The sequence below is a fragment of the Hoplias malabaricus genome, chromosome 14 (genome assembly GCF_029633855.1).
Source record: "Hoplias malabaricus isolate fHopMal1 chromosome 14, fHopMal1.hap1, whole genome shotgun sequence".
NCBI lineage: Eukaryota > Metazoa > Chordata > Actinopteri > Characiformes > Erythrinidae > Hoplias > Hoplias malabaricus.
In genome coordinates, this window is record NC_089813.1 from 32570854 (window position 1) to 32715032 (window position 144179).

The 144179-nt window shown below is 38.7% G+C and overlaps 5 protein-coding genes across 9 annotated transcripts; 3 read left to right on the forward strand and 2 right to left on the reverse strand.

The window, feature by feature from the left end:
• Nucleotides 1-24187: 24187 nt before the first annotated feature.
• Nucleotides 24188-39961, forward strand: LOC136666365 (transmembrane protein 198-like). Of its 2 annotated transcripts, none has more exons than XM_066644495.1 (5): nt 24188-24409; nt 33123-33484; nt 34514-35092; nt 36459-36592; nt 37997-39961. In XM_066644495.1, the coding sequence occupies exons 2-5, from the start codon at nt 33331-33333 to the stop codon at nt 38147-38149; spliced, it is 1020 nt and encodes a 339-aa protein (XP_066500592.1). In that variant the 5' UTR covers nt 24188-24409; nt 33123-33330; the 3' UTR covers nt 38150-39961. The 2 variants fall into 2 exon arrangements, with proteins under 2 accessions (XP_066500592.1, XP_066500593.1); XM_066644496.1 differs by lacking the exon at nt 24188-24409 and adding an exon at nt 25342-25447.
• A 25-nt stretch (nt 39962-39986) lies between these two features.
• LOC136666533 (matrix metalloproteinase-19-like) lies at nt 39987-44700 on the reverse strand. Its single transcript, XM_066644781.1, has 9 exons — nt 44516-44700; nt 44234-44325; nt 43964-44094; nt 43096-43308; nt 42630-42875; nt 41569-41676; nt 41111-41275; nt 40795-40919; nt 39987-40226 (listed from the first exon to the last, which is right to left on the reverse strand). The coding sequence occupies exons 1-9, from the start codon at nt 44594-44596 to the stop codon at nt 39987-39989; spliced, it is 1401 nt and encodes a 466-aa protein (XP_066500878.1). The 5' UTR covers nt 44597-44700.
• A 6351-nt stretch (nt 44701-51051) lies between these two features.
• Nucleotides 51052-54182, reverse strand: pym1 (PYM homolog 1, exon junction complex associated factor). Its single transcript, XM_066643581.1, has 3 exons — nt 53905-54182; nt 53003-53096; nt 51052-52337 (listed from the first exon to the last, which is right to left on the reverse strand). Exons 1-3 carry the CDS (start codon nt 53933-53935, stop codon nt 51845-51847), a joined length of 618 nt encoding a protein of 205 aa, XP_066499678.1. The 5' UTR covers nt 53936-54182; the 3' UTR covers nt 51052-51844.
• A 118-nt stretch (nt 54183-54300) lies between these two features.
• spats2 (spermatogenesis associated serine rich 2) lies at nt 54301-82710 on the forward strand. 2 transcript variants are annotated; one of them, XM_066643579.1, is made up of 13 exons: nt 54301-55251; nt 64535-64607; nt 70651-70730; nt 71455-71563; nt 71790-71839; nt 72748-72988; nt 73499-73705; nt 74990-75125; nt 76841-76899; nt 78199-78308; nt 79169-79271; nt 79362-79516; nt 79827-82710. In XM_066643579.1, exons 2-13 carry the CDS (start codon nt 64583-64585, stop codon nt 80037-80039), a joined length of 1488 nt encoding a protein of 495 aa, XP_066499676.1. In that variant the 5' UTR covers nt 54301-55251; nt 64535-64582; the 3' UTR covers nt 80040-82710. The 2 variants fall into 2 exon arrangements, with proteins under 2 accessions (XP_066499676.1, XP_066499677.1); XM_066643580.1 differs by lacking the exon at nt 54301-55251 and adding an exon at nt 55327-55667.
• A 3505-nt stretch (nt 82711-86215) lies between these two features.
• zgc:136971 (S9 family peptidase) lies at nt 86216-99581 on the forward strand. 3 transcript variants are annotated; one of them, XM_066643723.1, is made up of 23 exons: nt 86216-86285; nt 86441-86623; nt 87121-87258; nt 88283-88409; nt 88958-89045; nt 89291-89366; nt 89492-89631; nt 89834-89968; nt 90044-90135; nt 90219-90256; nt 90912-91033; nt 91114-91174; nt 91408-91502; nt 91694-91763; nt 92507-92604; nt 93132-93270; nt 95591-95674; nt 95761-95841; nt 96197-96285; nt 96518-96711; nt 96804-96906; nt 97004-97110; nt 97757-99581. In XM_066643723.1, coding segments are annotated over exons 2-23 (2187 nt in total). In that variant the 5' UTR covers nt 86216-86285; nt 86441-86622; the 3' UTR covers nt 97866-99581. The 3 variants fall into 3 exon arrangements, with proteins under 3 accessions (XP_066499820.1, XP_066499821.1, XP_066499822.1); XM_066643724.1 differs by having other exon boundaries at nt 97032-97110; XM_066643725.1 differs by lacking the exons at nt 86216-86285; nt 86441-86623; nt 87121-87258; nt 88283-88409 and having other exon boundaries at nt 89497-89631.
• The last annotated feature ends 44598 nt before the right edge of the window (nt 99582-144179 follow it).

Sequence of the window (144179 nt, forward strand, 5' to 3'; positions counted from 1 at the left end):
CATTTTTCAGTGCACTCTCAAAACGGTGGCTTTCAGAAAGGTTGTTTTGATGTAAACAATGGCACCGTTTTTGACAGAGATAGGTTTTTTATGGCCTAACACAAAATGGATTTAAATAGTGACTACACACATTACATGCTATTAATTCGTAATTTCAGTCAACACCACAAGTCTAAAAAACCTTCCTAACCTTAACCCTCCTCCAAAGGTTGGTGGGCACTGATACCACAGCCTTATGAGACTTAACAACACTGACTTTAGGAGACACTGAACATGATTTTCTAAAAGAAGATGCTACTGTCCTTACAACTGTGGTCATAACAATAATAATAATAATAATAATAATAATGTAAGAGGGACTGCCAAACACTATAAATGTTACTGTAACACATGTTAACAGTTCAGTTTTCATGTCAAGGCACAAACACTATACATTTAAAGTGTCGCTGAAGAGTCTTTCAACGAGACTGTAATGCTGCATTTATACACTATAGTATAAATGACTCTACATAGCATCTAAGCTATTTGCTTAACATTAGCCTTTGGCAACAACTCTCAGCAGAAACATTTGCTACTAAAAGGTAAAAGTACTTTGCTTCTGATGATGATTCTGCCTGAATGAGATTTTTTGACATGTTCATTTATTCAGATTACTAAAAATTATATTATGTATTATTGCTTCACAAAAGAATGTATTGCTAAAATAAATTACCTCTAAAAACTACACATAGTTTTTATGTATCACATTTATCCTTGCCTTTTGGCTGGTAACCAAGCAGAAGCAGTGCTATCTCTAGAACCATTTTGTTTGGTGATTTTGTACAGTAGCTCAGGCATATGGCTTTAAGGGTTTATTCCTAACAAACATGGGTTGTGCGGGTAATATATATATTGATAAGGATAACTCTAAATTTGACAAAGCACAAAATCAATTGTTTTCTACCATGTTTTCAAATTTAAGAAGATAAAAAAAAACTGGGTGGTTTTACTTCTCAGTTTGTGTAATGGTCAAAGTGATTTTTATATACATTCAAGCACATTAAAGATGAATTTTGCAGTCACATTAATGAAATACTTGTACATTGTACATAGCAAACCTAGAATCTAGAATAAAGGACAACAATATTGTTACAAAACACGTAATGTCACTTACAAAAACTTGTATTCCACTTTTCAAAGTGTTTCAGTCCAGTTTAGCCAGAGCCTTATCAGGAAGACCACCTTCTGTGTGAATGTGTGAATGTTTTATACGCAGCAGTAATAAGGTTGGTGTTGTGTCTGTGCCTCAAAAGGAAGAGGAAGTCAAAAGTAGGTTACTTGGATAAATTTTAGATGAACAGTTTGAGGAGTATACGTATACACTCTGAGCTACACAGCAGTTTAGTTCTTAGACACTTTCCAGGAATCCTATACTACCAGATACTATATTAACCATAAAGACAGTTGCAGGCAATTACATACCATAGCAAGTGAATATGGAGCTGTAGGAAGGGGGTAAAAACTATGAGAACTTTGCCGAGAGTTCTGGTTTGTACTACAACACTCTGTACCACCACACTCCATGGAAGAAATGACAGATATACAATAAGTTGAAATCAAGGAGGAAAGGTGTATGTGTGTGTGTGTGTGTGTGTGTGTGTGTGTGTTTGGGGGAGGTGGGGGAACATAGCAAACTAGTCATTTCAGATACGGCCCTTTCTAGTCAGCTTCAGATAGGTCTTCAACATAACTACATATATAATTACATAATCTAAACTAATACAACCTGTGCCATTCAAGTGCAGGAAATAACACTACAGCACTGTGTAGCATTTCATCTTCACTGCTGAGTAATTAAATTATACTCCTGTGACAAGTTAGTTGGACATTTTGTTCTAGATCTATCACCTTTAATCACCTTTTTTTTTTTTCTTTTTTTCTTTGCTGCAATGTGTTTGGGTAATTTTGTGGATAACCCAGGAGAACAGTGCATCTGATTTGCATATGGAGGTAGCACAGACTTAGTACATCAGATCCTGAGTGTTCCACTGCTCTGCCCCAGTGGACACTGCGGTATTAAACATGACAGATTGTTTCTGGTCAATGGGCTCTTCACTGACTCTCTCTTGGCTAAAGGATGTTCCAGGAAAACACTCCATTACACTTCTGCATGTCATCCCATCATAAAGACATTCCCTGTTCATGTAAAACAATATTTAAGTATTCCAGAGGAGTTGTTGTAATGTACTTTTTTAAGGATATTTATTGAATTTCAGTTAAATTATACAGGAGAAATATCTCTAGCACTTTCCCAAATGCCCAAATTCAATTGTGTAACTTCTCAGTAATCACATAAATTGTAGTCCTGCCATAGGTAAATTAATTCAGGCTGAAGAAGACTAGAGACACAGTAAACTACCTGGCTTTCCTTTAATAAATGGAGTGCAGGAGATGTATGTACACATGCCTGTTAAGGCATAATGTTTGAAAAACTCAAACATTGTGATTTTAAAATAACTGGCTGATTTTTTATGGCTATTTTCATATTACATTATTGCATAGTCAGTCTTTATTTAAAAAAGCTAATAGAATAACTTATTTAGTTAACCCTAGGTAGTAAAACCTATTAAAAGTAGTAAATGAGAATGTATGATCTATTTATGCACATTGTAAATTTAAATTTTATTATAGATTTTTATTTTATCCCTATTCTCAGTTAGTCTTAGACTTCCACTAAGCACGTATCTAAAACTAAAACTGTTCATCTGCATTTGTACAAATTGTTGATTTCCTTAATGCATCTTGCTTAGTACTGTAGTTGGTGAGTGTTCTCCCCTTGTCCGCATGGGTTTGCTCCGGGTGCTCGGGTTTCCTCCAAGTGCTCTGGTTTCCTGCCATGGTCTAAAAACATACTTTGGTAGGTGGATTGGTGACTCAAGTGTCCATAGATGTGAATGTGTGCCCGTGTGTGTGCATCTGTGTGTGTGTGTGTCTGTGTGTCACCCTGTGAAGGACTGGCGCCCCCTCCAGGGTGTATTCCTGCCTTACTACAAAAAAAAAAAAACAGCATAAATACAGCATAAACTTAATATTCTCTCTTAAGGGCAAGGGATTGTGACTGCAATTCAGGAAAAAACCACTAGAGGCATATTTGTAAGAAGCTGATGTGTAGGTCTGTAAATGTTGGCGGGAAAATGTAAAGTGGGCTGGAAGTGCTGTACTGTGGTTCTGTGGCTGGATAATTCACCAGGGATTAAAAACAGCATATAAATACCTGATGATGAGGCCAACACTTAGACCTCTGAACAACCTAAGATAACCTGTGTTGTGAATTTGTAGAGTCCTCGAAGAGCTGTTTAGCAAAGTCATGGCCACAGATCTGAAACCATTGTCCCTGGGAAATTGAATAGTTTCTTATTAATATGCCCCCATTTTCAACAGTTAAGGAGTCTTTGCAAGAGTTCATAGAGAAGACCCCTAGGCAGGGCTTTATTCTGTATTCCTCTACTCCAGTCTTGGAAGTTTTTATTCTTTTTTGGAAAAATGTATAATTGCCTCAGGCCTTATATTCAGCCTCTTGACTTTATTGTGTATCTCAGTGGAGCTGCTGTGTAGGGCACACCACAAATTAGATCTGAACACTATATGGAGCCTCATTCTTATTCAGCAGGGATAAGAATAGGAAACACCCGTCTCTACTAAGTCTAGCTCTATGAGCAATTAGTTGTGTCCTATAGTGTTGCTACCTGGCATTTGACAACAGGAGATTCTTCTGAAATTTTAGTGCCAGTGCTGTTCACCTTACTGCACTACGCAGAATGTGCTTTTAATGTTGCTGGATGCTGAGAAAATGGTGCTAGTAAGATTTGTTACCAAGAAGCACCATCACTAGGCTGAAGATGTTCTGCCCAAATTTACTATTGAACATATGTTAATTACTGTTTCGTACTTTAGTTTTGAAGTTAGCTTCAAAACTTTCATGACTAAGACTAAGAAGAAGACTAAGAACCTTCTCTTTTTACATAACTATAATCATCTAGGTTTTTTTTTCTAGTGGTCAGTATTCCCACAGAACCACAGCAGAACAAATCAGTGGGTTTGTTTACTGTGTCTGTAAATCTACTCTGTACACACACCGCCACCACTATTTGTGTGTCATGACAATGGAATATAAGCATGAAATAAGGCTAACAGTGCTAAAGATGGGCTACAGTCTGAAACTGTCCAGCTACACAATGCATAAATATGATAAGTGGATATTGACATACTGTGTCAAGTGATTTTAATATTCAAGACCAATAGAAGTAGCAAACATGAACTTTAGTTGAAATTAAAAAAATCTGCTGACTGCTGCAGAACACAAAAATTGCTTCTGGCAGTGAATGTGATGCATTGAATGGACATAAAAAGCAACATCCCACACAAAGCAGCAAGCCTTGTCAAATGTGCTAATTCAGTTACATTGTAAATAGCAATGAATTGTGGGAGAAGCTTGTCTTATGGTAGATTTACATTAGTTTAACCACAGTTCAATGCACATGTGGTAGCTTGCTTTTAGAATGTATTCTGTATGTTTTGTCTCTTGTAAGAGGGTTCAGTGAAGTTTAGGGGGGTGAAATGCACACCAGACAAAACATATCAGATCTGTTTATGTGATTTTCATAAACAAACAGTTCTTTAAATGAGAGAAAACATCCATGACCTCAGAATCTGTAAGGCAATGATTCAACAAATAAAATGCCAGAAAATGCACTGCTATAATTGTAGTTATATTCATGAATGATTCCTTTTCACGTGTTTGTTAGAACTGTTCTGGGATCTGTATTTAGGTGGAAATCCCCTATAGTTATGTCTTGCCTTCACAGTGCTGTCAATTCTTGAGATGTACATTCTCAGTAAAGCACAGATGACGCAAACCAAACAGTCCAGTGCTTATCGTAAATGTCAGTGACATATTTATTGCTCACTATTGTGTTAAATGCTATTTGTGTTATTTGCACTGTGGTGTAAATGGATGAGGAATATCAATCCCTGTATGCTTATGGTGTATAGCGCAGATTTTGTGCAAAGGCATATTGATTTGCTTATATTGAAAATGCTGAGATTTGCGTAACTGCAATGTTTTCCTGAAAACAGTGCTAAGAGGAAGAATAAACTCTTGATAAAGTCATAATCTTCTGTTATGAGTGTGGCCTTTTTTCAGTCTTCATCCTGACGTTTGAAAGCTATGAGAGTCGTGCTTTGTGGTTTAAGTGGTTTGAAAAGGCCTTCACAAAGGTTAAGTTCACTTTGGGTTTGACAAGCTGTATAATATTTTTAGCCACTCACTGTCAGTTTTTTACTCTTTGTTCTTCTCTGGATCGGTGCATCCTCTTGATTGTTGAGACACAAAGCCACTAAACTCCTAATGAGTAGTGACAGACCTCATCCTGAGCCCCAAAACATTTATAGCAGGTGTTCTTAAAACCATGGTAACTATATATGTGATATAAAAGTATGTTAAAGCAAATGCGACAAAAGTTCTGATATTCAGAGCATACTACAGGGCAGTTTGTAATGCTCTCATTCCACTAGGATACTGGTGCAGAAAATAAGAGAGTTAAAAAAAAACAAGTAAAGCATTGCTTTAATAAAGCTTAAGCAGAGTCTGTTAATATGCTGAAATACACTGCACATTTAGTCTTTCCTGTTTAAGCAACAACAATAAAAAATTTGTAAAATAAAGAGGTTACCAATATGTGTAATTACACCTTAGATTGTGACTAATGTCATATTCCACGTTAAAAATTTTGTCATGACTCTTTAACTACACATAAACAGCACTGATGTATTTGCATTAAACACCTGTTTTTCATATTTTATATTGCCTATAATAACTGTCAATACACAAACAACTACTAAAGTTAGCATGCATGTGTAATTATATATGTCTCTAATCCATCGGTCACAGTGATTATGTCACCAGTAGAAACATTATTTTTACATGACGTGTCCCTATTTTGTAACTACAAAGTAATTAGATTTGTTGGTTAGCATGTTCGCCTCCCAGCACTGGGATCTTGGGTTCAAGTCCCATCTGGGTTCCATGTTCTCCCTGTCTCTGCATGGGTGTCCTCCCACAATCCTAAAACATGGAGGTTACATTAATTGGCTCATCTATTAACTGTCCTGGTGTGTGAGTGAATGAGTGTATATGAATGAATGTCTATATGTGTGTGAATGAATGTGTGTATGCCCAAATATGGACAGTGTCCGATGCAGTCCACCAGGTGGACGGTTGTTCCTGGTTGAGAGTACGCTATGCGTGTTTCGCTGCCGATTCTCACAAGTGTGTGTATGTGAATTGAGTGTTGCATGGAATGCCATTCTGGGCAGTGTAGATTGTAAAACGTCCTTGGTTATCTAGAAATGAGCTATATATTTGTAACGATAAATAAATTTAATTTTAAAGTTATTATTTAAGTTGATTTCATATGCCCCATTTCATCTCCATTGTGCTATTTTATTTTACACAGTTCTATAAGGAAAACTCTTAAGAAGAAAATGTAATGTACATTTAGGGAACATAACTGGACATTTAAACCTCTGCTGTACCTTTAAAGGTACATTCACACCTCTTATAACTTTAGTGACAGTAATAGCTCATCATGAATACCTTCTCCAACTTCACAAACTGCAGGGAGACCTGGTTCAGACATGCCTGGGGCTAAAGATCTGAAAATGTAGAAAAATCCCCCTGAGATGCACATCCTCGTACACTAAACTCTTCTCAATGTTCCCAGTTTCAGGAGCATGTGAGGTAAGAGTAGTCTGCAATCTCACTTCCTTTCTGTTTATTGAGGCACACTTTACCATCTTTTAATGGTAAATCTTTTTTTTCTTTCAGGAACTATAATTGTGTGCCCACGCATCGCAGGTTTGGTCTGAAAATAAGATAAAACCAGTTAATGTATGTACACCTTAAAATATAAAATTACATAAAAATGTCCAAGCACAGACTGAACCACTGTTTCATTTTTGTTTCAATATCTATTTCCACAGCTCCACTCATCCTCCCACTCAAGTATTTTACATTATTCAGAGTCATTTCGCAACAGTCAAACTCTCCTTCTCTGACCCCCATTTTGATGGTCACTTTCCATTTGATCTTTTGGAGTTCAAAGCTGAAATGATTGGTTCACTGAAAAAAATATAGAGTGAAATCAAGGTTGAGTTTAAATGAATTCTTTCTATTTTTCAGTTTTATTTTGTGTGATTTATATTTTACTGTTTTTATGCTGCTGCAATGGACAGGTGGCCTTTCCAGACTGTATTCCTGCCTTGTACCCAATGATTAAAATAAATGTATCCTTGCATTTTTTCCTTGCAATAAGGCCATCAGTTGCATTGCAGGTACCAGAGAGTACCAAAGTCTTAGGGGTTCTGGTTTCAACTCTTACCACACATTACTGTCTGTGATGAGTTTGCTGTTTCCTCCCACACTCCAAAAAATAAAAATAAAATGCATGTTGGTGGATTGGCTGTGAGCTCTGTGCCCCTCACATATTTTAGCAAATGAATCAAGTCTGTTATATTGTCAGTGTATCTATAACACATAGCCTTCTTTTCAGAATCTACATTCAGGTTTGGAGGTTCTATTCATTCATTCATTGTCTGTAACCACGTATCCAGTTTAAGGTCGCAGTGGGTCTGGAGCCTACCTGGAATCATTGGGAGAAAGGCAGGAACACACCCTGGAAGGGGGCGCCAGTCCTTCACAGGGCAACACACACACACACACTTAACTATGGACACTTTTGAGTCGCCTACCAACGTGTGTTTTTGGATAATGGGAGGAAACTGGAGCACCCGGAAGAAACACACACGGAGAGCACAAAAAAGTCAGTCACCCAGAGCGGGACTTGAACCCACAACCTCCTGGATCCTGGAGCTGTGTGACTGTGAGTCACAGATAATTGAGTATAATGGTTGCTTTATTATATAAATAATAAATAGCAATTTTCCTTAAGTAATGTTCAATTTCAGCTGGGAAATTAGTGCTTGTGAACACAAAGTCATCTGTGAAATCTTACTGGAGTGTGTGAAATGCCCATTTTTTTCCCTTTCAACGATGCACACATAAGTGCTAAAAGCTCCCCTTAGGAAGAGGTTTTTTTATATTTATTATTTCATAGAGAAAGAAAAACTTATTACAAACTTTTAAATTTCAGTGCTAAAATATTTTACGTATTTGCAATGCTCTCCAACCATTGTACTGCTTTCACATTTCACCTCAAAGTACATCTTACATAAAAATGTATATAAGCAGCAAATATGAATATATTAAGGGCTTCTAAACTTATTGTATGTGACAATCTCCTGTTCATACTGACAGCATTATGAATATGCAAATTGTGTGTGTGTGTGTGTGTGTGTGTGTGCGTGTATTGCTCTGTGTGTGACCAATGTTCAAGTATGATTACTGTGCTGTAGTGTCTCTGTTCCACTCTTTATTTGTGTGTGTGCTTGTATGTGTGAGTGAGTGTGTGAGAGAGAGAGAGAGAGAGAGAGAGAGAGAGAGAGAGAGAGACTCAGAGTGGAGACAAATTGATCCCCAAATAACAAATCTTTAAGATTTAAGTTAAAGACATGGTTTAATGTTAAGGTTAGGACTAGGGAGTTAGGTATATGCTAAATGTACCTGTGGATAAGGTTAGGGTAAATCTCCGCAAAATGAATGAAAATTAATGCTAGCCTATGAATTGCATGAAAACAAACCTGGGTGTGTGTGTCTCTGTGTGTGAACAAGGTCATGAGAGTAACGCTCCTCCGTGATTAACAACCCCTAGCGCTCTGGCGATTGGAGAGGGGGCCAACTCGTCCTTATCCACCCGCGCCTTGGCCACAAGATAAACCTCCGCCCCGGCGACAGCCCCGTCAACCGTCTCATAGCAACAGCCTCTTTTAGCTCCCCCATAATCCCCACCATTGTGATGCTAATAAACAAGCTGAACTAAGTCCTCCTCTTCTCTTCTGAGAAGGAAATAATGTAGCGTTAGTCAGTGATACAAAGAAACTTGGCGAAAAAAGGGTAAATTCAGAACAGAGCTCTTGGAGAGGTTAATTATTAATATTAAAATGTTTGTGTGAGTGCTATGTGAGAGGGCTCTTGAATCAGGGCTGATGCTCTAGACAGGGACCGTGTGTCTGATTCCGAACTGATGCTTCTCATTGGTTTGCCTGTCGATGGCCTTAGCGAGAAAGGAATGGATGGGATTAAAGAAAAATCTGCAAAAATTTGGCCATATGAGCCCCTAAGTTTATTAAGAAAGAAAATATACATAAATTTGGTGCCATCTTAGGTTAAGGGTTTCAAATAACTTTGTAATTACATGTTAATCATAATAATAATAATAATAATAATAATAATAATAATAACAATAATAATCAATATAGTTATTTTAATGTGCAGATAGTGTTGTGCAGGGAGTGTTACTCACAGCTCCAGGATCCTGGAATATGAGGAGTTTAGTGTGTTCTCACTCTGCCTTTGAGTCTTTCCTATGAGTGCTCAGATTTCCTCTGTGATTGTGTGATGCCCTGTGATGAACTGGCCCCTGAACAGGATGAGACTGTTAGAAAATATGAACAAATGAACGAATTAATGAATGAACGAACGAACGAACGAATGAATGCATGAATGAATGAATGAATGAATGAATGGGTGATATTTTGATATTAGAAAATAGCTCATTGAAAATGATATGTTGTGCTAAGACTCAATAAAACATTCTGAAACTTATAATGAGCATTTTAGTACAAAGACATTTTCATGGCACATTTCAGCACCCACTAACTGCTTTGCATTATAGAAGAAACATAAGAAATATTTTAAAAGGCACTTATTAAAACGTTATGCATTTAATTTCATGCTGGTGGGAGAGGAATATTCATTACTTTATATGTAATACATCATGGGCTCTCTGTACTTAGTCACACACTGCTGGCCAATTAAAACCTTTTAACTGGTATTTGAAGGCTTGTACAATGTATTTAATTTGCTGCACATTTTATTTGGCAGACTGAACTGTTTTCCATGGCCAGAAATATTGCACGCTACTCTTACCTCTGCTTGAGGAGCACAGTGCTTATCTGCTTTCTGCAGGAATGGTTGGTTCTGCCTCAGTATATTAGGGAAAAAGAGAGAGTGTGGCATCAAAATAATGAATACGAAGTGGATTCTGAGCTTTCTGCAATATTTTATAGCTGTCATTAATCATTTAAATAAATAGTGGCAGGTGAGGGATGCTCTTTATGCACTGTGGGTATATACTATGGATAAATACATTTACAAATATATTTCATATTATTCTTGTCTATATATACTAATACTATTGAATACTAATACTATTGGGCAGTGCAGTGAAGCAAGAGGCAGGGTCTCTGTCACACAGCTCCAAGGTCCTGGTGTCATAGGTTCGAGTCCTGCTCCAGGTGGCTGCCTGTGAGGAGTTTGGTGTGTTCTCCTCGTGTAAGGGTGGATTTCCTCCAGGTGCATCGGTTTCTTTCCACGTTCAAAAACACGCTGCTATGTGGATTGGTGACTCAGAAGTGTTCATAGGCGTGAGTGAATATGTGAGCTTGTCACCCTGCGATGAACTGGCCACACCCCTCCAGGGTGTGTTTCCTTGAGACTTATGATTCCGGTAGGTTCTGGACCCACCGCAACCCTAAATTGGTTAAGCTGTTAAAGACAATGTATGGACTAGTATTGCAAAGTAATTTATACAAGGCAAGGTAAACTAGATTTTATTCCAAGTGTTTTCATCTCCCAATTTTAGCTTTTAGCTATACATTGCCATGAAGTTTATAAATATATGGGTTGCTTGTTTTAGCTGAGTATGTTTTAATTTTGGAGTTCTTGTTGCCAAAATATCCACCATTGTACTGCTGCAAATGCAATGTCTTTGTATCAACACATTTGGAGAACACCAATGGTCCAAATATGTTACATTCACTTACATCTTAGATCTCCGTACTGGCCAGCATCACCTGAGTGGTGTGGATTGCAAGGACCATCCTACCTTTACCCAAAGAAAGCAAAGCCAGTTTCACTCTCCTGGACTCTCTTCGATTTTGTAATAAATCTATTGGTTTTTTCTTTGTGAATTTTTCACACAATGGAAATCTGTAGAGATACGATTTTTATGTAATAACAAAACTTTCATTACCCTTTCATAACCAGATTAGCATTACAAAAGAACATTTTTTCCCTCACAAAATTGCCCACATTTAACAATTCAAAGTAGATCTTTTCAATCTGGTTTCTCATATTTTAGTCCTCCAGCTGTAATTGCATGAGGGCTGTTACTCAATCCAATCAGAACCCATCAAGAGCTATTTGTCCTATCACCAGAACTTTACACACTTACAACTCTCTGATATTTTACTTACAACCTTTTCTTAATGGCTCAGCAGCCAAGACAAGTCCAGACAGCAAAATTATCTTTCTTCTAGTACAGAAGGTTCTTACTCCTATTGATTACAGCTGTTTGTAATGACAAGATTACATAGTGGATATGATTATGAGGAGAGGTATTTTTCTGTGGCTTGATTGTGTTTAATTGACCCAAAAAGCCTGTGTGTTCCAGAGCTCTGGAGTAGAGCTGTTGGTCTCCAAGCAATGCATTGCATGTTTTTCAGGTAAAATAGATTTTTCTTCTGTTTGCTCCAGGAATTTTATAATTATTATATTGAGTTACTGAAACCAAATGCATCTTATATCATCACTCTTTATAAAATACTGTTTTGCTGGCTTTTGTATAGAGACAATATATTTGCATGTATGTCAATATGAGTGGTTTTGCAGAAGTATGAAGCAGTCAGTACAGGATCAACACCACTCTGAGGCTATGTTTATCAGACTGAATAATTTGACATTCTTCCTCTAGGTGGGGGGCAAAAACCTACATTAAGGTATCTTTAATTATTTCTCAGGGTCACAATTGATGGGAAGAGGTATTGTGAAAATCTTAGAGTGTGCTTTCCCCAAACTTACAATGTATTTTCCCTGTTTCTACTTGAATTAAGATTAATGTACAGTTAGCAAACAGAGAGTAACAATTAGGGACTTAGTGAGTATGTGTTTAACAGACAAATATATAAATAGTATACAGAAGTTACATCATTACTCTCTCATTGCTCCTGTAGATAAATTTTAGTACAAGAAGGAACCGCTCAGTAATATGTACTGATACTTAATGAGAACTTATTCCTGAAAGTACCAGGAAAGTACACTCTACAATATGAGCTGAGTTATAAAGGTTTACAGAATATTTTGAGAGGTGCTCAAACATGCCTCATTCATTTGCCTTGCTGCGCTCCCCTACACTGCCTGCAATAGTTTAGTGCCCGCCCCACTGTGGAAAGCACTGGTTTGGGTGCAACGGCTGCAGTAATGCAGTCACTATAATAGATTGTAGTGGTGAGGAGGAAGCAGAGCCATAAGGCAAAGCTCCAATTTACTTGTCAACCTACCCGACCTTTATTGGGTAATGACCAAAAGAATGAGTGTGCGGACAAGTGTGGCTGAAATGAGTTTTCTCCTGCAGAAGATTGGGTGAGAAGCTTTGCAATCTGGAAGGATCTTGAAGTGAAGTAGAGCCTTCATGGTGAGAGGAGCAAGTTGAGGTGATTTGGGAAACTTGTCACAATGCCCCATGAAAGCTTCCTGCTGGAGGTGCACCAGGCACAGTCAACTGGGAGGACTAAGCGGAAAAGAAGATGACATGAGGCAATATTGGAATTAGCCAAACACTGAACTAAGACTGTTTAAAAAATGACTTTGAGGACATTGATAACTTCAGCCAGAGTTGGTCCATTCATCATTCATTCATTCATTATCTGTAACCACTTATGCAGTTCAGGGTCGTGGTGGGTCCAGAGCCTACCTGGAATCATTGGGCGCAAGGTGGGAATATACCCTGGAGGGGGAGCCAGTCCTTCACAGGGCAACACAGACACACACATACTCAGTCGCCAATCCACCTACCAACGTGCGTTTTCGGACTGTGGGAGGAAACTGGAACACCTGGAGGAAACCCACGCAGACACGGGGAGAACACACCAACTCCTCACAGACAGTCACCCGGAGCGGGAATCGAACCCACAACCTCCAGGCCCCTGGAGCTGCGTGACTGCGACACTACCTGCTGCACCACCGTGCCGCCCCCCATTCATTATGAATTTTTCAAACAATCTGAAGGACAGCTGCTGATGTAGGAAACTAAAAATCTACACAAATCTGAGTTACAAGTTTTCTTAGGACAGCAACAAGGAAGCTGAAAAGATGACTGACTAGATTCATTTGGAAACTGAACTAACAACAAGGTCTTTTTATGGACTTATTTATTAGGCCAAGCTGGCCACATAATGAGTATCTTTGGACATTTCTGGTTTGTCCCATCATAATCTAAAGTGCAATGCCTTTTCCCTCACAGCAGTGTTTTAACACGTTGTGTGAACCCTTCTTTCAATATTAGTGGCTGGTGCAACCTCAAATGGAGCCAAACTCTGTTAATAGCCCTGTTTCTAAAACATGCAGATGGCCAGTAGTCTACATAACGGGGAAATGTGTATGCATACCAATTGCCAACCTCTTACATTTTAATGATATCACTGGACATTTCAGTCCTTGCCTATAATAAATAAACCGGAAAGTAGATTCAAAACATAGATAAACACTACTGCTAGAGACATAAGATCATTCAGAGAGAGAACAAAAAATATATAAAGCACTATTTCAAAATCTAACAATCTGCTGTTGTTCCTATTAATGGCTGTGTGAGTTTGAAGAAGCATGATTCACCTCAGTGCTAATGTCTTTCCCTGTTAGCACTTAGAGTGAGCTCATTAGTGTTTTCATGCTGATGAGAGTGGAGTAGTTCCAAGGACTGGTCACCTGTCTGAAAATGCAATGTGGGAGTCACACGATAAGAGCTTAAGAAATGTGTGTTTTTGTGTGTATGCTTGTGCATGTGTGTGTGAGCATGAACTTCAGCTACACTTCAAATGATTGCACCATAGCCAAGACCACAGCACGAAAAAGAACCGACAAAAACAATAGATTGTTATGTACTCTGAATTGAATGTTGTGTACTTTGAAACAAATAGCTTAAATAACTTATTTCATGATGCAATCCTGTGACTGTTCCACCATGTTTTCATATGTCTTATTTTTGCAGTATACAGCACATACTATTGTGTTGAAAGATGTAGGGGCCATTGAAGAAGGCTGTAACAGAAGATATGTTGGAACATCTCAGCAGTCTGTCTCACCAGTCAGAAATAAGCTACAAATGGACATAACAATCATACATGGCCCCCACTGTCAATATAAATGAATGGCAACATGTCGGGTTCAGCACCAGCCCTACTGTTCTGTTCCCTCCAAATCCAAACCTAAACAAAAGAGAACATGAGTTTGAGTAGTTGAACATTTAACAAATATGTTCCTTTCAAAATGGCCTGCAGTTAGGACTTGGCCAATGTCTTAAAAACAATTAGCTATTGTAATTAAGCAATAATCAACACAAACACACAAAATATGTGTGTGTTGAAACATTTTATAACATATTTATTTCATCTTGCTTTATCCACTGGCACTTTAAGCAGATAAATTGGGCTTAAACTACATCTACACTGTTTTCCGGCCTCATTAGCATGCACAGTATGCAGTATTAGAAAAGAGCATTCAGGAGTGCTCTGTGGTTCTGTCTATGGGGTTTCATATTCTCTTTGTGTTTTAGAGTGTTGCTCCTCCCCAGCAGGCTTCTGCCTTATAGAAAAGAAACATTTCTTATTAATTTATTTCTTTAGTTTATTTTATTGCTTACTGTTATGTGGGAGAAATGCATTTAATTATATTCAGCTATTTTTTGCCTACAGCATTTTAGTTCCAACACTTTACAGTGAATAGCATTAAACAAGTATGCTTTTGCAATGCAGGGCAGCCAAGAATATATATACTTAAAGACACAGTAACAGAAAGAGTGTGGATCTGACAGCTTGGGAAAAAAGGCATGTAAATACGAATTATAATTATTTTTATTCATAAACAAGACCATTAAACTTTAAACAAGTTAAAAAAGTGTAGAAATATTAGAATAGCTAATCACTCTGACCTTTTTAAAGATCACATTGACTCTCTTGCCCTATGATGTATCCCTAAAACTGTTCACCTATTAAATTATTAATATCCATTCAACACATATTTGGTGATAAATCATAAATGGGATTCCGCACGGCACTGATAGTAGACCCCTGTGTTTTGGCAGATTTGTTTCATGCTGATGGATTCAGCCAATGAATTGTTACAGCCTGGGTGCCTTTAACCAAGAATTGACTCCACTAAAATAAATTTTTCCCTGCGCTGACCCAAGGCCACCTTCATTTAGCACAGTGTTTATCAGAGTAATAGCAAAACTGCTCTCAGATCAGTGGCTGTTGGCCTTCAACGGTGATCTATCAGATCAAAGGCGGCTCTCTTTGCTGATATGAGGGGAATCCAGACAGGTGATATATGGTCACTGTGTGTCATGGCTGGTGATGGGAGAAACAGCTTTTTCTTAGCCAGCAAATTTGGATTCTGCTGTTGGATTAATCTTCATGCAGTCGATATCCGTCCTGTGAGGAGAATTTTCATTTCTCTGTTTGTTGCTGGTGAAACCACTCATCCATGTCCCACTGGGGGGAGATTTATCTCGGCCATAAATAACACCACAGAGAGCTGTTCTGAGCACCCCGCTGTCTCATGGGACAAAAGCCCATGGGCAAGACTGGGCCACACATTATCAACACAAGTCCCAGCATCATGAGCGATTCCAATCAGCATCACTTAAACAGGTTCAGCACTCTTTTCTCACAAAACATAAAATGTGTAAAACATTGCTGTTATGACTAATCCATGTGAAAGAATATAATCCCTGAGTATGTTGAACTGCCCATAGACTAAGGCTAGTAAACAAAGACATTCTTTACATTCTCTCATATAACCCCCAAACAACATACTCACTACATAGTGCACTTCACAGCAAATAAAAATAAGAGTACTACATCCAGACCTGTAAACAGGGGGGGAAAGCATGAGAGCAAGGGCTGTGTTTGTAGTCTCTTACATGTTAAAACAAAACATGAGGGAAATAAACATGATTTCTGAGACATGCTCTGTGTATTAATAACTTTGGTAAGAAGAACAGAGAAATTTGCAGGCAAAAGTGCTAACAGTCTGTTTATCAGAATATATGGCAAAAATGCTAATATGGTTAACAGAGGATAACAGCCTTTTGCTCCTTAGCATGAAATGGTGGTGGGCTTCTCTGTGTATAAATGCTGTGAGACATTCTCCAGTGCTGGGAGAGGGGCTGTGAATTACAGAAATAAATCCATCTTTCACATCTGTTTACATTAGTACTGCGCTGCAAAGAAGGACACTTGGTCCCCAAAATTGTGACCACCGAAAAAAAAAATCATATAACTGAAATGTAAGGCTAGCAGGACTCACTCTGGACTGTGAGGTTAAACAATGGTAAACAATGTGCAATGAATAATTTCTTGTTGAAGTATTGCATTGCATTTGTGAGTGGGAAGAGCTGAAATTTTATCAGAGCACTCATCAGCACAGCAGGCCTGGTTCCATGCAGTGGCCACTGAAAGCTTTCTAGGTTTGACCATTGTTAACACCATAAAAATCAAAAGTGTGAAAAGGAAGGAGAAACAAACAATGCAAGAGAGAGACAGAGAGAGAGAGTGAGTAAGTGAAAGAGAGACAGAGAAATTGTCAGAAAGAGAAAGCCCTATCATTATGGGGGTTGGCCACTGTGTCGACTTAATGCTCCATGACAGTTCGATTTGGATGGTGATTTGGAAAGCTCTTTAGACAGCGATTTCCGAATTAGAGAAATACAGTGAAAGACTGCCATCCAGATAAGAAAGCTGTCCACTGTCACAAGCAATCTGCTCCTGCTCACTGACCTCTGTCATGTTAAACTCATCATTAAACCGCCAATCAGCCAGCCAAAGAGATGAGGATTCAGGGTCTATCTTCAATCTGCTTTTACTTGCCAGATTTGTTGCCCATTTTCTAAATTTTTTAATGACATACATTCTGTTCTTCAGACCTCCACACGTACAGGGGTAAGGTTCTGGACACTTGTTCTTTTGTAAATCTATTTTCTGCCAAACCCAGATCAGGATTAAGCAGTGATATATATATATCCATCCATCCATTATCTGTAACCGCTTATCCAATTTAGGGTCGCGGGGTGTCCAGAGCCTACCTGGAATCATCGGGCGCAAGGCGGAAATACACCCTGGAGGGGACGCCAGTCACAGACACACACACATTCAGACCTACGGACACTTTCGAGTTGCCAATCCACCTACCAACGTGTGTTTTTGGACTGTGGGAGGAAACCGGAGCACCCGGAGGAAACCCACGCGGACACGGGGAGAACACACCAACTCCTCACAGACAGTCACCCGGAGCGGGAAACGAACCCACAACCTCCAGGCCCCTGGAGCTGTGTGACTGCGACACTACCTGCTGCGCCACCGTGCCGCCCATATATATATATATATATATATATCTGTTGATAAGGTGCAAGCATGAGATTAATAGCTTATTCAAACCCCACTGTCTGTACACAGAATATATATCACTTGAGCAATGTTTTGGAACTTTTGTTCTGATTGTCTGGTCAATATTTCTCCAAGCCCTGAGGGGACAGGGTATATGCTGGACAAAGGAAAAGAACACACCATGGATAGGGAGACAGTCTGTCAAAGAAACACATTGTCAAGGTTTTTTTTTTTTATTTTACATTTTTGCATTCTGGCATTTGAGGACTTAGTAACACTATCATTAAAGCTCTTACTCTTTTTAAATATGTGACACTGAAAAACCTGAGACTGTTTCAGTACATTCAGTCAGGTGTCTTCTATCTGAGTGTGTTGTTTAATCAGATTCCACAGTGTTTCTAGAGCAATGTTGGTGTTGGTCATGTGTTTCCGCTGCTCCTGAGGGAAAGTGCTCCTGGCACTTTATTCAGCTGTTATTAAACACCACTGAGAAAATAAGAGATAAAACAAAGGTGACCTGAGTTTCCCACGTCAACAAGATAATGCACAGAACAACTACTCCCAATTACAAACACTGCATCTTAAACCTGCAGTAATACTTTTGGTTCCCTATAGTGAAATAGGTAGGAAATATACTGTTATGTAGTATGCAGGCTATGCTACACCAATAAGAGTCCTTGGGCAAGACACCCAATGCTACATTTATCTGTATCTGTAACAAACATGAAATGCGTTTTGATTGAGAAACCAGCAGCCAATCAGAACAGAGGTCATTTACCCATGTCTGTGTTTAATGCACAGTAACAAAATAATAATTTTTAATTCTAAGGGATAAAGAAATATTAGAGAACATCTGGGTAAAATTGAATTCTGACTGAATTAGCTCTATTTTTCATACACAACCCAAATCCGAAATACTTTTTAATAAGATTTTGTTTTGGTTTATAGAACCTCCACATTATATAAATTTCTTGAAACGTTTTTCCAAGATCTGTATTTCCAAGCCTTCATCTTTATGGTGTCACAGTCAGAGTAGTGGTAAGTGTAGTTGCAAAAAAAAAACACCTAAAACTATTATTCATTCGCAGACCCACACGCGATTCTTGGACGAACTGGTCAGCACAAGCTCCAATTAACTTAATTATCAGTGTGTCTCCCCAATATCTCTTCAATTATCCATCGGGAATATTAAAAAGCAGCTATTATAATAACTGGATGATAAGGTTTCATTGTACTTCATCTCTTTTACATTAGAGATCACAGAGAAAAAGCTTTCTTACAACACAAAACAGCCTCTGTGGCACTGGCATTAGCCTCCATATCTCTCAGAGAGAGGGAGAGATTGAGAGAGTGATAGAGAGAGAAAGATAGAAGGAGAGAGAGTGAATAGATCTTAATGGTTTTGCTTTGACATAGTACTATCCCTGTCCTCGCATCGTCCATTATGCTTGTGTAACCTTTAGTCTGAAATGAAGACTAATTTGATCTCTTTGGTTGGCTGTAGACGGCATGGTTTACGCTGGCCGTTCTTTCGTGTGTTGCAGCCTCTTGCATTACGCACCCACAGCTTACAAAGCTTTAGAGCCTTCATAGCCATCACAGCAGAGCCAGGCCTTTTCAGAATGCACTTCGCTCCGTTTCCTCTGATACCATGCTAGAGAGTTCTGCTCTTGGATTAAAAGCATTAAGACGACTCCGTCCCTCTGTTTGGATTCGTTCTACTTACCTTTTCCTTTTTTCTGTGTTCTGTTCATGTTTGTGTGAGTTAGAACTGAAAGAGAACATCCAGGAAATTGTATTTCATTGTAAACTCCCCTTGTCTGCTTGCTGGTCCAGGAGAGTGTAGAGATAGAAAAATGGTTCATTAATATTTGATCATGTAAATGTACCGCTGAGATTTGAATTTCATGTTTAATCAGGTCTCTTGTGGGATCGTTTTCACCAGCGCCTCACTCTGTCCGTAGGCTATTTCTAATGAAAGTGTGAAAGTGCAGGGTAAAAAGTTTCTCTCTCTCTCTCTCATTGTACCTCCTACTATCTCTTTCTCTGTGCCTCATTTTCTTCTTCTCTCTCTTCCCCTTGTTTGTCTATCTCACCCTCCCTCCCTCCCTCCCTCCCTTTCTCTGTCATTGTCTGTCTGTCCCTTATTTCTTTTTGCAACAATTCGTCTCACTCCTTTCTCACACGTTCATTTTATTTATCCTTCTGCCCATTCTCTTTAATTCGTCCTCTCACACACACCTTTTTACAATTTCTCATTTCTCTTTCCACCATCCTTATCACTTTACTTTCTCTATCTTGCTGTCTCTCTTTTCCTCTCACTTTCTGTCTTTTTTTTCTCTCTGCTTTTAATCTGACTGCATTTGTCTCCTCTCTGCTTCCTTCACTCTTCTCTTCCTCTGATCTTGCTGAAATAATTAGTCTGAGGTCTTGCTCAGAAATCACACGCAAGCATTCATTTTCTCTCACTGACAAACAGCTCACCGATGCCACTTCAGATGTTTGTGCTTCAAATTGCCTTTAATAAGCCCAGTACTGCCAAGACTAATTCCAAAACAAAGAACCTGAATATTACACAAGAGGATTTGGGCTTTGTCCAGTCAAGTTTAGTGGCCTATAATCATAAAGTCAATGATACAGCAATAATACTCAGTGATGATATTGGTTGTAGTTTTATGCAACAGCACCAATCAGCCCCATTCAGGTGTGAGTGATGAAATATCAGTTGTTTCTTCTTCTTGAAACTAGAGAACAACAGTTATACCTTTACAAAGAGTAGGGTGCAAACAGAAATTTCATTTGGTGCTAAGTTATGTCTAATATTATTACTTGTAAGGTCCAACACGTATTTACTAATACCTTTTATTCATTCATTCATTATCTGTAAGCGCTTATCCAGTTCAGGGTCGCGGTGGGTCCAGAGCCTACCTGGAATCATCGGGCGCAAGGCAGGAATACACCCTGGAGGGGGCGCCAGTCCTTCACAGTGTAACACACACACTCACACATTCACACACCTACGGACACTTTTGAGTCGCCAATCCACCTACCAGCGTGTGTTTTTGGACTGTGGGAAGAAACCGGAGCACCCGGAGAAAACCCACGCGGACACGGGGAGAACACACCAACTCCTCACAGACTTTCACCCGGAGCGGGAATCAAACCCACAACCTCCAAGCCCCTGGAGCTCTGTGACTGCAACACTACCTGCTGCGCCACCATGCTGCTCTTTTACTAATACCTTTGTTAGTTAATTAGATCTTGCACTTTACTGTTTGTGCATTGTGTGGAATATCACAGTGCCACTAGTCTGCTTGCAGATCCAGGTCCCACAACCCCAAGGAACTTGGAAACTTGAACTGGGTTTGCCAGTTGGGAGAGCATCGGTTCACAATGCTGAGCAAACCTAACTTGTTTTAGGTGAAAACCTCTGGTGTTTCACAAGGTGCAAGGTGTTCATGGCCTCACTATTCTGCCAGTTTGTAGTTTCACTTGCCATAGAGTATCTTCAGAGTGTAGGGGGCTGAATCTGTGGTAGCACAAGGAACGACTGGTACCCTGTGACACAGAAGTGTGCTGAAATATATATTTTCAGCCTGAATGATGCTTAAAAACGGCGGCACGGTGGCGCAGCAGGTAGTGTGGCAGTCACACAACTCCAGGGACCTGGAGGTTGTGGTTTAAGTCCCGCTCCAGCTGACTGTATGTGAGGAGTGTGGTGTGTTCTCCCTGTGTCCGCATGGGTTTCCTCCGGGTGCTCCAGTTTCCCACAGTCCCAAAACACACGTCGGTAGGTGGATTGGCGACTCAAAAGTGCCCATAGGTGTAAGTATGTGAGTGAATGTGAGTGTGTGTGTTGCCCTGTGAAGGACTGGTGCCTCCTCCAGGGTTTATTCCCGCCTTGCGCCCAATGATTCCAGGTAGGCTCTGGACCCACCGTGAACCTGAACTGGATAAGCGGTTACAGATAATGAATGAATGAATGATGCTAAAAACTGCTATGGTAAAATATGACAAATTTTTACTTAGAATTAAGCAATTTAGCTCAGTTCAATATTATTTTAAATTGGTCTTCATGAATCTGGAAATGATTAACTTACAGACATGATTTACATCTTTCAACAATCAGCAGAAAACCTGAAACGATCTAATGATGTGACAAAGCATCAGTGAGTAATCCAGGTCCTAAAAAACAGATCACACTGTTTCTAGGCTTCATGAGCCACGAATGGATTCACTTTACCATCTGCATCATCAAGGTGTAGCAATGGGTTTGACAGTAATTCTGCAAGAATCCAACATTAATCCACGAGTCCACAATGGGTTTGAATACAGAGTGTCATGAAAACATACTGTAAATGTATAAATTCCGTTATGATTGGGTTGGTTTTCTTATTTTTCAATGTACAATAGTAAAACATCGTCTTGTTCAGCTTTTATGGAAGTATAGTGACACCTTGTGGAGATGTTTGGTAGTAAGATAAAATTACTCCATATTATAACTTTTGAGCAATTACTGTGATTTATCTGTCCATTCATCCATCCTTCTTATACAATTTTCTGCCTAAACATTTTATTTCTGGGAAAGCTGGGCCTTTGATTTTTGTAAAATGCAATAAAAAACTATATATATATATATGTCCCAGTCTAAATAAATATTTTTGTTTTTGTCTTTGAGACCTTGATGTGCATTTGTTCTGAAAGCAAGTTGAAATGGGGCATATCTGACCACAGAGCATTTTTCCACGTTTTTTCTGACCATCTGAGATGGGCTCTGAACTCTGCAGCATTTCTGTGTTAGACTCAGGTTGTATTTCTTGATGCAGAGAATGACTTATAAGTGAAACCTATATTCTGCTGTATTTGGTAACCCTATATGTATTGCATCAGCATGACTGTTTCTTATCCTGTGCCATCAGAGGAAAAGCCCTACACAGACTCAGATTGTTCTCAGTTACCTGAATTTTCCACTGTATTATGTATAAAAAAGGTGAAAGATCTAAATTCTTTGCAATTTTGCATTGAGAAATGTTGGTGAGCCAAAATCTGACTTTGATGCAAAGGCTAAGCTTTTACTGGATGCTGATTCTTTTTGTTTAAATAATGAATTATTTCAATATGTAACTTGAACAATCTACAAACTTTTCATTCTAATTTTGCCCATCCACTTATAAAATGTTCCCATTTTACCTCAAAAGCGGGTATATCAGTATAAAACCTGCAAGATTCTTTTCATGAAAAGATGTAGATTTAAAAACAATATGTTCTCATTTTATCTAATGTTCTACAGCTTGCTTGTTATTGCTTTGTCTTGTTTTTGTAGTTCAGATAATGTCACCAGAATGCCTCTTTGGAAAGACTCTCACATTTGCACACTTTTGCCCAGCTCTGTTATCACAATACAAACTTTTCAGGTTGTTGTGTGTTTGTTTGTTTTTGTCTCTAAGATTAATGTCAAAACAAAAACATACTTGCTTTTTTCTCTAATGATACACTGGTAAACTAAAAGGAAAGGAGCTTTTTTGTAACATATGTGTTATGGTACATTACAGAACACTAAAAGATGGACATTGTGCTGATTTTTTTCTGGATTGGAGATTTGCGTAATAAGTATTCTAAATACAAAAGGCTAACTTCTGTTATTGTGTTTCCTATTGTTACGCTTTTTCAAAAATAATTGAAGGTAGGAAGACAGTGGGCTGGGCGTTGTGTGACTCTCTAAGGTGTCTGACAAAGGTTATTATTGTGATATTATCCAGAGTATAATTACAAGAAGTGCTTGGTTGTATATGACATTCTTTTTCAGTATTCATCACTTAAAATCTTAAAATAAAAAAACTTAAATAACTAGTACTTTGTCGCACCTTTTGATTGTATGACACCATTTAGGTGTCATACAGTACGCCACACACACACACACACACACACACATTTTGAATGTCAGTGGGTTTAGGGGCAAAGAACTGTTCTCTCTCCATTAGGCACAATTTAATTGAGTATTCAAACTTAAACAAGTCCGTTGCTAGGACAACACCCGTGACTCAACGGCTATTGGTGGACATCCACTAAACAGCTCTCTAACAGACTTCAACACTACAGTTGCACAAATAAAAGCAGAGCTGAGTAGAAGTAAAACTATCTTTAACTCATTATATAAACCAGCCTGATGAGGCCTCCAAATGAAAATGCTACTAATTCTCACTTTAATTATTCATGTTTAGACACCGTAATTATGGCCTAAACGGTGCAGCACACGGGGCGTAGAGAGCTGACAAAACAATGAAATTTAAAAGAATACGTGCATTTGACATTAATTTAATACAATTGTCTATGATTGCTATTTTGAGAATACGTTAAATGACCTATAAACACCAATTATAGATTTAGTTGAGTATGCTAACTTTCACTTTACATGGAGTTTGTCCTTGAGTTTTGAACCACGTTTACTTGGCCACACTGATATTTGTGTAAGTCTTCACAAATAAACGGACGTCTATGTAACGGCCCAACAATACACGAAAACAAACACAGGAGTGTGAGTGTGTGGCAGATGGCCACGCAGTGATGTCAGTTGTCAGCTGGCGTGTGTTTAGTGAGTCGCGGATTTGAGTTTGAAGCGTGTGAAAGCCGCCGTCTGCGCCACTCGGACTCTTTACACTCTCAGAAACAGCAGCACATTCATTTGATCCCTGTGTTTTACAGATTTAGCTGCATAATCGCGCTCAGTGTTTGGTCTCGAGCTCCGCGGTAAAGTTTAGTTTGTAAACTACCGTTAATCCCGCTGTGTGTCCCGGATGCGGAGCAGCCACCTCAGGTAAGTGTTCAGGTTCTGTTTTTATTAAGTCAAGCCCTTTGTGTGTGTGTTTTCCTGCAAGTTTAAGTTGGTATAAACGCTCAGAACAAAACAATGAGATTAACTCCACTGAACTAAACGGGGCAAGAGAGTTTGTTTTGTTGAGTTAGTGCTGTGCTCATGTAAAATAAGGCTAGTCTACATTAGAGCAGTGTTACATTATCTTTTAAACCCAGTTTAACCATGTTTGCATGATTCTTCTTAAGTGGAAATAAGGTGTTTTGGATTTTTTACACTTCTTTTTTCAGCTTTTTTCTTAATTTAACATATAAAACCTACTGTTTCTTTCCTTTTTCTATTTTGTCGTCTCTATCTCATGTTAAATTGATCAACTAATTCTTCTCTATAATGATTTGTTATCATTTTACCTAAAATGTCACAGGGGTGCTCAAATTTGCATGTAGCTATTACTTACAACAATATAACTAACAACACATAACCTCCATAAACTTAGTATTTTTTCATGAGTCCCATTTAGTTCCAAGTTTTGTGTAAAGTTTTTGTTTAAATCCCATTTTTTGGAAAGTCCTCTGAAAATCTGTGACTTTGAACTAGGGCAAACAATACACAGCCATATTTGAATACATTGCCAGTTCCCTTGTTTTAAATCAGATTATAGGAGGCTGTGCTCTACAGTGAAATAGGCAACAACTTTGCATAGTTTGTGCTTTTTATGAAGAAGTGGAGTTGCACTAGTTAAAGAAACTGGAGCAGGTTTTAACGTTGTGGGAGAGAGTGTTGCTGTCTGTCTGTAATCCTCCAGCAGCTGTGTGTTTGTGTGTGAGTGAGAGAGAGAGAGCTGAAGGGTCAGGGTTCCTCTCTCAGCCCTTACTAATACTGCAGCTAAGTCCATTTACTTGGCGCACGTGGAGTTGCCTGGAAAGCCTATTAATGTGGAGGTAAAGTCTTCCTGCAGCCGGCTGGACAGCTGTGTGAACAGACAACTCAACATGGAAATGTCACTTTAAATCACAGAGCCAGTTAATTCATGAGTGGATGGTAAGTTCAGTTTAGTGGAATTATCCACACTAGTAAAGAGCCTAATAACAGAGAAGCAAACAGGCTTTATAAATATATTTTTTCAAACCAAATTTGTTTCACAATATATTGTTTTATCTCCAGTTTAGATGGAGATTTATTCATAACCTCTTTATGAATAGTTTCATTCAGCACTATAAAGTTTCTTCAGGTGAAGTACTTTATTGTTGTTAGGTTTGCTCTCTATGCAAGCATCTGGATTTAAAATAAAACAATAGACTATCGGCTTCAAAAGTGTATACGCCCATATCCAGTGACCCATATGGGAATTTGGGTCTTTTTATTTATAGTCCTACTTTTTGCACGGTCGAACTATAATGAAACAATTTGTCGCTCAGTTATAGCTATGTTAATACAAGAGTGCAAACAAAAGGGCTAATCATTTATCCTAAATGTGGTATTTATAAATGTGGAATGCACTGCTCTCTCATGAATGTGATCTCTCCCAGAGGGATGGAAAGAAGAAAATGTGGACAAAAAAAAAAAGACCTACTGGCTTCCTAAATGGGTGCCAAATGGGGCAATGTCATAGGAGAATTACTTTGGATTCCCTAAAGAGCCTTGAGTCATTTTTAGTGTTAGGAAACGTTTAAATGTTTATAGAAATCCTTCACAGTATCAAGGTTTTTCCTGAAATTGTACATCCGAGCCAAGAATCCTTTTTGAAACGATATCTAATGAGCATCAGTGATGTACCATCAGTGTTTGAGATACATGGCAGCAATGTGCTTTAGACATATTTTTGTAGGAAAGCTTGTGAACTACCATATCATATTTATAAAGGGTGGAGATTCCTTTACCACTTGAAAAGTTTCTTTTTAAATTTGTTCTTGACACTTAAATTTTGTTTACGAAATAAAAGAATGGAATGGTTCTTTAGGGTACCAGCCATAGTGTTCACCTTGGTTCCATTTGGTACAGTAACTTTTAGAACATAGCACAGAAGGAGACTTTAGAATGAAGTCTGAAGTGTACATAAATATCTTGATCGCATGCAGCTGATACAGAGGGCAGTGCCCTTAAACACCTGCCAACAACTGAACATAGACTTCAGACAATCAACAACAAAGAAATAAACATGACTTTAAACTTAATTCATGTTAATTTGTTCCGTTTCTTTTTGTTTGTGAAAATGGTGGAGCAATGTATAAAATTTATTATGATTTTAACATGGTTCACTCCAAATGGAATTAAATTAATTTAGCCACGGTTTAGCTAAGTCTTAACATATTGCACATCTTCAAAATTGCGGTTTTATATTGACACTAAATGGGGTCAAAACAAAATGAGTGAAATATTCATACCTGCTCCCAAACTGTGTTCTTCCAAATTGTTTTTAATGTGTGATACATTTCTGAGGTTTTATTTCACATAAATATTGACCATGTTAATTGTTTAGTTTGATAGATAATGAAATGGATCTCATGGTGTATGAGGCATATTATATTTTCAGAAAGTGTTAAAAATGTACGTTTGTCTTTGTGAAGTTTAAGGAATTATTGTTAGGGGTAAGGAAAGATTTAACCAGTATTGCAATCCTGACACCATGGGATTACAGTGACTCATGTCTGATATATTTTACTGCCTTAAATCCAAAGTTCTCATGTGAAATGTTCTGTTTATATTGATTTTCCTGCTGAACCGGAACAAGTGAAGCTGACTGTGGTTAGTTGAGGATTGTGGCCTCAGGAGATGACTGTTGTCATCATGCTGCCAATAGTGCAATTCACTTAGAAGCTATAGTGCTTTGTGCTCATTACAAGTCCCTTTATACAAGTTCTTTCTAGTAAATCAAACACTTTAAAGCCTCAATTTCTACTGGGGTTAATCACTAATGAGCTTTAAAGTATGTATTTTAGGAACACTGGCAATATACTGTAGACAGGGAAAAACCGGAATAGTGTTATCTTGGTAAAGTGGATTTCGAAATGCGTGATGAATACTGTTGTGTCATGATATTATTGGATTGTTTGCCTCTTTATATAGTCTGTCATAACATACATCTTACAGTACTTAAACATAACATAGGCACCAGGGAATGGAACCTTTGTCTACAATTGAAATGCAAAAATGTTACCTTGTATAAACTACCTTATAATATGAGAGTAGTTACATTTCTTCCTTGTTTACCTGTACTGTATATTTTATTGTTATATATTTTACTACTATGAATCAGGAATACCTTACTGAAATCAGATCAGTATTCAATGTCAGTGGATACTTCCAATTCAGATACTGAATGTGTGTATACTTTCCTCTGTACCTAATGCTGAAAAACACATTTGGATCCAACTTTCACCAAGCTGGAGTGTAAATTTTGGCTTATTACACATCCTGGGACTTATTATTCCATAAATACATGGGAAACAATGCATACTGAGTTATTTTTAAGGTATAACAATGAAACCGTAGGAACTTCCAACCATTTAAGGGTAAAGGTCTTGAGATGAACCCAAAATAACTTTGTTCAGCTCTTGAGCCCAAAGTTGAGACTAAACCTACAAATGTGAATGTGTAGTTAAAAATTTAATGTCTTCCTCAAACAACAGGTTTATCCTTCAGTGCACCATTTGTCAAAATCTTAGCTATGAGTTTCATAGTAGGAACTGAATAATTTGTAGTGGTTATATTAATTAGACATAACTTCAGTAAGCGATTAAAAAGCCTAGTGTCTGAGGAGTTAACACCTTGGTAGTTTAAATATTGCATGGTAAGTTTTGGCAGTGAGCTTGTAGTTAAATCACCAAAACTCAGTTTTTAAGGGGAGATCCTAGAGCACATGTATTAATTGGCTTTATGGCTTTTTATTAGATGATCTAATGTGGTGATATAGATCTTTACCAAGGAATCTTATTAGAAACCAAGCCTGACATTTATCAAATATGGATCATGTAGCAAAGCTAAGACTCCGTTAGTCATTACTGGACAATATGTTTTTCCAAATGAAAACTAAAATGTGGTTGAATGTTCACTGCTTTACTGTAGTTGCTCTTTGGGGAATGTGTGAGGGCTTGGATGGGAGAGATGCATCTGCATGCACACACACACACACTTAACTGGCCTCCACTGCTTTTGTGGCACTTCATCCCCAAACAAACCATTCCTCAGAGGAGTAGCCATGGCAGGGAATGCCTTGACAACTGTGGGAAACATTTATAATATGCAGACTGTTTTATAAGGGAAAAATGTGCTTATCATTATTTTCAATAAAACCTCATACCTACAATATATACTTCATTAGAGAAGGAAAACATTTCTTACCATGTATTGGAAGTAAATGTAAGGTTTTAACTTTGGACCAATTATATTGGTTAGTTCATTGTAAAAATTTAAATCAACACGTAAGGTAACTAGGGTTTACAAATTAAGAAAAAAAGGAGATTGTAGCAAGGCAGTTGAATTATGTTACTACACAAAACAAATGGTGTTTTGAGCACTTTACGTGACTTCTCAGCTTGGGGTGGGTGTGTAAGCTTTTAAGGATAAAGATGGATAACATGCATGTTTTACTGCACCATTGTGAATATGTGAAATCAGCACATAGATGTAGCAGATTAGCAGCATGTTAACTATTCAGGAAATTATTTTAAGAATCTATTTTAATCCTACCACCAAAATAGAGTTCCTGCCAGTAAAAGAATGTCCAAAATACTCAAGAGGGGCTGGGCTTCTGACTCAACATTTCTTGGACATCAGTACATCAAGTCTTGATTACAGATACAAGACGGCTGTCCTCTGAGGGTGTGAGGAATGTAACTGTAATGTTCCCAGTCAGCTATTAATGAATATCTTGTGGATGCCTCTAGAACAATTGCAGGTTTATAAGAAGAAAAATGCCATTATATTACAGATAAAATGTGGTTGGACGAGTAGTTCTCCATCACTAAAGTCACTCCAGCTCATGGAGTTGTAGATGGAACTCCGTCACCCCAGAGGAAAAACCCCAAAGCACAATTCTTGCTGCTGTGTACCGTTTCTAGCCCACACTTGCCATTGAGCTGGGTGAAATTAAACTCATCTGCACCTGTTCCAGAGCACCCCATTCCATTTTTGTTTACCTTTCCCTGTACGGCGTAAACAAGCTGTAGAAATTATAAAGGCTACTGTGGATATACCACTTTTATAATGGAATCACAAGAAGAAAACTTGTTTGGAAGGCTGCCAACAGGCTTACACCAATGTTATGTCTGGCAATTACTGGTTATGCACAATATGTCAAAACAATCTCCCACATTCTTCAGGTTTCTGGGCTGTTGGGCAGGGTGGCAAGCCTTTTCTTACCAAGACAAACCTCCAGGCCTGACTACTTTTGCAAAAACCTACATCAAGTGTGCCAGATGCATGTAGGGAAATGTGTTATGGTCTGATGAGAGCAAGGTTAGACATTGTGACCATAATTCCAAAAGATATGTGCAAAAACAACACTGGAAATCACCATAAGAACACCACATTCATAGTGGTGGAAATATGCTTTGGGACTGTTTTTCTTCAGCTGAGACTAGGGATCAAGCCAATATCAGTCGGTTTTGGCACAACAGAGGCCTCTGCTCAAAAGCCAAGCTGAAGATGAGCATTTTTGGAATGGCCCAATCAAAGCCCAGACCTGAATCCAATTAAAATTATGTGAGACATGATGAAGGCTGATCACAGGAAATGCCCTCATTATGTGATAGATTTGGAGTGCTTTTGCAAGGATGAGTGGGCAAAGACTGCCATGTCTGGATGTGCCATGCTGATAGAGTCTAATCTCAATAGACTGAATGCTTGTGTTGCACTCACTGTGTACATTTACTAAAATTGTGATAAATGTAAATTTTAAAATTAAAATAGCAATTAAAAATAACTGTTCCAGACAAGAATAAAAGCAATGTGATGTACTAGACTGGAGCTGTTTGCCTATTACAGACTCTCAATGTGAAGCAGATTGCCATATGTGCAGAACAATGAGTGTAGACAAAATACATGGCATTCAAACAGAGCTCACTTCCTCAGCCTGCATCCTGTGTTTGAGGGGAAGACAAGGTACTGAGGAGTGCTGAGAGAGTGAGAGGGGTGCATGTGAGTGAATTCTGTTTCCCCCAGTCTTGCCAGAAGGGAAATTTTGGAGAAAGGGGAAGCGTTGCAGGTGTTTCCAGTGTAGTTTGCATATTTCTTTTTTGTGGTACATCACATTTCATGGTCTTACCATAAGAAAGATTTAAAGGGCCCATATCTTTTTTTCCCCAGTAGCAGAGATTAGAGAACGTTTCAGAGCCATGAAAAAATAAATATTTTCACAACACAGTAACAAGTACAAATGACTTGACTGAACAGCTTTTTACACTCATGAGGACTGTGAAATGCACTTTAAGGACTGCTGTTGACCTGTGTTAGCGTGCTTGTTTGTGTTTGCTTGAATGAAGTGAGTGTTTTTGGCATGCCTTAAGCTGGGGTTACACTACACGACTTTTAGCCTGATTCTAAATATGTTTTCCTCGAAATCGTGTTTCAGACCATTTTCAGCACATCGGTCGTTTGATTTTTTTTTTTCAACCTGATTTTGGACGTAGTCGCGTAGTGTAAACTCTCCACCAACTCGAAGCTGAACTCGAAACTCTCCACCAACCCTTCAGCGACCAATGAGAACAGAGCACAGAAATTAAATACAGGCGCATGCCGTGGAGCGCTACAGTTGAGGACGGATTAAACAGTAAAACTATGAAAAACTACAATATATTAAATAGTGCTAAATGCACATGTCCCCAAATAACGAGTATTACATGTAAGAGAACACAGTGAGCCACAAAACTCGCTGTTACAGCCTTTATTCCAATTGTATTGTAATTTTTCATTTCACCTTAAATGACGCAACAGTGACGCGTGCTACCGCTAGTGCAGTTTCTGAACCATTTATGATGGAACGTAGCCGCAACAATGTGCTATTCTGCCTATCTCCAGACACCGCTGCAGTGAATAGAGACCGAGTTTTCATGTCCACAACCCATTTTACTTGTTTTTTGTGAATCTGTACAAACAGCAGTGCAAACAATAACCGTAGAGACTTGTACGTCCGCATTTATCCGTGTCTCCTAGGAAACGCGAGTTGTGTGTTTGGTTGAGGGTCGTGTATTGTGTTAAAATCGACAAAAACAGTAGTGTAGTGTGAAATACCCAGTCTATTTACAATCTGCTACTACTTAAAGGCTAAGCACCAGCTATATAAAAGTGTCAAACAAATAAATACAGTGGAATTTGAGTTCCTAACTTGTGTTTATTGATAGTCAGAAAACATGTTATTTCTTACTAATTCAAGGAATAAGGTTTAAAAGACCGTTGGTTCCTCCACACCGCGACCCTGAAATTGAGAAGCGGAAAAGAAAATGATGACGATGATGATGGTTCCTCCCCGTGTTTTACCGCGACGTTGTTCAGCTTTTGTCCACCAGTGACGTCACGATTGCGTTCAAGAATTTCCGTATTGAGCTCGGGTTTTTCCGTCAATTTAATAAAATTGCCAGTTTTAAAGCAAATTAAGCTGCTATTTTCATTTTAATTCATACTTATATATGTCAGTAACTAAAATAATGTGAAATATTCATAGAGGTCCATTAAGTGGTGCTTAGCCTTTAAATTCGAGCTGCATCTAATGGAGTGAATGCGCGTCAGTATCTTCTTCATGGGATGTGTCCCGAAAAGTGTACTGTGTACTACGTGTACGGAATAGTGAGTAAGGGGACATTTCCAACGCATCTATGGTATCGGTGCTCTCTGTAGTCGATACCGATACTCTGTTTGAATGCCAGTATCGGTGGTATCGGTGCAACACAAATGCAACACATAGCAATGTCATAACTTATCAGGATTGGGCATGTTGCAGCACTTCATTTCTTTTCACTAAGTTGGACAAATATAAGTGGTGCTAAACAGCCACAGGCAGAATAGATTTATAGATCCATATGTGTTGATGTTGTGACATCAGAGCAGTTAATAGAAACTAGACTTTTGCAGCTTATTTTCACTGTAAACGTGAACTTTGGCACTGTTTACATGTTACATCATTCATTCATGAAAGGGGGCTTTAATCCACATGCTGGAAAAATGACAACTCTAAAGAACAGCTGAAGTGGATAAAATGGGGAAAAAGTGTGAAGCGCTAAATGTCAGCACTGTTACATATTATATCAGTAATTCATTAAATGGGTCAAATGAGTGATAGAAAATCACAGCTGGAAGTAAAACACATTGGGGAAGATTCTGTTTAATGCAATGTCCTGTCCACGATTCTCTGTAATATCTAATTATATAATATTGGAAAATACAAAACAACCATTCATAGAAAGCTTAGTGTTACTGGGCTTTAGTATTGAAACAGGAAATATTTCTGCTCTTAATCACCAGAGTGCTTCCTCTTTCCATTCATATTTGAGCATGACTGGAATAGTTTTTTTTAACCCTTCATGATAAAAAATATCTTCACAATATCTATGAATAATGTGATGGATTTACATAATAAAGGAACAGTGTAATTGTTTCACCACCAAAATTAGCTCCATATTAATAATAATGTCTTCGCTCTGAAGAAGAATCATTTAAAAATGACAGCTCCTTAAGAAGTGAAAAAATATTTGTTAAATAACTTTCTTATTTGCTGTTTTAGGTGCTTTGGCCCTCCAGTTTTGTTTCTGACCCTAGAAGCAGTGGCACAATATTCCACAGTAGTGAAGTGGACTGTGATGGACTGAAACAGAGCACTGCTATCCAGTCAACCAGAGTTTGTCTGATTTTATCTTCAAACTATGTACAAGGATGGCCTTTAGTTTCCAGTCAGAGATTAACTCTGTTTAAGACTGAACTCCTGAAGCAGAATGGCAGATCCATCTATGCTCATAACGGAGGGAGTGAGACCCACCCTGCCCACGGCAGACAGCTGTGTGCTGGAGGTCAGGAAGAAGTATGAGGTCATTCCTACAGTAGCCTGCTTCATGTTCTTCATGCTGGGGGCTGTCTACTGCTTCTTTGGTGAGTCTGGATGATCGTAATATTAACCTGAGAAATCTCAATGCGTAAACACACACACACCTGCATTGCTGAGTATGTAAAATCACACCTGAAATTAAATGCTTTTAATTTTTCGTCTCAAATGAGTTTATTAAGCATGATTTGGTTCCTGTATTATATTCCTCTTGAAAAATTTTGGGGGTTTTGGCCTCAAAACAATTAGGGAATTTTATTAAACCTGTTCATTTTTGGCCTAAAAATAAACACAATGTTTGTGAGTGTCCTATGCATAAACTCTGCAAGGATGTCTTCAGGTGGAGGTTCTATTAAAAAAAAACTGAGAAACCCAGTTGGACGCCATATTTTGTTTCCTTAAACAGCTCGTGCTGATTACCGCCTATTGTAGCCCTCGTCTTTTTTGTAAACTGTCTTTCCTGTTTTTTGGATCTCTGCTCAGAGGTTCTGCACAGGCAGTGAAGGAAGAGACAACAGAGGATAACAGTTTTTGTCATGTTCAACAAACGCCATTTTATAGATGCTCATAAAAGATAACCTATCTATATGGAGTTATATTTAAAATGAATAGTATACTGACGCCAAGAACACACTTGGAACATAACATTTATTTTTTCATCATATAGAACAGATTTTCTGATCATGGTCAGTAATGTGTTTTAGATCTATACAGTGCCAAAAACAGAGTAGACACAGAATTGATTGTATATACATATTTTATTTACGTTCAGCCTAGGTACTGTATGAAATTAATAGAATACCAGAGAAGATAATTTTGGAACCCTATTTACAGTTTCAAAAAAACTGAACTGAAACCATATTCGTAAACCAAACCTTGCAACCATGTTAGAGATTATCAACGCTAACATAGAGCTAGAGAAATGTTGCATTTCCATGGTCTCAAAAATACACCATTCGACTCATTTAAATTCACATTTCTTGCACTGAAACATGGTTATTGTGTATATTCCTTGATAAAGAACATTTTCAGCATTGGATTTGCTGAAAACTTTTAATATTCTTCTATCTTTGCAGGGTACCGCTGCTTTAAGATGGTGATGTTCTTGTCGGGCTTGGTGTTTGGGACTGGTGTTGGCTATCTGCTGTGTCTCCGGGAGCAGTTGCTGGACTCTCCACTGGACGCAGAAACCAGGGCGGGCATATCTCTGGGCATCGGACTGCTGGGTGGACTGGTGACTGTGTTGGTGCGCTGTGTGGGACTGTTTCTGACCGGCCTCCAGCTGGGGCTGTTGCTCTCTGTTTCTGCCCTGGTAGCAGCTGGACAATACTACCCCATCTTTAGCCCAGTGTGGGTTCCCGTGGGCTCAGTTTTTGGCACGAGCGTGTTTTTTGCAGTGCTGACACTGTGTTGGCAGAGAGCAATGACGATTGTTGCTACAGCGACTGTGGGTGCTGCCATGGTGACAGCATGCGTGGATTACTGTGTGGAGACACCTATGTTACTGTCGCGGGCGTACGTGGGTCTGAGGACTGACCAGCAGGGGACAATGTGTTGGTACAGCTGGGCCATGGTTGGCATGTGGCCTGCAGTAGCTGTTTTAGGAATTCTGGTGCAGCGCAAGCTCACAGCCAAAGGACTCTCACATTCTGAAGGTAAGAGCAACACCAGCCAATAATATATCGAGACCCATTTATGTATCATATTGTTTCTTAGTTCTGGTGCTTGATCAGCCCTACACTACACAATTTAGAGTTTCCCTGCTGTAGCACAGCCGTTTTAACCTTGAATCCCAGGAGTACTTCATCATTAATTTCCAAACTTCCTTCAAGGGTAGCATAAAATTAATGAAATATTCTGCTTTAAAGCTAATATTTGAATTATGTATTTCAGAAAGTGAGGAACAGCAGCGTGGGCCTAAATACTGATCTCAGGGAATAAAATCATGAATGGCTTGTTATGCCAGGCTTGATTTAGTAAAATGTGCATATCTGGGGAGGTTAATAAGTCGGATCAGGAAACCCCACTGTTCAGAGTTTAAAAGTGAGCTGCGCACAACTTGCCAATTAAACTACAATTATTTGGTTGCTGTGAAATCCCTTATGTAAACACAAGAAAATTTAATATTTTTCATTATATGACACACACACACACCTGTGGATCATCAGAGATCTCGCAGCAAACTCATCACTGTGTCTAAGCTTATGATTATTCAGATTTCTTACAGCACACATTTGCTGATTGCCCTGTTCATGGCTTGATTTTGATGTAGTGGGTGTATTCCTAAATGGAGCACATTAGATGCTAATCATTTGTGAAATTATGTGACATTTACTTAATGAGTGGCAAAATAACGTGCTGCCCTAGTTCAGATCCTGCAGGTTCCTGCAGAAAAGAGCCCATGCTTCTCCAGTACCTTTCTGTTGAAAGAATCAGGTATTTTCACGACTAGGGAAGTCAGACTCTGCAGTGTAGGGGCACTTTAAAACCAGGACTGGGAAACACTAGCTTAAACTAAAACCTCAACATATAAATTGCAGGAAAAAACAAAACAGCCCAGGAAGGGCAGTCTGTAATAGTGAAGTTACATTAGCTAGGTTTAGAAAAACAAGCTTATATATCCAAGTACATTAAGGCTGAGGAAGTCTCTGACCCCTGAGTTTTTCTTCTACCTCAACAAACACAAGAAACTATAGATATATGCTGTGTCACTATTCCCTTTATTACAAATTATACATTGCACTATATTAGGGAACTGAATTCAGGATGGTAGTGAACTATTTTGGACAATACTTTGTGGTGGTTGTACCAAACAACACACTGGATCACAGGTATCTTCTGTCCATTAATGTATTGCAAGAGTATTTTTGTGCACTGAACATTTTCCACTATGTTTAGGACTCTGTGACAAAACAGTGGAACACACAAATAGTGCACTATATAGTGAATAGGGCACAGTTTCAGAAACAGAGATGGTATTAAGTTACACATGGGGTAACACTGATCTCTGTTCTCTCTCAGTGGTTGTAAGTAGTAAACAGAAGCAAGTCCAGTTGATGAAGATCAGAGAGAAGGATGCTCGGAGGAGACCAGAGGGGACATACCGCCGCAGACCACCACCTTTAAAACGCTATGCAGGAGACGTCCTTGCCCCGGTAATCAATACATAAATAACACAGAATTAAACAATGACTGGAAAAAAAATCTTTTTATTTTAATATTCTTTTAAAACTATAGAAGATCAAATTGGACAAAAAGATTGACTCTCATAGTATGTCAGTGTTCTGTACAACAAAATCCCCATGAAATTTGTCATAATTTTAAACATTGGAATTAGTATTTAATTCAAAGAAAGTTAATTTAATCCACTATGATACAAAACAGATGCCATGAATAGTACTAAACTGCTTCCACCTGGTGGCTGAATCATAACATTGCATCCAGCTTCTTGAAATTTCAGTGGTTTAATACCAGGGTGGCAAACTGATGTGAGGTTGGGTCCACTTTGGCCAAAATCTCACATTAAAAGGGGCCACAAGGGGACACACTATCAATTTTCAATAATTAGTTGCTCAATCGATTATATACCAGTGATTCCGGGTGGGCGCTGGACCCTCCACGATCCTGAACAAAATTAAATGGATATAGAACATGAACAAATGAAATGTTCCCATCCTACACAATAACATATACAGATACATTCATTCATTAATTCACCGCTTATCCAGTTCATGGTCGCAGTGGGTCCAGAGCCTACCTGGAATCATTGGGCGCAAGGCGGGAATATACCCTGGAGGGGGCGCCAGTGCTTCACAGGGCAACACAGACACACATACATTCAAACCTACGGACACTTTTGAGTTGCCAATCCACACACACACATACACACACACACACACACACCCCTACGGACACTTTGAGTCGCCAATCCACCTACCTACACATGTTTTTGGACTGTGGGAGGAAACCGGAGCACCTGGAGGAAACCCACGCGGACACAGGGAGAACACACCAACAGACAGTCACCCAGAGTAGGAATCGAACCCACAACCTCCAGGCCCCAGGAGCTGTGTGACACTACCTGCTGCGCCACCGTGCTGCCCCTATATAGATACAATATATCCAAACGATTCATGACACCCCTCATATTTAGTAAATTTGTGATTGTATTGGAACAGCTGCATAATCAAAAACAAAAAAATAAATAAATAAATCATTTAATTTAGTGCCTGTGTAGATGGGTATGTGAGCTACACAACAGTGGAACTGCTTTCTCTGGACCTCCAACACCAAGTGTTAAGCCTTCTCAAAAGTATAAATGTGTTTTTGAGCAAAGAAGTACAATATCCTTGGTTTAAAATAGTGTTGGAGAAACAAGAAACACAAATATTATGTCAATCTGATTGTTTTTTAAATACCTTGAAATACAATATCCTGTAAGCTCAATGTTTTTTCGTTGCTTTTAGCAAAGAAATCAATACTAAAAAATCATAAATGAGTATGTTACAATTTAAAATGTTTGGAAAATGTTTCTTTTCTCTCATTACTGTCTCTATCAGAGCTACCTAGCGAGTCTGCGAGAGCGGCAGATGAGTACTGGGTCATCCATGAGCAGCTTGAGCACCATCCACCACACCATGATTGACTTTGATTACGAGACCGGATCCATGGTGCCTCTGACAGCTTCATCGTCTGCAGTTTTACGAGTGTGAACATACACACTCAAACACACAGGCCTCAGAGCTGGGGACCTTTTATTTTGAAACACTGTGAATTCTGGGGAAGATTCCCTAGGGATGATTCCTACTCGAGGAGGTAAAGAGACTGGGTTAAGTCTGTGAATTACACAGGCACAATGTGTAGACTACAGGCACAGGAGGAAAAAGTCTGTGGAATCTATAATATCAGTGCTAAAACAACACGGGATCTCCTCTGGACTTTATACAGAGACGAAAAGCACAAATACTAACTGTCCTTTTAAACCTCAAACACTAACCATCACTTAACAAGAGCATTTTAGCAGTAGATGATGATGTTTACTCATATTCAGTCTCAAAATGTTGACTAATTCTATAACCTAGAATCAAATATTCAGTTCCACACAATTTATCTCTGACGTCAGTTGTGAATAGAACCTTCTTTTGTTTACTTTCTCTAGGGAGGAGGTGGACTTTCCACTGCTGTATTCTGTGCCCTAGTGATTCATATGGATAAATTCATCCCTTTAGAATGATGCAACATGCAAATAAAACAAAGCAACTCATGTATCAATGTTCTTGAGTTTTACAACTTCTGGTGGGATCTGAATTACATGAATATTCATGAGGAAACCTACAGGATAAACTGTTATTACCTACCGTACACCAAGACAGAAAATAAGCATTATACTGACAAAGTATAAACACTATAGCATGACATAATCCTTTTTGTAATATTATCTATTATCTATAAGTGGCTAAAGTGTTGGCCACAGATTGGATCTGACTAGTAGCAAAAACACAGGTCAACACTGCATTTGTAACACTTTAAAAATGACCAGAGCACCACCTAAGGTTTTTAACATAGACATCTTAACAATATCCATAGTTTATAAAATGGAGGAACCTTAACTGGGTGTATATTTAGTGAATACACGTGTACGTACATAATAGCCATCTGGATTAGTTAAATAAATTCAAGATAATATGTATGCATCTAGACTGTATAGAATAATGGCCAAAGACCCATGTCGTTTTTGACAGTCTAGACGTGGCAGAATACAGAACTGTGCAAAATTCAGAGACCACCCTTTAGTTATTTCATTCCAGAACAGACTAAGTAGAATTCATTCATTTTCCAATATATATTTTAAAGGAGATTAGATAACTTGCAAAATAAGGGGGATGTCCCATGGAAACTATCTGAAGTTTCAATAACTGACGTGTTTAAATAAATATAAATAAGAAAAGGGAGAAAATGGGACTCCCAACAACCATGCAGATAGACCACCAGCACTGTCATCAGATACACAGCTTTAGTTTTCTGTGATAAAAAAAAAGATAAAGCTCCACTCTTGTTAAAGTTTTAAAATAAGGTGTTTCAGTCCATCCTTCCAATGTGAGATGGCAATTAAACACTAAAGGTCTGAAAGGATGTGGAGCTGTAACTCGGAAAATGGGAAAGAACATCCCTATAAAAAAAACACTACATAATTGCAGATAATATTCCCACTCTTTTTTATTTTGTATTAATTGTAAACTAAAACCATGCATCTTCTGTTGCTGTGCTTAATAACATTCATATCATTATGAATGATATTCTTTATGAATTATGAATGACCTATGTTGCATAATTATAGGTGTGTGATTTTTGTCCACGTTTTGGAAGATCACTTGTGTAATACTTTTGTTTTTAAGTCGCTGAAAAAATAATGAATGTTGGTCTCTGATTTTTGTACAGTTCTGTATATTTATACATTTGAAAATAATACATTTTCTAATCTAATATAAATTGTTCTGATACTGAATGTTTTTCTGACTAGTGTAATAAGCATTGCTGCTTTCTAGTGGGTTAATCTTCACAGTGCATCCAGCGCTCACTCTTGCTGAGTGGATAGCCCTTTTCTATGAAACGCCTCTGGTTTATGCGCCAGTACTTTTCACCTTTAAAGACATAAGTGTGACCATTTGTCCAGGTGAACGATGCATCTGGGCTGGACGGTAACCCAACCACTAGATCTGACAGTGGTTTAGAATGGTGCCTGAACTCATTACTGGGACTCAACTCATCCCACTGCCAATACTCAGAACCCTGAGGAAAAACAAAGAGAGATCATTGATCAATAACAACATACGGATATTTAAAGGAACAAATTGGAGAAAACAAATCTTGAACTTGAGACATTTTAGTAAGCATACAGACTGATCATTTTCATTAGATGTGCAGTTGTTCCCAAACATTTACTGCTTGTGCCCCTCACTCCAGGCCACACACACACATTTTTTTTTCCAGACTCCACTAGAATTTATTATATACACTTTAATTCATATGAAACTTAATCTTTTATTGAACAAAATTAATAAAATTATAAATCACCTTTACAGTAGAATTATTACAAATTACATATATAATGCATTATGCAAAGAATGCATCTCAGTCTTGCCCCCCCCTCCCTTCCCCCTCCCCCAAGGCCTGATCAATTCAATAAAATGAACATATTCATGCTGATAATTTCAAAATCCAATGTGTAAAAACTGCAGTTAAATTTGGTAGCACATTAACATATGTCTACATTAATATTTTCTGAACAAAACAGATCCATTTTGTAAACCAACTTGCTTCTCTCACTGTTCAGTGGTTGTTCAGTGTTCTGGTTTACCTTGATGAAGATGAGTTTTTTACTGGTGCTGGAATAAAAGGCAGAGTCAATGTTTGGAGGAATAATTAGCAGCTTTGGGTAGCCATGGTCCAACTTAAAGCCAGAATACCTCCACACTTTCTGACCTAAAAAGGGCAATGCAGTGTTAGAAGGTCTAAGCTTGAATGTACCAAAGAAAGACATGTAATGTGGAACAAAGCAGGAATCAGGGGTGTTTCTCTGGTGCTGTAGATTATGATTTCAGTTCAGTCAAAAAGCTCAATCAGTGCTGAGTCTGTGAAGGTGTCATGCTGTGGGTGAAAGGTGACAAGTGTACCTTTAAGGAAGTATGATTTGTTGGTCCTCTGAGAATGCACTGCAGCATTTATGTGTCCGGGCAGTTCTTTCCACAGGACAGTGATCTGAATGGGTGTGTTATAGCCAGTGTCTGATATTGTCCAAACATAATCTCCACTGAATGCAAAAGTCTTCTGAAGAGGCCCTGAGTGGAACAACCAGTCAGTAAATATATCTCTCTTTAAGATCGTGCAAGGTATGATTGTATAGATTCTAATACCTTGAAGGTTAATTTTACTGATTTTCCAAAATTCCTGAGTAATTTGATTGTTAACTCAGTGTTGAGTTAAGTTGCATGTAAAACGATACATTGCAGTTGAACTGATCGACCTCGATATCTTTACACTGGTGGTGACTGGAACCAGCGGTCACAGCTATTACATGTACAGAGTTAAAATAGGGGAGATAATGCTGTCTTAGTCTACAGTTGTTCTTTACCCAGCATTATAGCATCAAGGGGCGCTGTGCAAGGATCAGGGACTTTCGAGTCTGCTGCAGGTTTATTCGGCACCGCAGGGGCCACTGGCAAATTTCCCACAGGCTTACCTGAACCAAAGGAAAAACAAAATGAAGACATTTAACTGCTGCAAAATCAAATTGATTAATATTGTATAGTAGGCAATATACCCTATATATATATATATATATATATATATATATATATATATATATATATATATATATATATAAACAAAAAGGCTATTCACTTTCTTTGAAAGGCATATATCTTTTAGGCTTTGGAAATATATTGAACTTGTCCTTAGAACTATGACCCTGAGTCTTTATTTATTCATTCATTCATTATCTGTAACCGTTTATCCAGTTCAGGGTAACGGTGGGTCCAGAGCCTACCTGGAATCATTGGGCGCAAAGCGGGAATACACCCTGGAGGGGGCGCCAGTCCACACATTCACTCACACACTTACACCTGCGGACACTTTGGAGTCGCCAATCCACCTAGCAACGTGTGTTTTTGGACTGTGGGAGGAAACCAGAACACCCAGAGGAAACCCACGCGGACACGGGGAGAACCTCACAGACAGTCACCCGGAGCGGGAATCGAACCCACAACCTCCAGGTCCCTGGAGCTGTGTGACTGCAACACTACCTGCTGCGCCACCGTGCCGCCCTTTATTTATTCATTTATAGATTAATTTTCACACTACAATGACAACATTAAATCCTGGGTCTATTTACATTTACTATTTACAGTGTGTCTCAAAAGTAAGGAAACAGAAAAGTAAGGATAAAGACAATGATCCAAAATTAGGCACAAGCTGTGGGGGAAGCAACAAATGTTTGTTTCTTCAAATGGGTTCCTTAAGTTTCTGTTTCCTTATTTTTGGACTCACTGTGCTATTCAGCAACTGCAGTGAGTGAGAGCTGTGAGTCAAGGATTTGAGGATTATTATGGGTTACGTAAGTGGAACAGAAAGCACTGATCTGCAAACTCGACAATGAATTCCAACTGTTGGACTGGACCCTGACCCCATTCTTACCATAAAGCACCTGGATACCACGGATGTCATCAGGGTGGAGTCTGAAGTTGTCACGGTAACCAGTGTACACAGGGCCCATAAGAGCAGTGCGGTACTGGGAGTGACCTAACCCGAGGGCATGTCCTATTTCATGAGCTGCTACAATTCTCAGATTTGACCCAAAGCGCTGGCCCTCAGTCCATATCTCATCTGCATCAAAGTGAACTATACCAGACTCTGGGCCATCAGCATGAGCCAACACGTCACCTGCAGAACACCACAGCAAATTTGTATAATACTGAATGTAAATGCAAATCATTACATATTTTGTTTCAGAGCAGTCTTTTTTTCTCTCTCTCCAGCTCTGCAGTAGTGGCTTGTTTTGTCTCTTCAACAGTGTAAATCAATATAATAAATATCTCCAGGGATTCAGTCTCTGTCCTGAACATTAATCCCAAACAAACAGAGTTTTCTTATCCTCTCTCACCTCGTCCATCAAACGGTGCAGGGCAGGTTCTGTCTTTCCCATGAAAGGAGATTTTGATGTCAGCATATCCCTTGCTGACCTCATGGAAGCGAAGCGGAGAAACTTCGCTCCAGTATCTGAAAGCTGTCTGTATGGCAGCTCTAGTTTTAGCCATCCCCAAACTAGAAGCATGGTTATAGATACGGTAACTTAGCATCTTCTTACGCCACTGACCTGTCAGAATACAAATTAGAAGAAATATGAGATGAAGAGCTTTTATAAAGTCAGCCAGTAAGTTTAAAGGTCAGTTTGAGTCATTTTCCCCACAAAAATAGTAAGAAACATTGATGAATTTTGTGCACATTGCAAGATTAATCATTGCTTTCTGGTCCTTCAATGAACCAGTTACTATTCCACAGAAAAGGCTCCCCTTATGGAGAAAGCCATATTTAAAACAGGACCAGTTCAAAATCCTAGAAATACCCAGGACAAAACACTGGAGAAAAAAGCCCTCATTTGTGTTGAGAAAATAATTCATTTACAGTTTTCCAGCATACCAAAATCTATCAGCTAAATTTGGTATCCATTTTTTCCTGTTTCAGTATTTGTACAGAGGCTACAAAGCTAATATTGTTAACTATGCCACAATGTAGATGAACAGATACCAGTTAAAAGTCATAAAATGTTATCCATCTTCTGTTTTTCCTGTTCTTAAAGTGTTTTAAAAAGAGCACAATAATTTGGTGTGAAGAATTCACGACTTTCAAAAAAAATACACTGTTGTGAACTGGCTTTAGTTGGCCACATTTAGGCTGAAGGTTCAGCGCCTTCTAAAAGCACAGGATGAATGGTTTTGGCACTGAGCATATTTTGAGCACTGAAAGCTCACCAATTATACGGTATTTGAGGGTCATGTTGTTGAAGGGGTCCATAACACCACAGCGTGGCTGTTTCATCATGGTCAGTGTAGCACTATCCAACTTCCCACTGACCGGCAGACCCATTGCTTTCTGGAATATTCTAATGAAGAATGGAAAATAAGTTGGAAAACCTGTGTACACAGTTTCATTGGAGTAGAGCCTTTACATTGACGATTGGCTTTAATGGGTGTCCTCTCTTAAAACTCATTAAAGCCAATGTGAGAGGAAATGTGTGTCACCCAAATGCCTTGGTCAGTTGCTCCAATTCTTCTTCTTGGTTTTGGGGATAAAGGAGGGATGTAGGCAGATAGCCATATTGCTTTAGATAGCCCTGAAAAGAGAACAATTTTATAGAAAATCTTTATTGGTGGTAATGTGCTTTCAAAAATAAAAACCTGAAATTACTGCATACAATGTTCTGCATCTTATGCAACACACATTTACTTTTATACCTCACACCATAAAAATATATTATACAGTTAATTCTACACAATCAAATAGGCAATAAATTCAGCACTTACTGTGGCTTTCTTCAGTTCTTCTTGGTGCAGTGCAGCATATAGTGGCGTCCAGATCAGCAGCAGAAACAGCACACGTCCCATCTCCAGTGTCTGACACTTTCTGAGCTGCCACACTATTCCTAAAGTCAAAAGATGAACCAAATTCACCAAATGACTTATTCTACTGAGCTGGCTGAATGTTGAGCAACCAGTCCTTGTTTGTGCTCACAGATTTGTCTCTAAGGGCCTAAATCCAATGTTGGTGTTTGTCCTCCCTTTTGTTTTTCTCCCTCTCTCACTCTCTGGGGAGGTGTTTGTATTTATACCCCTTGACAGAGAAGGCGGTTGGGTTTTGCCCACTTTGTTCTTCATCACACTGGAACAGAGAGGAATGTGACATTATCCAACATGATCTAAAAATGGTTTTCAGCAGGAAAGAACCAGCACAGGGCCAAATTCTAGCACTGTTAAAGGCAACTTAATCACAGAATATGCTGTTTTTCTGGCTTTGTTGTTTGATGTACTATGTAATGCACTTTTAAAACATACCATTCACTCCCCTGTACAGCATATTGCAGTGTAGTCCAGTTGCATCAGAGTGGCTGAAGGTTAAACATAAAACAAATCAAGGCTTTATTAAATTGAATTAAATAATGTTTTTGAAGGAGGCACAGTTAAAGGTAGGCAATGTACAAGTCTTCTACACGTCCCTGCTTTATATCATAATGGAAAGAACCTGAATTGATATTGATTGAATTGATAACATTATTGTAATTATATTTTGCATATGCATGACACTGCATGCATTTGAACCTCAGGGAAAATAATAAAAAAATCTAGACAAATGCAAACTATAAATGTAGTATACAAAAGTTCTGTTCACACAGATGGTAGTAAACCAGATATGTTTTTGGGAATGAAAATATGAAAGCATTTAGTGATTCACAAAGAAAAATTATATAAAGATGCATAGTCAACCTTTAATAAAAGCTTCTAAACGATGCCATGCTCTGATAGTTAGATTTGGTGGACTTTCACTTGCAGTACATTTGGAAAATTGCAGACAGATGGAAAGCCATTTGATAATGTCCCACACAGCTTACGTAAGTTGGACCATAAAACTAAAGTGTTACAATGAAAACTCCAAATGAAAGAATGGAATTGTACTGCTTCATAATAAGTTTCTTAAGCTCTGTTTATTCAGAAACCTCTCCTTTGATGCATAAAACATATTTTGTGAACTACATACTACTACTACTACTACAAGTAAGACAATAAAAATATTGTTTTTGATTTTGTCCACTCAGAACCCCAGAGCTTTAGATGTTGCACTTCTTATGGTTTTATTTTACATGACAGCAATTCTATAACATAAAACCATTCACCAGCAAAAGTTCCTTTACAAAACAAGGACATATATAGATATAATAAAGATATAGGATATAACTAGCCTGAAATGTTAATCTGACACTTTTACAAGTATATTTCTGACATTTCTAGTCACCCATTTCTCATGAGATCCATACATTAATAAAAGAAATTACCTCAAATGTGTTAGAAATTAACAAAAGGCTGTGTAAAGGTCTTCCTGAAGAACTGTGAGCTTGTTCGTCTGTAGACATTTTTAAAACCAGACTTAAAACTCATCTTTTTAAACTAGCATATGGATGAGGTTTTTTTCTATCTTTAATCTTATATTTTATATCTTATTTATGGTAGTGTCCTTTCACCAAACCAGAACAAATAGTGTCACAAGGGAAGAGAGAGGCTTGAGTTTCTTTATGTTGTGAAAATTCAGGATATTATACAAGAAAAATAACAAATAAGAAAATTAGAAAAATAACGTCATGTGTTGACAGTTGACAGAGGACTTTATATCAATATAAAATATATTCACAATATCAGTGAATGGTTAACCAGCAGTATGTTTGCTAATGTCTTTTAAAATACCTCTCACACATCTCTGTAATTATCTTCTGTCACATTAATTACTATGCTTGGGAAGGGGAATGTGGTGGCACTTAAATAATCTGAAAATTGTATATTGTGCCAATCAAATGCCACTTCCGTTTTCTGTGTTGTGTTCACAGCCAAAAAATAGTGTCACACAGACCCCACAACCATCATCACTCAAGCGTAACCAAGGAAACCCAGAAGACAAACTGTTTAAAAGAGGTATTTCTAAAAAATATATTTTTAAAAAGATATTTCTGAAGACCTGCAGCTGCAGTCTTGGTTTTAATTTGTCATCTCAGAGAATATTTGTGTGTGGTGACAGGCCTTTTGTTTGTTTATCAACATCTTAACCACTGGACAGAGCAATGGTGGTCATAAATCAGAACAGTTTGTACTGGTCTAATATGTAACAGAGGAAACCGTAAGGAATCGTGGGTGATTTCATGGTTAGCTTTTTGGTCCCTTGCAGTCAGACAGCCAGGAAGTCAAACCAATGACATCATTCAACATGTTTATGGTAATCACTAGTTCATATGTCCGTGTTGCTCTGAATAATGTTACTTCTCTTATAAAACCCACATTTTGAGTGGAAAAACACTTAATAATTCAAGGCGTTTTTACAGCTATGTTTTAGTGCAGACGTCAACGTCTGATTCTCACTTGCACAAAAAAAAAACCCTGAATCTAGTTCCCACTCATTTTTAAACTGCCACAATCCAACACCCATGGACAGCTCAATATGCTTGGATGAGAACACTAAATATTAAATTCTGCCATGTTTACTAACAGACACACATCTTGGCTAATACTGTGCTGAATGATGGGAAAAGAAGCACAATATGAACAAAATAGTCATTCAAGACAAGTTTTAGGTTTTTTATTGTTTAGGGTCAGGGAAAAGCTGAAGCCTCAATATCTAAATAGATTATAATTGCTTTTAACATTCAATGTGTCCCTCTGTATATAAACCCTCCCATTCACTGTGTGTGTGCACACATGCACACACATACATACATACATACATACAGGAGTTGGACAATGAAACTGAAACACCTGTCATTTTAGTGTGGGAGGTTTCATGGCTAAATTGGACCAGCCTGGTAGCCAGTCTTCATTAATTGCACATTGCACCAGTAAGAGCAGAGTGTGAAGGGTTAATTAGCAGAGGGTGAGAGCACAGTTTTGCTCAAAATACTGCAATGCACACAACATTATGGGTGACATACCAGAGTTCAAAAGAGGACAAGTTGTTGGTGCACGTCTTGCTGGCGCATCTGTGACCAAGACAGCAAGTCTTTGTGATGTATCAAGAGCCACGGTATCCAGGGTGGTTCCCCTGTTTAAGAAGGATGGATCAGGTGAGTTCCAACTATAGGGGATCACACTCCTCAGCCTCCCCGGTAAGGTCTATGTCCGACTGATAGTCGTGGAACACAGGACCTGCTCTTTACCCTCGCTAGGATCCTGGAGGGTGCGTGGGAGTTTGCTCAACCAGTCTACATGTATTTTGTGGATCTGGAGAAGGCATGCAACCACGTCCCTCGGGATATTCTGTAGGGAGTGCTCTGGGAGCATGGGTTTCTGGGCTCTTTGCTACGAGCTATCCAGTCCAGGTATAAACAGAGCAGGAGTCTGGTTTGTATGGCTGGCAGTAAGATCGACTGGTTTCCAGTCAGAGTTGGACTCCGTCAGGACTGCCCGTTGTCACCAGTTCTGTTCATAATTTTTATGAACAGAATTTCTCGATGTAGCCAAGTGGTGGAAGGTGTCCAGTTCGGTGGTCTCAGGATTCCATAACTGCTTTTTGCGGATGATGTGTTCTTGTTCGCTTCATCGAGCCAGGACCTCCAGCTCTTGCTGGACCAGTTTTCATCCGAGCGTGAAGCGGTAAGGATGTGAATCAGCACCATCCATGGTACTCAGTCTGAAAAGGTTGGAGTGCTCTCTCCAGGTTGGAAGTGAAATCCTGCCTCCAGAAGAGGAGTTCAAATACCTCTGGGTCTTGTTCACGAGTGAGGGAAAGATGGAGCAGGAGATTGACAGGCAGATTGGTGCAGGGTCTGCAGTAAGCTTTGGGTAGTGACCGAAAGAATGAGATCGTGGGTACAAGCGGCTGAAATGAGTTTTCTCCGCAGGGTGTCTGAACTCTCTTTTAGAGACAGGGTTAGGAGTTCAGTTGGAGCCAGTTGATTTGGTTTGGGCATCTTATCCAGATGCCTCCTGGACGCCTTCCTGGTGAGGTGTTTCGGGCACGTCCAATGGAGGGGGGGGGGCGGGAAATACCAAGAACATGCTGGAGAGACTACATGTCTCGACAGGCCTGGGAACGCTTCGCTATAACCCCGGAGGAACTGAAAACTGTGGCTGGGGAGAGGGAGGTCTGGGTTTCTTTGCTCGGACTGCTTCCCCTGCGACCCGGATAAGCGGTGGATAACGGATGGATGGATGGATGTTATGCAGTGTGGGAGACATTCCTGACAGCTGTGTATTTCTAGCCAGATTAACTGGGGCTAAAACAACTGAGCATTGAAAGCATTCTGTTGTACATTCATGTTTGTCCTCCTGTAACTCAGACTGATCTTCTCAACCCTCCTTAATGGCTTTAGCCCATTAATTTAGCCCCATTTAGGGGGCCAAAGCCCCCTCTCAGTCAGTTAATGTCTAGAACTTTAAAGATGAAACAAAACATATTGAAATACACTATTCGCTCACCCATACAAATAATTTAATTCAGGTGTTCCAATCACTTCCATAACCACAGGTGTATAAAACCAGCACCTAAGACATTAACATTACTTTAAATTGCTGTAAAAATGGGTCACTCTCAGGACCTCAGTGAACCCCAGCATGGTATCATGATAGGATGCTACCTGTGCAAAAAGTCCAGTTGTACATGATGTTATAAGAAAGTAAATGTGCTTAGGAATGACAGCAACTCAGTAGACTATGTAAAATGACAGGCAGGGGTCAGTGGATGCTGAGGTGCATAGTGCGCAGAGGTCACCAACTTTTTGCAGTAAATCACTACAGACTTTTAATCCAGTTCTAATTGGATTCTCATTCTCAAGAATGAGTTTTCATGGCCAACCAGCTTCATTCAAGGCTTACAACAGCAAGCACAATGCAAATTGTCTGATGCAGTGGTGTAAGGCATGGTACCACTGGACTCTAGAGCTGTAGAAACATGTTCTCTGGAGTGACAAATCATGCTTTCCTGTCTGGCAATCCAATGAACAAGTCTTGGTTTACCAGCTGCTAAGAGAAATGGCACTTGTATGACTGTATTGTGAAGTGTAAAGTTTGTGGAAACAGTTTGGAGATGACATCATCTTGTTCCAACATGACTGTTCACCAGTGCATAAAGCAAGATCCATAAAACCATAGATGAGTTAGGTGTGGAAGAAATTGACTGGCCTGCACAGAGCCATGTCCTAAACACCTTAGGGATTATTGAGAGCAGAGACTGCGCGCCAGGACTTTTCATCCAACACTCAGTGCCTGACCTCACAAATGGCCATAAAGTCCCATAAATACATTCCTAAACTTTGTTGAAAGCCTTCCAAGAATTGAAGCTGTTATAGCTGCAAAGTGTGGGCATACATCATATTGAACACTATTGATTCAGAATGGGATCTCATTCAAGTTCATATGCATGCAAAGGCAGACGAGCGAATACTTTTGGCAATATAGTGTCCATGTTAATTTGTTATTTTGTCAGAAACAAAATATACTATCAGCCACGATATTACAAAAATACAGATTATCTATAGCCCCTTTTAAGGGACAGGATAGGAATTGCAGAGTTTGGAGCAAAAGAATTAGTCCGTTTTTTTAATTGAAGCAGGTAAAATTTGCAATCATAAAAGTCTGAGTGACTGACAAAAGCTAATTTTTGATAACTAAATGACTGGATTAGAGTATGCAGAGACTAGTACCTATCAAAAGTGTTGCAAGGAAGGACCACTGGTGAAATGACAACAGGGTCATGGGTGCCCAAGACACATCATAGCACATCGTAAGCCAAGGCTGAGCCATCTGCTCTGATTCCACAGAAGAGCTACTTCAGCACTAATTGCTGAAAAATACTGGCTATGATAGAAATGTGTGAGAAAATATTGCATTACCATTTGCTCCATAAAACCAGACTGGTCAGAATCCCTGTTCTGGGCAAATAAACTGAAAACACAAATATCAGAACTGGCCCAAAGAGCAGTGGCAGAAAGATGCCTGGCATGATGTTTTCATTTACATTATGTGGATGACCAGGTGCATGAGCATCACTTACTCTGAGAAAAGATGTATACCTGTGAATGTTACTTTGACACATACCACCTACCTTGATATTGTTACACACCAACTACATCCCTTCATGGCACAGGTATTCCTTAACAACAGTGGTGTCATTCAGCAGGATAATGCACCTTGCCACACTGCAAAAATTGTTCAGGAATGGTTTGCAGAAGTTGAGAGAATGTTCAAGGTGTTAACATTGAAGAAAAGGAAAAAAAAACACTTATTAAAAGTAGGGTCGATGTTTTTTGGCATTTAATGTTATAGAATACTACTGTTTAATATCTGACAACTACTCAATTTAAAAAAAAACAAACAAACAAACAAACAAACAAAAAAAACAAAAACAAAACAAAACAAAAAAGCAACAAAGAAAAAAGAAAAACAAATACCAACAACATACATGATAAAAGGGACTCCTGAAAGAAAAATGACTCATCTGAAGACTTAAATACTGTCTTTCTTGTTTAGTCCATATCCGAGTCACACTTGTTTTACAAGTAACTTTGGAATCACAATATACTGTACCTTATTGAAATCTAAATGGAAGTCATAAATTTTAAAATAAGAGACCTTCAGCAGCTAATCCAGTCCTTGCGTCATGTCATTGCAGAAAACTATTAGGATTAAAGTCGTATTATATCCCTTCAGTTCATTGAGCCTGAATTATGAGAAGATAGTGTTCAGTAAAATTGTTCAGTGAAATTGAGAGATCCCATTTTGATATAGCCATTGACAGGTAAAAGAAATTGTGGCCCAGTCCCAACTGTGGAAAAGATCTCATTCTTCTTTCTCTAGCCACTTTTTTCTCCATTTGGAAAAAGTCCATTTTGCAGGTGTGCAGAACTATAGCTTATCCACAATTCTTTGTAGTAAAGTGGGTCAAAGAGAATTGTTATTATGTTTAAATAAAAGGATTTCTGATCCCTGCTCCTATGATCGGCAGAAGAGAATGACCTGCAATATGATGTTACACCTGGAAAAGGGCCAACTGGTACAAATGATGGTCTATCCTAGATTCAGAAGTACAGTATAGAGTGCCACAGCCTCAAAACAAAAAACAAAAACCAACCATGGCCCCTCTCCTTTTAAGGGCAGTTAGCTTCACAACTCTTCCTCCAGTTGCTTTATTTCAGCCCGCAAGGCCTGGGCCCGGCCCAGTTTGTCTAACTGATCCTTGGAGGGATTCTGCAGCTCTCCCGAGTCCAGTTTCTGCTGCAACTCCTCCACCTGCCGCAGCTTCTTCCGCAAGTTCTTGATCTTCTTGGCATTATCTGTGGCTGCTGCAGTGGGCTCGGCAGAGGGAGATGTATGGTTGTGTTCTGCTGATGTGACAGTCACCTTCTCAAGCTCTTTCCCCAGTGTATCCACCTCCTCTGATGACTCCTGCTGGCCCTGAGCCTGGTGATGTTGCTTGCGTTTTTCTTTTCGTTTCATATTGCGCTTGGCTGATTTGGAGAGTCCAGACGTCTCACTCTCTTTATCACCTGTTCCAGACGTCTGCTGCTGCTGCCTTGCTGCTGCCGCATCCTCCGGATTCATGCCAGGGGGGAGGTCTGGCTTACTCTTGAAAAACTTCACATATTTGTTCTCGTAACTGTTCAGACAAAGGAGAAGTGCAAAAATCAATGTGACATTCCGGTACTGCTTAGAAGTGTAAAATAACTTTTTTGTTAAAACATTTAATGCTCCATTTGTGATTTTGAAGATTGCAATTCCAAAAGGTATTACTCCCAGTGTTTGCCTATTTTGGAAACACACAAGGAACCTCACAAAACAGTGACTTTTCTTCCTCTTCAACGTTTCTTTGTAGAATTATAATGCTAAACTCTAATAAATGAATAAAAAAAATAATGAAAAGCTTCTGTTTTGTTTAATTAATGGTAAATAATTGTCAAATTGTCCTATATGAACCTCATTTCTAAAAAACTGGAAAAATAAAAAATAAAAATGCAATGATAGCATCACCCATTCTTTTAATAAAACTTTGTAAATGTTTGGGAACTGAGGAGACCAACTGCTGTAGTTTTGAAAGGGAAATGGTTTCCAATTTTTTACTTGATATAAAATTTTAACTGCTCGGTAGCGCATGGTCTAAATTTTTAGTGTTTCATAATACACCTGTTTTTTCAGTGGGTGATAGATCTGGACTAATTTAGCACCCAAACTTTTTAGATATATTTTTATATAACATGTTTTCATACATATGGATTTATGTATATATGACAGTGTGTATGTAGATGTATAAATGAATAAATTTACACTGGTACTTCTTCCTGTGGTACATATCCCTCCTTAACTCGCCGAGGTTTCCTCCAAGTTCCATCTGGTCGCTGTGTAGCAGCAATGTATTTTCCTGTAAGAAAACAGGTGATTAATATGTCGTCAATATTTGTTGGAGGATTGTGATGGTCATCTTTGCTGTTAACAAAAAGCACAGGGTACAGGTATGTCATATGAGGAATAATTCACAGAAACATCTGTGAAAACTTGATATATTATTTCTTGTGTTTACCCTTATCTCTATTTGTCAAAAGAAGGAATTTATAGGCTATATTCCCAACATTATTCTTGTGCAGCAACAGTTATTTGAGGGTGAAACATTAAGTTAGAAACTGATACTGGTTTGACAAATGAGTCTTGTTAATAAAAACAACTTCTATGTTTAACGTACGAGCATGAAATGGAGTAAACAACGTTACATGTATTTGCATGGAACTATTGAATTGAAAAGAAATTACTCAAATAAGTTTGAATGTATTAATAAATAAATAAATACAGGAAGCAACGAACGTGAAAAGGCAAACTATCTTGGCTATGATTAGCTTGGGACGGTAAAGTAAGACGGTTAGCTGAGCTGGAGCAAAACCAGAACGACTTGCTGAAATATGTCCAATGTATTAGTGGCTGTCATTACTATTCGTAACAATGTTCGTGGCCATGTATCATTCTCGGTTCTGGAGGTAAAGCAGATGGAGAGCTGCGGGACTCATTCACACAGCGCTGTTTCTGATTAACAATAAAGTCTCATAAAGCGCATCTTACACTTCAAACAAAACAAGCCGCACCAACACAAAGAGAGCCCATGTAAAAGGCATTAACAATAATTCACAGAAAATCAGTAGAACTGCAGATTTACACAATATTACAATATTATCACCTACCGGACTCATCCGTTACATAGGGAGTCGCCATTTTGCAACCGCGGGGTTTCCGCTCTTTGACGGAAGAGGCACGAGGGACGAATTTCAAACTCACACATTATTAAAACATATCAAAATCATCCCATATTTCATCGCATTATACAGTTTTATATCGCCTTTTTCCAAATAAAAACATGTATCTCCAAATCATTAGCTGTAGAGACGAAGGGCAAACATTATTAATATAAAACTATATTGATTATCAATATAAAAAATAAATAGATTTAATTGAATGTAAGGACAGCTGCTGTGTTCAGATGATATAGTGAACAAACAAAAACACAAATACACCCTATATACTCTAATAAGAAAAGAACTAGGTTAATCATATTAGAAATAATTACAGTAATCATAGATTATGAATACTTTTGAGATTCTGTGTATTAAAGTGCACTGTGATATTGTCATGACAACAAACTATGTGTTAATCAGTAATGGCATCACAGGAAAACCATCATGCTGTTGTTGTCTAATGCAAATTCACAGTTTCAGCCGTACAGTATATAATAGCTTGTGGTTGAACAGTAAAGTTTTGTGGCACCGGGTGGGGGTGTTTATCCTAAAAACACTGTGTCAGAAAGAAGAGAAAAAAAACTCACACATATTCTCTCTCTCTCTCTCTCTCTCTCTCTCTCTCACACACACACACACACACACACACACACACACACACACATTTTATTTAATTCCCAAAATAATAAAATGTTAAGTGCATGTTCACGATTAGGCAACCCAAAAAACCTTTCACTTAGACATAATCTCATGCTCTGCGGCTGTGGGAATAACTGCCAGCATTCAAAATAAAATTTACTTTCCTACTTTTGTGTTCAAGATGACTTTTAAAAATATCTATAGGAATAGTAATCGGCTGAATATCAAATAGCTACATGTTACCTAAGTAGTGCACTCTGTAGGTCATGAAACCTTTAAATCTTCTAGCAAATATGTGTGTAATATGTCAGATATTGAGTCGTACATATATAAAATAATTTGTAGGGGTTTCTACTGAACACAAAGGGTACAGCTGGGCGAAGAATTTTATTTCACGATCCACATAGCGAACTTTGTATGGAGTAAGGGTTATCTGAGATTAAGGCTCGGTATCGGTTTGAAAAGAAGGCGAGTGTATTGCTCGGTCTGGAAGATATTCGGAAGTGACGCGGAAAGCCGGTTGTTGAGAGAGAGAGAGAGAGTGAGAGTGTGTGTGAGAGAGAGACGTGAGACAGACAGAAGATATACTGCTCAGCATACAGACAGACAGACAGAGAAAAACTACCCCGTGCTACAGGTTTCTCCCAAGATTTCCAGGTAAGCAATTTAAAAGACTGAAAAAAATAAAAGTCTATAATATTAAACTTTAATTTTATTTAAGCTGACACTGAGCCTGTTTCACTGAGAGATTCTTGCGCAGAGTTGAGTGCAGCGGAACCTATGGGACAAAAAGAGACCTCGCTAGCTCTTTAATTTATTGTTTAAAATGGGAAAATCGAGGCAGCTCCTTAGTTCCGTGTATCCGGACTTACTTACACCCTAGTTTGCATTCTGGAGGTAGATGCGAATTTACCTAACCCATAAGCTGACTTGGCAATTGGTCAAATAACCAGCTAGTGTTAGCTGGTTAGCAGAATTATACGACCGAACGCGTTGCTAAGATACTAACGGACCCGAGGAGCTAACGTTAGCCGCTGATCTGAAGAGCTGCAGAGCCAGTGTCTGGCTTTTAGGTGAACTGCCAGCTTTATCGCAGCCCTTTGCCTTATACATATATGCATGCAGCGAAGTTAAATTATAACGTGGGATGTAAATAATTTGCACATTTCCTTTTTAAGCCAAAAAGCTGGCGCTAGCAATATACTAACAAGTTATGTTACGTAGTGCTATAGGTTAGCCATCGGGGGCTTCAGTGTGAGGCTGAATTGGCTTCTTGTTCGAATTATCCCATCCACATTAAATAGCGCAACTGTCGCACTATTTAAGGTGTGACGAAACATTCGAGGAAGAAGCTAACTGCGAATAACGTGTATGCTACCACAATAAAGGATAATTCCAGCTTCTGTACCGCAACAACCAAGTGGCTAAGCTAACGAGACAGTATTTTCTAAAGAGCTCTGATGTTACCCTTTAACTAGTTTACGCTGGAAATACTTTAATAAAAGACAAAGGAAATACGCTATTAATTGAAGCTAATGTAACAATGCGATATAAGCACGTTCATTCAGCCAGTGTTATAGTTTTGGACTCAGCTAGGAGTTGCCTTGTAGCTATCACTGATTCACTGGGCTCGTTTTGTTCAAGCTTGTCTGCACTGGTGTGCGTGTATTTTTATCTCCTTTTTGTTAGAGACAGTTTGCTATCTATCAGAGACGTGCTGTCACCTTCTAGGCGAAATACATGCGAGGGTTTCCTGATCCTAGACTAAAGGGAGGTGTGTTTAGACTAACGTTACTTCACTTTTCAAATAGAGAAATCTGTATAGAGAAACTTGCAGTGTTTCTGGCATATTTTGAAAACCTGAGGAAATGTGACATTAAAAAACTTTTACATTGTAAAATTACAAATGCTGTAAATATAGCAACTATTGACTTAATTTGTCAATATAAAATATACAATATACTGGATAAGAAAACTGTTAAATTTTACGGTATCTGTCGCTGTATCACATGTCACCTGCTGCCACATCATGTCTACAGATCATCACCTTTTTATAGGAAATGGCTGGTCACCTGTTTTCAGTGTGAACAGAGGTTTATATGGCATCAAAGTGAGGCAAAACGAAACGAGAATATTTTCTAACAGAAAGCAAGACAGTGGAAATCAAAAGTGAGAAGTTTTGGAACTGAAAGCGAGGCAGATGTGTGCTGAGAAGTGCAATGAAACGTGCAAATACAAAATAAGCAAGCAAATAAGGAAATATTCTCTTTATAACCTATTTTTAAAACTCAACATAAATAAGGCTTCTCGTTTTTTTAAATGTGATTTTTAAAGCATTTGCTTCTATTTTGACCCCAAAAGTTAATTTGTACTCATTTAAGTAACATTTATTAGAACTAAAAATGATTAATAATAATAATGTATGCATCTGAAAACTGTACTCCACCATTAGTGATTATTACTCAATCAATGGCATGAAATATCAATGATCAAATCTGACGAGAAGAAAATTTCTAATACTAATAAAGACATTTTATTGCTTGGATAATTTGGAAGATTGTCTTAATCTGCTTAGGTGTGCAAGGCTTTTGCAAATTTTCTCTCATTTATGCATCTATCATCTATCTTTCACTTGAAATTTGCATTTACATACAAAGTATAGAATGCATAATGTGTAAAAGAATATAAAGATATATAAATATGCTTTTGATTTGCTAGTCTGTTGCACTAGATCTGTCATGAGCTGCATATATCTTTGTAGGGAATGCAGTTCTAAATAAATCTTTATCTATAATAAGGAGAAAATATCAGAAAGCAAAAAAAAATGTTAATTGCAGAGGCGCACTGTGAATGCTGTTCTTCTTTTAATACATAGCCTATGTATTATGATATGTTGAAATTTGGTTTTTACACAGACATTAACCTGAGGACACAGAGCACCTCCTTGCTTTTGGTGAAAGAGGAAAGCTAACACAGCAATATCACCACTAATGTATTACAGTTACAGATGCAGAAGATTTAAAAATTCATTCAAAAGACCCTACAGACTTATGTCCCTAAAACTCATCACTCTTCTTTAAAATAATATATTTAAAAGTTGCTTTCAAGGAAAAAAAAAATCACATGCAAAAGTGGTTTACTGGTTTACTCCTTGACATTCGTTCCATACATGTGGGTCTATGAAAATGTAGTTGGTCCTCTTATATCTCAACCTTCCCCTTCACTGCTTGCCTGCAGTTTGAATTTACCTGGAAAGCCCTGCACAGCAAGTTGATGGGATTGTATTTTCAAAGGTTTGTGATATTTGAAGATGGTATGTGATATAACGGCTCAGTAATTGTCCTCACGGTTCGTGATACGCACAAACCTCAGTTTATTCACCAATGTTTAACCATAACCGTGTGGAATGTAGTTTAACTGCCACTGTTACTTTTCACTGTAAGAATTCCCTTAGTCTCTATGCAGAGTTGTGGTGAAAATATTCCAGCTGAGCAGCTGTGTGTCACATGAATGGATGGATACATCTAATACAGGTTGCTAACACTGCTATGAGAGCCAGAATGCAAAACCTCAATCATTACCGCCAATCATTTGAAGCTCCAGATTTGAAGAGTAGACTCCTTTCTATGAGTGGTGAAGGAATCAGACTGAGTGTAAAAGAGAAATCTTCAGTACACCAACCTCAGAGTGATGGAGTCCCGTACTTTTAATTTGGAACGCAATGAAAGAAAAGAGCAGGTGGATTGGTGACTCGAAAGTGTCCGTAGGTGTGAGTGTGTGAGTGAATGTGTGTGTGTCTGTGTTGCCCTGTGAAGGACTGGCGTCCCCTCCGGGGTGTATTCCCGCCTTGCGCCCGATGATTCTAGGTAGGCTCTGGACCCCCCGCGACCCTAAATTGGATAAGCGGTTACAGATAATGGATGGATGAAAGAAAAGAAAATGACGTGAAAATAAATGTAATTATTACAAAAAAAAACAGACCATGTCAGAATAAAGGTTAAATAAATAATGGTATACAGAGGTAGTTAAAAATATGGACGGTATCTTAAAATGAGGGCAGTATTCATGAGGTGTGTGTGGTGTGTCAAATTTATCTTCTGTGTCTTTAAGAACATGGCCAAACATTTTTGTGCATTTAAGTGTGCCACAGGGAGGGGGTGCTGTGAGAGCTCACTGACTGGAGATGTGACAGTCTGAAAACAAAAAATAAGCCCAGTATCACACCACAGTTGTGAGTTTAGCGCTTAGCTTGGGTTAAGAGATGAAAAAGGGTGAAACCAGGTATGAGGCTTTATCCTCTAATTATGTATGTTTTGAGCCTCAGTTCACTGGAAAATTATGTGCTGTGCTGTGCTAAACCAAGTGCCTGTTAGCTATCCAGCTCTGCTTCTAAACAGTGTAGAACAATCTTTTGTTTGCTTATTTTTGAGCTATTCTCTTCCTCCAAAACCAGTTGCTGAAATTTGCTCTCTAAGAATTGTTTCATTTTTTTATTTAAATATCATCAATACGTGTGTTGGTGTGTGCTGTTGGTCTGTGCCTAGATAAACTGCACAGCACAAACCCATGACTTTGTGCTCACAGATATACACACAGATGTTCTGTGCAGCTTGTACCCCACACCCTCCCCAGAGTAATACTGTATATCACAGAAAATTTTTGATACCGTATGTGGGTATGAAAATTGGGGATGGCAGCATCCACATTGAAAAAACTAATTTGGAGATCTACTAACTCAGAACGTGTGAAATAAAACGACTAGAGAGTTTAACCACTTCTGAGTATCTCCAATTACAGCAATGTACCTGTGCTAATGTAAGAGTGCAGACTGTTAGGCACAGCAAAATATTGATTTATGATTAAATATAGTATTAAAAAAGAATGGAGAAGGAAAATCATGTGAAATGGCTAAAATCCATCTCTTCTTGCTCCACACTCCTGAGCTCTGGCTCATCTGCGTTTTAAAGGAACTGGCACTGAAACCGGTTGTTCAGAATGAGGATATTTAGGCAGGGTAAAAGTGGTGCTGTGTCGTTTCATTCTTGTGGTATTTTAACCAGAGAGTGTTACAACCCCAAGGCTATAATATGTATGGTATAAGGTGGAAGCCAGTGAACTGAAATCTTGGCTGTTTTAAACAGCTTTGTAGTAAAGTAGTAATGTTTTTGAATTTTGAGGGTGTTTTTATTTACTTATTCGTTTGTTTAATTTTGCTAAAATGAGAATTGTGCTGTAGCCATATATTTTTAATACATAAATTTACACCACACAAATTAAAATGGAATAGATGGCATCTGTTTTAATAAACTTCACTATAATGTGCACTAGGTTTCATTGTAACTCTGCTAAACTGGTTCAAACGTGGTGTGCCTTGTGTGATCAGACCATGACATTAGAGATGACAGTTTTATCTTAGACCATAAAAAATATGATATCACAGTAGCAATAAATGTAATGTATATTTATTTTCTACACATGCGGAGGATTTTGTTAAAGCTAAACAGGTCTTGAAAAGTATTAGGGTGTTTTCACACATGAAAGTCCAGAGCAAGGTCTAAACCAAAGTTAATGTTTTGTTACGTTGTAAACATTTGGCCTGATAAATCTAGCTTACATAAAAAAAAAATAAAAAAAAAATACACATTTTATAAAATACAGAGGATGGGTTTTTATTTTATTTTATTTTATTTATTTATTTATTTATTAAAAACATCTGCTAGCCCTCCACTCTGTTTGCATGATCGAAACTGCTCTAGTTTACAAAGCCCCAGTGATTATAAATGGTTCAAAAATGTTTTTTAAATGTTCCTGTTTGATAGACTAGAATTTTTCCCTCCCTAGAATTTTTTTAGATAATAATATCTCCAAACGTAAACATTTGCTACGTGGATCGGCACCCTTAACATAATTGCACTTGAAACACGCTTCCAAAGCAGCAACATGTTATGACGTTGCTAGGATACGGACAGCTGACTGCCGTCAAGTGTGATAACGCATTACTTACAGTTTATAACCGAAATAAAATGTTAAGGAGGAAAATGATCATTTTAATAATAATACAGTAAGTATGAAGATGAGGCAGCAATGAAAAGGATGTCTGTGATTTGCAGCTATTTGCTCTTTAACTGCTCGTGCCAAAGTAACTAGGCTTATTCTTATTATTTGTTATGGTGATTTATTTAGAGAATAATTTACACAATTATTGTAATCGTTAATCCCATAATTTGTTTCCGTTAAGGCTTTTTCAAGGTACATATATGTATGACAAACTTCAAAACCCATTATATTTTAACGAACGCTGCTGTTGACCCAGTCCTTTCAGAGACAGTCGTTGCCCTCAACATTGATTATTTTATAGAGGGCTGGGTGCCTGAACGAACAGATTAGTTTGTGCTTTTTACTGCTAGTTATTTTTGTCTTTATTTGTACTGCTAGTACTTTTTGTCTCAGATCAAGGTATATCTTATGTAAACCAAAACTTGTACACTGCATATGCAGTGCTTATCATACTTATTTAGCAGCTCCTTATTCGCCATTTGGATTCCACTATAAATAGCTAAAATAGTTGCACTGGCAGATTATTGCAGTGTCCTAAATCACACCCAACTTTCTTTTACATTCTAAACTCCTGATTGCCCTTCTTGTACTGGTGCAGTAATTTTAAATGTAGTGTCATAGTGTTTGGGATCAAGCAGAAGATATGTAAGTTATGGGAATCTCTGATATTTAAATTTTAGCTTTTACTAAGTTTACTACAGTGACCCAAAATAAAAACCAGGAGAACTGATGTGAGTTGTTATTTTATTCTTCCTTGTGTGTACAACTCTGAATGTATAAAAACACAGAACCACTGGCTCTATATCAAATTATGTTCGCTGTTCAGTTTTCACTGAAGGAGCATGGTATGGTTATGGTAATGAACATGCAGTTAAATTAATAGTTTTTACAAGTTTTCTATATAAAGTCACTGAAATAAATCACCTAGTCATGCTTGTTTCTATCACTTTTAATAACGCAACTGATACCTGTAATTTATCCAAATGTCCAAACAATTAAAAAATGTTTTTTCACACTATGAAATTTAATTGAGGCACAAGTGACATAACTGCCGAAGGTCAGGATGTGGTTAATTAAAATTTATAATAACCTGTAAAGGAGGTGCAGTAAAACACTGAGCAGTTTTTCAAAATTGGTTTTAATGACCGTTTTAAATGGGATAGTATTATATTTCCCTTTAAATCCCAGGAGAAGAAATGATAATGGCTTCAATAATTGTGATATATTTTTGCCATATTACCTACTCCTATTTATTCCCATTTTATATTGCATTCTGCTTTGCTTGTAGACATTAGTACACATTCCATTTCATCTTCACCAGGTGTTTGCAGTTTTGCCACATCCTCAGTCAGAAGCCTGGCTTCTGTCTATTCTGTCTTGCAGTCTTCCAACAAAACATTCTTAAAATCTGCCTCTTTGCTTCAGGTTGCAGTGGCCCGTTTTCAAATGGAAAGGAAGAATATGCTCCCCCTTATTCGGCCCCTTCTCACCTTTTGGTTGCAAGGTTCATATTACTCCTCATATCTCAGCCTGTATCAGCATTATCCATGCAACCTACATATCAGGAGTTCAGCTCCCAGAGGGATCTTACACAACATATTTTATCAGGCTATATTCCAGTGCCTCTAATTTGTCGTTAACTATTTTGATCACATAAAGTTTGATTAGGCACACTCCTCTTTGTTAAACAGCCGGTTCTTTTTCCTGTTCGTTTAAATATAGGCTGTATGTCTGGCGTCACCTGTTCAACTAAGTGCAGGTGTGTGACGTGTGTACAGGTGTGTAGCTCACACAATCACTGAACCAAACACACTCACACGCAGTGCTGAGACTGAAGAAGGGTGTGTGTTGGCATAGTTTAAATTTCTCTTTCCTAGGCTGTTACTGGAGAAATAGAAAGTTAAACTCTGTCTCTGAATTAGCTCATAAATGCAGCTGGTTCCTTGCCTCTGGTTAAAGCTGGTTTGCTCAGGGAGTAGGTGACGTGGGAAAAGACACATACACTCCAGAGAGTCTCTGGCTTTAAAGACTGAGCAATTAAGTGTGTGCTCTGTACCTTCAATAGCAGAAACATAAAGCTCTAAATGGAAGTAGCAGGTTTACTGTGATCCTGAACATCTAATGTAGCAAGATATAGTGAAGCATTCCTGATTTATCATTTATAGGAGCTCTGGAATTTAAACAACTTCAGTAAGTGGTCCTTATTTATTAATTAAAGATCTTTTTTTGTGTGTTAAATTTGGTGTTTCTGTTTGTGGGGCCAAATCAGGGTTAGGGTTAAAGTTAAAAAGCTTGTAAAAAGCTATACTACTACAAAAAAAAATGTTTTCTTAAATTTGAAAAATAAAACAAATTATTCAAACTTTAAAGTGCCGGACTGGGTTCTTTTTTCACTTATTTAGATTCAGTTCTGTATTTTTATTTATTGTAATTAGGCTGTTATTTTTTTATTTACAAAATATTTAGATGTTTGGGAACATTGTTTACATTGTAAATATCATGTTTTTATATTTTACTATTTAAAAATCTTATTATTTAGGTTTCAGTTGTTTTTTCACGTTCATGTAATATTCTTCCAGTTTCAGACCTTGACCTGGTGTGGGGGCTATCCCTTTCAGTGTGGGGGCATGGAGTGACAGCAGAACTTTGTCTTTTTATCAAATGCACAGCTCTGTGAGATCAGCATACTAACCAGTGGCAGATTAGGAATGCTGTGTTTTTTGTTTTTTCCCCTCCCACATCATCTTAGGTGTTCTCTGATTTTTTTTTTTCCCTCCCCCCACTTTAATTCCACTTTAAGTCTTTCTTTGTGCTGTCACATTTTCTCTCTAAAGACTGGTGATTGAGGCACCCTCCTCAGCCTTCTTTGTTCTTCTGTGGCCACCTCATTTGATGCCTCACCCCCCATGCCCGTTGCTGTCCGAAACAGCAAAGATAAGACAAGCGTGAAACACAGCTGCAACAAAATAAAAATTAAGGCACATCACTTATTGAGGATTTGTTGTCTGTAGTCATAGTAAAATATGTAATGTTTGTGTATTCATTTAACTTCAAGTGATATCTTAATTTCAATATTGGATTGGACTGAAATGCTCATCTATATAAGTTAACATTTTCATGTCCACCTCCATTGAACTGAAGGCACTCATGTGTCAGAGTCCGAGACATGACTGGGAGCCAAGCTCAGGGCCAGGGCTCACGCCAAGGACAATATTGGTTGCAGATTGTGTGATATGTGTGCCAGACAGACAGTAATTCAACCAAATCTGATTTTCATTATGGCCGTTCTGTGCAAAGGAAATGGGCTTTAAAGGGAAAGGGGATCTGCTTTACTGGGTTATGCAGGCACCCAAGACCACTTTGGAAAGTGAGGGCTTCTCCGTTGTATTTCCTTGGCTGATACAATTTTTTTTCCCCTGTTATCCAGCATGTTCTGAAAAAGACATTTTATAACAGAGTTAAAGCATTAACAGGCTTCATGGTTTGCTTTAGTGTGCAATGGAGAGAAAATCCTCTGGTGAAAGAGGTGGACTTTCGTTTTCCAGATCCTTCTAAAGGTTTTTTGGAAGTTGGAAAGGGCAGCACGTGTAAGGAAATTACCATGTCCAAATGTGGATGTGGAAGTTTGGCTTTTCTGTCCTTAGGTGACCCTGTGCTGTCAGAGGCCTAGTTTTGACACGCAAGCACTTTGCAGAAAGGGAAGTCTGGGAAGAGCTTGGAGAGGGATTACTCAAGAGCAACAGAAGGCACCAATAAAAAACGAGGAGGGAACTTTTCAGTGAATTGAAAAAGTAGCACTGTGGATCTCTTCAATACTTTTTGTGTAATAATTGGAATTCAACAAGTTGAGCCTTTTTCTTTCTTTCTTTTTTTTTTTTTTTAGGATTACTGACAAGTCTAAAGACCGCTGAAAGACTTGTACACGTGGATAATGGCAAAGAAGAATAGCCATAAGGGTAAGTGTTCTAACCAATGATATTTTGTTTGTACTTTTTTGTTTTGCGTTTTCTGTGTACATTGTCCACAATGGCTATATTCCCAGATCAGCTGGTGTAGTCATTTCTTTGAAAGTATTTTTTTCCTTCCTATCCTTCCTTGTACTGTAGTACAGTATAGTTGCAGAATGTCAGATACAGGGCCAATAATAACCCTTTGTGGGTGGAAGGAAAATGTGTGACTGCAATAAAACTGAGGTATGTTGCTCTCTTGCTTGTCATACAAATGTATCCACAGTCATTAAGAGAGACACATCCCTTGTGACGTGTTGAATATTTGACCTGTCAATGCAAAATGTTCTCCTCATACCAAGGTGCTTCTTTAGGTATCACTACAAAATAGCACAGGAATGTTTCTCCGACCTCAATGACCTTTCAAATTTTTCTGTTGTAATTTTTTTCTAAAAATACACCAATTAGCCATAATAGCTTGACCACCTCATTGCTTCTACATTCACTGTCCTCCTTCGCAGCTCTGCTAACCATTACAGGAGCACTTTGCAATTTTACAATTAGAGATTGTAGTCCATCTATTGCTCTGCATAAATTGTTAACCCCCTACCACCCTGTTCTTCAATGGTTACGACGTCAGTGTTCGTTTCACTGATACAAGTGGATCAAACACAGCAGGGCTGCTTGAGTTTTTAAACCCCTCTGTCTCACTCTTGGATTGAGAATAGTCAAACAACTAAAATATTCAGCCCAAATGAGGCATTACAGGAAGACCAACATAAACTGCGCAGCGGCAGATGAGGTGCTGTCCCCGGCTTCATCTACGAGGTGGACTAATGAGGTAGGTGTGTCTAACCAGAGTGAACGTTGAATGGACACCATGTTTAAAACCTTGAGCAGCACTGCTGTGTCTGATCCACTCTCAACCACACCAGTGTCACTGCAGCACTGGGAATGATCCACCAACTAAACCATACCTGCTCTGTTGGATTCCTGACTGTTTGAAAAAGCAAGAGACTACAGTCTGTAATTGTAGAACTACAAAGTGCTCTTGTCTAGTCAGTGGAGCTGAGAGCATGGAGAGCGTATGTAGAAAGAATTAGGTGGTCATAATTTTATGGATGATTGGTGCATACTGAATAAACAGACCATTGAGACATGAAGTATTTTCATTCTTGTAGAATAAGATTTACTAATGTTTTTGTGCATTACATTACTATATATGCCACCTCCTTGTTTCTGCACATTTATCGGCTTCACTTACCAAATAGCTGCACTTCGTAGTTATATAATTACAGACAGTAGTCGACCTGTTGCTCTGCAAACTTTGCTACCACCCTTTTTCAGGACCAGCACAAAGCAGGTAATATTTGGCTCATGGATCTTTCTCAGTGTTGCAGTGACACTGACATGGTGGTGGTGATGGTGTTATTGTGTGTTGTGCTGAGTAGATCAGACACAGCATTGCAGCTGAAGTTTTTAAACCACTCTGTGTTACTGCCAGACTGGGAATAATCCACTAGCTAAAACGCGCAGCCAACCGCAGAGGAAGACCAAACCTACCTGTGCAGCACCAGATGTGCTATTGTCTTTTTATATCAGACCCACAAGGTAATTGTTTGTAATACAGTGACTGGTGAGTGGACACAGTATTTAAATCTCCAGCAGCACACACTAACCACCAGGGCAGTATGAGAATGACCCACTATCCAAATAATACTTGCTTTATAGTGCTCCTGTGTGAATCCTAACCTAAAAACAGTGTGAAAGGGGTCTAACAAGTTATGTAGAGCAACAGTTAAACGGTAAATTGCCTGTGTATAGTAAGTGATGATAAAATGGAAAATGACTGTAGGAAAAAATAGGTGGTTTAATCTCATGACTGATTGCTTATATAATGAGCAAACAAAAGGCTTAACTTCATCAAAGGATATACTTTGCTTTTAAGATCTCATCAGTCTTCTGTAGCTGTTGTCATTTGACGTTCAACAAGAACTGACTGATAAAGGTTTAGGTTCCATGAAGTCAGAGTATTCCACAAATGGCACGAGTTGAACCTGTTATGTAGAACATTAGCCCTTCTCTGACCTTCGTAAGAATAATTGTGCTAAACTAGTCTAAACTGTTTAAAGCTTAGTGTTTAAAGTTGTTAAAAACACTCCTGTTTCTCGCAATCACATCACACCTGTCGTTCAGAAACTTCACTGGCTTCCTGTTTCACACCGGATTCAGTTCAAAATTCTTCTATTCACTCACAAAGCACTCCACATCCAGCCCCCATCCAATCTCGCTGACCTGCTTCACTGTTACAATCCTTGCCGAAACCTTCGCTCCTCTGAGGCCAAACTCCTATCCATACCTCTCAGGACTAAGCACTGGACTGGATTTTAAGTGTTTGGAGGATTCTGTCGTTCTTTTGCCCTAAACGGAGACTCAAGCTTAACATGTCTGACCAAGCCACTTTCATTTTTTTTTTTACTTATTTAATGACACTGGGGCTTTGTAAAAACATTAGACTGGTTTCCAGCGTTCAAACAGACTGGAGAGCTAGCAAATGGTGCGGAAGCGTCTTATTAAATTTTATATACACTTTTTTTTATTATTACAATCTTGTACGTCGCCTTTAAACATGACATTTAGCAGCCTGCTTTTATTAGATTTTATGCATGCTATTAAGATGTTACTTTACTCTGATACAGGATCAGCATATTACTTAAAGGCAGCCTCAGAACCACGGTAGATTGGTGGCTAACCTGAAAACGCAGGAAGAAGTGGCAGTGAAAAACTGTACCCATAATGAAATGGAGCACTGCACGTATGCATCAAACTCTAAATGTCCTCAGGGCAGTAATCCCTCTCTTATTTCTTTCTCTAGGATCTTAAGCATTAGCTTTAGCTTCACAAACATAGATATGTTATTTCCTGATACAGAACTATACCCAGTTTAACTCCATCTCAGCTTTGGCAAGGCTTTTAATTAAAGTAGGTGGAGATGTCTGCACTGAGCAGATTTGAACTATATGGGGGGGGTTACTTTTATAGATTTATAGGTGATGGCTATTATACTCTATGCCATAAAGGATTCAGTCTTTTTTTTTTTTTTAATTGTTGTTGTTGTTATTATTATTATTATTATTATTATTGACTGGAACATTTATTTCAATACCACCACTTTCCTTCAGGTCTACTGGCTCTCCATGGGCTTTAAGCAGCTTATCAGTAACAAAGTACATACCCAGGGAGGGTATGTACCCTGAATGAAATGATACACAAATGATAACAAATACAAGTTTTTTTATTTATTGAAATAGAATTTGTAAAGTTTTTATGAGAGAGATAAAATTAGATAGAATTTGTTTAAATTCTGTTTGCTATTATGTAAAATGACAATCTATAAGGCTTTTAGTGTCATATCAATGGCCCTACAGTGAATAAACTATTAATTACAATGTCTATTTGATTGAGCCAAAGACCCGCTTATTTTACTTAACAAAGCAGTAGGCCTTAGAGGCCAACTATGACGTTTGTGGTTTCATTGGAGAATGCTTGGTATTACAGTTTATTTAAGATTTTAACAGACCTCCTTTAGAACAGGTTACTGTGGTAGAACATTAATTTCAAAGAAATTCTTCAGTTTTAGCAGATGTATTCGTGCCTGATTGAGTGACAGATACTCCATCATCCTTGTAGTCCTTCAGTTATCCACTGTCATCAACTTGTAGTAACATTACTACTGTGGAAATTAACAGGATAGCAAGTGAAAATGTATTTCTAGAAAAGGCTTTGTTCATAGCCTTTGGTGATGTGTAATTTTAGCCAAATAAGGCTTAACTGCCTGTGGCAGGGTTGGCAATTAAAACATTTATTGATTTATTACTACAAAGAAAATGGGAGTAGAAGGTTGAAAAATGGGAGCTGAAAGATTTGTGGCTAGAGTATGATTTTGAGAAGGAAGTGATGTTCTGCTGAGTATGTGGTCATTTTCCATGTTGTTTCAGAACCGTGTATTGCATAACAATATTAAAAACATGGTTACACTTTTCAGCATGTATACTTTTGTGGCAAAACTTGGTTCAGTGATCCCAGTGTTTCACAGCTGACTAATTTGAAGTTGGATTTACGAGTTGAATTCTTGAAACAGAGGTTTTACTAGTATAATTACATGTGTATTTCTACACTGACTTTTGTTATCTGAGCTTACGTTTTAAAATTTCACTAGTTTTCAGTGCTTAGTTTTGTATTTTCTGCCCCTAAACTAAAAGACTTAAGGATATTATCATTGCTACATATATTTTATATATATTTATCTATCGTGCATCGTTAAATATTGGGTGACCAGGTTTGCTGTTACTGGTTTTGTTTGGCAAATGAAATGTTTGCATTTAAATGCAATTGCAAATGCTTTCAGCTTGAAGGAGGAATTTGAGTGGTGTCCATGGCAAATCCTGCAGCAATCTGTGTGTGTGTTATGCATCCGCAGACTGTAACCTCCCTTATCTTATTGAATTGTATGGTTCCTTTAAACTACAATGCATTTGTGAATGATCTTTGACCGACTGAATGCTGACGTGCGTCACATACATATACATGCGCACATACGTACATACAACCTTCTCTTGATTTGAACTGAATTAGTGCAAGCAGTGCTTAGTTCAAATCTAGACCTAAATTTCCTTCTAGGAGATATTTTTTTGGGATTTATTCCAAATACCTATGAAGTGCGATAGTCTATCTGTATTAAATCCACTCACTTTTTTTCTTGCATACAATTACTAAAAGACTGCAGAACCGGAGTACATTAACACTGATTTGTGGTTAGCCCACTAGCAGCAAAACTTTTCAAACCACATCTAAAGGCAAAAACATTTTTAAAGACGTCACCGTCCATTTCCTACTTGTTTTAAGGACAAAGAAATTTAAACAATGACACAAGGATCATCAATTTTAAAACTCATCATTGAAGTATTAATTTGCATTGTTGCATTAATGCTTTATTTCTCCGCAAAATTCTTACTTGGTTTAAAATAAAAATCTTTGCTGTACTTATCTCGTTGTTTCCATGGGATGTTGATTGCCAGCATTTTTTCTGCCATTCTCTCAGCCAACATTATCCATGTAGTCTAGTTAGTAGAAGCACTTGTCCATGTATAATCAGGCGGAGAAATTATGTTGGACCAACGGTGCTGCAGTTTTTCAGCATTTCAGTTTTTCCGCATGATTTTCAGTTTGTGTCCTTTTGTGTCTTGTTCACTTGTGTTTTCTTCTTTTCTGTTCAAAACTATTTCCTTCGATATTGCAACAGACTGACCAGAGTTGTGTTGAAATTATACTGAGTTAATGTAATGCTTAAATAATAGATCCACACTGGCAATTTGTAAGCCTTTTAAATAGTGCAGTCTTTGCAGACCCTTACAGCTGTATGGCTAGAGGATATAGTCTATTTGGGTTGTTTCATATATCTTAATTTCATGTGAAAATAAATATGACGTTGCAGTTTTAGAATCTGTGCATGTCTATGAGGGTTTATTACAGTTCCTCGGAAGAGGGAGATGGGAGGAGGGAGAGGGAGATGGGAGGAGGGAGAGGGCAGCAGGAGGTTTAGGCTGGGATGGAACTGCATTTTGTTGCAGACTTCTGAGAATGACTGTGGGTAAGTATAGACTTTATGGCTGTCTTGCTGTTTTTTAAGTGTATTTATTGTTTTTAAATAAAGGCAAAAAAAAAGACAAAAATGAGGAAGATCTGTTGTTAACGGTCACCACGTCACATTTCAGTGGCATTTTGCAGTTTTTCATAAGACGTACAAATAATATTTTTCGTTGCTGAACTAACTAAGCCTTTATAATAGTTTTTGCATGTCTATTCCTCCTTCTTGTCCATCGCTCTCTCTCTTACTCTCACTCTCCCTGGGCTGTTCTCTTGACCTACATATTTTGAGGGAAGTTCCCCCGCCCCCTCTGCCAAGTCTTGCTGGACTGTCAAGTCAAGCTCCAAACGCTACAGTTCCACCAGAACTGTTAACTTCATGGTTTTTGTTCTTTGTATTTTTTAGATGCATCTGGAGTAGTGTTTGACACGCACTCCAAAATGGTGATGTCCCAAGGAGGATCGTATGAGAGAATGAAGGAAAAGGTAGTCATTTTTCTCATTTCTTGGCCTCTCTTTTTCCCCCCTCTTTTTCTTCTCCTTGCATTCCTGTTTGCCCTTTTTTTCTCCTCTCTTCTCTTTTCCGCTATTGGACATATGTTAGAACTAAAATGAACAGTGGTGTTTTGAAGCCCGTAAGCAGCACAAGCTGTTGAGTTTTTAATTGTTTTTCACTTTCTATAATTGAGCTGCTGTGTTGAAAATTCTCTGCTGTTTTTCACCATGCATCTTTTTTCAGGTCAAAAAAAATGTAAAGACATGCAGGATCAGTCCAATTATGCAAAAATGGCTACTTAGCATCATTTAAATATTTCCTTTAGATTCAAGTTTGGTTATTCAGTATTAACTGCCTGAAAAAACAACTTGAGCAGTGCCATTATGCTGAACTACATTCATAGCTTTTGCAGCACTATGCTGGACTATGACTATGTACTATCTTAGAGGTGTGGCTGAAAACCTAATGAAAGGAGAAGGCGTTACTAAGGACTGATGTGTCATCAAAAAGCCATCAGATGACTTTTAAAATGACATGTTGATTTTTATTTGATTAAACTATTTCTTTTAAATATATTAAATAAAACCCCATCTAGTTACTTATCGCTGTGTGGATATTTATTACACTAGGAAGTTTTATATGTGTAATTTCCTAACTCCTGTGGTCTTGCATCTGGACTATTGCCCTCCACTAATTCCCTGTTCCCTTCTATAGATTAATGCAGTGAGAGCGGTGGTACCCAACAAAAGCAATAATGAGATCGCCCTGGTTCTGCAGCACTTTGAGAACTCTGTGGATCGGGCAGTGCAGGCTTTTGTGGAAGGTACAGTTCATTTTACAGCACTAGTTAGATATGAATGTAGTGCTTCAGTATTTTTATATGTATGTGTGTTACATGTTTTTTTTTGTTTTGTTTTTTTAAATAAGTACGCTTCTAAGCACACTGTAATGTCACACTGTATCTATAATTTTCTGTTTTGACTACCAGTGACCTTTAACAAATAGTTTAACATGTCATTCATAGTTTTCTTGTTTTTCCCTACCCTCAGGCAGTGCAGTAGAGATCCTGAAGGAATGGAATGTCACTGGTAAAAAGAAGGTGTGTGCCAACAGAGTGACGCACTGAGCGCATAAGGGTGCAGGGCAGCGTCACTGTGTTAATGTGTGGACGCTGTGATGCTAAATATAGTATTCTAAGGTTTTTTATTTTTTTTCCTTCAGTACATTTATAGACTTATTGGAAGTTTGATTTAAAAAATGACAGCACTTGTTATTTAGACATAAACTTCTTGGTTCACGCTTGGTCAGAAGTTCCATATTGTCATTGCCATGCAAAAATATAATATATCTAGGTTTTATTTCTTCCTGTTTATCTTTCTTTGTATAATTTGGTAAACTCTGGTTATCCTTTGCATTGTGGTTTAAATATTACAATGATCAAATTAACATTGCTAGATAAACAAGTTTTACTACATTTAACTTTAACTATTCAGCATTAATAAATTCAAACTTCACCTATAAAGTTTCCATTTTGAATATTCAAGCGTTTATTCCAACAGACATGTGTGTTTGTTCATATAGCAAAGTATTAACATCTTATTTACAGATAACCAAATTTATGTAACTTAAGTTACTTTACAGGCAAGAGCAGTCAAACATGTAGAACGATGAATTTGATTCTTGTATGAATAAGGCCTCTGTACTATGACTAAAAGTAGCCAAGTTGGCAGAGTGTGGAGCTCGTCACTTAGAAGAGCACACAAGCACATTATAAGTCGTTGGAAAATGTGGTGGAAATGTTTCAAGCTGTGAGATGTCTGTAGTTTTAGTTGAGGCATGTGGATACAAATATTTTTTTTTTTGGTTCTAATTTTATTTAGATGTAGTCTTTGGCTTTAATTTAGCTTTAGTTTAGTTCTAGGCTTGAATATTAAAATTTCTGCTATAAAGATGCATATTTGTTTGTTTCATAATTCATTATTGAACATTCTTATTGTTATTTGACAGCCCAAGAAGAAAAAGAAGCCCAAGCCCCAGCCTGAAGCACCAGTTGCCCCCTCGCCCTCTGAATCAGCCCCATCCTCAGAGGCAAAATGTGCAGCTGCTGTAAATGGTTTCCATGCTAATGGTTCTGCTGGTGCTGATGGTGAGTCATTGGACTCCTTGAGTGAACAGCTTGACTCCGCCTCCCTGGATGCAACTGAACTTGAATCAGAACCTGCTACTCCTGAACTCTCTGATATCACAGGTAAGGCGTTGATTAGTGTAGTGTGTTCATGAGTATAAACTTAAGTGCATTCAGTGGCTGTTTTTGGCAAAATACTACTTGTTCATTTATCTCTGAATAGCAATTGGGTTCAAATAATTACTTACCAAGTTACAAGAAGTCTAAAGAAAAGAGTACCTTTTAAATCTCAACATATGTTTCCATAGAATGAACTATCTCAATTCTTTGCTTAGATTTGTCTAGGTTACTTCAATCTGTAATTTCTAACTTTCTTGAAGTCTTTGCCAGTTCACTGTTTTTGCCATTGAGTGGTAAACAATTAATGGGAGTTTTCATTATACATAAACACAGGTCAAAATAATACAGGTGAAATTTACTGGTAAAACCAGTTTGACCAAAGGGTTTCAAAATGTACTGAATGGCATATTACAATGCCATATAATTGTAGCATGGTGTTTTTTGTGTATATGGAACATTACTAAACTCCATGCTTTTTAATCAGATTTTCTCTGTGTTAATTTGTTTTCACAGGGGTAGAGGTAGAGTCTCTAAAAAGCTTAACTCCAACACCAAGCCCGGCCCTGCAGCAAGGCAGCAATAATGGTGCTAGACAAAATCACCACAATTCCCGCGGCGGCAAGTCGCGGCACAGACCTTCTACTAGCTCCCAGAATGCCACTGTGGCCCCATCCTTTCTCTCTGATGACAGCCAAGGTTCATCTGCAGGCAAAAAGATTGGTAAGAATGCTGCCATAGCAACCATTACTCTTGAAATTCCTACATAGAAATTACTTTTCGCTTTTTTTGAGGAGAGCAAATTCTTACATCTGCCTGATCTATTAATTTTTACATAGATGGAAGTCAGAATACTAAGAACAATTTTAAGTAAGCATACAAACTCAAGAAATAGGTTTTTAAACATGTTGGTTTGTTCAAGTTTTCTGAGACACACCACCATTCTCAATATAACCAGCAGGAAGCTGACTGAAGTTCACTGCAACCGTTGAAAATGAGTGCGGTTCCAGTAGCATAGTAAAAGCCTTTAATAGAAATGAATGTGATGAGACAAGTGATTCAAGGCATCAGTTTCTATTCCGTTTTTTTTGCTTCTGGTTAAAGTAGTATAGTGAACTACATGCATCACACTCCCTGTGTGAATAACTTAAAGCTTCTTCCTTTTTCTGTTTTCAGTCCATCCGGCCTATTTAATTCCAAACCTCCTCCTAGATTATGTATTATGTAATATGCAAACAATTTATATTTAATTTCTTAAAAAGTATTAATAGGCACTAAGAGATTATATATGATTTAAGAATATTTGCCTGGAAAAACATCTGTTTATCTGGACAGGACTAAAACCTTTGCACAAGCATAAATCAGCCTTCAATCTGTTGTCCTTTATATAAAGGCTTCAATAGTACTGTTAAAACAGATTATATTATATTTCAAGTGTGGATGTTGGTTTATGTTTGTAGGGGGGAGGAGGGGGTGACTTATTTGTAACAGGCTTTCAGGTATAGGTTTTCAGTGGTTCTATTTATCCACCTAACACCTCAGCCAAGAGACCTCATTTCAATCTCACGGGTATCGGAGAGAGCTTCTGCATCTACTCCCATTAGCCTCAAAGTGCTGAAGCCAAAGCACCTGAGATATAGAGGAAAGCATAAGAGATGTAGACACAGGCCCACTGGCTCTTTGCACAAGGGAGGTGTGCGTCACAACAGGGACTTGAGTATCTCTGGCTGTCCTCCAGCTCTTCTTGTTAGCCATCTGTATGTAATTTGGTGTTCTTTGGCTTTGTGCAACTTTGTATGTGGCTAATTCCTTCACTATTTAGTGTAGCAGATAGACCTGATTTCCATCTGGCCCTTGCCATCCTCTGGACAGAATGGGCTTGTTTTAATTCTCCCTCCTGTCTTTCTCACATTTCACTCATTTACACATTAAAATTGTTTTTAAAAACCCTACCTGCTACTTTACTTGGTATTCTGTGTCATAAAACCCCCTCAATTTCTCTTTCAGCACCAAATATAGATCGCTCAGTGAAAGATCTGCAGCGGTGCACAGCATCTCTGACACGGTATAGAGTGGTGGTGAAGGAAGAGATGGATTCCTCCATCAAGAGAATGAAACAGACCTTTGCTGAACTACAGAGCTGGTAAATATTGATGTTACTCTATTTGTCAGAGGCCTACCTAAACAGACCCTAACAGACACTAACGCACACCACATGCATCTATTAATTTGTGTAAGCAGCCTTTTCTGACTGGCATCGGTTGGAAAATACAAACTTTTAAAGTACAGGTACAGTGCACATACAACTGATAGGCTTCCCAATGTCATAAAACTGCAAAGGATTTTTCTAAATTGTCTTGGACTATATATTTAATGAATGAATATTTTACCATTCATCAAGATTAGTGATGTACATTTTTAAAACTCTTTAATTACTTGCTTGTAGCCCCAGGTGAAAAGAACAACACTATCTCTTTCATGGTCGGTGGGTGCCTGTGCAGCCTTGGAATTAAAATGGCTAAAACTACATGTTCTAAAATTCTTTGTAATAGATTGGAAGCCTTGAAATTTTATCTTACTTTCATGTACATGCAAATTTAAATTTGATCCTGTTTATTTTTGCAAAGGAAAATTATATTATTTGCTCCTGTACTAATAGTCTTCACCGCCTTTTAAAAAATTACCCAAAATGAGGATGTGGGTATTAAGTATTCTTATTTACAAAGGACTAACCTGACATGAACTACAGCCAGACACACAACTGTGGGTGGTTGTTTGCAAAACTTTGCAAACAACCACCCACTGTTGTATCTGGTTGTAGTTCATGTCAGGTTAGTCCTTTGTAAATAAGAATATTTAATATCCACATAAACAACCGGCACATCTAGGCACAGAGAAAATATATGTTCTAAATATGGCCTTATGGACTTAAAAGCATGTTTATTAAGTGTGATGGTTTATTAATTAGAGTTAATAATTGGGAGTATATAAAACAGGACATTTCTGATGATTGACCTTAGACAAATATCACTGTGAATTATGCAGCCACCATTCATTCATAACCACTGCTGGGCGCATCAGATATTTACTTATGACACTCAGTCATCTTTTTTATTCTGCCAACATGTTGCTAATTATTGAAAGGCATATTCATTCTCGGCTGATCTTCTCACCAAAGATCAAAGACCTTGTTCACACTGTAGACTAAATGTGGTAAGCTACATATTTATTCAGACTAATAAGACTAAGTGGTCTTCTCACTAGATTTTCTCACAGTTGTCCTTGAAATGTAATTTAATTAGTTGTTATTTAATTGTGACAGTTTTGACGAGTTCCTCATATTTAAACAGTCAAAATGTGTATCTGATAAGCTCCTCAAACGTGTGGAATGTGCGTGCATGTGTACGTAATAGGCTTCTTGTGCCTCATCATTTTTCCTAATCTGTCTATCTTACTCATGCTCAGAACCTTTGGTCTGATTGACCTATTTCTATTTTCTGCATCGCCCTGCTCGTTATAAACTGTTACACAGGGCTTTGATATGGTTTGATGACTGAGAGGAGATTTAGATAGCAGCATCTGACTTATACTTTAGCAAGAAAGTAAAACTTTTCAAAATATAGACAACCCAAACCTTGACTTGTATCTAAGTTTAACACAGGAACTACACCAAACTCATTTTGTCTGTTTGCTGAATTTGGTGTTAAGATAATGAAATAAGGTGAAAATATCATTTTGTTGGACAGTATATAATCTTAGGCAGTCTGTAGTAAAATTGTCACCTGTTTGTACCTTGTGGAAAATGGTAAAAATTTACAATATTGCTTCTTCTGTCCTTTTTCTCTCTCTCTCTCTTAGCCTTATGGATCGGGAAGTTGCTCTGCTGGCTGAGATGGATAAAGTCAAAGCAGAAGCTAGTGAGTATACATACACATTCTCTCTCTTCAACTCTAGTTTTTACCAGCTCCCCATGGTGGCTCCTTCAGAGTTGATCACTCAAACAGAAAGAAGTTGTTGGTTCATTGTCTCTCACCATCCCTTTGGTTCAAACTCTCAGCATTTCTCACTCTTAAGTGTCTGAGTCATAGAATCAGCCAATGGCACTTTCCTACTTCAGTACTGGGCCAGAACCAGGCTCATTTATGTATTGTTTTCTTTTTTCTTTTTTTTTTTTTTTCTTTTTTTTTTTTTATAATAAACTTTATTAATTAATACAAATATATGTTTTCCACTGTCTGGCTTTGCTTTTTAGATGGAATTTAAGCAGTGCCATTGTTGAATTTATGAAACATAGTAAATTGACTAGATTGTTATAATCATGTAGCGTTGCCATTTATTTGCTGTGTTATGGGTGAAGGCAGCAGTGTTTCCATTTTGGAATGCACAAGGAGGTCATTCTCCTGGACCTTGCCCTGGGAAACACTATCAGGTGTCAGCTCTCCCTCAATGGCTCTTTTGTGTCTGTGTGCAATTAGGAAACAGCAACCTACAGTAATCCTGCTTTCAGCTACTATTCTCCACTTTCTCTTTCCTTTTCCTTGCACTCAGTCCTTGCGTTTTGAAAGGAGAAAACAATTCCTGATGGCCTCAGAGATAGGGTGTTCTTTTTTTTTTCTTTCCTTCCAAAAGTCATTCTACCTGTGAGTTATTTGTTTTTCTGTGTGCAATGCATGTTTGAGTGATAGCCATCAAAACACAACAGCTCAGCCCAGTTGCTTAACCTACTAATCACAGTAAATGGAAGTTAGATTGGCATGAAATCAATGTGTTGATTAAAATACTTTAAATTCATTGTAATGCTGGATGAAAAATTTCAGAGAGACAGGAAATCAGTGGGTGATGTGTAAGTTGCCATACAAACAAAACATATAGCAGCAACTTTTTTCAAACAAATCTTCCATACTGATGATGCAATATGTCTGTTGTGCTAAAAATGATCTTTTTTTATTTGAGATTAAACAAGTCAGTCTTTATTATTATAATGTGAAGTATATTCAGCAATGATGCACTCTCTATTAGACTCTTGGTACGTGATATTCAGTCTCTTGTCTAATGTTCTTTGCAAAATAGTTCCATGGAGGTGATCCTATTCTATAGCTAAACTGTTTAAACTGTATGTCTTGCATTAAGAATATGCCAAATGCCATTTTTTTTTTTTTCCTTTTAAGAAAACAACTTAAATATTGCTTGACCGTTAAATTCTTTGTGTTTTTTAGTGGTCATCCTGGACAAGCGGCAGAAAAGAGCTGAGGAGTTGAAGAGGCTCACTGACAAGTCTGCTTCCATGTCCGAAGAGCAGCTAACAGAACTACGTGCAGACATCAAGGTATGTGTTAGAGATGGGCGGATCGATCCATATATTGATAATATCGATACCAACGCTGGTATAGGTATTGATCAATACTCATGGAAAAAGATCGATACTCAAGCATTTTTTTCTCTCCCGTTGCTCTGCCGCTAAAGTCTGGGTAGAGCACCCTCCCCCCGCATAGTCTCATTGCACCCCCCCCCCCCACCCCTGGTCCCGTCATTTGCTTCAACAGCTGCATATGGCGAAGACTTTTGGTATCGGTATCAATATCGGCGATACTGGCCCTGTATTTACTTGGTATCAGATCGATACCAAAACTCCCGGTATCGCACACCTCTAGTATGTGTATGCGAATGGAGTGGAACAACAGTGGTTTCAGTTTGTCTGGGGGAATTCAAACCCAAATGTCTAACTTTGTGCAGCCAAATGCATAACCCCTTCCTAAATTTATAAATAAAAATGTTGTGGTACAACATCATCCAGTGCAGTGATTCATAAAGTTTATGCTTTTTGTTTTTAGAACAATTGTTTAGGAAGTGTGTTGAGATTGGATTCGGCCAAGCCTGTCAGGCTAGAGAAGGGGGAATGTTGTACCCTGTTGGCCTTCTTCCCCCTAGCTACCCAAGATTGGCTGTACAAGGTGTAATTGTGAAAGCTGTAGCGGGTAAAAAATATTTGTGAGAAAAGAGGGCCTAGCACTCGCAGGATAAAGCAGTTTTAGAGTTAAAGAGAGAACATTACCACTAAAATTGCATTTTTGCTCCTGATAAAATTGCAGAGCTCACACACTGGTATGAACATAGATGCATACATACTATTTGAGTTTTGTTTAACATGTTTAGCATTCACTTTTTCTCCTCCTTTCCTTCTTCCAGCACTTTGTGAGTGAGAGGAAGTATGATGAGGATCTGGGAAAAGCGGTTAAGTTCACTTATGAGCTGGATCCTCTCAAAGCTAGCATCATGGCCTTTGGATCAGGTAAGGAGCGTGTGCATATGAGAAGTTCCCACACTTGTTTTTTAGCTTTGCTAATGGGTTTTTACCTCTCTCTCTCTTTCTCTTTTGTAGTATATCACCCTCAAACAGGATACTCAAATCGTTCACGCTGTAGCTCCACTTCATCTTCTGTCGCTAGCTCTGCCCCTGCGGAAGCTCCACCTCCCACTCAGGCACAGCCTCAGGCCTCTGGTTATACAAGCCGCCCCAACGTCCCTCATAAACAGGTAATTCATGCAAATATACTGCCCTTGTATCCTGTTTAGACAGAAGGGGATATACATCCTCCTTAGAAATGCCCTAAACATCATGTCAGAGCAACACTGAAACCTATTGTAAGCTAATTCCCTGCATACAAGGGATGCTGATGATTGTGGCCTAACCACATATTTAAACATATGGAAAACAATTTTTTAAAACAGACATCATTGTGTGAACGTGCAAAAACAAACTACATTTTCAGGAATGAATGTTAACATTTCAGAAATAAAGGGAATCCACTCAGGATTAAATTAACTCTCAGTTTCTCTGTTGCAGGTGTTCCAGGGTAACAGACGTATATTTCAGGGTTACCAAGGAGGTCAGCGCCATAATGGTGGCTCGCACTATCGCGCCCAGACTGATGGCCCAAACTCACAGTTCTCTAACAACACGAAAGGCCCCACACACATTTCTGCCTCATCCTATCGGCAAGATAGACCCGCCCACAATGGGCTGCCCCAGAGGCAACCTCGGACCAACTGCCCCTGACACTTTCGGAATGATACCTATTCCCTTCCGTTACGTCTATATGATCCTGGCCCCATTCTTTCAGTCCCTACTCAAACTCCCTTCCCTTCTCACTCCCCCTGATCACACAACTGTTCCACATGGATGAAGAATAGAACTGAAGTTTACATCTATTTTCCCTTTTATTGGTCAAACTGAGCTGTAGTGCCACCTCGTTCTCCCTACTTCATCCCTTATGTTATATTCATTCCCTGTCCCTGTATTCTCTGCTCCATTGCACATTCCAGTTAATTTAAAAAATTGTCATTATCCTCCATGTCACCCATATTCTTACTTTTTTTTAGTTGTGCAATTAATTTAGTTTGGGATTATTTCAGCTCAGTGGCTATAAACTTCAGTAAGTGAAATTAATTTTAGTCTTGATTTGTGAAGTGTTTAGTGCACTATACATGTTTCTTTCTGTAAGCTTTAATTGCGTATTATACACTTTCATTTAGCATTTGTTTAATTTCTCTCAGTTTTTATATAGTGCTCTACTCATGTTTTCTTTCTTTTTTCAGATTTAATTTCATTATATCTTTGAAAAGTATGATGATTAGGTGTCTGAGATCATTTAAAGATAATCGCTAGATTACAGTGTTGAATGGTACACTGAATAGTACACTTTTTTTTCCTTTGGATAAAATAAATACAGAAATACCATTAGATTTTGTAGAATCTAAAAAGTGCTGCTGACCTTATAGATGCTCAGACAGTCCAGTGTCTGAACCTTCTGAGCATGTTTAGCCCAAGTTATGTTGCCTTATGGTCAAGATGGTTTCCTTGTATTTGTCTATGTCAATTGATATATTAATTGCTTTGTATCTGACTCTTTCTTTCTTGTTACTTCCTCTGAGCAGGGGTTGGGCTTTGGTTGGTTCTTTAGACAGTGCAGTGGTGCCCCTTCACTGTCTGCTCATACTGCAGCCCACTGCTCTCAGCCTTGCTCACCTTTCACCTCTGCATGAAGGCCATAGTCAAAAAGGCCAAAGTAGAGAGGGATGTTAGGCCTGTGTGGGTTTGCTGTAACTGCTCTCCTACAGTATGCATGCAGCACATATACTTGCCTTTGATCTCAGTGCAACCTCACTTTTCTTTCGTTCTTTCTTCTATTTTTTTTAAATGAAGCAGCTGTGTGTGTGTGTAATGTACTGCTACCAAAGCAGAAGCGTTTCTTGTACTTTCTCAACCATATATACTACAATACTTTCATTCAGTTTGCTTCTTGACCTTTGCCAAGTCAAGGAATATTCAGCTGAAGTTTCCTGTATACCATTTGAGTGCATGTGGCGTCGATCTGTCTGAAGGTGCTAAAATGAAATGTAGGATTCTCTCATTCACCTTCCTCTCTCTATTTCCACAATGACTGAACAGAACAAAAAAATCCAGTGATATACCTCATACAATTTTGCTATGACTCTTAGTCTGTGCACAGAACAGGGCCCTGCTTCCTTTATTCGGTCTTAAAGGTCTATTTTCATTTTTCACATTTTCTTTTTTTTAAAGTAGGCTGGATAAATTCTCTCAAAGCAAGTCTAATTCCTATGTTCATTATTTTAGCAGCTCTATCTACAGTGTCAGCAGCCATCCTTTTCTGATAGATGTGTAGGACTTTATTTCCTCCACTCTGTTTCAGCCTTGTTGAGTTTACTACAGTTTACAAAGTGGTTAAAGGTCTGTTTTGATTGGCTGCGTCTTTGTGGATTTCACTCTTGATCCCTGAATCTGTCACTTGGTACCGTTGCTGCATGCCTGTTGTCACTGCAACGTAAAGTGTTTCTGCGTCTAGTTGTGCAATTCTCACATGATGGTTGGAGGGACATAGCACCTCTACTTTCTTCTGTAGCTTTCTGCTGCCCCTGCCCTGTAACAGTCACAGCCAACGAAGCTTCAAAAAGCATTGATGTGACCACTTTGTCGTCTCTAGCTTAGATTACATTCACATGAAATTCTTTTTTTTTTTTTTGAGTGTTTGACCTAGGCCAGTTCAATCTGGTCCATAAAGAGGATGTCCGGAACACACAACATCCTTACTCATAACAACAAAAAAAAGACAATTGACCTTTTTTCATGTAAAATGATCACCAAAGAGATGCTTTGATTTCTTGTTCAAGTTACTGCCTTCATGGATTAAGGATTTCACTGTTCTTATTTCTACTTTGTAGAGACCATTTCCTAATGCGTGACTCTGAATGATGATTTCTATGACAGTTTATATATTCCCATTATTTTTTATTATTTTTTTTCTCCCCCTCCCCCCTCAGTCCTGTCTGTACATATGTATCTATATATTTGTTTTGGAGTCCTTGCCCAGGGCCATATGTATGTAGTTGTATCACTAGGCCTATGGTTTACCTCCAGTTGTAAAGAGAAACTAGTTTAGTCCAATTCTTCCCAATGTATAGAAAACTGTTCTTTTTGTTTTGTTTAAGTATGAGACAACTGTAAACTCAAGTGCCTTCTGTCGTTCTTTCCCCCCGCCCCCCATTGCATTGCCATTCCTTATCCTAACATGTACAAATATGGACCAAAGACATCTTCCAGTCCCTCCACTCTACATGACTACCATACACAGCACTTGGACAAGTCCCTCCCCATCTCACTGATTGGCACACTTCTCATTTACTATGAATAAAATGAATTGTTAGCAATTGCAGAATGCTTTTGTTGCATCTTACATTTTGTGTCTGAAGTGTGAATGAAATAAGACTGAATTTTTAATTTGATCTCCAATGTGATCAGCTAAGAAAACTGCACAGCAAACCTTTCTTCTTGTAATGGGGTTGGGGTTTATGTACCCTAACAATTAATGGGTTTATGCCTCTCCAAATTTCTTGTGGATATTCACACCTACCAGGAAAAGATGCACTTAAAAAAATAAATCAATAATTAGATATGAAGTTTTTACAATGACTAGGGGCAGGATGTGCATCTAATAAATAACTGACAACAGAGACACACTGACAACTAAGCAATTCTTAGACAATGAACTGCATTTGGTATAAATTGTGTACATGTAATTAACTGCTCAAAATGCTAATATTGTATTGTACACTGTCAGAAAAAGGTACTGGAAAGGCACATTGGTCACTAAAGTTAAAGTGTAAAGGTAAAAAAAAAATACACAAACACACCTTGCATTAAACATTCATTCATACATTTGTAACTGCGTATCTAGTTCAGGGTCATGATTGGTCCGGAACCTACCCTGGACATAGCACTACTCAATCACAGGGCGTCTCTCTCACACACACACACACACACACACACGTTCATTTACACCTATGGACACTGAGTAGCTCATCCACATACCAAAATGTCTTTTGGACTGTAGAAGGAAACTGAAACACTCAGCAACTGTCATGGACCAAATAAATGTCTTTTTATTATCTTTATTTTAAAGTCACTACTTTAGCATTATCAACAGGAAAATACAAATATGTGAAGTTCAGGTGACGCTGACATACAGGGGTGAAATAAGAGAAAACACCTTCTGGTCACATATTCTTAAAAAGGAGCAACTTATTGTCTCTCCCCATCTGCATTTCTGCTCTGTAGCCCATTTGTGCTTGCCTTTGTTTATATGTTTCTGTAGACAAGGCCCCAGTTGCTATAAAGATTCTTCTACTGTTCCTTAGGTTGTTGGTCCCAACACATTACCACTGGAGAGATGAGAAAACCTGTAGGAATACACATGCATCCATGTAGAAAGACACATCCTTCTGCACATATATGCTAATGACCAGTGTTCCTGTTTGTTTGGGACGCTGTAGGCCTTCGGGGAAGTTGCCTCAAGGGGGTTTTCACATGTTTCCTTGTAATATATATTTTGTTATTGATAAGATGGGGAAATGATTAAAACTGGAATAATCCCACTGAACCATTCACACTATAATATGAAGTGAAATTGGATATACTGCGCTAGAGTATTGTTTACAGTAACCTAGCTTAAACAGGCTTGTCAAGTGGAAAAAAAGCATTGCTTTTAGTGAGTTTCAGTGGAGGAGGAAGTGAGTTGGTTTGTATATGTAAGGAGATAAACAATATAATGTAGCCTGAAGCCCAAAGCTTCTGTCTCTTGGTAATGCGTCAGGACACAGTCACTCAGGAGAGCCATGATGTGTCTACAATCTCAGTCCCAGAAGCAGAATAGTCAAAATAACACACCAGACACTTTTCCATCAGTCTTTCTAAATATGGATAGATGCTGCTTGGTTTTTTATGACATTTATTAGTTCAATTTTTTGAACATTTGAGACTAAATCCAAAGATAGAAAAACTGCGTGTGAAACTTTATTATTTCAGGTTATTCGTCTGATTTTTAAGATTGTTTTCTTAATTTATTTTTCATTTTGCTCCTCAAAAAAAAAATAAATAAAAAAAAGTCACTCTGATTTCCCATTTTTTGCATCTGGAAAGTGGGAGAACAATTGCACCAGATTCAGGGAGACCAACATGCTGTACCTCTCTGCACTTTCTACTTAACGGTGAATCTCGTCTTGCTAATCGTCACATTGAGTTACAATGTTAACATTTACATGGCCACCATGGTAACTCCATCTGCACTTTGCAATAATGCAACCATCTGCAAGAAATGCATGAAGGAAACATACTTATTGCAGAAAAGGGCATATGTGATATATCCTTGATGCTAAAATTTAATTTAAACATATTTTACTGAATTTAAATCACAAAAACACACCTGACTGGTTATAAACTTTTAATGAAAGAGCAAAGTCCATACCATGAAGGAACATTACAATTACTCTGTTTAGCCTATAAAAAATTAAAATCAAACTGTCATCAGAAAACTCCTGTCTATATGTTGGCCCTTGATAAGTAGGACAAGGAAGTACAGGTAGAATATTGGTATACTCATTTCAGATAAAGGAAAAGTAATTTTTGTGAGGAGCAGAAATGAAAAACTAAAAAATCAGAAATTAAATTGCATTTATTTTTTAAATATACCATATAAAATTATAATAGCAATAATAATAATAATAAAAACAACAGCCCCCTCCAGGGTGTATTCCCGCCTTGCGCCCAATGATTCCAGGTAGGCTCTGGACCCCCCGCGACCCTAAATTGGATAAGCGGTTACATATAATGGATGGATAAAAACAACAACAACAATAATAATATTTTATTATTATTATTAATATTATTGTTAGGGCGGCATAGTGGTGCAGCAGGTAGTGTCGCAGTCACACAGCTCCAGGGACCTGGAGGTTGTGGGTTCGATTCCCGCTCCGGGTGACTGTCTGTGTGGAGTTGGTGTGTTCTCCCTGTGTCTGTGTGGGTTTCCTCCGGGTGCTCCGGTTTCCTCCCAGTCCAAAAACATACAAAGGTGTGTATGTGTTGCCCTGTAAAGGACTGGCGCCCCCTCCAGGGTTTATTCCTGCCTTGCGCCCAATGATTCCAGGTAGGCTCTGGACCCACCGCGACCCTGAACTGGATAAGCGCTTACAGATAATGAATGAATGAATATTATTGTTGTTGTTATTATTATTTAGCTACACCCACTTCCTATGGATTAGCCTTACGAGGCCAGAAAAGTGAACTGATTAATTTTACACAGACTGCATCAAGACACAATGTGAATAAAAATTCTGCAAAACAATTTAGCATTCTGTTCATTCTCTGCTCTTCATTTAGATTTACTACAATCAAGTTTAGTGGGTTCGATTCCCGCTCCGGGTGACTGTCTGTGAGGAGTTGGTGTGTTCTCCCCGTGTCCGCGTGGGTTTCCTCCGGGTACTCCGGTTTCCTCCCACAGTCCAAAAACACACGTTGCAGGTGGATTGGTGACTCGAAAGTGGCCGTAGGTGTGAGTGTGTGTGTGTTGCCCTGTGAAGGACTGGCGTCCCCTCCAGGGTGTATTCCCGCCTTGCGCCCGATGATTCCAGGTAGGCTCTGGACCCCCCCGCGACCCTAAATTGGATAAGCGGTTACAGATAATGAATGGATGGATGGACAATCAAGTTTATCTTTTGTGGTGGTGTTTTAATGGGAGACTTGTTATGAGTTAAATAAACAGTCGAAACCAAGGCTGAACATTATGCTTTGAAACTGTAGTGTTCAAAGTACTTCAGATTTTTTGGGTTTGTCTTTTACATCACCTCAATCCTGTCACCTTGTAGGGGAGGATTTCGAGGTGCCAGAAAACGACAGAGGGTCGCGTGGAGTTAGGGTTTATCCCAATATTGGCACGTATTGTATGAGGCAAAGGTATAGCTGCTAGTTAGCTACATTTGTTTATTTTTTCTTGGATGATACACACTTATACACAATCTCCTTATTTATAAGATGTAATGCAGGAATAGAGTGGTACCATCAGCTGGTGAAAATAAATCTTTTAGCTAAACATAGAATACACTTTTCAGATCCCACACCCTCTCTTGGGCATAGTGGTACAGTCTGCCCTCTCTCCCATGGTTCTGACTGGCCTCTGCCTCTGCCTCTTGGTACTGGCCAGTCCCCCTATCTCTGGTCGGGAATGGAACATTCCACAGAAGAGCAGGCTGTGTAGGGTAAACACAGCGATGAGGCACTGAGTTAGAGTGAGAGTAAGTCTTCAAGATGGGACACGTTGAGTTTATAATTCACATAAATGTATGTTTATGTTCGCTTAGTCTCTGCAAGCATCTTCCACATTTATTTACAAAACTATTTTTTATTCGAATTTTCCATTCCACCTTAAGGCGCCAGAATGTGACTGCTGCTGCGCCATTTAAGGTGGAACAACTCATTCGAATGGGAAGCAAATCTGTTTCATTCCGCTTCAGTGGTCCATACAGTTTACACTGCATAGAAAATAATAAGTCTGAAGTATTTAAAGTCTGTTAAAGCCAATATTACCACACATTACATTACTGTACACCGATTAATCATTTAGCTACGTAGTGGTAATTCTCCATTAAAACAGTAGAGCTGGCATTTAGAGTTAATCCATGTCTGGGAAACTTGAGACATGACATTAATAATTCTGTTCATTTTAAATTAGTGCGATCGTTTTCCATGGCTGTTACACACTTTCTTCTCTTGTTGATTTGTTTCCAACAAGTGACGATGCTGTTGATGGAAGGTGTGATTAGAGATGTGTTCAGGAAAACTAGTGGGTATCCTGTGCCCATTTCTGCATCCATCACTGCTGAGATGGGCAGAGTCAGCACAAGGACCCCAAACCTCACCATAATGACAGGTAAACCTTACTGAAAAATATCCTTTGCTCATATACTCATTCATCTGAAACATCTTCATCTGGTTCATGTCACAGAATAATTAGGTGCTGTGGGGGGAACATCAGCCCATCAGAATTAATCTCATCACATATTCACTCACAGTTACACCTATGGATACTTCTGAATAGCCATTCTACCTAACAGTATATGTTTTTGGACTATGGAAGGAAACCGAAGCACACAGAGGATATCTCATTGTATATCTCTGTTCCTGTATTTATTTATGGAGTGGGTGGGATGTGTTCTTCGTAATCACTGATACATTTGCCAGTATCCTTTCACCTGCTGTCAAGTCCACTGTGTCCAGTTTAGCCCCAGGACTGAAATGGCCTTTCTGATTAACTTGTTTGTTTTGTTAGAACACAACAGCACAAACGTGACACTTAAACAGACAGATATTCCTCAAGAAGCTTGCCAATGTTCCTACTTATCCCAACTTTTCACAAAGAAGACAGTGACAGGTGCTAGAGTACTCTAAATTTGTACCGCACCATAAAAAGTTTAAAGGTTCATTAAATCTGGACATTGTTCTTCAATTCTTTCATCCATCCATCCATTATCTGTAACCGCTTATCCAATTCAGGGTCGTGGCAGGTCCAGAGCCTACCTGGAATCATTGGGCGCAAGGCAGGGATACACCCTGGAGGGGACACCAGTCCTTCACAGGGCAACACACACACATTCACTCACACCTACGGTCACTTTTTTGAGTCGCCAATCCGCCAATTTTTTGAGGAAACCGGAGCACCCGGAGGAAACCCATGCAGACACGGGAAGAACACACCAACTCCTCACAGACAGTCACCCGGAGCGGGAATCGAACCCACAACCTCCAGGTCCCTGGAGCTGTGTGACTGCGACACTACCTGCTGCGCCACCGTGCCGCCCTCAATTCTTTCAATTATGAAAAATTTTAGCAGAGTATGTATTGGTCCTGTGTTTAGCAGGAGTGTAATAGTTCTTCTCTCTCTATACTTCCTGTAGATTGGTGTCAGTGTGAGATGGACAGAGGAGTTAGACTGCGTTACTGTCAGCAGTGGACTCTGCAGTGTAATCAAAAGACTGTACAAAACATAGTGCCTCTAGGCCCTTGCATAAACACCCATGGAGAGTAAGACATTTGAACGCATGCACATATGTACACATTGACCCTGTTTATACCTGAGATTAACATTATCCTCGAATGATCTGATCCAAATTGGGCAACGAAATGTATAGCCATTTATGCTTTAGAATTTTCTCTCAAATGTGTTTTGAATGACCACACTTGATTAGATTTATTAGCATATTAATAGCAGTAAAGAGATATACAGTCATATGCAAAAGCTTGAATTTAAAGTAACAAATATGGCACTTAAAAAAGACTTTGTCTCAAAATATCAAGGTATATTTTCTATTTATTTGTTATATTTAATTTGCATATGACTGTGGACATTGTAAACATTTCTGTGGCAGTTTTGTTTTAGAGTTTTCCAGCACTGTACACTTTCCACGCTAAGAAGCACTTTGCAGCACAGATAATATCTTTTGGACACACACACGTATATATGTATGGATTAGCCACATTCTCTGCAGAATACAGAAAAAGAACCACAATAATGAAAATGAAGTCATCAGAGCACATGCATATTTAATGACTCTCATCTTCTCCTTTATCAGGCTGCTCAGTAATCACTCTCCTTCAGGAGAACACAGGGCGGTTATCCGGGAGGTCAGTGTTCGTGGTGCAGTACATCAATACCTTGAGGTAATTGATGTAACACACTTTGTCACTTCAAAAGGAATGAGTGGCTAAACCGCTTTATGTAAACAAGGCGGCCTTAAGTAAATGTGCTCCTGGTTGTGATACCACAAGCATGGGGAGTTCTTAGCTTGAGAAATTAATTGTACAGTTTTTACATGGTACACAATTTTTATATGAAAAAAAAGGGAAATGCAAGTTAAGTTTAAATTAAAATGTTATTTAAGCACTGATTAATTGTCCCTGCTCAGGTGTGGGGTTACAGTGGACTAGAGAAGAGCTTAGACCTTACAGCCCTCAACAAACATGGAAAAATCTATAATGATGGTAAGGAGGACTTTTACTGTGCAATCTGTTTCAGTTCTGCTGGCCTTAATGTTAACCTTATAAGATGTTCTGTTTCTATGTGCTTTTGTGTGTTTGTGTGTCTCTCTCTATGTGTGTGTGTATAGAGCAGTTTGCATGCCTAGCATGGTCACCACATGAGGAAAAGTTATTATATGTGGCAGAGAAGAAGAAGATGATCTCTTCAGCGCAAACATCATCCATTTCAGCCAATGAGAGTGAAGTTTTGGTGGTGCTTGAGGAAGAGGTAAAATAATTATTGCTTTAAGATTTATATTCAGGAGTATTTTTTTTACACTGTGTGAAATATTAATGAAATATAGACCGATATATTTGTTCTAGTGTTAATTAAACATGAATTTGCCTTAAAGATTTGGGGACATGTTGTGTGTATTATTGCTACCTTTCCAGGTAGTCTTTTACAGTATATTTGTCTTTGTTTGTTTCAGGATAGGAATGTGTATGTGGAAGACTGGGGTGAGGGGCTAGTGGGGAAAAGTTCTCCAGTGTTGTGTGTGGCTGATCTCTCTAAAGGAGAGGTAACTGTATGTGCTGGAGTTTCACCTCATGTATCACCTGGACAGGTAAGCCTTTGTCTCTCTATACACTGATTATTCAGATTGTTCGCATTTGGCCCACCTGTAGCTGCTCTCCCTTAGGCTCTGTGGGCAGGAGATGGCAAGGGTGTGATCTTTGTGGGCTGGTGGCATGAGCCTTTCAGATTAGGTCTGAAATTCTGCTCCAATCGGAGGTGAGAGACAAAGAGAACTTGTTGATTGATCCAGTGTCATTTCTGTAGTTTTAAGTTGCTTATTGCATTACTTTTCTTTTCAGATCAGCTCTCTTCTACATTGACTTGAAGGGGAACTGTGGTAAGAAGTGTGTGAGTGACTGTGTTGAGGATATGCTGAATACGCTTACTCCAGATTGTTTGGTAAAACCTTGTTATTTCATAGGTCTGCATGGCAACTACACAAGCCTTTCAAGACAAAAACTGATATAAACCTACATTAGCATTTAAAATGGCTGTGCCCAGTGATTCCGAGTACACTCCGGACACACCTGAACTGGATAAGCGGTTACAGACCATGAATGAAGGAATGAATGAATGAAATTCCACTTTTTGGAATAAGTCGTTAAAGATGTTTAAGTAGGCCTATTTACATTTTTATTAAAGTATTATGTAGGTGTCCTGCAGTCTAATGAATGATGGTCTACAATACACTGTAATAGATTATTTAAAATGGATACTGTCACGGTCACATCAAAACACATCGCAGCTCCATTTCCTTCACTGTTTATTTTTGCTTAATATTTTTAAACTCATTTCACGATCAGTGGCCAGTGTAAATTATAGTAATAAAATCTCTACATTACATTTTTTTCAAGTTTTGATACATAAGGTGTTGCTAGGATTAATGATAAACTGAATGAACAGTATAAACAATAGAAGGAGATTTTCAAATGTATATGTATATTCAAATGTTTAATATTTAAGGCATATTTGTCACCTTTGACCTGTAATAGAGCTGCTGTCATCTGATTCGGGGTCAGTTTTGAGTCCTCGGCTGAGTCCTGACCACCACTGGCTTGTGTATCTACAGGGACAAGTGTTTGGCCCACATCATCAGTGTCTGCGCATGATGCTGGTAAATAGCAAAGCACTTTACTGAACTGACTGTCGACATCTTCACCTGACCTTTTTATAGAGAATATCTGTGTCTCACAGTTTGATGTAGAGAAAAGGACCAACTCAGTGCTGGTGGATGTAGTCAGAAGAGCAGAGAAAGGTACACACACACACACACACACACACAGTACTAATTATGGTGAAAGCATATTTATGAGTAAATGTATAACTTGTTACAGCACCAAATATGATCTTGCAACAAGAATGCCAAAATATATAAATAAAAATATGAATTAAATGTGGTTGGAAGCATTTGGAAACAAAACTAGAGGCATTTAGCGATGGTTCTTGGGCCTTTAAAACAGAAAAAAATAAGCATATGTTTTTCTGTAGGTCAGTTCTCAGGTATATACAACTCACTGCCTCCTGAATGCTGGTCATCAGACAGTGAAGTAATCTTCTTCAGCACTGCATGTGATAACAGCAAGGTAAACAAGCAAAGAAATACAGTAGCCATAACTATTTTGTACATCATGGAGAAGCAGAGGAAGGGTTTGAATGATATTGTGTTTGACTCTAGTTCAATAATGTTGTGTATATGAATTTTATATTGTGTGTTCAGTCTGATTTGTTCTGATGTGTGTGATTCAGTATTAACCCAAAATCTCTGCTCCTCTAGTCAGTGTTCTTAGTGGAGAGGCGAACTGGAATAATAAAACCTGTGTATGACTGCAATACAACATCACCAGGTATTTGTATACAGATCAAACAATGCTTCAAGTAACCACTAACTAAATGCAGTAGCTTTTAGATCATGGTAATAAAGCAGGGGCATTTCTGGACTGCATATTGTAATGGGACACACACAATTTAGAGGGACACTGCTGCACCCTTATGCTTGCCTATCAGATGTAGTGGCAAAAATGCAATTTAATATGACACTGTCTAGTATCTGAATGATTAAAAAATGTCAATCTTTAAAAATAATACATGAGAAGTTTATGTCGGGTGGTGTTACCTGCTCTTAGATTTATTTTCTGATGGTAGGGAATGTCTTAGTGTTTGCTGTAGTGGTGTAATATGTATTTTTGTTAGGTTATACAGTTATACACGTGAATATAACCAAAATATATCACTATGAGCTTTCATTACCTTGTCTATTTTTGCGTTTAGATATTTACAAATGTCTGTTACTTCATGATAAAAACATAATCAGGCTCATACTGAAAGCGTTAGCTTCTCAAGCTTTTGGAATGATGCTGGGGCTTTATGGGAAGTGTAGTTCCTTAGTGAATTTGTGTAGCGTGTCTTGTAGTTCTGCCCAGGATAAAATTGACTGTTTACCATTGTGAGTTTAGTGGGACATAGCAACATTTTACTGGGGTGTGTGTCCCAGTAAATTTGGTATAGTGACGCCTCTGTAACAAGGAACTACATTAAAGTTTTCAGATGTGTTTCTGCTGGTATTTTTATTTTGTGTTTGTTGCTTTAGGTTTCTCAGATCAGGAGTTTGGTAGTGCCAAGCTGTTGACAGTAATGAAAGACCTGATGGTGATATGCTGCTCCTCTCCTAACCACCCATGCAGCCTGGTACACCCACACATCCACAAAACACACTCATTATAACCCTCAAGCTTGGCTTACACCATTATTACACAACTCTTCAATCTAACCACAGTTATTCTCAGTTGTGAGCCTTTGTAATCATGGGATTATGTTACAACAAATAAAGTTTAAATCAGGTGTAAGTAGAAACAGCATGTGTAAGTAGAGGGCATCAGTGTGTAATGGTTATTTGAGCTTGGTCTGCACCTGTATGAGCTGCTAAGTGTCAAAAAAGCTAATCAGGCAATTCAATTGAAAATATTTATAGTGTAATGAATTGTTAGCTGAAATCATGAAAACTCGTAATAGACCTACCTCACGGAACAAACAGGTTTACCCTTACAGAACAAAAACATAACAGTATTACTATAAGAAATGGTTTTTCATATAAATATCCTGTTCTTTCACTATGTATTTCAAAATCCACAAAGTCACTTCTTAACATTGCATTCTTGAAAGATGTAGTACTGAGTGTGATACCATTTCAATACCTGTGTTTATGATTTGTTTAGATGGTGGGTTTTGTATCTGATGAACATAGCAAACAGAATGTAGAATTGGTTCACCTGGGCGGAGCTGATGTATGTGAGAAATTTGATTGGGAGTCAATGATAATAAAGCCCTCACCAGAAGAAGAAAACCACCAATACTGTGAGTATGATTTATAATGGTACTTTTCCACTGCATGGTACCTCTTCTGCTCAACTCTGCTCTACGTGTTTTTACCATGCGGACAAAAAGCAAATTAAGTTTAAATAAGCAGTGTTAAATTTAGTTAGCTAAAGGAGCAACATGTAATATATTTACTGTACTTAGTCCTAAAACGTACTGGGTCTGTAATCATAAATTAAGGAAACTCTCAGCGCTGGGATCTTGGGTTCAAGTCCCATCTGGGTGGAGTTTCCATGTTTTCCCCGTGTCTTTGTGGGTTTCCTCCAGGGTCTCCGGTTTCCTCCCACAGTCCAAAAACATGGAGGGTAGATGAATTGGCTTCGCTCTAATAACTGTCCTGCTGTGTGAGTCAATGAGTGTGAGCCCAGATATGGATTGGCACTCTGTCCTGGGTGAAATCCTAGTGCCCGATGCAGTCCTCCAGGTGGACGGTCGTTCCTGGTCGAGAGTACGCTGTGCGCATTTGGCTGCCGCTTCTCGCCAGTGTGTGTGTGTGTGGATTGAGCGTTCTGAGCAGTGTTGATTATAAAACGTCCTTGGGTATCTAGAAAGGTGCTATATAAGTGTAACGATAGATAGAAACTGCCTCTCATGGCATTGCTGAAGCAGTATATTCTCTTTAAGAAGTGCCCAGTCTGGAGCGGAGCTCCGGTGATCCTGCCCTCTGTCCAATCATTTTACAGTTCCAACCCACCACTGCCAGGTCTACAAACAGTGTTTTGCAGCCATGAAATGACCACGTGAACAGATTGAATGTTATCTGTTATTTTACCAGACCCAAAAAGCCCCATTGCCCTTCTAAAAATCTCCATGACCAGAGACGAAGTAAAATGAGAGGAAATATTGGCCTTGTTTTTGAAATTTGGAGGCAGTTTATAAGCAGCAACACGACAGAGCAGCGTCAGAGCTGGCTAATTTTCTCTTGAACAAGTAACAGTAAAACATTTCTGAAAAACATATAGAAATACAGATGTCTGTGTATAGATTAAAAGGATTAAACACCATAGGTTGTGTGTTTTATATAAAGAAAGTGAGGCAGAGCGACGTTTGAAAGATGCTAGGACTGTGTTTTGTGTTTTTTTTTTTGTTTTTTTTTTACGAAGGTGAATAACATCATGATTAAAAGGTGTAAATACATTCCTTTGTTTTAATAAAATGGAGGCAGATCCATGTGCGTTTCTCCATGGTGTGTGTGTATTTTAAAATCATTAAGGTGTAAGAATTGTGTTTGAAAAGCCTTGCAAATATAAGCGTTTCACTAGTAGGTAGATGTTTTAGTGACATGATGTGCACTTGGTCATGTGTCTAAAATGAATAAAAAGGGAAATAAGAAGTATTTCAAAATGAGGTTTGTTTATAAAACCTAGCGCTAGCGTTAGCTTCACATAACTGTATAATGTGGAAATGAGTATCCAACAAGAAGCTGGAGAATAATGCAGACAGATCCATTCGAGGTGGAGCTAAATGCTTGAATATGAAAATTGTAAATAAGAAGCAAGGATCTGGCTCCTATAATGGCATTTATGGTTGAAGGGAAAACAACACCAGCCTTGTGTAGTCTAAAATTTCTAGGGGGTTTAGACAGTACATTCTTGTACTCTTCAAGTGTAGGGAAAATGGTGGCAGCTTTTTCCATTTTTGCCTTTCACTTAAGTAGGTTAATGTTCAGTGACATCATATACAATTGGTTTGTGTGTTTTAAATGGAAAAAGCTTCAAAAGCTATAGCGCTAGCTTCAGCTCTTAAAGTGAAACAGTGTGTTCAAGAACCTGGTGAATAACGCCCGTTTGACTTGTAAATGGACACATGTAGGGGGTGGAATGACATGTTTGAATACTTAAATTGTGGATAAGATCTGCCTCCTAAATGAGATTTATGGTGGAAGGGAAAAATCGACAAAAATATGGACAGTAAAGTCTTGTAAATGCAGGGAAATGGTGGCCGCTCTTTCATTTTTTGTCTTTTTCTTGAGTAGATAGATGTTTAATGAAATGATGAACACTTTTCTGTGTAAATATGTTGCTTATGGCACATTCTTCTTAGCTAATATGGTCCAAAGTTCTTAAACTCATCTCTTGCTTGTTTGTTCAGTTTTCCTCAAACTGGCGGCCTGGTCAAGCTTTACATCTGGGGAGAAGGGGGGAGGAGGCGGCAGAGGGCTCTCGCCACTGTTTTGAAACTGTATTATAGTTCCGATTTTAAACGCTGTGTATCAATATTACAGACTGCTCTTTTAATGGCCTCTGTCTCTCTCTCTCTCTCTCTCTCTCTCTCTCTCTCTCTCTCTCTTTTACTCTAGCTGGACTGAATATTGGAGCAGTGCTGCTGAAACCAGAAAGCTCTTTAAAGGGTGTTAAGTTTCCTCTCGTGGTCTTTATACATGGTACCTGAATGTATAAATTATTAAAAGCTTATTTTAATCAGGCACTCTGATTGTAATGGTAATTGTATCTATGTATTTGCTTGCAGGTGGACCTCATACTCATTTTGCTGCAGAATGGAACGCTAATGCGGCTGCTTTGACAAAACTGGGGTTCGCTGTGCTCATGGGTGAGTGTGTTTATGTTCTCTTTGTGTTTGCCTTTATCTGCCCTTTACGGTAGACAGAAGGCCTTTTGTATTGGTCTATATATAGCACCGTTCCATGTTTACACCAGGGGTGTTCAGTCTTTCAGTCACCCACAAAGAGCGGTGTGGTTGTAGGTTTGCTTCCTACTCAAGCTGGACCTCAACTGATTCCATTTGTTTAATCAGCTGGTTTCTGTCTACAAACATAAAACGTGTAACTACACCAGTCCCTTAAATATGAGAATAAATGGCCAACAATTAGTTAAAATGCAACACTTTAGAAAAATATCCATTCATCTTTAAATAAGTGAATAAATGAATGAATGTTTTTGGTTAGTTAACTACAGAGGGTCTACTGGGTTTGGTCAAGACAGCATCGATTCTCTTCTTGGAAACGTTGGCAGTCAGGATGTCAAAGATGTACAGGTCTGTAACTGCATACACACCCTTGCACACATTGTTGCAAACAGCTAAACTGTACATTATAATTGTATATAAAACTTGATAGTTTAAACAACGTTAAAAGTACGTATTTTATTTCCAATTAGAGTTTCCATCCATTTCCCAGTTTATAAGCATTGTTGCAATACAAAAGAGTGTCATGTCAAACAAGTTTAGTTGTTTTTGTTTACCTTTCTCATCTGTTCCTTCTGGCCAGAGGGCTGTGCTGCATGTCTTGCAGAGTAACCAGACTCTTGATGCTAATAGAGTTGCAGTGATGGGAGGCTCTCATGGCGGATTCCTGGCTTGTCATCTGATTGGTCAGTATCCGAATTTCTACAGAGCCTGTGCAGCTCGAAACCCTGTTATCAATGCAGCCACTCTGCTGGGAACAAGCGACATCACAGACTGGTAAATATTTAGTTTTCAGTACTTCAAGTAATGCTTAATATTGTTATATTTCAGTTTGTGATGTAATACTGTTTGTCTGATGTGTTCTACAGGAGATATTCCTCTGTTGGTCTGCATTACTCCTTTGACCAGCTACCCTCCCCACAAGCCCTGACCACTATGCTGGAGAAATCACCCATAGTACATGCTGCTCAGGTACACACACACACACACACACACACACACACAAACACATTCAGTAAACTATTGCCAGAATTGTTTTGTATATTTGTGTGTGTGTGTGTGTGTGTAGATTCGTACTCCAGTTTTGCTTATGTTAGGTGGGAAGGATAAGAGGGTCTCACCGTACCAAGGTCTGGAGCTTTACAAAGCCCTCAAGAGCCGGAACTTACCTGTTAGGTAAATACGCATGCACATTTAACTGAAATTTATAGTCTTTAAATATAGTGAACTATTTCATTTAAATGTTATTAGCAACCTTTAGTGGTTAGGTGTAGGATTTAAATGTTAAACAATAAGTGATAACAGACATTTTGTGGCTGAATGTAATGTGGAATTATTTGTCATTGTACAACGTGCAACAAAATGTGTCTTCCGCATTTAACCCATTTGTGGCAGTGAACACACAAGCACTAGGGGCTGTAAACACACCCAGAGCAGCAGTTATGGGTTCGCTGCCTTGCTCAAGGGCACCTCAGGCGTGGATTGGGGGAGGAGGACAGTGCTGTTTGTTCACTCCCACAGCCCCCAATTTTCCTGCTGGTCATGGGAATCGACCCAACAACCTTTTAGTCTTAAGCCCCTTTGTCTAATCACTAGGCCATGGCTCCCCAAGGAAGAAGAGTGTGATTACAAATACACTTAATTAAAATCATACAAAGGATAAGATGTAAAATGTCCTGTGCCAATTATTATGCCAGATATAACCCTTTGTTCAAATTCTACACCTGACAAGGTTGCTGTGGCCCTTTATGATTTAAATTGCTACTAAGAGGAACACGTGTTCATTCACCAACCTCCTCTTCTCTCTATTTCTGTTTCTCAGGTTGTTGTGGTTTGATGGAGATGGTCATTCTCTATCTAAACTTGAAACTCAGTCTGACTGTTTCCTCAATGTGGCTCTGTGGTTCAAACAGCAATTAAACCTGCAATAAAAATGAATACAGCTGATCATTTTAGTGTTCACAGCTGAAAAGAACATGTTGAACATACATCTCCTGGAACGTATTGAGAAGCCTGATTATTCAGTAAAACCAGCCTAAATTTATCACATGAAATAATTTAGATTTATTTCAAATCCATATTTGTTTTTGTTCAGTTTTGGTAACCACTAGGTGGCAGACATAACATGCCATTTCCGAATAGGTAAACTCAGCCACGCACATGAAGGAGTCGTAGTGCATTAACCTCACCTCAGAACTTTACAAGTTGCATTCTGATTGGCTTTTCAAATGTATGCCCATGTGGACATATTTGCATCATTTTGTGGTAGTCTGATGTGGGCAGAGACCACATCTTTTGCCAAGACCAATTGTTCTTTACGTCATGCCAAAATAGCAGGCTTGTGATTGGTTGTATTGCAGGTTGAATTGAATTTCCTTGCAATATTTCTTGGCCTAAAAAACTTATGAAAGGCACCAGACACTCCCTACTGAGTCTAGCCGTATAAGACTACTGAATAGGCAGCTTGTGTGATTTGCCAAATTCTGCAAAAGATTAGCTTTTTTTCCGTTAGTTTTAGGATCTTTGATATGTACCTACACTCTTTTCAGTATAAAGGACATTTGTAGTGTGTGAAAATGACTTTATATGGAGTAATAAAAAATAAAAGCCGAGACAGACTTCAGGCTTAGCCAAGATTATCCAACATAATTTGCCCCACTGCCTTTAGTTGTTTTTATGCAATAAACTTGTGTCAGCAGTGCTGTCCATGGTGCTGAACTGTAGTTTGATTGACAGATGACACTCATAACAGAATGTGGCAATATCCACATAGTATTGTACAATCCTGGACTTAGGTAATGTGGCTTCTAGATAAGTCAAAGTTTCTAGACAGTATAAAAGCAAAACACCTATCCAGATTTTTATGCCTGAGTAGGTCAAAAGCAAATTTCATTAGACATCTTGATTAGCAAATTTATAGATTATTGTTAGAAAAAAAGACAAGGAAGTTAAGTTTCTAGCTTGGATTAATTGTTTTTGGAAAAGTCACTAACTGGTTCTTCACCCACATTCACTGGAAAAGTTCTTTTTAAGAGTGTAGTGTAAAAATGTGTATTTTTCCTTAAATATCACAATTGCAATAACTGTAATATATTGACATCAGCATGTTATTATACATTGGCAGAGTAATCTGGATGAGTATTTAATTTTAATCAAATCGTCAAAATGTTGTTATACATTGAACCTGAATCCATTACCTCTACCATCTTTGGGTTTATGGTCAATAAACATGAGTGATCCAGTTCTATAAGCTGCCACACATGCCTGAGCCTGGCCTTAAGCTCAGCATGTTTCACAGATGAGGTAATGTACCGTGAAATGTTCCTTTCTCCACACTTCCACAAACCTCCTCAAGACATTAGCAGTGCTTTATCTCTCTCTCATTGTATTCCAGAACTCTGTATTCCCATCTTTGTACTCTGTGATATGTGGTAGGATTTGATCCTATACTTTAGCCATAAACAGCAGACCATGGTGATGTCAGTGGCAGTTGTTTTATGGTATTTCCTCATTGTTCTGTCTTCAAACATTACTTTTCAAACAGAATTTTCTTCAGTTGTCATAATTTGTAACCTGTTTTCACCAGCTTGATTTAGCTGTACAGTTCCTACAGTAACTTTGTTCAGTCATTAACATATCGATGGAATCGTGTGTGCCAAAACAAATGAATAAAACTTTTTGAATTAATTTTCTTCTATTCATTTTCTGCAACAGTTAAATCCTGTTCAAGGACAAAGTGCTGTGGTGGGTCTGTAACCTACCGAGAATCACTTATTGCAAGGCACCAATTCACCCCAGTCACACAGTAACTCACACCTATGGACACTTATGAATAACTAATCCACCTAATAACGTGTGTTTGGATTGTGGGAAGAAAACAGTACCTGGAGGGAACCCATGCAGATACAGGGTAAACACACCACAGACAGTGACCCGAGTACACAACTCCTCAAAACATGTAATCTCAAACATAAAGCTTATAACTTTCAAACAATTGATGTGTATCATTGTGAACACTACAGGTCTGCAAACAAACAGGGAGTGTGAAAGAGAGCTGGAAAAATAACTGCAAAGCCAACAACGAGCTCAAAATCTGATCTATGAGAAACAAGCAGAGATAACTATAAGCCTAAAGACATATCAAATTAGTAAATGACCAATAGTTTACACAAATTCTAATAATTATTTGTTTGCAAGTTGACCTCAACCTGAACTCAGTGTTTCATTACTCGGGTCAGTAGAGCGCTGTAGCTTGTGGTTCTGATTAGAAGGGAATTTGTACTGTGAATCAATTCCGCTGCGTAGAAGCCTGAGGCCAACAGATGGCAGTGCTACCCCTCGGTGCCAGCAATGTTTATATAAATGACAGACTTATGATGGTAAGATTTATTTGTAATTTTTGTATTAAAACTGATTATACGTGAAACCGCTGGAGGAGGGAAATATTCAGGGCACTGCGAGTCAAAATAGTCTACATGATATCCATGATGAAGGAAATGTATTTATTAATATTTGTTTTAAATTGACCTCTGTTTTATCATTGTGAACATGAATGTTGGTTCCCTGTTGTAGTGTTGTCGTTCATAATGGATAACTTTAAAGATGAAATCGATTATTTTCTCCAATGATTCTTCACATTATTAGTCAGCTATTAAATTCACACTGAATAAACGGTACATGTCAGAGACTCTGTACTATGCCTGTTTTAACAATGGCCACCACAAATTTGGGACCTGCCCTATAGAGCTGAATCTAGTTCATTTAGGGATTACAATATAGTGTAATACTTCCCATATAAATCACTATCATTAGTGAAATAATCAGCAGTCACCATAGGTTTGGTGAAAGAAATGCTGAGTTTTTAGAACTTTAGAAAATTGTATGCTCTTTATGCATTGGATGAACTTCACAGACTAATCTGTGACCTCATTATTTCTGTCAGAGTTCCTGCTCCATCCAGGAAAAGACAAATGTACCCTAAAGCAAAAGGTGTCAGCTTTGTAAATAAATACAGATAAGAATAAGAATTTAGACATGGTAATATTAATTAGGGTATTGCCAGCTACAAAATGATCCTTCAACATCTACTTCATTTTTTGTGTGCATTGTGTAGAAGGCGCTCCTTTATGGTGTGGCCATACTGAGAACGATTATTACTGGTGCCAGGTGCCATGTGTATCATGTTTCAGGTCCTTAAGTGCATGAATTCGGGTGTTTTTATGTCTGTAATGTATGAGGTGAATAATTCTTCTCGCTGGGGGAGATGCTCAGAGATCAGCATTCTTTTGCACAGAAGCTCAGATCAAGCACTGTTTGTGTGGGAAGAAAAGCAGAGCTCCTGAGGCTTGTACTCCTACTGGTGTGGTGTGTGTGTGTTTTGTGCTTATTCATATGTTTGTGTGTGTTTACTCATTGCTGCCTCAGATGCAGTTTTTGTGTTCATATGAGGTTTGCCTTTTTTGTAATTGTGTGTGAGGGAGTGTTTGGCTAAATGTAGGAATGAGAATCATTTTATCTCTGTTTTTGTATAGATCTGCAGATGACTCATGTCTTATTAATGTGAATTCAGGAGTGTCCAATGCAAACCTCCAATCCTGGCTGAGTAAAATACTGCATGTCCACAAATTAACTGAGATAAAAGGGCCCTTAATATGGAAAACCAAACTTAGTTACTGGACATTATGCTCATTCATTCATTGTAACCACTTAACAATATATTCATTTATTCATTCTTTGTCAGTAACCGCTTATCCACTTCAGGGTCACGGTGGGTCCAGAGCCTACACAAGGCGCAAGGTAGGAACACACCCTGGAGGGGGCGCCTGTCCATCGCAGAGCAACACACACTCACACCTATGGACACATTTGAGTTGCCAATCCACCTACCAACATGTGCTTTTGGGCCATGGGAGGAGACCCAAGTGGACACTGGGAGAACACACCAAACTCCTCGCAGACAGTCACCCAGAGCAGGGCTCAAATCCACAACCCCAGGACCTAAACGATATAACTTTCAAAGTGTATTATTCTGTACACAGTCCATATATGGAAATTAAACAACAATGTTTACATATATACACTACAGGGAAACATCACACAATTAGGGCTGCAACCCCCAAATATAAAAAAAGAAATAAAATAAAATAAAACTGGGCGCTTGATTTCATTACTTGTAGATTTTGTAGGTTGTGCATCAGCCTAACCAGCCTATACAGGACCACCATTTTTGTCTCCCCCTCCCTTTCTTTTGCACCTCTTCCTCCTGTGTTTTTGAAAAGAGTGATGAATCACACTGCTGAGAAATGAGAAGAGGGAGAGAGGGGCAGAAGGAAAGAAAAGTATAAATGGGTGAGAAATGAGGCATAGGGAAGGACAAACATGAAAATAGGGGGTGAGGAATAGCAAGGGAAGAGAGTGGGAAAGGTGAAGACAGTGCCATAGAAAGCAGGATGTGTCCAATAGAAGCCAGTGTGTGGGTGAGTGTGTCTGTCTCTGTTGGAGTAAAGACAAGATTGATAGTTTGTTGACAGGATGAAAACACTGTTAATGGGGTATATGGTGTGTGTGTGTGTGTGTGTGTGTTGGGGGTGGGGCGGGGGGTTTGGATAAAGTGTATTTTTCTTCAGGTTAAGGAGGTGTGTTAAATACATGAATTATCTGTTCTGTGCTCTGGCATAGACCTGAATCCATTTGTCATGTTCCTTTGAGGCGCAGAGAGAGAGGGAGGGTGTATGTGCACATGTTTAAACCTAGAACCTATTCATTTTAACCATAGCATTATTTGAACACTTTGATATTGTAGGTATGGACTATATAATTAACCAATACTCGATACCCTAACAACAAATAACAGTGCGTATGTGTGTGTGTGTGTGTTGCAGTGGGCAGGAGTGTATTCTGGGTAATTAGCATAAGAAGCAACTGCTGAAAGCTGTTCATTCATCTCTCCCCTCTGTGCTCTTCTCTCCCATGCGTCCCGCTGCGTGCTGTGGGCTCCAGGTGGAGCTGTAATGGATGAGCCCATTAGATACCCATTCTGTGAGAGGTCATTTCTCAGTGACTGACCTGTGGAACAGTGTGGGCTTGTCAGCATACTGCTCCAGCTAACACATCATCTCTCCACCTGCTCAAGCCTCTTCAGCACCTCTTAAGTACGTCCCTTATTTTAGGGGCTATCTGCTATCCCTTATTCTCTGTACCTCCATCTGTTGTCTTTCCCCTTTTATCCCCCCTCTGATGTATTTGTTCCCTTGTGTTACTCTGTACCATACTACAGGAAAAGTTAGCCACTTTTACATCATTGACATTTCCTGTCAGCATTTGAGTGTTAAAACTGAGCTTTAGGGTGGGATTGCACGAATGTGTGTGTGTGTGTGTGTGTGTGTTCCTCACAGAGGGAGAAACAAGCCCTGTACTGTTATCGTTAGCTGTTTAATAGCCAGGACCATAAACAGAGACCGATGAAGGAAATTTATCATCTGTGTTTCTTTATGTGAGAAAGAGAGAGAGAGAGAGAGAGAGAGAGAGAGAGAAAATCTGTGTGTGTACCAATTAAATATCACCCTGTGGGGACCAAAACCTGTTTACAAACTCACATTCTTTCTTGGTTCAATCCCTTTTAAGGTGAATACGTGTTTTAAATTTAGGGTTAAGTTTAGGTTCACAGTAGTTATGGTTAAGGTTAGGGCAAGTCTCCAAAATAAAAAATAAAATAAAAAATGAATGGAAGTCTATGTAAATCCCCTTATAATTTATATAATCATATGTTTAAGATGCCAGTTGTTGACTAGTGGGTAAATGTCCTCCCAGTGTTCATGGAGCTATATACCCAGTACCTTTGAGATGAATTGGAGTGACGTTGGTGATTATAACGCCTGTGTAATATGTCCCCAGAAAAGTAGAAAGGGTCATGAATACCCACAGTATCATTACAGACGTTTACAGTAGTGTTGCAGGCTTCCTGTGATATAGGATCTGAAAGCAAGAAACATGTTCTACCGTTTTTAAATCCCCCCAACTTGTATGTGTCCTACTTCTGTGTCCTAATGAAGTCATTAGAATCATGCAAACACACAGTGGCTCGGCCCAAGACTAAAATAAACCTCTGCTTAATTAACTCGGCTCTGCACGTGGAGTGGGCGTGTCCCACAGGAGAAGAGCTCCAGTAATTCTGAGCATGTTAGTGATTGTTTTTCTTCTTGTTAACACTGCTTGTTTTGACAGAATAATTTTAGACCTTAGTTTCATTAGTGCTAAGTACAACAAACTTTTCTCTCTCTCTCTCTCTCTCTCCATTTTGAATAGTGTGTGGAAAGATTGATGGAGTGCCTTAGAAATGGTGAAATAATAGATGAAGGTGACAGAGAGCTTGACCATAGAGAGAAGGTCAGTTAAGGAGACGCTGCCTCTCTCTCTCTCTCTCTCTCTCTCTCTCTCTCTCTCTCTTTCTCCTGTATTTCTCCCTTTGTTCTCTCCGTTCCTGCAGAAGTTACGGCTTATCTTGGATTAAATGTGTTTGGCTCAGCATGCTAGAAACTTTCTTAATATTTATGCAGTCGAATGGGAGGCTCTGTGCAAATTGTGCATGCGTGTGAGTGTGTGAGAAAGAGTCTCGGTCTGTGTGTACACAAGAAGGGTCATGTTGAGAGGGCCGATAGGTTTTTCAGCTGAGTATCTTTGAAGAAGAAGGGAATAAAACCATAAAAACATTCTCAAATCTACACATATACGACTGTCCCCCAAAAAATAAATAAATAAATAAAAAATCCACACAGACAATAAAATATCCTTTTAAATGTAATATAAGTTAAGGCAAAGATGTTGCTTCCACTTTTGATTTCTTTTAGTCAGTAGGTAATGCAATCTTCACACAGTCTTAAGGACAGCTGGATTACTCAAACAATGTGGGATACATTTTAAAGGACAGCGCAGCTAATATCATTTCCATAGAAAACCATGAAATTAAATGGAATGATCCAGAGCCTCTGCACATGAGCCTACATTTACCATGCTCACTGCCAAAGTGTTGGTTAGAAGGCTACAAAGGGGCTTGGATATGTGGCTGTCCAGAAGCTTTCAGCCATGTGGTTCAGGTGTATATCTTATAAATTGCAGAACTCAGTGGTACTTTCTGGTCATTGTAACTCTCAGACCCAAGTCACCTGTTATAAAGGAAGGTAAACTGTGCATTATTCAAGATGCAGATGGCAGTACATGTGTGTGATAAAAGACCTGCAATGTCTACATATTAATATATGCACAAGGCAGTTATTATTTCCTAAGTTCCTAAGAGACCATTTAGTCAGTGACTGAAGTAGAGAGGCATTCTTCACAAAAACAGCAGGAAGGGAAAAATATTAAAGAAATGTCTCAAATATAATGACAGCATACGCTGAAAACAGTCGAACTTCACTGGCAAAAAGAACAGGGTTCATATATTGAAGCTCATCATAGATTTAACATTTTAAGGGGGGGGGGCATTAATTCATTTGTTTTTTTTTTCTGCAAATTAACGTGTTTTAATTTGAAATGATAAAATCTAGAAAACCTAACCTACTGAGGCAGTATTGTTCATAGTCACAGTGATAGGAACCAGATGTCTGACGTGTTTAATGCTTCTGAATATATGAAATAACTGACCTCTGTTTTACGTACGATTAACTTTGCATTAAAAGACATATTTAGGTTCACTGGTTATTTTGATTATTAAATAACATTAATAGTGTTAATAGTAACAACAATCATTTACAGTGATGAGTCCTTTGGAAAGACTCCTAATGCTACGTACATAAATGCAAAGCTTTAGGACTTTTAATGGTGTGGTTGCCTGGTTTAGTAACACCCACTACACTGTCCCAGCCTCTTTGTGTTGACATTGTGGTGGTGGTTCATTCCACCAATATTATAAAGAAATAAGAAATGTGATTGTGGAACTTGATTATATTTTTGACATCTCACAGATTGCATTATGCTCAAATGTTGAAATAGCTGAAATTCAGCTTTTTTATTTGCTAAACACGAAATTATGCTTTCCTGAGCCATCATCAGATTCCTGAGCCATCATTTCTGTAACCCAGTCTCTAAACAATTATATGTTGTGATCTCAAAGCTGGAATTTATTGGATGTTGTTTTGAAAACTTGTATCCAAGATCCAAGCCAAAATTCCAAGATGATAATCCTTAACAATCCCTACAGACCCAACTAAACAATTTAAAGGGTGGGTTCATGAACTTCAGCAAGTCATACACCTTCTGTAGTCTTCTCCATCATCACAGGTATACAAGACTATCCCTGTGGAACACGTTAGAGCCAAACAACAGGCAAGAACTCTGAGCTTTTCTTTTTTGAAAACTATTCAGTATCTCACTGTGCACAGTCAATGTATAAAGAGCAGCTAGCCATTACCTCCAGTGATTCTTCAAGTTATAAAATAGCCATTGCCCTGGATGTATCAGAGATTCTGTAAATAAGCTATTTGGGGAACCCTGCATATAGAATTTAAACTTGTTCATTTAGGGGCTACAAAATACAATGCATTTCTTGCCTCGTGAGTTTAAAAGAGATAATACATAAACCCTTTCATAAATATTGTTGCTGATTGTTTGTGGTAAAAATGAATCTTTGCTCATTTGATAAATATGATCTTTTTGTTATTTTTTCTGCCCCTTCTCAGTGTGTACACATGCACACAAAAACACCACATTCCTTCCCTCATCCTCTTCAATTGCCCTTTGGTTCAGTGCCCAAACGTAAAATATTTAAAAATCAAATTTCAGGTGTTTATACTATGATACACTTATAATAAGCCCTTTCTTTCTCAAATGCTCTCAGACTGCATTTAATATAAACACGGCCAAACACGTTCGGCTCCGATGTAATATTTGCCACATGCTGTCTGCATTAGAGTTTAAAAAAAATGATGCATTAATATAGTGCTGGCTGAACTCTGAGAGAAGATAGAGTTTCATTGTTTAAACCAGCAAATCCATCAATTTGAATAAGGATAACTTTGCTAAAACTCTTAATGGAGTAGTAATGCTCAGTTTATGATTTGTTGGAAGGCCTGTGTCCTAAAAATTGATTGAATTTTATATTTTCATTTATATTGTGTCTGACTACGTGTATCTGCTTAGCACTGTTTTTTAACTGTGTGTTTAAGATTGATTTATGTGACCTATGATGCCAAAAAACTGTTATTAATATATATTTGTGGTTAGAGGACTGCAGATGATGAGATAAACAATTATTTATTATAAAGGTAAAATAAACTGTTTTAAACAAAGGAAATAAGAAATAAGTATTGTAATAAGCCTAGTTTAGCCAGACTGCCATTAGCCATATAGCCATCGTCACAGAGGTTTTTCTGGCATTTCAGCAAGAACATCTAAAATACAGACACTTGTCATTGGAAGGTCTGGAGAAGCTAGAAGCTTTGGTGCTTCACATCACTGTTTTTTGTTTACAATAATAACAAGTAATAAACTATAAAATCAGTTTATTACTTGTTTTTAAAGACTTCTAAAACCAAGCACCTTAACATTTTATCAACAAGGTAATCTACAGTTGATAAAGATACAGGGCATCACTGGGAACTAGATATTTATTACTGACTTAAATTTCTATCAGGATCTGACTGATAAAACGGTGCTGTAACTAATTCACAGCTTTGTTTATTTTGAGTGACACCTCGCTCTCGTGTCCTGGCTTCAAGAATCCTGAGATTTTGCCAGTTTTTTGTGTAAAGTTAAACAAAACGCTGTGCAGATGTAATTTACTCGTCAGAAAGTCAGTAACAGTGAGATGTGTCGTGTATTCGCATCGTTATAGGGACAGACAGATTTCTGTTTCTTAAAAATATAGTAGAATACAAAAGGCTGTGTCACAGAATCATTCTCCAAACATAAAGAAGAGACTATGATAAATATTACCTCAACAACGTTCAACACATTTCTGTTCGAGGCTCCAGTGAAACACTGAGCTGCTCGCCTCGGTGGATGGTGGACCTACAGCGCTGAAGAGGGGCGAGTGTGTCCCAACTCAGCTCTCAACTCTCGAAACCCTTGAAAAGCATTTTTTTGGTCCCAATACTCGTCAAAGGAAAACAGGTCGTTTGTTCACCGCCGAACGTTTCCAAATATAGTTCACGAACTGGAATGTGAAATATGGCTGAACTAACAACAGACGCTGTAGTGGCGCCACCTTAAGTTCTCCCTGCAAAATACAGCTGAATTAACGGATCCTACTCGCGCATGCGCGTTTCAACGTTAGGTGTCAGTCAGAAAGCGCATATATGCCTCTTCTAGGCCTGCCCCGGCGGTCCGGCAATAATAATAATTACTTTTTCTTTCACTTGACTTACAAAATTTAATGTAATGCCTAGGGCAACCCATTATATATATATATATATATATATATATATATATATATATATATATATATATATATATATATATATAATTAGATACACTATTTTGGGTCCAGGTAAGGTTTATCAAACTCAATAGTGGCTTGTTTTGCAGGCTCTCTAGTAGCCATTTTGCACATAGATAAAACTGATATTCTTTTTCCATCTCCTGATCAAGGTCAAGGTGTGCTTTTGGAGTGTGAGAGGAAACCAAGAAAGACATGATGAGAACACCATAAACACCTCACAGACAATGACACTGCTGTCTGTGTGTGAATTATTTTGATAGAGCTGAGGTGTGACAGAGTGTGAAAGCTGAAACATGCAACAGAATTAAAAATAAAAAGAAAACATAATAATGCAAAAGAAAAAAACATTCGACACACTTCCTGATTTTGTCAATTAGCAACTTCCAGCCAAATATGTTCTGTTAATGTTATTAAACAAACAATGCATGGTTCAACCCAGGGCATCTTAAACATGATGCTACATGTTCTGCCCTCCTCCGATTAAAAGTTATGAGGCCATTCCAGTGGGTAACATGGGGGCTGCTATAAAGTATTTGGACAAAGCACAGCACAGCATTACACTACTACCTCTATCACACTCTGCCTGACAGCTGAGTGATAAAGAGGAGAAAGCTTTGCTCAAGATGGCTAAATGCTTAGTTAAGGGTTTTTAGTGGCTCAGCAGTAACAGAGCTGATTATTATTTCAGTGGGAGTGTGAAAAACTGGAATGTTTAAACATCTTCCACTGGTGAGAGAACACACACATACACACTAATTTGCTGCAGGAGATGATGTTCAGAAATGTTGAATATTTGTAGACTGTGTGTGTGTGTGTGTGTGTGCACTGAGGATGATCATTAGTGGGCATTGTATTAAGTTTCAAAATATGCTTCATCTATGTATGGCTCTCAGTTACTCAATCTCCCCAGATCTCTTATGTCAGTACCAGCCAGCAATAGACACTTTTAGCTAACACAAGATAACTGGGTATTTAATGGTCTCTTTCAACATGTTCAGCCTTTGGCTGGCTTCACGTAAAAATAAAGTGTTATTCCAGTAGCTATATGTGAGGTGACGCGAAAAGTGTTTATAATGATCATCTCTCAATCTCTCTCAGTCTCATTGTTTCTCTCTCACACAAGTCTGCTGATTTGGGCTTTTTCTGGTCTGTAGATTCTCTCTCAAGCACAGCACACATATTATTGAGCTCTCTTCCTTTCTCTCTCTCTCTCTCTCTCTCTCTCTCTCTCTCTCTCTGTCTCTGTCTCTGTCTCCTAGGTGAATACGATCTAGTTGACTGAACAGAATGGAATTTTAATGGGATGAATGAACAGTGGATCTCACTGCGGATCTTTGGTGTCCATTTTGCAGCATCTCTTTTTAAAGCTGGTAAAAATACACATCTATTCAGTTCAGTGCTTGGTCGTGCACCCCCCCCCACACACACACACACAGTCATGTATTTTCAATGCCATTAGAGATGGCCTGTGCTCTGAGGGTTTGTTGTTTAGCCATGTTTAATATTCTGGCTTAAATCCCTTTTTTTGTTTCAAAAGAGAGAGTCTATAGTGTTTATTCTACATGTGGATCTTGCTACACTTAACCAAGTTTTAAAGAAAGAAAACATAACCAGATGTCTCCTTATGTACCGGACTCATCTCCTCTGAGTGTTTTAAATAGGTCACTGAAAGCTGCTCCATTTGTCCAGTCTACATTTATTTATGTCTCAGGTGAACTTCAGCTCAGCAGGTGAAGGCAAATGTTAGTGATGACTAAGCGATCACAGAGCATCTCAGAAGACACATGAGATTTCTGAGAGGGGACATGTTTGGACCCATGCCATGTACATTTTGGACACTTTGGTATTTTTCAAACAATCAAGGACAAAGTCCAAGTCTGAAGAAGTATTTTTTCATTTTGCTACCCTGTCATATCTAATAATGTTTCATATTTGCTAGACAGTTATGTGCATTTCAAAAATGATTAGGTTCTGCTCTGTTTTTCTCAGTATTGATGGGACTGACTGAAGTCTCTCCCCAGTGCTGATGCATGCCAGCATTTAACTCTGTTGAACTTTTTCATAGTGTAATTTTGCACTTGGCTTTGTTTTGGTGTCTGCTGTCATTGCATTGTAACCAGTGGCAAAGGAACGTCTTTGTGAAATCAGACTCATTCGAACCCAGCATCAAACACACACCTAAAAGTCATTGTAGACCCTACAGTGTGTACATACACTGACTGTGTCTGACCTCAAACACAAACACATGTACCCCCCCACCCCCAAACCACACACACACACATTCTGCATACCTCCATGGAGCTCTGATTGTCAAAGGCACGCTCCATGGGTCACATCTCCATTCAGACTGTTTGTGACTGCCTCTCTGTGAGGGAATATAAGTGTGTGTTGTTTGTATGATATCTAAAAGAGCAACCTAGACTTATTTTTCAGAGAGAGAGAGAACGTCAATGCTAATAATATATGGATGTTCAGTGTGATCAAACTTTTTTTGGACACCTGCTCATCCAGCAGTTTGTTCATTTTTGTTGCCTCAACTCTGTTAGATGTTGGTACTGAGCATGGTGACACTAAGTATAAAAAAAAAACCCACACACTTATTCACTCACAAAGCATTAACTCTTCTGCTGTCCTTTATAAACCTCTACATCCAGACAGGAACTTGGAATAAACTCAAATTCATTTAATACTACAATGAGGAATGCTCCATCAGAATAAAGCAATGAGGAGGAGGAAGGGGAGTAGCCTGAGAGAGAGGGGAGCCTGTTGTCAATTAACCTGAGAAACATGAGCGAAAGAGACAGAGAGTAGGAGAAAATGAAAAATCTATTAATTTTATTTAGTAACCATGTAAGAGGGTGGCACGGTGGCGCAGCAGGTAGTGTTGCAGTCACACAGCTCCAGGGGCCTGGTGGTTGTGGGTTTGATTCCCGCTCCTGGTGACTGTCTGTGAGGAGTTGGTGTGTTCTCCCTGTGTCCGCATGGGTTTCCTCCGGGTGCTCCGGTTTCCTCCCACAGTCCAAAAAGACACGTTGGTAGGTGGATTGGCGATTGGGTTTGTGTTGCCCTGTGAAGGACTGGCGCCCACTCCAGGGTGTATTCCCGATTTGTGCCCAATGATTCCTGGTAGGCTCTGGACCCACCGCGACCCTGAACTGGATAAGCGCTTACAGATAATGAATGAATGAATGTAAGACATGTAAGAATGAATGTAAGACCATGTAAGACATTGTCTTGACAGGTGCTTGCAGAGTAACATTAACAGATCTCTTTTAATTGAATATTTAAAAACTAATCAAATATAAAACTTGCCCTGTGTTTAAAATAAGGATTATAATAAGGCAACAAGGGTTATTTCAATGGAATGTATTTAAAGAACATGAATGTTGAATGTATGTGAATGAATGTGTTGAATGTAAAGAAGCTTTTACACAATATCTGCACGCTTAAAAATGATGGTTTAACAAGTGCTCTTTATTAAAGGACAATTCTATATAGAACCATAAACACGTAAAAAAAAAAAATACTAAACGGTTATTTGCATTGTGAGTGGGTTCTTAGGGTGTTATAGATGGTTCTATATGGCACCTTTCAGAAAAGGCTTCTGTGGCACCAAACAAAAGGTTCTTCAATTGTTATTGTATCAGGCTTGTTCCAGCAGAAGGACTGTGTGTAGTGCTTGGTTGATCAGGAAAGAACAGGAACTGTTCTATAGTCTAGATTGTCTTCATCCTCTCACCTGCTGTTTCTTTATTTTTCTCCCTTTCATTTTATTGAACTGCAGCTGTCATTCTTTCTTCAAACTTGCCCACATGCTACATACTTTCTGGATCACACACACAGGTTGTACACACACAGATCTTGATTTTGACCAGCCCCCACACACCCACTCTCACTCAGTCTCTCTCACAAACACACACACACTCCATACCTCTATAGACAGGATCACACGTGTGTATTTTATTTGATTCTACTGAGGGGATAGGGGAAAAAAGGCTCTTTTTTTGGCCTCCTTTCTTTTTCCCAAAAGAAACATCCACCCAAATGTAGAAAACAGATGATGTGGATGGTTTATAGCAACAGCTTACCCACTGGTTTTGAATTGCATTACAGCCCTAGGATGCATAGCCAAAGTCAGAATTCAGGGGTTTTATTGATAATTATTGGTTTGGGTTGTCACAATAGGGAAGGGGCGGAAATATGAGACACACTTGAAAACAAAGAAAAATACAAATCAGCAGAGATTTAAAAGCAAGAAGAGGGTGGAAAAAAAAAGAGACAACACAGACAAGAGATTTTTTACAAAGACCACCCTACGGAAGACTATGACTAGGACAACAAATAAATACCAACTCTGATAAGACTAAAAAGGGATGGTCAAAAGTGGCCAGACTATAAAAGACTACAAACTAACAAGACAAAAACTACATAGTCTAAAGCACTACATACTGAGGGACATATTGAGAACTATATGTAACTAAAGTTCTTACTGTAGACAAAACAAAACTAGGCTAAAGATACAAGGACTTAAACTTGAGACAAAAGAAACTTTAAACAAGAAAGACTAAGGAAATTAAGACAGAACAGAACTAAAGAAAGAGCACAAACATTAGCACAGACACAATGGGGTGTTACACAAAGCCAGATTTCTCAGTTAGCTAGATAACTTAAGCCCAAATTTAAGGAATGTCCATTCACCCTTAGTTCTATTCCTATTGGACAAGATTGACTTTGGCCTTAAGTTAGTGGCAAAATCCTTCTTTGTGGAATAGCCTCAAGATGAACACAAGACACGGGCTAAAAAATAAACGACACATCTGGAACCTAATGAAAACACATGACGCAAGGGAAGGATAATCACATGAGCAGGAAGGTCACATGACCAAAGGCACCCAACTAGGAGCCAAAACAAAGAGTATATTTTACGTTTTGGTCATGAAATCAGTAAGTGAAAATATCTATGCATCTATGGATCTTGTCAAGTGTTAGTTTTCAGACAAGATTAAGATTTTGCTCAATTGAACCAAATAGCAATGAGTGCCTTTGTGAACAGAGGAATGAGTGTCACACTGGCATGGTAGTTCTGACATGAGGAAAATGCCTTAATTTAATTATATATATTTAGGGTGAGCAGACGTCCTCTTTTACCCGGACATGTCCTCTTTTTTAGACTTAAAAAAATGTCCGGGCAGAATTTCACAAAAAGTTTACATATTTCGAGAAGTTTCGTTCACAAACTAGTCCCGCCCTCCCCTACTCCGATTGGTCCGCTTGAGTGAGAAGGGGGAGTGGTGAAGTAGCCTAAAATCTTCTGATTGGACGGTCTGACTGTAGAGCTACCGTTATTGGTCAATAACCTTCTCTATAAACATTTAATTGCCCCCCCGACTCCGGGAAATGTGTCCTCTTTTCCACCATCTCAGATCTGGTCACCCTATATATATTTATTTATTTATTAATAGATATCTTATAAGTATTTAAACATTTCCTTTTGTATTCACCCACCCTTCCATGGCGTTAATGTTTGTTTTTGTTGGAGGGCTCTAACTATATTTATACTATGACAATTATAATGCAGTTTTTAAATATGTGAAATACTTCTGAAAATCCAGTAACAAGTTAATACAAGGGGGAAAGAAGATTTTTTTTCAAAGTTCTTTATTCTCTCTCTTATTTTGTCCGTTTCAGTGCCTGTGTTGCTGAGCTTTCATTGTTTGAGTCATGCTTTTTGATATTGTCTCTCTTGGCACATTACATGACATATTACACACTCACAGACAAACACACTCCAGCCCCAGATAGCCATGCACCATTAGCTCTGACATCCGGCTAATTTAGTACACCTCTGGTTTGTCTTCCTGTCAGCATGTTAAGCGTGTGTCAGTGGCTGTGTGGGTGTTTTTGTGTGTGACCTTGTGTTTAATTGGGAAATCTTCCTCTTGTCAATTAAATATGTCCAGATGCTTTTTGTGGATAACTTTCAACACAGATCTTAGTGTGTGTGTGTGTGTGTGTGTTTGAGAGAAAGAGTAAGAGAAAGAAAGAGACTGTTACATAGGAACAATGTAAAACAGAGTCTCTTGTGTGTTTTATGGAGCAGTTAGTGAAAAGGTCACAAGCTGTGACCTACGAGCCATCATACTTGTCATCTCCTTTGTAAACACACACACACACACAGAGAGAGAGAAGAGTGCAAAAGTAACTAGCCCTGTACACACACACACACACACACACACACACACACAAAGCCCTCAGTGCACCACCTAAACCAATTTCACCCGTCTTACATTGAAAAATAAGGCAGAAAGTAAAGGAGGATCTCTTTAAGATGGATAGCAATCATCATTCCTTGACATCGGTTCTTAGATGCAGATTAAGCCTTAGCCTAAGACACACATCACTGATGTTACAGTTCAGTCCAAGAATAAGCTAAGATCTGTCCAAGTCCCTGAGCTATACCTTCATTTAAAACCTGGACCCAGATTTTAAAAATTGTCTCAAGAAAAAGAATTATAAGAATATGTGTTTTTTTTTACTTTTAGACTTAAGAAAATATTTGATTTAAAAAATATTATTTGTGATTGGGGCTAAAAGTTCTGAGTAATTGCACCCTGTAGGTCTCCCCCTGTTGCACGTTGCTGAAAATCAGAAGGTTAAATGGAAGCATGTATTTATTTAACAAAACATATGAAGTCAGTCACTGAATCTTTTTCTGAAATCTCAGCACATTTGAAGGACAACACTAATTGCCAATTCTGTTATGACACATTGGCTTATATTGTGGTTTAGGGGCACACACCCTACCCCTCATCATCCAAAAATAGAAAGTGTGTGATCTAACAAATATACTACACTTAGACTAAAACTGTAAGGTAACAGAAGTTAAAGAGAAAAGCATTTTTTGTTTTGGAAGTGAATAGCTAGCATTCGATATTGTCTTAGTTGTCTTTATTATTTCTTCTTAACAATAGTTGACTGTAGTTAATGCTGGCTTGCGCTACACATTTTAATTTTGCTGTCAATTCTAGTTGTTATTTATAAAGAGATTTTGAATACACGGTTGCTTTGTCCTCCATTTTGGTTTCACACTTATGTACCTGATGCTTGAAGCCACCTTTTGAAATTTTGTCTTTTGAAAGTTTTTTTTTAACATATTCCCTGCAATATTCTTCTGATTGCACAGAGCTGGGCAGAACTATAGTTTCATTGCTGGCTGCTTCAGAGCTCTAGTGTATTACGAAGCTGTCCAACCCTTGGTTAGCCTGCTTTTTCCTCCCTCACTGAGGTTCTTATTGGTATCACTCCACTACTGATGTCACAGCATTCACGGTACATGTTGATGCCACTTTCAATCATTCTGCAATTTGATCTGCGCAGCAGTTAAAGACCTTTGGAGCTTTGTAATGCTATTAAACTGAGTTACTGTATAAATATATACTGAATGTAACAGTGGTGAGTGTTTATTCCATTGCATGTTTTTAAAAACAACATATATAACTGACATGATACTAGTAACTTAAAAGAATATTTGTCAATTTTCCATTCTGTAAAGTCTTTCTTGAAACAGTATATATATTATGTATTCAATAAAATTTAACTTGATGCCCAGTGAGAGACGGCACCCTTTTCAGGGTGTGTTCTTGACTTGCGCCTAATGATTCTAAGTAAGCTCTGGACTCACTGCAACCCTGAGCAAGGTGAAACAGTTACAGAAGATGAATGAATGAATGCATTTTACTGTAGATCATTGTTTGTAAGGCTATGTGACACCTCCCTACAGTAAGCCTTTCAAGACAACTGACATAAATCTACACATAATCATAACTATTATCATTCGTGGCTTAAAGAAACACTAGGTAGTGTTTTTACCTTAAAGTTACAGCTTCAAAATCATTGTAAAGTTCCACTGACCTGTGGCTACTTTGTGCTCAGCACTGTAGCAACAGCACTACATTACCTTTGGAGGATGGTAAGATGCCCCCCCCACACCCCCCCCCCACACACACACACCCCCACCACACACACACACACACTTTTTTTTTCAGGAAGGTGATGTAAGAATGAATTACACCGTGCAAGTGTAGGTTGAGCCCATGAGCAAAAAAATATCAAAACTTACCTAGTGTTGCTTTAAGCCTTTTTAAGGGTTACTCTAGGTTGGTCATTTGTCGTGAAACCTCATAAACAGTGATCTACAGTGTAGCAAAGTTTTTGCATTTTTTCCCAAACCTAATTTTTTCTTATACACATCTCGATGGTCATCATAATATTGTTGCATGTGTTTTAGATACCCTTTGTGAAGTGAACCCTTTGAATAAGTAGGTTAATGTTTACCCTGCTCTAACACACCTGGCTTAACTAATGAAAGGCATAAGCAGCTAATGGGTGAAATGAGGCACTTCAGAGCAGGGAAAACATTCATTTGTTCAGTGCAGGGCTTTTCCAGGACACAGTGTGGAAAACACAGCAGTAAAAGCTACTGAATCCTGTTAAATCCCCACCAAAACCATTGATCAAACACACCTCCAGCACGGGAAGCTGCCAGTGGCTGTGGTTTTGGCTCTGCTTATACAAACACAGAGCAGGAAAATCTTTTCAATATTGCGTAGGAGTCTCTCTAATCCACTCATTCATGTTTTTGCTTTACATGCATTCTGAACATGGCTACATTTGTACAGATGTCACAACTTGTTCTTTCTCTGGGTCTTTGGCGGTTGCTGAGGAACTTGAGATGCAGAAATTCCGAATGAATGAAAAATGAAAAATGAAAAAAGATCCTATATATCCATGTTTTTGAAAAGAGATTCAAGAAGTCTGACAGCCCCATTTCAAGTACAAGCCATGAAGAATACGCTGGAAATATTTTACAGTGTATACAGATTTTGTACATGTTTTTGGTCAACTGCTTCTATTGCTTTAACTCTATTACTACAGTCATTCATTATCTGTAACCTTATCCAGTTCAGGGTCGCGTTGGGTCCAGAGCCTACCTGGAATCATTGGGTGCAAGCTGAGAACACACCCTGGAGGGAGCGCCAGTTCTTCACAGGGCAACACACACACACACACACACATACTCAAACCTACGGACACTTTTGAGTCTCCAATCCACCTACCAACGTGTGTTTTTTGACCGTGGGAGGAAACTGGAGCACCCCGAGGAAACCCACACAGACACGGGGAGAACACACCAACTCCTCACAGACTGTCACATGGAGCAGGAATCGAACCCACAACCTCCAGGCCCCTGGAGCTGTGTGACTGTGACACTACCTGCTGCATCACAGTGCCACTCTCTATTATTACAACATATATTTAAATACACACCCAGTATAATTAGTCAGTTCAGTTACATTAACTCATTTTGATAAATCTAAATATGTGCCCATATTAACAATAATAAATCGTTATACAACAATTAAATTTAAGGTCAATTAACAACTCATAAATTTCCTCGTCTGGTGGTTGACCTGATTTGCAAGAGCAGGTCAGATCACAGAGTTATTGATAGTGGCAATGGCATTGTAAAGAAACCAGTGTCTGACTGGTTCAGTGGCAAACCTAATATCACCAAAAGCCAAATTCAATTCCACCCACTAAAATCCAACAGAAGAGCACAGTGGAAAAATCTGTAAAATAAACCAAAAACAAAAAAAAACCCTCACAAAAAATGAAAAAGCATGCGCCACTCTGTCTGTGCCACATCAGAGCAGTTACCATAAAACACAGATAATGGTTAGAACTTATGAAAATGAGCAGACAGTCACCATGTTCATTTCCTAGCATCGGATAAATGTGTTTAAAGCCACCCAGTACTGAACGGTGGAACAGTGAAACTTTGTTCTCTGAAGTGATTGTTAAACATCCAATACATTTCTGTTGATTTAGAGTGGCGTCTGTTATCCAAAACTAACCATAATGTCAGGACCTGACATGATTGAGTGTAATCAGATCCTTACAGCAATGTTTCAGTATCTAGTCTAAAGCCTTTCTCAGAGAAGCAGAGGCTGTTACTTAAGCAAAATACATTCAAACCCTTAATTTCAGAGGAATTTTTGTACCAAGTGGTTCTATGATGTATGTTTAATTTCTATCTTTGTGTTTATATAATATCTAACACTTTATGTATTTTCAGTCTGTTTTTTAAAATAAGTGTAAACCTGTCCCATGTACTCAAAGCAGTTCAAAACCATGTCGTATTTTTATGAGGTTAGCACCTGCGCTATGAAATCATGGATGCCTTTACTCTGAATTATTTATGTTAACCTTAGCCTCCATGGTGTTTAACTGGTTTCCACATCGCCTTCTCACTGAACTGTGCAGTAAGGGCTGGTTTCCGTGGCGACCCGTAGTTCTGCGGTGCATGACCACTGACATCTTTGACCACATCACAGAGGCAGCTAGGCACTAGGCAACCCTCCTGAGGGCAGTATCGTGGCAACAAGTCTGTGCTTTTTGAACTTGATGATAAATTCCTGCTCTAGTGGAAGCTGGTGGTGGAGAGAAGGAAGGGTGGAGGGGGGGATATGGTTACAGTGAAAATAATTACAGTGAGACAGAAGCATGGTGAGTAGGAGAGGAGGAAAAGGGGATGAATGAAAGAAAGAAAATGAGAGTGATGGGTTAAAAAATGGATAACAGAAAGAGCAAAGCCAGACAAGTTGAAGTGATGAAAGACTAACAGTCTCTCCTTTTGTACCTCTATCACTCTCATACTTTTTCTTTTTGTCTATCACTCATGTTTTTTATTCTCTTTCTCTCACCCTCTCACTTCATGTCTCGTCTCTGTATTGTCACTCTTTCAGTTTCTCTTCTCTGTCTTTCTGCATTTCCCCCCTTTTACTCCTACTTTCCCTTATTTTGTCTTTATCCACTTTCTATTGCTTATTCTCTTGTCTCTCCCGTGTCTCTATTTCCTTTTTTCCTTGTTTCTTACCTCCATCTCTTCAATCTTTTACCCTGTTTTATTTTCTCTGCCCTTCTCTTGTTTCCTCCTTTCAGTCACTCACTCACTCACCACTTCTGCTTTCTCTCTATTCATTACTCTATCTCTCGTCCCCTCATCTCCTTTCCCCCCCCCATCTTACTCTCTACAGGGATGAACCCATTTTTACAGTATTGTTTCTGTCCGTCATGGAGGTCTGTGGCTGGAGCTGTGCTCTGGGGGTTAGGGGAGTTGGGGGCATACTTCTTAAATGCATGAGTGGTTTGGGAGGGTCTCTGAGGACGCTGTCAAGGGCTGCTGAGTTTTTCGGGGTCTACTGAAGACTTGGAGGCCCATGTTAAGGGCTTCTGTGCTCAAATACACACACAAAATGATCCTGAAACATGCCATTGTTCAACAGCAGTTGATTAGATTTTTTTACTGTTTGAAACAGAACAGAAACACAGGGCAGAGGCTGAACATGTGAAATGTACTGCATGGCCTGAGGTCTATGGGACTTGTTATGCTTTTTTTCACTTGGCATTGAAGGCTATACAAGGATAAGGAACGATTAGGGGAGGTGCTCGGGCAGAAAGTGTGGGGTTGTGAGTGAAATGGGTTTGGGCTTTGGGGCTAACACATCTGTTGTTGTTGTTGTTGTTGTTGTTGGTAATGAGTGGGAGACTCATTTTTACTGCACTGTGCAGAAGTCAGAGACCATCCTTCACTTATTAATAAAACATTAAGTTCAGGTGATTATTTTGTGAAGAAGGGAACATTTTGTGATACAACTGATAGTGTCATTGCCACAAAGCTTTATGGTCTCTTTAATGGAGTCATTGCCTGTCAGGAGTTTAGCGTGTTTATCCTGTGTCTGTGAGTTTCGTCTGGAATTTCCTTCCACAGTCCAAAAAGTGGTGCAGCAGGTAGTGTCGCAGTCACACAGCTCCAGGGACCTGGAGGTCTGTCTGTGAGTAGTTTGGTGTGTTCTCCCTGTGTCTGCATGGGTTTCCTCCAGGTGCTCCGGTTTCCTCTCACAGTCCAAAAACACACGTTGGTAGGTGGATTGGCGACTCAAAAGTGTCCATGAATGAATGTGTGAGTGTGTGTGTTGCCCTGTGAAGGACTGGCGCCCCCTCCAGGGTGTATTCCCGTCTTGCGCCCAATGATTCCAGGTAGGCTCTGGACCCACCGCGACCCAGAACTGGATAAGCGTTTACAGATAATGGATGAATGAATGAATTATCCACGGATGTGAGTGTGAGTCACAGGTGAGTGTTTGAAGACATGTATATGCAAGTAATGAAATACCTGGTATCAAATCTAAAACATAAACAGTTTACTAAAAGACCATATCTACTTAACCCTCATTTGTACATTGATTACACTGTGCTTCATAAATTTTTGTTACTGTAGGTTCCTGTGAACTCCCATCCACTGGTAGCGCTGTTTAACTAAATCCACTCACATTCTCTGTTATGTGCAAAAAGAAGAGCTGCAAAAACTGTGGTTTTGGTAATGGCCTTTTTGTAAAATGTGTATGAATCACCTTAAATTAAGCTGTTTCTGTCCTTCCTTCCTCTGTGATAAGACAAATCATTTCTATGGGTTTGAAAGCAAGTGTAACTGTGAATAAACCATTACTGAGAAAAGGATTGAGACAAAAAAGAAGAACATATATATTACCACACCGAACTGTGTGCTAAGTTTTGAGTTTTGAGTTTTATGAGAGATAAATGTATGATTCTAAGTTTGTTTGAGGTGTTGTTTGCACCCGAGAAGCAGAAAATACAACCAGCTTTTAGCACTGAAGCTTGGAGGTGTGGAAAAATATCCCTGCGGATTATTTTGTGGCAAGCCAAGATCCATACTGCAATCTTTATTTTGAAGAGAGTTGTGTAAACTCTCACACAAATTTGCTTTATCCTTTTCCCCCTTTGTATCCCAGATGCACACAAATGCTAAGACCAGCTGGCTGCACTTAAGCGATCGTGCTGGGGTCAATATCCGCCCATAGAATAACTGAGTGGAGATAGAGGCAGAGATTTGGCCTGGTTTGGTTCATAAACAAACACTGTGTGATAGAACTGAGGCATGTGTGTGTGTGTGCATTCAAAAAGCCTTATTCACTCACACTTCTTAAATCTTACTTTGTTTATTGTAGCGCTGTAGGATCAGGACTTCTATTCACACAGGCACACAGTGAATCAGACGAGGTTAATTCCTCTCTCTCTCTATCTATTTTTCCTATCTCTCTCACCCTCCTCTGTTCACTGCGGGGTGTTTGTCGGAGGGAAAATAACTGCGCTTTTCGACCATTGTGTTGCAGTGTAAACGAAGGTCAGGCGTTTCTCCCAAAACAGACAAAAGCCCCCAAAACAAGCCCCTCCTCAGAGTGGCCCACTTTCTCTCTTTCTTTCTCAGATTATGTATTCGGCAGCTATTTTCTTCCCTTTTTCATTTGGTCCTTGAATTTTTCATATGTCTGAATCTTAACAATGAAAGCGTCTTTCACTGAAATCTAATTATCCCATTACGCATGACTAATTTGATATTTTATTTATATTGAGTCTTTTCATGGAAGCCATATGTTTTTTGGGGACGACAGAATAGAGGAATGGCCTATGCACTTAAAAATGATGGTTCTACAAAGGGTCTTTATTAAAGAAATTGGTTCTGTGTGAACACTTGAAGAACGTTTTTTATGTTTAAAGGGCTCTTGGCATCATGAAAGGATTCTATAGATTGATGGAGAATGTGCTATAGATGGTTTAAATAGCACCTTTTAGAAAAGGGGTCTATATGGCACCAGAAACAGTTCCTCTATTGTTACAAGCTTAACATAATAAAAGTGGAGGAACCTTTTTTGGTGCCAAGCACATTCTCCATCAATATCAAGGACACTTTCATGATACAAAAAACTTCAAATGTTCAGGGTTCTATATAGAACCATTTCCTTCAATAAAGAACCCCTGTAGAACCATCATTTTTAAGTGTGTACCTGTAAACACATCCAGACAACTCCTAACCTAATGAGGTTACTGACCTTTACTGTGTCCATATTCAGGACTTATTGTAACTAATTGCTTGATGGAGTTGACACAACACATAAGAATAGCAAAATTATACTAAAAATAATGATTGTTTTGTCATTTTGAAGTCTGGCAATGATAATGCACTGTACATGAAGGCCCATATTGCTGAGTGTGTGTGTGTGTGTGTGTAACACTGAGGTCCTGTTAGAAACTAAAGTGCAGTAAAGCCCAGGGCATCAGGGGTCACCACACCCCAGTTCAAAGTGGCATCTCTAGGGCAGCAGGAAAGATGGGCCAATCAGAGGGTAGTGAATGAGGGGCGGGATATGGACCTAATGTTTAGTTCTTCTGCCCGATTAGTGAACTGCGAGTTTTTGGGGTGTGCCCTGGGGATCAGACTGAAAGGTCACTGCGCAGACAAGGCCTGACTGATGGCAAGCAGTGGAAAAAAGTGATAAATGTGAGGAGAGAAGAATAATTAATTTGGAAAGAGAGAAAAACACAGGGATGAATGGGATGAAAGAGAAGAGGGAGATGCTCAGGGTCACACATATGTTAGCCATGTGTACAGAACAGAAAACAGAAAGGTAATGATCTCAACAGTAAACCCAGTATTTGCTTGTGTGTGTATTTCTGAGTGTGTGTGTGTGTGTGTGAGGGAGAGAGAGAGAGAGAGAGAGAGAGAAAGCATGCATGTATATGTTAATACACTGATTGGTGGGTATATAAAAGTTCATGTTTTTAAATATAGACAATGCATGTTTATAGTAAAACATATGGATCTTGAAAGCATTGTATTTTAATTGTTGCTCTGTAAAGTAAAGTTTTGAGGCTGTTGCTTATAATTTAATTAAGAAAAGTATAGTGTAAAATATATTTAAGATGGAACACTACAAGAAGTTAAACCCCTTTTCCCCAGGTTTACACAGTTCTTTGGGGTCTTAATAAAATAAGCACAGCACTTTTCTAACCTTGTCTGAACGATCCGTTTCAGCTCTTTTTACTCCACGTGCGAGGTGCCCAGCGATGCTGGTTTATTAACTAATTTCTGCTTGATTTTCTTTTTCTCTGTTCTCATTTTCAACATATTATTCAGTACCCTTTACTCTCTGCACGTATTGAGTGTGTTTTGCTCCATTTAACCTTGTTATTTTGTTCTCACATAAATCTGTGTCCCTCACTGTGTTTGGAGAGTCTCCGACAAGGTTACAGGACAATTCAACTCAATCTGCTTTTTGAACGCGGGACAATGCAAGACACAGCTGTAAGTCAGGGAAACGACTACAAGAAAATAATGAAACAAAATGAAATAGGGCCCTTTAATTGTGTGTGTGCGTGTGTGTGTGTGTGTGCGCACAAGTGGAGACCTGGTGTCTGTGGAATGCACTGCACTGTCACTGCAGGTGTATTCATTTCCTGTAATGGCATGCTATTCCCTGTGTGATGTAATGATAACATCAGCTCCTATCAGCAGGACCCTCAGGTTGTGTTAACCCTGGGGGTCCCACAGGAGTGTGTGATTGAAGGGTCTGATACAGGATGATTCAGTAAGAATTCCTTATTAACCTGCTTGTTAACCTCTTGCCAATCCACTGTCACAGAGTTAACATTCAGTTTGGTTAAGACTCCTGCCACACACCCACACACACCCACACACACACACCCATCTAAAATACTACATGGAATAAACAAATAAATACACCTGAAGAGGTTTTATTTACTTGTTATGAGCCGTACTGTGACTAAAAGGGGTTGTTGTTGATGTTATTCATATATATAGTTTTGTTGTAGTGTTGTTTTCTGTGTTTTTGTGTGTACTGGGATGGAGGTTGTGTTTCACAGGGTCTTCCCCCTCACTGTGACTCCTTCTCAAAAGTGTCCCCTTTTCCCTGTGATTTGTGTGGGCCATTGCTCACTGGGTGGGGCATTCCTTAGCCTTTGTAAAGGCTATTGGTGTTCACCAGTTCAATAAAGAGCATTAACCCTTTAACTACAATGTGCTTTCCTCATTTCTATTCTTTTGCTACAACACCTTTAATCACTCATGTCTTCATACAGACGTTCAAAACTTCAGTTACAACATTTTCTAAAATGCCCTTTTAAATGTTTCTTTAGTTTTAAATTTAATATTATTTTTTACTAAATAACAACACTCCATTAAATGAGTTCAGTGCATAATCTTCTATTTTCACCTGCTGTTGTTTTCTCACCTGCTGTTATCTAGATCCAATAGAGTGACTTTGGTTTCCATGACTACATCACTTATGCAGATATATTTCTGGTTGCCATAGACCTGACACCTGTCATTGATGCTTAAAGACCCTTCTGTTTATATTGAAACATCTAACCATTTTCACATCTGTAAAATGAAACTAGCACTGTGCTAATTATCTTTGATCGAGGTCAAAGAAAGAAAAGCATGTTTATATATCAATACTTTCTATTTTTACTTACTTTCATGTACACTTTAGACCAACTAGGATTTTTAAACACTCCCTGTACTTTAGCTTAAGTGCAGTTTTCTGTGGATATTTATAGCAATTCATTTCTACAGTTTTAATTATTGTCTTTAAAAATCTAGAGATACACACATCTCTAGAACTTTAAAGACAATAATCACACACACACACACACACACACAAAAGTACATTTTTGTTTTTCATAGCTATTTTCAAAAGTTAAAACTCTCTCATTTTGTGTGTGTGTCAGAGAGAGAGAGAGAGAGAGAGAGAAAGAAAGAGCGCAAGAGAGAGGGGGTACATTTGGAGAGAAATTGACATGAGACTGTTTAACTGTGTGGTTAATGTCTGTTGCCAAGTCAGATTTAACGTAAATCTACAGTAAACCACAAACCTCAGAGCTCTTACATACGCAATAGAGGAAGGTGTGCTTGTGTGAGTTATTGTCTTCACTCTCTGAATCCATACAGAGTTACAGAAAATGCTCGTTTGGAACAGACTTCCAGACCACATGGTAATGTAAGCAAAGTTTTCACTCATTCACTCATTACGCCCAGTTTCCTGAGCTGTGTGCCACAGGTATTCAGTAATTATAGACTCTTATTTACACTTGCTAGCCCCATGTTTCATCAGAAATTAAGTAAACCAATAGGAAGTTTCTTGCAGCAGTAACAGCTTCAACTCTTCTTACGGTAGATGTTAGAACATTGCAGTGAACATCGGACAGCATCTTGTTGGATCATTTGTTCTGGATCACAGACTTCAATCCAGTGTTGGATGGAGCTGCATCAATCCAGAGGACACAGTTCCAATGTTGGGGGACTTTTTACAGTTGCATTGAGCAAGAATACCTCAGAGTAATGTACTACATAATGCTTCTGTAATCAAATTTGAAAGTAGGGATTATGTTTTGGAAAGTATTACTGTTGAAAGTATGATGCAACGTATTCTCAGAATGGATTCTCTGGATGTCTGAGTAGGAATTCCTTTTTCTGAGACATTTTTTCTTGAATAAAATATAAGTTTTAATTGACCAACATGATTGTATTATGTAAACATGAACAAAATTCGTGTTTGATGCCTGCAATGCCCTCAAAAAATAAAAATAAAAAGTTGGGACAGAGGCAAAATAAGTGGGAAAACTTCAGGATTCAAGATGCACTGTTTTTGCAACATTACACAATAAGCAGGAGAATATATAAGGTATAAAAGGAGCATTCACCAAAGATTCAGTCTCTGCAAAAGTCATGGCTCACCATGTGGTGCCAAAATTCATAAACAAACCGTTACTTTACACAATCCTCCAATGCATCAAGATTGCAACTTGAAACTCTTATATACAGGAAGCAAGCCATACATCAGATTTCATCCAGAAAGTTCTCTGAGTTCTCTACATCCCAGCTAATCTCAGATGGTCCGAATACACTGTGGTCAGATGAGTCAGTTTCATCTTGTTTTAGGAAGAAAACAGATGCCAAGTGCACTGCAGTCCAGATCTGCCTTCAATTGCGCATCATGAAATGAGGAAGCATGGATCTTTGAGCAGCTGAAGTCTTATTTTCAAGGTAGAATTGACAACATGTCCACTTGCAAAACTGCAACATTTGGTAACTTAATTTCCCAAGCAATTACATAGTGCAGAGAAAAGGAAAGGTGAAGTAAATCTGGTAAACTCAAGTTCTTCAGTGAAAAGAAGGAATTTACTTTGTACATTTGTCATTTAAATATAACTTTGTTAGGGTTTTTTTCTGCATTTAACAAGACTTTCCTGGACACTTGGTTTATAGATCACATCTCTATATTTTATAACAGATTCACTAACAGCATGTTATTAAAGCACAAGTGTAGACTTAAATGTCTGAAATAGTCCTGATTAAAGGGTTAAATGTCTCATAATCATCTCCCTGGCTCCTGGAGTCAGAGGCTAAGCGAGACGCTGACTGGTGCGTAACTACATTTGTGTGTTTTGTGCATCTGTGCATGTGCTTTTAATTGTGTGTTTGCGAATCAAAGTTGCGGAACAGTAGCACAGACTAAAGTATGCACGAGACACAGTTGCCAGACAGAATGGAAGTGTGGGGGCTGTGTGTGGTCTGCCACACTGTGTGCTGTCTCCAATTCAGTTCACTGTTCACTTCCATCATGTTTGTACAGAGCCTTTCTCAATACACACTGGCACAGGAGCTCAGCTGAGTCCAAACCTTAATGGCTGTTTGGAGGGTGACTTTGGTCTCGGTGCGGTACAAACACACAAACACGCTGCTCCAGACCGAACCCACTGGGGTGTGGGCTCATAGTTCTGGCTCTAGATTAAAGCACATCAATTGAAGCCTATTGTTTCAGTGTGTTTGTGTTGTGCAATAAGGGTTTACTGTAGACAGATTATTTATTTAGTTTTTACTTCCTCAGTCTGAAGCTGCTCATATAATCTGCATGGTTTTGTCATTTTAAAGACTGGAGATGAAAATGTTCTAAGATGTCTAAAGATGTGAGGGACTGATGTACTGTAAGTTAAGGCCCACACTGCTGAGGGAAAGTCTTTCTCCACAGGTATTGGTGTTTAATTGTTGTGCACATCTGCACTGACCATATACTTGCATGTTCATAGTAAACTACGTGTATAATCTCCCCAGAAAAGCTCTGTTTGTGCCACACTAGAGCATCTGCACATGATCATAAGGATGCTTAATATCAAGCGTGGACTACAGCAGTTTATAGTTCCCTAGCACTAAGCAGATCATCCAATGTTACTGCATGACCTCATTCATGTTCTTGGCTGAACGTAATCAAATCCCCAAACCAATGTTTCACAACTCACAAGTTCAGATGCTTTTAATTAAATAAGTTTACTCTAGCTTTAACATCAGAAGGAATGCTTAACACACAATGGTCCTTGGTCTTCACACCTTTGGCAACATACTATTATTATCTGAATCACATTAGGTGTATTTAATATAGGTTTGAATTTGTGGTCAGCTCTGAGCAATGGTAAAGTTTCCAACTGTGGTGTCACTCTGAATGTGTGCAAAGAAACGGCACTGTTTAAAGTTGGTGGGAAAATTAAAGAAAGAAGCTGAGCCCTTTTATTAAGCAGATTGATATACCAGAAAACTTGGCCACCTGATCATGGCCACACACACTTTCTCATGGAGTCATGTACAAAGACATAAAGCTTCACTCTGTTTCTATTCTCCACCCCCTCTGCTAATGTAAGAGTAACTGAACTGTTCGCCTCTATGTTTTATGCAATTTCAAACATGTTCACCTATAGCATTTGCTACCTGATCATATAAAAATTGTTCATTCAAATTATAATATATTTTCATTTAAATATATCTACCCATAAATCATTCAAATCTCAGTGTAAGTGAAATATGAATAGAAGTCTATAGACTGCAAATGTAAATAGTCAATTAGATTTTTGCATTCTGCATTTTCATTTAAATTCTGCTGCTGATGCTTCGATAGAGGTTGGCATACTTCCTAAGAAATTGTGTTTCAATAGTACGTCACAGCGGCAGCAATTATAGACATCTAAGGGTTAACACTTTTATTGACCACCGGGGAAAAGAAAGAGAAGCTTCCACTCCAGCTTTATCCCTCCATTTCCTCTCCGCTGTTTTATTCTTGTGTTCACCCGCTTTTCTCAGCATTCCTTTCTTTTAACAGCGACACTCTGTTTCTTCATTTCCTGCTCATTTCATCCATTCATCTCTCCATCCATCCGTCTAGCTGAGAGTTAGATCTGAGAGTAAAGTCTCTCCCTGGCCCGTGACCATTGCCATGGTGACACCCCTCTTTTCTTCCCCATTTCTTTATTTCCTCACTTCGTTCCAGGTGTCTTTCAATCTGTTTCTCTGACCCTCATCCTCCATCTTTTTCACTCCATCTAACACACACTAGTTCAGTCATGGAAAGCAAGAGAGTCTATTTTGTAAAGCTTTTCTTCACAACTTAAGCAGAAAAAATGCATCGAATATGACATGAGAACATTTAAAAAATGATGCATTGAGTTTGCTTTGTGTTGATTAATGTGTTCATCAGTTCCAGAGGAATAAGAACCATTGTTATTATTATTGTTGTTATTATTATGTGAACTTATTTCCACATAATTATTGTGTTGTATATTGTCACAGTTGGACATAAGCCTTCAAATGAAAGTTAATGGAACTTTTGATTCAATTTATTTTTGATTAACTCCATTATGTAATCCAGTTCCAGGGGTTTATTTCTATTTCCAAGGTCAGATACAAAGCAAATATAAGGTTTTGATCTGATATTCACCGTAGAATCTTCATTTTCAAACACAGTTTCTCTTCATGGTTTAATGATCAATGTGCAGTAATTCCGCTCATAATTACTAAAATGTCAGAAAGCTTTAATACGCTATACGCCATGGGGGACCTAGAAGGGTTAATACAGCGTGGAGGAGAGGGCACTTTGTTTTTGTAGAGATTAGAGGATGCAGGAATGGACAGGAGAGGAAGAAGAGAGAGAGGTGCAGAGGGCATTACATTGTAGATAGTTCTGAGCTGGGAGGAGAAAGACCCCCTCTCCAAGCTAGGCCAGGGTCAGGGGCTCTCTCCCTCTGGGTAGCTGCCACTCCAAGCCTGGAGCTTGTGCTTGGGGCTTGCAGTGGAGGGTGTGGAGGGCCTGGGAGAGGCCACACACTTAAAGATGTATTCATCCTCTCCTCTGCAAGGCCCAAGAAAAGGCCAGTGCTCAATCAGAGCTTCTCCACAGGCTCCATTCTAATGCAGTCTCAATGTGGAACTGAAGGAAATAGAATCTGACCACTCCAATTTTCCGTTCAACATTGTTTCAGTAACAGTTTTGCAGCTAGAGCCCTGCTTCTCTGCTGAAGAGAACACAGTTTTGATGTCTGTTAACTGAGGCACAATGCACTGAAATGTTCCCTGTAAACAAAGTGTCTAAACGTTTTATAATTTTCACATCATTAAGGCATTCAGCCATGCAAAGTTATTTTGTACATTTTGTCGGCTTTGAAAAGTACTGTCAACAGAATGAAACTCTCTGAAGCTGCTTGGAAGTGCCCAGTGCCCATTGTCAGCAAGAGTGGTATAAGCCAGCCCAGTATTGAGCTGTAGAGCAGTGGAGCTGGCTTCTCTGGATGAATGGATCCTTCAGGATGAGAGGGAGTTTTTGACACCCCCAGAACAATTTCAATTAAGCATAGACACATAACACGAGAGGAACTGAGAGTGTGTTTTAGAAAGAGACACCTTAATTTGAAGTGTATTTTGTCGAAATCTAGCTCCATCAAGCTTAACAAGATGTCCCCAGACAATTACATACATTCTTGTTTGGATGTTGTGTCTGTTCTGTAGGACATTCTAACACTACTTGCTGCAGTTGCTTGTTTTAGGGATCAATTCTCTGGATGTTTGCATGTTCAAAGAGTCTTCTGCCCTGGTCAAACCAATTCCATTCCACCCAAATTTAGTTTTGTATAATAGCGTATAGTCTTATGTAGCACTAGATGTCTGGTTACTGGGACTAAACAAGCCTCAGCATACACAGACTTGCTCTTCTGGCTTCTATTAATGTACAGTAGATTGTATCGAAAGGGGCAGGGGTTAAGGTTATGGCTCAGGTGGATTTGGGTTTTTCCACTTGGCGCTATTTCAGGAGAATCCAATCAAACATAGATTCAAAGGCTGGAAAGTAGCCTAGACCTGAAAAAAGATTGGAGGCAATTTACCATTTGTCAAGGCTCAATGGCCTTTCTAGATGCATTAAAACATCTTCAGTTTGTTCAGAAATCTGTCTGAAAGCTTGATGAATCCCCCTGACCCCCACCCTCTCTCTTATTTTTTTTTTTTGGGGGGGGGGGGTATGGGTGTATATGTCAGATTTCTTTTTACCGTTTGTGGTGATTCATCAACAGAAAGACTTTGGTGCTTCATGGTAGTGCATGTTGTAAAACTCAGGGTGTGTGGGGTTGTGTGTTTAATTTGTAGTGAGCAGTCAGGCCAAGGGGCTTGATTACAAACAGATATTTGAGCGAGCAATGGCTAGTGGACGGAGTAGAATCAGCACACACACACACACACACACACACACACACACTTAACTGAGTAGGACAGAGCAAAGAAGTTTGAGCCAGCTACAGAAAACTGAACACACCCTGTTTATAATGCCCGAATAACCTCTATGTCTGCCTCCCTCCCTCCCTCTCTCTCTCTCTCCCTCTCTCTCTCTCTCTCTCTCTCAAACTCTCTCTCTTTGGAGAATGGGACCAGAAATACAGCATGACCATAAATATTCATAATGTTGCTCGTTGCTTTATTTTCATCATTTGTTGTTAACTCTGTCGGAGCATATTTAGATTATTGATAGGAACTGAATTGTAGAACCAATAATAGCTGTCATTGTGCAGTTTTTTTTTAGAGTTGTTTCCCCAGTAATCAGAGCCATCAGTGTGTAATTGAGGTCAAGGCAGTGGGCTGTGGTTGGAGATAGGCCGCTTTGTTCCCAGCTGCTCTTTCAGCAGCTCCAGTTGCTGCAGTAGCTGAAGAATCATGCTCAATTAATGCCTATTGATGTATTTTTAAAAACATTTATTAGTGGAAAATTCTTTAAAAAGCCCATATCTGTTTCTTGCTTTGCAGTTCCACCCAAGTTCTTTTCCTCTTGTTTGTGTGGGTTCATGTTCCACAGTCGTAATGTATTATTGACCATTTTCCAGCTTCTCATCATAGAATGAATTAACGTTTAGCAGAATAGATGTACGTGGTCTGTGTTCTGATTTGCTGTCCTGTATTGTGCAGAAAAGCACAGAAAGCAGCCTGGACTCAAATACGTTTTATAGCTTCTATGTGAATGAGTGAGGCCATTGATTGATTTGTGTTACATCACAAAAACAATGAGTTTAAAACATATTCACTGGTCCAAGCTCCTCCCTCAAAAGCTTTCCTGTGCAAAAAGTGTTGTGAGTTTGAAGGACTCTAAAAATGTTGACAAAACGGCGGTCCTCGGGTTACGTCAGTCCCGAGTTACGATGTTTTGTGGTTAAGACACATCTCCCATTTACTGTATAAAGCCTTGTTTCGACTTGTCGGGGCCGAGGAGGATAGGTGTTAGGATAGGATAAGTGCTTACAGTATGTTATTTACGTACAGTATGTACGTATGTTCCGACTTACACCGAAAATCGGTTTACGACGCGACGTAGGAACGGATCAACGTCGTAAGTCGAGGACCCCCTGTACTTTCATTCAAATTAATGAGGGTACCTTTAATTTATTACCCAGAATTGTTGAAGCTAATTAAATGTTATAATGTGTTGTTTAAAGTGTGAGATTAATGTTTGGATATGGATAAATCAGTTGAAATACATTTGATAATTTGTCGGTGAGAACTGATTTAAAATGGCACATTACAAATAATTGCACATTAAAATGTGCAGTTATTAGTTTTTGTTACGTTATTAAAATCATCATGCAGACACAGTGATGTGGGAGAGGTTCTGTTAAAAATATATTACCTAAGACCTGAAATAATTCAGTTCCTTTAGAGTTTGCAGTGAAGGCAAAGAGACAGAAAGACAGAAAAAGAGCTAATTTTTCATTCTGAATACCTGAATTATAGTCTCTACTCCTCTCTTCTTCTCTGTGTTAATCCCCTCTCCACCTCTCTTTCTCTTTCCTTAATCCCTGTCTTCTCCTCCAAAGCCCTCACTGATGATGGACACAGCCAGTATCTTCAGAGAACGCATGGAATGAAGGAGTGTGTGTGTGTGTGTTTGTATACATGGCATTACAGGAACAAATGTCTTGAGCAAAGATTTGTCCATACTTGTTACTTGAGGTTCTCTATGTCCTAAACATGACCCTGCCAAACGATTAGCCTTGCTTTTTTTCTCTTTTTTTCCTCATTATTGAGAATCCCTTAATTAACATAGGACTCTGTCTATTTGACAGTTTGATTAGAACTATTCACAAAATGAATTTGATTTCAAGCCAAAAGAAAAAGAAAAAACTATGAATATTATTTTTAATATTTGATGAGAATGTAAAAGCATTGGCATATTTTTTTTTTCACAGCAGACACTGTATCCTTATGTTTGATCAGTTTTATGAATATCAGTGTGGTAGATCCAACTGGCCTCGTTTCCTTAGACATAAATCTCCCAGTAGGTTAGCTTAAAAAACTCCTTACACCGAGCTGACACTGTTATATGTGTCTGTTAAACTGCCGGATTGTACCAGCAACGGAATTCTCCCTCAGTTTCTTTGGACTGTGACCCACTTGGCACCTCAGTCCAATCCACATTCTCTCAGCCCAGAACTGAGCAAGTGAAGAGAAGAATGAGCTCTTAAGCAAGTCTGCAAAGTCCTGCCTGATGTGAAAGGAGCAGATTGCTGATTACTTTAGTGATAAATGAGGGAAAACAAAGATTTGGAAGTAATCCAAGGACCTTGGCAATTAGTGACATGTTAAATATATAAAAGAAATACATAGGATCTGTAAAATGAGGTTACACCCTATACATTATTTCATTTAGTAAACTCACTTTAGTGCTCAATGTGTGACAAATTCAAGTTTGCTTTTAGAAACTTCTGGAAATATTTTATTTTCTGAATTTATTCAATCAGTGGTCTAGAGCAGTGAGTTCAAAATATTTCCCCGGTGCTTGACCATAAACTAGAGATTTAACAGACGGGGGGTAGGTAAATATTGCTGTTTTCATTTAAGGCAAATGCAGAAGATGACATTCACCTGAGGACAAGAGACATGGCTCTATATATTATATATGGGCTTTATTCTCAGTGGAATGGTCCTTTTTCTGACCCCCTCTCTCTCTTTCTCTCCGTCAGCTCCCGTAGGCCACATCAGTCCTGAGACTGGATTGCTCAGACAGGCAGAAGAGAACCTCTCAGTGTCTGGTCCTTGGTGAAGGGCATTGAAGAATCCTGGAGAGGTAGGGGTGTGTGTGTGTGTGTGTGTGAGAGAGAGAGAGAGAGAGAGAGAGAGAGAGAGAGAGAGAGAGAGAGAGAGTGTGTTTGACAATATGATTTAAATGGTTCTGCACCTGTTTTGGGGTGTATATGGCTCGTACGGCTCTATCTGTGCATGACTGAATTTTAAACACATTGTAGTCAGTGCCAGCGGTTTGCTCTGGTTTCGTAAAGCTATATCTGTGGAAATGATTAATGTCTCTAAAACATGAGTTCCATCTGTGCTTCATAACACTGAGCCTCAAATATCTGCACATTTCAATCAGGTTTACTGCAGATATTATAGGGCCATAAAAGTCTGGTAGTGTTTAAAGGCAACATTCATGATTCTAATCAAACAACACCTTTTATAAATTCTGAGGATGATTCCTCACTCAACATGGGGCCTCCAAACCTTCAAAGGCATGAACTGAGATGAGGATATTGCTCTATTCCTGCTCCATAGGTGGGGAATACTGATTTATTTTTGCTGTAGATGGAACTGAATCTAACTGAGAGCACTAACTGCATGGAAATAAACAGACTTAAAGTGCTATATAATATTAAATCAGCTGACAGTGTGCTAGTTTAATGAATGTACACTATGTAGGACCTCTACTCATGTCCTTGGCATGTCAGAATATTAATAGATAGGCTTTCCCTATTTGCTGAAATAACAAATGCTACATTTCAGGGAAGGCTTTAGACTATATGTAGATGGGCATCATTGTTGATGTAACAAAGTGAATAGTCTTTCTGTGCAGGGTTCAGTTCCCCACTTAGGTAATCACCCCACACTACAACATAGTCTTGCCTAAGGAATTTTAGGGAGTGATACCTCTTCCTTCTGCAGAAAAAGGTAAGCACACAATGTTACTCATTGAGACTCTAATTTTGCACCTTAATCAGAATTTGAAGACTTTTTGGATAAAAGCATCTGCAAAATGCCTTGAACATTTCTATGAGGGCTTGATTGCATTCAGCCATAACAGCATTAGTGAGGCCAGGTCTTGATATTGGATAATTAGGTCTGGATGCTGACAACTTCTCCAATCATCAAGTACAGAACAGAGCTCCATTGTTTATGTCTAATTTTTTAAAAGCAAATTTGCTTGTGTTGAGTGCTTCGTTTCAATAATTCAGAGCTGCTCATGTGGACTGTGGATTCTATTAACCAGCTTTGTTTTCTCTTCTGGCAAAAACTCAAAAAACACATCATTTTAGTGTGTGAATTTATGACTATGATAAGAGGTCCGACTTCGGATCAACACCTATTTACCAAGCAATCTCTATGTAGTCTGATTAATATCAGACATTGCAACACAGCACTGATGTTTAAAAATGTCTGTGATGATTATGGAAATTGGTTAATAATTAATTACATCTCAGAATATCAGCTAAATCTCTTGCCAATGTCAGTATTTGGATGAGCATGTGCGTGAATGTCCAGTGGGATGTAATGGATATAACAAAGCACACTGACTTCCTTTTGAATTGCACTTTCCTTCCTATCAGAGAAATGTACACTAATGAATTAAGACTAAAAACACTGAATGCCTCCACGTTTTTAAAGGGATCATATAAACAGTTTTTCAACACCATGTCTGGACATTCCAGCTTTGACACTGCAGAGTTCCCAACAGGTGAAAGCAGACAGTCAGGGCAAACCTAAGAGACCAATTTGGTCAATGTATGGCATGTGGCTTTTAAGCTGAAGTTGTGCCATGGAGAAGTGAGTGGAAACTGAGGCAGGAACAAATGGTATCATTTATGATTTTTAAACTCTTTCTTTTTATAAAATTCTAGAAGATGTTTCCTCACCAGTTGCTAGCTCTACATTCTGTTTGTGTGTTTGAAACCAGTCTAAAACCTCAGTGTCTGTAAATGGTGAATCATTTCTCTGAGGGTGTGTGAGGTTGTGCCGCCTTGTGAAGGGTTGGTGCCCTCTCCAGGGTGTGTTCCCACCTTGTGCCCTGTGATTCTGGGTAGGCTCCAGACCCACCGCAACCCTGAACTAGGTAAGAACTTACAGACAATGAATGAATGAATAGACAACATAGAGAACTCCAAACACTGAAAAGCATGACTCAAGATATTTCTCTATTCCTGCTCCATAGGTGGGTAATTCTGGCTTATTTTTGCTGTTTCAGGGCACTTAGGGTGGAAATGTCACCAAACTCAGGAGACGGCTAACTGCATTACAGAAAGTGCTACAAAACTAAACAATTGGAATCAATGGCGGGATTCTGTGGTAATTTAAACAGTGAATCAAATGTTACAGACAATCTAAACTTCAGCTACAAACAGCAGCAGTTTCTTTCCACAGAGATTCTGAACATAAACAACCAGAGAGAACCGTGTTTCCCCACCATAATAGACATCCCCTTAACGAGATCCCAAATGTGAATTTGCACATTTCCCTGTGCCTACGGTAACCTTTTCTACAATGACGAATATAATCTAGAATCTGCAGCTGGAATACGCATCTACACCAGAATTTGAGATTTGGGTGGGCACCATGACCTACTGCTGCAGCAAAACAAACCCCTGTAGGAGGGACTGACCCTCTAATTGGCTACAGCACTAAACGATGGAGAGCTAACTCCGGCTGTTGATTGGCTACATAAAAGTGACGACCAATGAGAAACGTTCTGAGGGTCCTGAATGTCATTATGTGTATGGTCCTTGTATGTAATTATAATCAGAAAACAAAAAAATGGAATTTGTTTTTATTCGTTCTATCTCTGTTCATAGCAAAGATTTATATTAATTGCATATTCACAAATCTTCACATAGTGAAGGAAGGTGAAAGTATAACTTCTAAATTTGTATTTTTGATAACAAAATAATCTATGACAAGAGGAACTTCAAGAAGGAGTAGTCCCCTCCCACACACAACTTTGCTGCAATAACTTCATGTATTTCTTGGAGAATCTAACTACATGCAGCCAAGAGAACATTAGTGAAGTCATGTTCTGGTGTTGAATGATTAATCTTGGATCACAAACCCCACTCAAACTCATCCCAAAGCTATTGGATGAGGAAAGCTCAGTCCAGAGAACACAGTTTCATTGTTCTTCAGCCCGATGCTGAGAGTTTTGTACCTCCCTAGCTGACACTTGGCACTGAGAAGCTGGAAAGGAAATGGAGGAGGTATAGTTGAGATAGGAGGATGTATAATTTAGATGCCAGTTATGTGTTTGGACGAAGTTAAAAACTTTTTTGTTGTGTAGCTGTTCCTTTCTCTGCATTGTTTTAATCTGATGTAACTTTTATCAGAGTTGACCTGATCAGACTGCTTCCAATTTGCTGTACTTTTGCTTAACGTCATTCACTTTCTCATATTCACTTTCGTGTGTTCTCTGTTTGCATTTTTCATTCTTTCCTATATATCATTCTGTATACATCATTGTTTAGTAGGATCAAGAACACCATTCATCTAAACACACAGGCTCACAGCACATGGTACACTTTATCCAGGGTGACTTTAGTGTGGTTAGCTCTCTCTCTCTCTCTCTCTCTCTCTCTCTCTCTCTCTCTCTCTCTCTCTCTCTCTCTCTCTCTCTCTCTCTCTCTCTCTCTCTCTCTGTCTCTCTCTCTCTCAATAATCCAGCCCTTCCTTGGAAGGCCTGCTTCATCCTCACTGTAATCTGAAAATCAATTATAACCTTTGTTGAGGATTTTAGAGTCATCTAAGTGGAACTGTGGAGCTGATCAGATGCATGCTGGGATAAAGTTTGTGTGTGGACACTGCTGCTTTTTCTCCCTATTCGGATACATGCTTTGATTCTTCTTGTGTAGCTTCACAGACATGTGGCCACATGCTACAAATCTCTGTTTTACACTGTGTACAAATGCAGAATCAAATATTACTCAATTTTTGATGAGATCCCTTCAGTCTTTAGCCCTTTATGGGATTGTTTTCCTTGGGGTAGTGCAACAGCTGAAGCAACAGTACTCACATATATCGATTACCAAGACCACATTGTCTGTATTTTTGTCTGTGGATTCAATACATGTCCTTTTAGAGTGTGAAAATAATACTTTCAAAAGTAAATGGCCTTCTGTCATTGGCTGAAAATGAGCTTCTCCAGTAAAAGTCATATCCTAATTTACTTCAGCCCTTATGTAGTAAAATCGGCCAATTAATAAATAAAATATCCTTAGCTAGCATTAGTTTTTGGAGCAGTAGAATAGTGTTGTCTGGACTTATGGAGTAATAATCCACCATCAGCATGTGATCTCTATGAATCAGAGAGATTTGTATTTACATCATTTCCTTTTGTTTGTGTTTTATGCTTCTTGAACTGTGTGATTCGATTTGTTAGTCACTTTGTACTTGTGTGTGTGTGTGTGTTTGTGTGTATGTATTATAAGTTACTTTAAGGGCGTATCTCTTGCCGGTAGTTCAACAATACAAGTGGACGTGTACAGGAAGTCCCCCGGCTCTCAGGAAATAAGGGCTAGACAATACAACCTTGACCTTTGAACTTTGTACTGTTACTGAATGAGAGGGGAAGCTATTGGCCACTGCTTGAGCATGTATGCGGTTCATGTCCATAATCTATAAATATGCACACGGGGCCAAGAGGAATGACATTCATGGGCTTAGGTTGAGTGACTTGGATCTTGTGTCTGAACAGACATTATACACTATATGGCCAAAGGTTCTTTGGACACCCACTCATCCAACAGTTCTTCAGAAATGAACGGACAGAGAGTTTGTCTCACTATACTCACCTACTCTTCTGGGAAATCCATCAGTATTGGATGGCCTAAAGACACAAGAACACAACTGTGGTTACGTATTGAATTTTTGTCTGCTATTGAAAATACTGGCTCATCATGTAGGGGAGAATCAGACAGCGGGTATCACAGAGATCTTATATCGTGCAAGAGTGAGAAAAATTTTGTAAAAATTTGACTTGTAAAACTGCAACAATTAGTATTCTCGGTTCTCAAATGATTAAAAAGAATGATTAAAATGAAAAGTGAAATAACACAATGGAAATTTGCCTTGTGTAAACTTTTTTGGAGTGTGTTGCAAGCCTCAAGTTATAAATATGTTTATATTTTCAAAATACAATAAAGCTAGTAAATGAAAACTTTGGAAAACTTTACTAAATAAAGCCTCAAGAGAATTAACCAATCCACAAATTGGTCAACGTTTTCCTGTGCTTTTCATTTTCCTATACTTATCAACAATTATATGTACACAGATGTAATAAATAATAATGACATTTTATTCACATCATATATCATTTGTTTAGGGCCTGCAATTTTCCATTTGTTTCAAGGTCAAAATCTTCTCACAACACACGACCACGCACAGGAATATCAGATTCACATCACAATAAAATATCTCCTCCTCCTCTGCTTACAGACACAAATGTGGTTCTGATTGAAAGTTTAGAGTCTGCATTTTTGGCAGAATTTCTCTGTTTTCTTCAAAGGGTTTCAGAGTTTGCCACAAACAGAACAGTTTTTTGTTGTAAATGCTATGAGCATTTGCTTAGGGCTCTAAAGCTGTTAAAAAAACAACACAAATCAAAACAAGAAACCATAAGGGATGCACACCCTGACATGAAACTATTGAATATGGATTGTATGAAACATAATATATATTATTATTATATATATACTTATGTAGAAGTTTTTCACCATAACTGTGTGTGTGTGTGTTATATATATTGTGGAATAAAAAGTTTTAGGACAGGAACAACATATGGTTATTAATGATTGTTGAGACAGAGATATCAGATACATCCCTATGTGGCGTTGAATGGCTCACCTCAGCTGAGATACTATAATAATGTCTGTTTGAGTTATGTGAGATTAAAACAGTTGTATGTGAGGACAGTGTGATTAATTTTCATTTCTATGAGAAACAGGTTGCTGGGTAAATCTTCTGTTTTGAATTTTCACACACCAAAACCTTGAGTTCAGAGTGGAGACAGAGTGGAGTCTTCACACTCCAGAAGATGCATAGAAATATGTGTTTTTGTGTCTCAGATAGTGTTATCTGTAGACATTCTTGTTCCTAGGGGATCTATTAACTCTGTGAGAGTCTGATACTTTAGTCTAGATGCTTTCCAAGTTTTAAATATGGAAACAATTCCCTGTACACAGCAATCAGCTTCTCCTTCCCTTTAGTCTATTCTAATTTTCTGAGATTGTCAGATTACTTGGCCTTTAATCATGGGTTACATGCCTCAAAGCATGTCTTCTTAGGTTTTGTTGAATTCCTTCTCACTCAAAGTGAAGTGAAACCAGTGAAGAGACTCTAGTGATCTTATTTTTTCAAACTTTCTTAGGTAGAAAATGAGGAATTTTATATGAAATTTAACTATTTGAATTATATGGTTAATGCTGAAATTACTATATTTGTACAGTGAAGTCTATTTTTTCTTTTATTTGACATTGAAATACTTCATATGAAAATGCATATGAAGTATATATATCTATGTAATTTCATATGTATTTATTTTTAGTTATCTAGCTAGGAGCCTGCCAATCACACACAGTGCCTCCAGTCTAGAAGGAGAGCACATGATTTTTCTATTTACTGCCTTATTTGAACTGCTGTTAACACAATGCTATTGAGTGAGAATGCCAACTACACAGATTCTTATGTCTGCCAACAGATGCCCACAATGGCTAGCACTGAGGGAGAGATCCTACCCACCAAGACCCAGAAGTTTATTAGGCTCTCTTGGCTTCCCAGCCTCAGATGGCTGAGGTATTTCAGGGATTCTGTCTAGCGGTCTCCCAATGATAAGGCCAATGTTTATACCATTGCACCGCTTGGAAACTCATATATACCTCATTTGAATTTTCACATGTTTTTTTCTCATCCCAATTTTTCTACTTTTCTTTCTACTTTCAGCCACAAAATGTTCACCTACTGTTGAACATTTTAATCCTAAATTTAACCACTGGAGTTGCCTTGGCAATTTATATTCCGATCAGCAACCAGCTACCTTTAACAACTAAGGTTACTCATTGGGCCCACCCACTGCCTCGCTAGCTTTTCACAGGATTCATCAGGTAGGCATCTCCCCTCATCTGTGTTTCACTGAATTAAGCCTATGACACTCCCGGAAGGCTCAACACTGAAGTCTGGCATTCCAGATTCCTCCCACCTACAAGCTAGATTTAAAGCCATACCATACCCTTAGCCATCAACATCCATAAATCCACACTGCACCTAGCCCCAGTGACACCGTTAATGCATGCTCAGAGCCACCAGTTCCATGTGAGCCCTGTTTGATACATCACCAACATCCACAATAACACACACAGCACCCCACTCACCAGCCATATTCCCACGTACCTAAAACACACTTCAGCCCCTCCACCTCTACAGTGTCTTTCCCCAACTAGTCTGTGCTCTCTTTATCCACAACCACTGACTAGACCTTTCAGCTGTTTCTGATAACGCCTTCACAGCTGCCCTTAATTTTCAGCCCCTAACGCTGAACTGCACAGGCAAGGATGTGGCAGACTTGGCTACAAATCCCCTAACATCTATTTCCACTGGTCTTACAAGTGCCTGCCACCCACATTCTCTCACCTCAGCCACCAATTCTGCATTCTTTAGCTTTTCCTTTTTCCTTTAGCTTCATCTACTGCATCCTGAAATGGAATTGCTCATGCTATATAATAAGCTATCTGTTTATTTACAAAGTACATTGTCATGTCTGGCCTCAGTGTAGTTAATGAAATGCATTCTGGGACGTGGAGTTTTTATTTTTACATCAACCAGCAATTTCCAATGTCGTGCTTCAACCCACTTTATTATTACAACCGCTCAGCAATGCATTAACCTCTATGCATTTGCTGTCCAACAAACATGCTAAAACTATAAGCACCTAATGATGTGTCCATATATATTGACACTGAGGTTCCATCACCCACAGCTCTTGCCAAGTGATCTTCTGCTAATCTATGTTCTTCCAGCGATGCACCATGTCTTCTCTTCCTGCATGCAAATAAAAGTAGTCATCATTCTCCTTTTCTCTGGTAATGAGACACAAGGCCAAGTCAACTCTTTTACTGATTGGGCTTTCAGGAGCGGGACATAAGGCCTTGTATTAAATTTCCAAACATCATAAGCTGTCACATTTTGATCTCCAATGTGTGGGACCAATCGTCATCAATTTAGGCCTTCCAGAATTTCTCAATTTGTAACTGGTTACAGATATGTGCATTTTCCCCCATGTTTTAGTTAGGCATTATGACTTGGAAACATTTATTGCCCAAACAGCAGGCCTAGTTCCACTAGAATTTAGGTCAGACATGTTGATCCTAGATCTGTATATGAATGGAAAAATCATCATAACCACAGTCTTAACAGTTCTTTCATGTAAAGTCTAGATTGATGTTGACTGTTGTGGGAGTATTTTTTTTTTTCAAAAAGGTTTGTCTACCTCTTTTTGAAACACATCCACTGGGGAGATGGAGAAATCACTCTTAATTTCAATGTTATTCTACCAGAACTGATAGGACCGATAGTGTGTGCTGTTCATTTCTTCTGTTCACTTAAAAATTCTCTCTCTCTCTCTCTCTCTCTCTCTCTCTCTCTCTCTCTCTCTCTCTCTCTCTCTCCCTCTCTCTCTCATACACACACACACATACACAAACACACCTTGTGCCTACAGCAGCAGTAAATTACTTCCAGACTAAACTAATCTATTTTAGAGAGGGAATACCCATTTGAGACTGGTGTGTGTGTGCATGTGTGTCTGAGTGTGTGCTTGTGAGGACAGATAGTGTGTTTATTTAGGTATGAATGGGTTAGCCTGAGGGACCCTTAAAATGTTTTTGAATAGCAAATGCCTTTAAATAGTGCAAGATATCAGTGAATTTCAGTGTACATCTGTGTCTTAACATACATACTCTCTCTCTCTCACACACACACACACACACACACACACACACACACACACACACACACACATCTATTAATCAAATTATATTTATATACTGCTTTTCACAATGAATGCTATTACAAGACATTTTTAAAGTTATATGTGTGTGTGTACGTCTGGGAGAGGAATGCCTGCAGATTAACAGGTCATTTGTCACTATCGTATCTGATTGTCAGTGAAATACTGTGTCAAACACACGTCTTTTTTTTTTTTTTTTTTTTTTTTGTGCTGAACTCAGAGTGAGGGGAAACTGGTGTCAACACATGTTAAAGAATCATTTATCCATTGACCTTTCACCTGTCTCGCTCTCTCTCTCTTTCTCTCTCTCTCTCTCTCTGTCTCTCTGATTCTCTCTCTCTCCCCTCTTCTCTGATGCATTACCAAGAGGTAAATCACACAAATTAAGAAAAATGTGGACAGCCACTTTGGCAAAACATACAGAGCTCCCTGATCTTGTACATATGGGTTTCTAATTTCTTTATTATTATTTTTTTGTGTAAAAGTCATATGTTTTTATTAATTTCATTCAGTTTACATAGGCCTGAGGTTTTCTAGAACCAAGTAGAAATGCCTTGGTTAAATGATTTTGTACAGTGTGGACTTGTAGATTCAACTGTTAAATGAGAGAGAGAGAGAGAGAGAGAGAGAGAGAGAGAGAGCACACTTAGAGAAAGAGCTTAGTGAAAGTGACTGAGAGGGAAAAAGAAAAATGGGCTGGAAAGAATGAAATTGAGAGAACATTAAAAGTACAGATTTCAAGAGAGCAAAAAACGAAAGTAGAAGGGATAAAGGGGCCATCCTTCGTCCCTCCTCTCTGTTAAGCTCTGTGTGTGTTACTGGCTGTGTGTGTTAGTGTGTAAGAGAGAGAGAGTGGGGCTTCAGTGTTGGGCTTCAAACAGCTGCATGAATAAAGAATGAGCGGGATGTGTAAAAGTCAGAGGCCATGAAGTCTGGGAACAAGAGCAGTGTGTGTGTGTGTGTGGATGTGGGTGGGGTATTCTCTCAAATTGTCTCGTGAACAGTCCTCTATTTTGAAGCTCTTTTTTAGCAGTTTTAGTGAAGACACATTTGCCGTATTAACCATCCCGAGAGAGCGAGAGAGATTCTCTACACTGTTGTGGGGGGGTGAGGGCGCTTAGGAGAAATCTGGTCGCTTTTGCTTTGGTGGTCTCTCTATGAGGTCACCCACTGAAGACCACCACAAGCACGGCATAAATTACATGAGCTCATCACACACACACACACACACACACACACACACTCAACCCACTTCCTCTAGTGTGATGATAAATCACCAAACAGACAGTTACTTTTGGCTACAATTGTGACTTTTGCATAAAATACAACTGGTGATTTTTTTCCCCCGAGTGGTAGAATGGAAACACCAACATCTTCAACATCTGTGTTGATTGGTCTTATTTAAAAAGAACCGACTCCATATTTACATGAGAAACATCGTACAGAAAGGTTACAGCTGGCATTTACAGAATTACCTTACATTCTTA

Excerpts from the sequence above, each read along its gene's own strand:
- LOC136666365 (XM_066644495.1), top strand. The coding sequence starts at position 33,331 with ATGGCAGATCCATCTATGCTCATAACGGAGGGAGTGAGACCCACCCTG. Across the intron at positions 33,485-34,513 it reads GGCTGTCTACTGCTTCTTTG|GGTACCGCTGCTTTAAGATG; the intron begins GTGAGTCTGGAT and ends CTATCTTTGCAG. Across the intron at positions 36,593-37,996 it reads CAGGAGACGTCCTTGCCCCG|AGCTACCTAGCGAGTCTGCG; the intron begins GTAATCAATACA and ends TGTCTCTATCAG.
- LOC136666533 (XM_066644781.1), bottom strand. The coding sequence starts at position 44,596 with ATGGGACGTGTGCTGTTTCTGCTGCTGATCTGGACGCCACTATATGCT. Across the intron at positions 44,095-44,233 it reads CAACTGACCAAGGCATTTGG|AATATTCCAGAAAGCAATGG; the intron begins GTGACACACATT and ends ATTCTTCATTAG. Across the intron at positions 40,920-41,110 it reads CAAATCATACTTCCTTAAAG|GTCAGAAAGTGTGGAGGTAT; the intron begins GTACACTTGTCA and ends TGCCCTTTTTAG.
- pym1 (XM_066643581.1), bottom strand. The coding sequence starts at position 53,935 with ATGGCGACTCCCTATGTAACGGATGAGTCCG. Across the intron at positions 53,097-53,904 it reads CTATGTAACGGATGAGTCCG|GAAAATACATTGCTGCTACA; the intron begins GTAGGTGATAAT and ends GTTTTCTTACAG. Across the intron at positions 52,338-53,002 it reads CCACAGGAAGAAGTACCAGT|TTACGAGAACAAATATGTGA; the intron begins GTAAATTTATTC and ends TTGTCTGAACAG.
- spats2 (XM_066643579.1), top strand. The coding sequence starts at position 64,583 with ATGGCAAAGAAGAATAGCCATAAGG. Across the intron at positions 71,840-72,747 it reads ATGTCACTGGTAAAAAGAAG|CCCAAGAAGAAAAAGAAGCC; the intron begins GTGTGTGCCAAC and ends GTTATTTGACAG. Across the intron at positions 79,517-79,826 it reads CCAACGTCCCTCATAAACAG|GTGTTCCAGGGTAACAGACG; the intron begins GTAATTCATGCA and ends TCTCTGTTGCAG.
- zgc:136971 (XM_066643723.1), top strand. Across the intron at positions 87,259-88,282 it reads AAACCTCACCATAATGACAG|ATTGGTGTCAGTGTGAGATG; the intron begins GTAAACCTTACT and ends TACTTCCTGTAG. Across the intron at positions 89,367-89,491 it reads TGGAAAAATCTATAATGATG|AGCAGTTTGCATGCCTAGCA; the intron begins GTAAGGAGGACT and ends GTGTGTGTATAG.